Genomic DNA, 144,179 nt, shown 5'->3' on the forward strand with positions numbered 1-144,179 from the left:
ATGCAGTGAAAAATAATTAAATCAGTGGGAACGGTTTTAATTTTGAATTAAAACTGTTTCACCTTGATTAAAGGAATATCTGGGTAAGTGGAACGGTTTTTCCTTGAAAAAAAGGCAAGTGGGCAAGTAATGATTACTGTTTTCTCGCGCCTAGTAACTATCTGTTATTACTGCATGTCTGACAGGTGTCCAACGGTAACATTTTTTTTCAGAGTATAAGTACGACAGAGAGAGGATTTTTTTAATCTTTTATTTCCTTTCATATTTTTTCTCTCTACTTGCTTTTACTCTCTCTCTCTTCTTGTCACGTTGGTTTTTCATACAGACATTTTATTAAACACCTAACAGGCACTCTTAAATCTCAATTTTTCACATGGAACCTAAGGATTTAATCATTGATGGAGCTAAGTTTGTTCCAAATAACTATGTTGCAATTCTTGATCATGCTGAAGCTCCATCTGAATTGCATTTTGTGCAAGATCTTCTTGCACACAGTGAGATTGGGTATGCATTGACCTAGCCTTCAGTCTTTTCAAGCCAACAAGTTCTGACATTTTGGCGGACTGGGCACTTTGATGATGATGGTAGACATGGCACTCCTAGTATTGTTTTCGAAGTGGGTGATTCTTCATATGCAGTCACTCCTGGTACAATACGCAAGGCTCTACATCTCCCAGAAGGATGTACCTTTTCAATTCCAGAGGAATCAGCTCTTCAGGAGTTAATGGCCAATTTGGGGTATGAACAGAGTTTGGCAAAACTTGGGCAGTTAAAACGGGCTCATATCAGAAAAGAATGGAGCTTCTTCTTTGACTGCATCACTAAAGCTTTTGGGAACAAATGTTCGAATTTTGATGTTATCCCAATTCTGAGTCAGCACATCGGAGCTACACAAGATTCAGGAAGAATTCATCAAACAGGAACAATTTCAAAAGATTGATAAGAAAAAGTTCTTCCAACCTACCTTTGACAGGATTGCTTATATTGAGATGACTCAAGATAATCAACAAGCTCAGATTGATGATATTCTGAAAAAACAAGCTCAGTACTTATATTATCAGGAGATAATCATCAGAAGTTGGATATCAGAACTTAAGTGCTGAAGGATGATCAGATAAGGACAGTAGATGATTAAAGGAAAGAAGATCGAGATAAACATACGAAGAGATATGCATGAAAAAGGAGTTCCGTGAATAATGGAATACTTGGAAGAAAAGATATCTGATTGATATATTTTAGGAAGCAGAATTATATTCCATATCAATTAGCGATTATCTTGTAATTGTGTAGTATATAAACACAGACATAGGGTTTACGCTATAAGTGTTATCATATTCGAGAAGATTATTCATTGTAACCCTAGCAGCTCTCGTGATATTTGTTCATCACTGAGAGGTAATAGTTCCATACTGTAATAGAGTTTATTGTTTCAATAAAGTTTGTTTTCTGTTACTTGAGATATTAAAGTTCGATTTGATTGTACTTTATACTGTATTCACCCCCTCTACAGTGTGTGTGACCTAACATGTGTATTGGTTTCGATCGCTATGTGTTGATCTCTGGGTGAATTAGGGTGTATCGGGTTATTTACGTAATTAACTATTGAGTTATATTGAATCGTTTTCACTTTTAAAAGTGAATTTAGTGCAAATTTATTTGCATAAATATTTGAAATGTCTCTAAAATTGTTCTTATGGCTTTATAATCTCAATATTTATTTTTGGGATTTTATAAAACCTAGAAATCAATATTTCATCAATTATTTGGCCCTGTACGATTTTGTGATTTCATTTATTGTTAAAATTCGTATTTAATTCCATAATTCTTCAAAAAATTATGAAATTCATATTTATTAAAGTTGGGAATATTCTGAGAATTTTAAAATTATTTTGGAAATTTTTGGAGTTAGTTTCACCCGCGCATTGATTCGTTTAATTGCTAAAAGCGGGTATAAATTGTGTTTCAGAAATATTTTAAAATTATAAAAAATTACGTTTTATTTACTTTGGGATATTTATAATGTTTTAAGATTATGTTGATAATTTTTTTTTGTTTTATTTACCCGCGAGCTGTATCGTTAAAAAAAATGGGGCGGAACCGAGCTGCTCAGGGGGTACATGTTAATTGTGTTGATACGTGTCAAATACTGTGATTTGCTGTGAGTTGATAAAATTAAAAATTAGAGAAGAGATAAACACAATTGTGTTTACCCCCTCCCCTGTCTCCTTTCTCTCCCGATCAATATCTCCATCTCTCTTTCCCCTTCGATCTTTCTATCTCTTTTGTTCTTCGGTGTCTTGCCGCAGTTGCTCTGATTTTCCGGCGATTTCGACATCCTATTCTCTGGTCTGTTTCCGGTGGGTTTCTTTACCGGCCGCGGTACCTTGTTTTGATTCTTTCTGCTTAATTGATGCTTATATATATGTACGTATTTGTGCGTGTATATATCAGTTAAGTAGAGGGTCTTTGCTTGTGTTCTGTTACCGCCTGTTGTTCCATTTCTCAGGCCACTTTCCGGCCACCTGTCGCCGCCGGTTCTCCGGCGAGGTGACAACGGTGGGTCTGTGTATTGCTCGATTGTTTGGGTCTGTGTGTTGCTCGATTGTTTGGGCAGTGTGTGTGCGTTGGTGTGAGTGAGTGTGTGTATGCGTTGTGTGTGTGTGTGTGGGCAGCCGAGAGGCTGTGGTGATGTGGCTGTTGCCATGGTGGTCTGTCATTTGTGTTTTTCCGGTTGCATCTTCTGATTGCAATTGTTTACTTCGGTTGGCTGTGATTTTAGACTGGTTATTTCTAATTTGATCTTATTATCGTACAAGAGGTTATGATTGATATTCGTGAAGCAAAAATGTATTTTGTGCGAAGAATAATATTAATTTAATCGGCGAAGTTTCGCGTTGGAAACCCGGGATTTTATCGGGTACCCGCGAAATTTTGCCGCCGTCCGCAATGAATTTTGACGAGCGGACGGTGGACGGTGATGACGTTGTTCTGAGTCCTACAAATAAATAAATAAATATAAAATACGAATAATAATTGATTATTTAAAATGTTGTATCGTTAATGGAAATGTGATGGTGGTTGTTGGATTGTGTGATTGGTTGTGTATTGACGTCGATTTTGTTCGACGGGTAGTCCGATAAACAAAGGAGACACTGCCCAAATTTTGGGAGCCTATCCTGTAAATTATCGGGGGATGTTCGGCGAGTGTATATAGTTGTATACCTGTAAAGAAATGATGTACGTGCCTATCTGTATATTGTAATACTTGGTTAATAACCTTATTTCTTTGCGGAAGGTATCTGTGGGTTGTCAGAGTATATTTTATGAGTTATAATTGGCAACCCTGTTTCTTAAAGCGATAAGTATATATGATTTCTAAAAATGAATATCGAGCCAAGTTTTGAGTAGGTGAACCCGGATTTCTATATGTGTCGTATTAATATGTTTAATTACGAGTCGGGCATGAATATTGTTGGGTAGAATTTGTGTCGAGGATATGTCAAGCGTACCTGGTCGTCTAACGTAGGGTATTTCGACTCTGTAGGTTCTAGTCGAAGGACTCGAGCATTTGATAACGAACTAAGTTACCCTAGTGATCAGTTAACGAGCGCAACGAGGTTCCCTATCGAAGGACCTGGGCGTTGAAGTCGGATCCAGGATAGTCAAATAGTAAAGCGATAAAGCTGAGCGTCCCGAATCGGTTCAAGGTCAATCAGAGATAATTGTATCGCTCTGCAAGGCAAGTACCCCTAACCATTCTTTTATGGTTCAGTGCATATGAATAGCTAAATGTTTTATTCTCGTAATGGAACAGAAACATTTTAAGTTACGTATCCCCTGTAGTTATAAATCACTGTTTTCAAATTGTTTTGGGGAGAAATAACTTCGAAAGGTACCTTTCTCGAATGGAATGATTTGTGAAATGGATTTTATATGTGTGTTGGTTAAATAAATGATTTTGGAAAATGAGATAGGTACAAGTGTTTTGAAAACTGGATAAAATGGTCAGATATGGGATACATTGGGGCCTGAGTAGGCCTATTGAGGTGGCATAAGAGGCTAATTCGGTTGCGTGCACTATAAAACCGATTAGTCCAGCAGGTCAGAGACCTAGCTAGTCTCTGAGTTCCAGAACAGGTAAATGGGATGGCATTTAGAGCCGTCTGGTGTTGATAGCCTGATCAACTATCTTCACATATCCACTACGTATCTGATTTGGGTTTTGTGGTCTCCATAACGGAGCAAGTGGTTTAGCTAGTGGATTTGGAAATGAAGATAGCATGCTAAAATTTGACTCTGGTATTTATACACAGCACACTATTGATGTTATTGTTTTACAGAGCATGCTAGTTTTGATATCCAGTTTATATCATGTTTTACATATTTCTGGCAAGTTATGAATTCTGTTCCTATAACTGCTTTACTTTAAACTGTTTTACTCGTTATTCATATAGTGGTGCTGCTGAGCAAGCAATTGCTCACCCTTGCAGAATATTTTATATGTATTACAGATGCCTAGGAGATTCTTGTGCGGTAGTTAGGGCAGAGTTCTAGTTCCTTTTGTGTCAGGCTCCTCTGGGATAGTTGTGCTCAGACCAGATGAGGTATGTTGAGTTGCTGCATTAAATTAGTGGTCAGGATTGTGTAAAGTAATTTGAGTTGTGTTAGTTGAGTAACCTAAGTCATACTTAAACCTGGAAAAGATCTTAGAATGAGGGGTCATATTTATATTCTATCATGGAATTGATTATATTATGTTTGTTATGGTGATTGTTGATGACATCAACTCCTGACCCCGGGGTTGAGGCCGTCACAGTTGGTATCAGAGCCACAGGTTTGAGTCCCTGATTTAGGTTAGGAATAGAGTTAAAAGAGTACAGGAGGGTTTGCATATAGATGTGAATCAGCAACTCAATCAGAGGAGTGAGTCTATAAGTTTAGTCAAGGGTTTCAGAAACGTAACCCTGACGTTTGTTGAGGATTGACTGGAACTGCCCTAACCTTGAGTACGTTCCCTTTGTATATATGTTACTAGTAATGTTCGATAAAGATTTCCAGTTCCCTCTCGAGTATTCGAGTCTGATTGCGAGGATTCAGCTTTTGTGCGGTTCTTTGGTGTGTCAGCTGAAGAGGCGCCAACGTTATTTCTAAATATCACCTTTTCTATGTCAAGGAGTGTTATTGGCCAGATGGCGTGACCTTGGTAAGCTGGATTGAATGACAATCGTTAGCGGCTGCTATAACGGTTAAGTCTCAAAGAGAATGAGGACCAGTACGGTGGTGTATATCTTGATTTCTTATACTTCTTTCTTGAGACCTATTTTGTTCTCAGAGTAATTGTTTCCTATTTCTTAAGTTACTTATTTTCCTCTGAGAAAGTTGTGAACCCGAAGTAAGCTACTTAGGGTTATGTTGATCTCATTACAAATCAGATTCACCCCCTTCCTAATTGTGAATTTCCTTTCGAACCTTGTTTCTTCTCTCGGAAATTCTATCAGTTGATTGGGGCAAACAGTGCATATGAAATGACCATTTGTCTGCCTGACAAAAGGGTCTGGTGGGACGCCACCAAGTTATGTATTGTGAACTGTGCGGTACTAAAACTGGCCATCTTATGTACTTGTATGGTTGCTCTCAGTCATACCTATATCTTCTTCACAGTTTCTTCTTATTTGATTCCCTTGAGTTTGAAATTTCCTTTAATATTTTATGATTTTGAATTTATGCGATTGGATGGTCCTCGTTATTGAAAGCAAGTAAGAGCGACTGTCGAGAAAAACGAGAGTCCTATATCAGGATGCCATTTAAGTGGTAACCGTGAGAGTTCAGGATCTAAGGATGGAGTTATAACCTCGAGAAAGGTAATTCAGTGATTGATGAATCACTTGAGGGTGATAAGAAATTATCCCTGGAGAAAGGTTGATTGAAGTTTGGGACTAGGGTGCCTAGAAGAGTCCAGTATTCCTTAAATTGACTTGATGTATCAGTTTGTTCTATGTAATTGGTGGCTGATATAGCCAGCCAAGTCTCGTAGTATATCAGATTAGTGTGATGTGGTAACTGAGGAGTGACGGGGAGTTATTTAGTGGCTGTTGTATTGAGAAGTCATGCTACGGTGTTAGTTTCTAGTATTTTAGTTCCCTGAACTGTTATTGATTCTGCTACTGTCATTGTTGTTATAATTGCTAGTGTTATTAATCTAGATTTCTTTTGTAAATGGACCTTGATATTAAGGACATGGGTATTTTATTGGGCAACATTTTCCTGATACGGGTGCACCGTTCAAACGGTGATATTTTGTTAAACATTTTGATATATTTTGAATAAACTCATTTATATATCCCAGAAAAATGCCACCTAAGAAAGCTACCCAGTCTAAAGAAAATAGTAGTAGTTTTGCGGAGGGTCCAACTGTAATATCCCATAATCTTTTTAGAATTCGATTAATAAAAGAATAATAGAATAAAAAGGATTAAAATTAGATAAGGACTAGGATTTAAAATTGGGTTAGACTAATGGGCCTAAAATTTGGATCCAATTCTAATATGGATAACTTGTAGGTTAAGAAATAGAGTTTTATATCGTTATAAATAGATCCTATTCGTCTTCCTCGTTTTTAATATAAAAATTCGTAGGGCTCTTCTCAGCATAAATCAGCTGTTTTGTAAAATTCGTAGAAAATTCATCGTAAGTCAGAATTCAGTGATTCTAGACTTTTCGGAGAGGTGTTTTCCTTATCTTCAACTTTCGTGTTTTGTATTTTTCAAGATAACATCGTTTAGAGGGTCAAAAAGGCTAAATTCAGAACTGGTCAGAGTTGGAAGTAAGTTTTCGATCGATCTTACTAGTGTTTTCAAAATTATGTGTTATGTGTATATATTTGATTATCAAAATTTGGTCTAAGTGATGATATATTTGAAAGTATTATATGATATAGAATATGTATCGATGTATATGTGTGTTGTCTCAACGATAATTTTGGATCTTTGATTTGTGCCATGGTTTGTGAAAATATCGAATAAGAAATTAGGACCGTAGTCACCGGATTGTAGTGACGACTTTCAGAAAATTTAGGACCGTTATCACCGGGTTGTAGTGGTCGTGGCATAAATTATGGATTTTGAATTATTGTTGTTTATGTGTTATGTGTATCGGATGTATCGAATAAGAATGTGAAAGTTTATCGAAAGTGTTTGTTTCGTATATTATATCGTATTTTGTTATATGTGTATATGTTACTTGGATTGCTAGTTGGATCGATTGGTTTCTTGCTGGGCTGTATAGCTCATTCTTTCAATTTCAGGTTTCGCCTAAGAGTTCGAGTTGGATAACATTGGAGTTCGAGGATCTTAGTATAGGAGTAGATTGACCTTTGGGCTTCCACTTTTAGCTGCGCTTTTGTAATAGTGACCTCTGTAATAGACTTTTTAATCAAGAAATTGTATTTGCTTTTAGTTTCGATTTTAGAGTTAATGGTCCGGAAGTGCGGGCTGTTACACCAACTATAAATGAAATTCTAGATATGTTGCGCCAGCAGTAGCAACAACAGTTGCAGTTAATCTAGCAGGCTCAGCAACGGTAACTACTATTATAGCAGCAACAGCAGGGAGTGAACCCAATTGTTTATTTCGGATATTTTCAGAATGCTAAACCTTCGAAGTTTAAAGGTGAACCTAATCCAGTAGCTGCTGGAGCATGGTTAAAAGAAATGGAGGAAGTTTTTGACCTCGTTCAAGTAAGTGATAACTTTAAGACCGATTATGCAAGTTATTTCTTGAAAAATGAAGTAAATTATCGGTGGGAATCAATCAGAGTGTTAGAAGTAGAAGGCCCTGTTTTATGGGCTAGGACTGAGTTGATTATGGAAAGGTATCTCCCTGATCGTGTGCGGAGTTAAATGAAAAAAATTGAGTTTTTAGAACTGAAACAAGGTGAAAGAAGTAGGTTGGAATTTGAGGCCAAGTTTACAGAATTGGCCCGATTAGTTCCTGAGTATGTAAGTACGGGGATTTAGGAAGTAAGGAGGTTTCAGAAAGGGTTGAAGCCTGAAATTCGCAGAGAAGTTGTGGCGTTGCAACTCAAGACATACTCCTCCATGGTTCAGGTCGCCCTAGTAATGAAAAATGAGCAGAAGTTGATTGTTAAGTATGAAAGTGATAAGAAAAGAAAGTCGAAAGGAGTAAAGAGTAAAGTAGACCAAGGAGAATCCATTTAAGGATTTGAGAATTGGTTTGGTCGAAATAGGAGTAAGAAACTTTGGAGGCAGAGTTTATTGCAGGCTAGGTCTAGTGTTACTTCAATTGCTTCCACTCCAGCCCAGTTAGTCAAGTGAGCAGTGGTGCGTGTAAAAAAAAAGAGAGTATGCAATGTTTCAAGTATGGATATAAGGGTCATTATGCCTCGGAAGGTAACCCAGGAGTTATGTATTACAATTATGGAGAAAATGGGCATGTTGCAAGGAGTTGTAGCACGATTATTCAAGATACTACATTGCAAATGTTTAGAAGTTGGACGTAGTTGTAGTTGATCTGACACCCTCCGAGTTAGAGGGGTTTGTTATGATTTTAGGATTGAGTTGGTTGTCGTGTATTATGACAAGGAGTGGTTTCCGAAGAAGCAAAGTGTAAAGTATACAGAAGCCAATAGTAAGGTAAGTTTTTGGATGCAAAAAGCAATATAAGGAATTCTTCCAATCATGCGAGAAAATAAGTAATAAGCTAAGGATATAGGGTAGATCCACCATCTGTAAAGATACGAATAAGAGAATACTTAAGCTGGAGGAATTCTTAGTAATACATAAATGCCCTAAAGTTCTGAAGGTCAGTGGAACAAAATAATTAGTTTGATAATGGAAAAGGTTATTAGTAAGGAAAGTGAGCATACCAGATATAGTTCTCTGGGGATGCACCAGTGATGTTGCTAGGAAGAGGATGGAATTATGAGGTTGTGTAATGATTATCGGGAGTTTAATAAAATGACGGATAAGAATAAATAACCCCTATTAGGAATAAATTGCTTATTTGACCTAATTCAAGGAGTGTGTGATTTTTACGGGATTGACGTAAGATCCAGCTTGAGGACGTATCAAAGATTGCGATTAGAACGAATTATGAGCATTGTAAGTTCTGATGATAGCATATGGAGTAACTTTCAGTGTATCCGTTGTCTATAAGGAATTAAGGGACATGGTGTATAAGGAGTACGTGAATAAGTGAATTGTATTTATTGATAACATCCTCAGCTATTTAAAGATTAAGAAAGTCTGTGTTGAACGCTCAAGGATTTCCCTATGAAGATTAGAAGGGAAGAAACTATATGCTAAATTTTCCAGAATGAATTCTAGCTGAGATAAACAAAGGGGGTTCCGATCGTTTTATCAAAGATCACCTAGGCAAAGTCGGTGTAATAACAGATGCCCTGCACAGAAGGAAATGACTGAATGTGATTAAGATCATTGAGGAGTAAATAAAAGAATGGAAATAGTGGACTGTGAAGTTTAAATACCTAAAGGTGAGAAGAAGTGAAGATATGAGGTTACTTTCCAACCTAAATTGCTGGAAATGAGTAAGGAGTGTTCAAATGTTGGGAATTAAATTGAAAACCAGTATTACCTATCATCTTTAGATGAAGGGTTAAAGTGAGATGATGATTCAGACAATATAAGAAATGTGGAGAGTATATGTGTTAGGTTTATAAAGGAAACTGAAGTAATTACCTACCATGGATTGAGTTTTTATAATAATAGTTACCCTGTTAGTAAGAGAATACTACTTTGCGAAGTGTTGTGTGGACATAAGCGTGAGTCCTCCCTCCATTGAGAGAAAATGGGAGGAGAGATATTGTTAAGTCCTGGACTAATTCAGTATATTCAGAGTATGGTGGTGTTGACTCAGAAAAGAGTTGAAATAGCTCGGGATAGACAAAAAGAGAAAGCGGATTTGCATCGAGAGAATATGAATATATAGAATGAGGATCGAGGTATAGGTATAGTTGCCATAAGTTGACGTGGCTGTTGCAGTTGCAGTATATTTATATATATATAATATGCCTTGTGCATCAATATTTAGGTGATATGTATCTGATTCGGAATCAAGCCCTTGATTAGGAGCCAATGGGCTCTTATCCAAATTTATTTTGCGTGGAATGATCGATCCAGGTCTTAGATCGTTAAGAGTGAGTCTTTAGTAATGAATTTATGTTTATAGTGAGTATGTTGTGAATAAATTCTTGAATAGAAGAGTCTACCTGGAAGTTAGAGTCAGATATGCTTGACAAATATCCTCACTTGTTTAGTTAGATCAGATTCTGAGGACAAAATCTTTTTAAGGGGAGAAGGATATAACGACTCGTATACTTTTATATTATTTAAAAGTATAATTATTAAATAAATAGTCAAATGAAATATGTGTATTGGTTTCGATCGCTATGTGTTGATCTCTAGGTGAATTAGGGTGTATCGGGTTATTTACGTAATTAACTATTGAGTTATATTGAATCGTTTTCACTTTTAAAAGTGAATTTAGTGCAAATTTATTTGCATAAATATTTGAAATGTCTCTAAAACTGTTCTTATGGCTTTATAATCTCAATATTTATTTTTGGGATTTTATAAAACTTAGAAATCAATATTTCATCAATTATTTGGCCCTGTACGATTTTCTGATTTCATTTATTGGTAAAATTCGTACTTAATTCCAGAATTCTTCAAAAAATTATGAAATTCATATTTATTGAAGTTGGGAATATTCTGAGAATTTTAAAATTATTTTGGAAATTTTTGGAGTTAGTTTCACCCGCGCGTTGATTCGTTTAATTGCTAAAAGAGGGTACAAATTGTGTTTCAGAAATTATTTTAAAATTATAAAAAATTGTGTTTTTATTTACTTTGGGATATTTATAATGTTTTAAGATTATGTTGATAATTTTATTTTGTTTTATTTACCCGCGAGCTGTATCGTTAAAAAAAATAATAAAAACAAATGGGGCGGAACCGAGCTGCTCAGGGGGTACATGTTAATTGTGTTGATATGTCACACCCCAACTTTACCAATAATTTAAATATAACTATTACAACATTTTAAAAGAAGTAAACATAACCAAATACAAGATCTTACAGTTTAGGATTTGGAACAGCCCAACACTACCATCTATTACAACTGATTTTAATATCGAGTCCTCACATAAACTACTATCTCTTATTCTACCTGAGCTTGAACATAAGCATCAGCATCACAGGTCTTATGGGCGGTCTGCTTGAATCTAACCATAGCTGCTAGCTGTAATATCAGGGTAAAGCAAGGAGTGAGCCAAATGCTCAAAAAGTTCCAAACAGTACAATACAAAACATAAATCGAGATATACATTAAAGAATGATAATGGGAAGACATAACCAATGATAACGAGAGATAAAACTTTGGGTGATGGCATCATTTTGCTTGTATCAAAACAATTTCAAAATCATATCTTAATCAAAATCATTTCATGACGCTACAGATTACAGCCGATGATTAGCCGCGAAGTAATCCTGAACCTCGCTAGGTTCTAAAACATTAATGGGATCCCTAGGAAACTTTTAAGCCTAATATAAGTGTGGAAATGACTCGCGTCTCAGTCAAGATCCACTATTCAGAGAAAACATTTATCCCCCTTTGGGACTGAAAATCCACATTTTAATTATTTTAAAAATCGATGTCGATTTATGACAAAATCTCTTTTGACCGTAAACATTTTTATCAAGGGATTATAGATCAACTCGAAACACGGGAAATATGGTACTAAATCTCAGGGCCATGATCCACTAAACTTTACTCTATTAGGGTAACTGAAAGATTTTCATATATCAAAACTTGGACAAGGAAATTTAGTGAGGCTATGGGATATTATGAAGGGGTAATGCCAAACTGGGCTTAAAGCAATGGTTTCTCGTCAAGGTGCAAGTGCTAGATCATAAAGAAGATAAACATCATGAATACTAAGGGTGTTAAGGTATGAAGAAATGATCTTTAACTCAGGATATATCAGAATTGTCAAGCTTTAGGATAAGAAAGAGGGGTATCAATCAATGAGGAACAACTTTGATAAATATCTGGCTTTCAGGTATCAAGGTAAGGTTCTATAGGGGTTCAAGTATCAGGATGAGATATCAATACTTAGGAATCATTAGCATGGTAATCAAGAGGATAAACCAAGTGCTATAACAACTCTTTATTTTAACATGACATTCAAATTACTTTAATATACTATCGTGATAAGACTTTTGAACTACTTGCAATACGTACTCGAGGGTTTATGGCATTTCTATATGATTCAAAGATAAACATAAGATACGCTTGATTTAAATATATCAAAATGACTCAGGATAGTTGCATCAATATATATGAGCTATTTGCAGTGAATACGAAAGACAAGTTGAATCACTTGCCTCGAGGAAGGCTGGTCTGGTCTGACTGGTAGGAGCAACTGGAAGCTTCACTCGACCTTTATGGCAAGTTTACCCTCGTCTCGAGATCCTACATAAATAATAATCCTCATTATAATATATTCTCACCAACTTAACCTATTTACAACCCGAATTTAAACACGGATGGCACTTAGGCCTATATGCACTTAATTTATATTCACCTTAAAAATATAATTGCACACATAGCCACATATACTCACATATAATATTTTAATACCAAATAATACCACATACACCATAATGCAACACTAGGCTTGGATGATCTCGACTCACAACTTAAGTCACTTGGTCGCTAAACTAGACAAAGTCTTCAAATTTTGGCTTCCTAACTCGATGTGCCTTTACTAAACTATCCAAGACCTATTGACCCTCACTTGGGCCTTTTTCTCTACTGACCTTACACTATCTTACAACTATGGTTCAACCTAGATCTCACTCCTAAGTGTTCTAAAACTAGGCGATAAGTGAAAATACTCACTGGTGTAAATTTCAGAATGACATCTATGGTTTCTTGAGTGCATTAGACACCCTTAAACTACAAATTTTCCTTCAAAACTTTCATACAAGACTCTCCTGACCTTAGGGCATCTCCCAAACTTGATGTGGCTCAAGGGCCTGGCTTGGGCCTTCTTGGACCTAAGCTTAAAGTCCAAGGTTCCCCTGTTTTCCTGGGCAGAAAACGCCCTGACTTCAATTAACTTATGACACATGGTTCTAACTCATATCCTATGAAATATGGTTGGAAAAACTTCTCTGGCACTCCCTATAACTAAGGCCCAACAGGGCCTAATGAGGGCCTACCCATGACATGGTCAAATCTCCCTATTTCTAAATTGCAACAAAACTGTCCCCTGTTGGATAGATTTTGTTATTCTACTTGTGCACCTAACCAAACGACATGCAAACCTCCAACCAACTCCTAAAACCTTTTATATACTCCTAATACTAACTTCTGGTGGCTTGGGCCTCAAAGTGCACATCAATGATGTGGCGCCCTCCGAACCTGGGTCAGAAGTTTGGGGTCCACATCACATACACAAAATATAAACCTGTATATAAAATATTATTTGCAAGGACCCTGCTTTACTTAACCACGGATCGCAACAGGATAAAGTATGAAAACAAGCCACAACCTTAACTTTTATTACAACGTACCAAATCCCACTAATTTAATTTACAACTGATATGAAATTATTCTTACAACCTTACTATCTCACTACTGCATTAAGCTCCTGCTAGCTCGATCAATCATAATCTGGAATCCTAGCTCGAACATTGAACTGGGAAACCTCGCTATCAACCGTATCCTTCTTAACTGTAGAATACATAAAAAGATTCGGAAGAGTGAGCTAACTAGCTCAGCAAGTCATATTATCAATAACTGAGGTTAAACAATAATAAACGAGGTGATTCAAAAGAATCAAGTTTCCTGTTAAACAATCAATAGAATTGGATATTCATTTTAAGTTTTTAAAACCAAGGTTAGGCTACTGATCAGTCACGCACTAACCCCGAGCAAAGTACACAGCACTGCTCTAACTACTGGATCCAATGCACACGTTGGCCTAACTTGACCATCGATATGGTCTGACCACGAATCTGGTCCACACAAATAAAACTATCCAACTCTAAAGCATTTCAATATGATAAATAATAGAGTTCAATAAAACCAGATCATAATCAATAACCATAAAACATTTGTAAAAGAGCATGGTAAAAATTCATAGTTACCAAAAAGGGTATGTCAAAATACATAAAAGAAGTGGCCTCCAGCCGGTAGGATAATCGGATATTAGATGAATAGTGTTTTTACAAGGTTTTAGTACTTTGATATCACAAGGTATGGTTGAGTATAAAAGTTTCTGTATGTGTAAACAATTCTGTTCCAGTGTTTGGTATATATGATGGATATATATTTATGGAGTAGTATCTTATTGGTGTGGTTTAGTATCTGGTAAATCAACAAGAAATGGTTTACAAAGAATAAGGCTTACGGCTCAAAGATCAAACGATGTAGCTCAGGTTCAAGGCTGAAGGATTCAAAATGTGTACAGTATAAAACAGAACTATTTTGGGTATTAACAATATGTCACAAGAGAATTTAGAAATATTTGCATTGTATCTTGAGAAAGATTTAGAAATACTTGCCTTATCATAATCGATTTCAACTTCACTTGTACTTGTCTAATGACCCCATTCAACAATCACTCGTCTGCTTCTCCTATGCCTCGCTTCTATCCTCTGATCACTTGCTTCTCTTTCTTACGCCTTTCTTACTCTGCTAGGCATCATAAGTATCTATTAATATTTAACTCATACCATTCTATTCGACATACACTTCTATCTACCCTTCGTTTTACCCAAATCTGATTAACGGATTAAAAGTTACGTTATAAACAAGTAATCACCGAACATATAGACCGACAGTCAACCAACAAGTCACATATAACACATAACACGTCAAATAATCAATGACATCTCATTTATAAAGAAGTCTCGGATCAGAAACAGGCTTTCGGGTATTTAAAATGATTTTTAAAACATTTTTCGGAATTAAAACGGGTCGTTGGATCAATTTCAGAGTAATAAACAAGGTTCGGTTGGCCAATTCTGGCTTCGAAACAATTTTATAATAATTATCGAGCCTTGGAACTAATTTAAAATAATATTTTAAAGCTCGAAACTATTTTTCAGAATTTTTAAATCATTTTTAAATAATTAACTCTAATTAAATAATTAATTAAAATCAATTAATAATTAATTAAATCAATTAATCAATTAATTTTCGAATTAATTGACTAATTAATCAATTAAAAATTAACTGAAATTAATTAAATAATTAATTCAGATTTATTTTTGGATTAAAAATAATTTTTGGAATTAAAATAATGATTTTTGAAATTAAAATAATCATTTTCGGATTTTTCTGAAATTAAAAACAATTTTAAAAATAATTTATAAAAAGAAATCCGAAATTTGAAAGAATTCAAAACAGAAATCCAGAATTTTTAAAGTTCTGGAAACTTCAGGTACTAACTTGCAAAAAATGCCAAAACACTTCTGATTTAGGGAACTTTTGGATCAAAACCGGGTCAAACCGGGTCGGAATTCCGGGTCACCAAGAACAGAAACGGGTCGCGAAGAACCCAATTTCCGGTGACCGGAAAATAACCCCGGCGAGCCCCGATTCGATCAAAAACGACATGGTTTTACATGATTCAGGTGGGGTTTTCGTTCCAAATCACGACAGGAGTTCAAATCAAACCACAAACAAACCAAATGATATATGGAAACAAAAATCCGGCCAAAAACTTCAAGAACACCGGCGAGAACTTCAAATCACAACTCACTCCTCTACAGGCCTCGTCGATTTGCACAACTTATACGAATCGATTACAAATTTCAAGGGGAACAAAACCCACCCCTCTAGAACGTCTATCAATTCCGAAATAAGAAACCCCCAAATCGAATTGAAAACATTCAAAGTAATATAAACCCTAATTTCTAAATTCCGAGAATCAAACCCAAAATTAAACATGTTATTGAACTCCAAATTTGAAGTATAATATATCAAAATGATCTGGAAAACAAGCTCTACAACATACCATCATCAAATCATTCAAACCATCATCCGTACAAAAATTCATAATTTAAATACCAAGAAATTCGAATATAAATAATTAAATAGGAAATCACCTGATGTTTCTAGGTTGAAATTGATGGAAGATTTGGATTCTAGATTTCAGTAGCTTCGTTTTGAATATATGTACGCCAAAATCAGACATCGATAACGCCTTCGAATTTGTGTTTGATTATGAAGAACAAAATATAATTATAGTATTTTCTCTGTAAAAACTCTGTAAATACTGTTTGCAATTGATTTCCGGTACAAAATAAAATACGATAGAGGCTATTTATAATTACGGAAAATTAGTATCCCGTTGGATCATTTCAGATATAAAACGGTACATTTATTTATAAAAACTGATCCAAACGGTATCGGTTTTCGTGATAATTATCCAAATCAGTACAATTTGTACTGCGGTCTTGGTCTCAGCGCCTGGTTACACGTATTACGAAGTGATAATTGTAATAGTTTAATAGAAAGCTCCCGTTTATCGAAAATACGAGTTTTATTGATTTACCGAAATGAATATTATATCGAAAATGTTGCGCCGGGACCCGCGCAGGACAAACCGTACGCCGGATCGAAAAAGTCAAAACACGGAATATGTTCCGAATATTACAATTAGGTTAGGAAGGAGTTCTCAGAAGAGTTTCGGGTTCTAAAAACGTAACAACGGATGACGTCAGTTGGTTCCCGTTTTTATAAAATAGATTTTAAATACCCGGAAAAAGATTTTATAAAATTCATATGATTCCTATATATTCATAAATCAACATAAAAATAATTAGAAAGATATGACAATTATCTATATTTTATTTGGAACATATAAAAATTGAAATACTTAATTAATAACATTTTTAAACATTCAAACACATTTAACACTTAAATAATTCACAGAATAGATTCTGAATACATATAATAATTATCTATTAGCAAAAATAATTGCACGATATATCCCAGATATTACAAATGACATGGTCAAAATTCACTCTAAACCTCAGGGTACTAAACTGATTTTCTGCAGAAACTAAGACTCTTCTTTCTCCAAGGTTTTTACTTGAAAAACTCAACCACCAACAACCCAATACCCAAAAAAAGACTTAAACATGGTGATCTACTGAATTAACTCCCTTACACTCAAAATAATCTTAGTGGAGATCATCCTTACCTAAGGTGCAATCATGGCAAAACAAAGGAAATCACATTGCACAATTTACAAGTCATTAAGTTTTTGAAACAACAAGTTATGTATTTTTATAATATATACACGAATTATTACCATACATCAAGGAGCACTAATTAATATTACCACCTTATTCCTACTGAAATTAAAGCTTACTAACAAAATCTTTCCAAATGATCAAAATTTTCCAACATTCCAAGAGAAATTTACATGCATGCATGTCTTCGAGTTTTACCAATCAAAGCAACATGTTTTCTAAATATATTTTACCATGAAATTGACATGCAAGCCTAGTATAATCTATATCTAGATGATCACTTAGCATGCAAAGGGTTTTATCAAGACTTCACTAAGATTTTCATGTTATCATCACAAAAACACACAAAGTGGAACATGACAACCAAAACGCCATCCATTCGGCTCCTATTAAGTCATGGCCGAATGGATTAGGGTGAAAACAATAATTGCATGAGTGTAGCATACTCATGTCTAGCCATTCTCAACCCTTTGCTACTATAACTCATGGTGAAATCCTTGAATTCACAAGAATCAAGGATATTCACTTGGAGTTTTAACAAAACACCACCATGCAAGGTCAACACATAAGTTTTTCTACTCTAAACTCTTAAGATATACAAGAACAACATGTAGGGAGTAGGATTACTTGATAATAGGATGATTGTTTGAGTGAGAAATGAAGAAAGAAGGGGACGGGGGCTCAGTTTTTGGGAATTGCCGAGAGGGGAGGGGGAAAAGCCGAGAGGGAGGGGAGGAAGGAGATGGGAGTGAAGTGGTGGGGTGAAGTGAAGTGGTGATCACTTCCTTGAGTTATTTTTATGTCTTGATTTGACTATATTGTGAGTGGGTTTGAGAAATGACAAGGGTATCCTTCTAGCTAGAATTAAGCTAACTTGCATTCAAAGTCAAGGAGGTAATTTGGCTACTAGTTCATGAGTTAGTGGGTTTGGAATTGTCCTCTTTGTCCTTGAAAAGAATGAAAGGGTGGTTTGCATGCAAGGGCTTCCTTGTAATTTACTAAATATGACAACTAAAATTTATAAAGATTTATTTTTATAAAATAAAATACAAGTTCAAAAATTATAAAATTTATACCATAAAATAACTTGGATTTTTAGAAATTTTATAAAACCAATTTTGATATTTGTGAAGAAAATGACTTTTAAAAAGAAATTTATTCAAGGTTTAAAATATTTCTTATAAATCAAAAATAAAAGAAATAAATAAACTTTTGCTTTGAAAAATCATATACCACATAAAGCAAATTTAGGACGCAGAAATTTTCATTCACACAAGCACACAATAGTTGAATATATTGGCATTTGGCTTTAAAATTGCACCAAATTTACAAATAATATTACACGAAAATGCCGGTTGTAACATCCTCTCCCTCTTAAGGGATTCTGTCCCCAGAATCTAAGAGAACAGATGAGGATACCGGGAACGCATATCAGACTCTAACTCCCAAGTCGATTTTTCGACCTTAGGGTTCCTCCAAAGTACTTTTACTAACTTTACTGACTTATTTCTAAGACTCTTCTCTTGCCAGTCGAGTATTTTGACCGGTTGCTCCACAAATGACAGGTCTGCCTGAGTTTCTACAGGTTCATATTCTATCACATGGCTAGCGTCAGGATTGTACTTCTTAAGCAACGACTCATGGAACACATTATGCACATGCTGATACTGAGGTGGTAAGGTCAACTCGTAGGCCACCTTCCCCACTTGACTCAAAATTTCAAAAGGACCTATATATCTAGGTGCTAACTTCCCTTTCTTTCCAAATCTAGATAACCCTTTTCTAGGCGACACCTTCAACAAAACAGCTTCGCCAATTTGGAATCGAACATCCTTACGCATTGGATCCGCATACTTCCTCTGTCTATCTTGAGCAGCAAGTAACCTTCTCTGAATTAGCTTGACTGTGTCATGCAACTGTTGCACCAATTCCGAGCCGAGAATCCATCCTTCTCCTACTTCATCCCAACTTGTTGGTGATCTACATTTTCGCCCGTACAAAGCTTCGTATGGTGGCATGCCAATACTGGAATGATAGCTATTGTTGTAAGAGAATTCAATCAACGGTAAGTGGTCATCCCAACTTCCTGCAAAATCGATTGCACAACTGCACAATATGTCTTCGATTGTTTGAATTGTCCTTTTGCTCTGACCATCAGTCTGCGGGTGGTACGTCATGCTCATATTCAACTTCGTGCCAAGACATTCTTGAAATTGCTTCCAGAATCTCGAGTTAAATCGGGGATCTCTGTCTGAAACTATTGATACGGGTACTCCATGCCTTAGTACGATTTCGCGCACATACAGATGAACCAATTTGTCCAATGACGACTTCTCATTAATTGGAAGGAAATGCGCTGACTTCGTAAGACGATCAACTATAACCCATATAGCGTAATGTCCGAATTTCGTTCGCGGTAGTCCCACTATAAAATCCATAGCAATATTTTCCCATTTCCATTCTGGAATCTTTAGGGGCTGAATTAATCCGCTTGGTCGTTGATGTTCTGCCTTCACCTTCTGACAAGTATAACACTTCGCAACCCATTCTGCCACGTCTCGCTTCATATTTGGCCACCAAAAGTTCTTCTTTAAGTCTCGATACATCTTGGTGCTTCCCGGGTGGATTGAAAATTTCGAATTGTGGGCTTCGTGTAGGATCTCATTCTTTAATTCAGGTACATGAGGAATCCAAATTCTGGAGGAAAACCTTAGTATCCCTTGCTAATCCCTTTGAGTATTAATCTCCTCTCCAGTTAACTGATTCTTCTCTTTCTCCATTACTTCTTCTTGACATTTCTTTATATTTTCCACTAGGGTTGGCTGAAAAGTCATTGCACGATAAACTTCTTCAACTTTTCCACAATCACAGAGTTCCAGTTTAAATTTATTGATTTCTTCAGTCAATTCCTTTGGTGTTGCCATCATATTCAATCTCTCCTTTCCGCTTAGTGCATCAGCCACAACATTCGCTTTTCCAGGATGGTAATTTATCGAGCAATCGTAGTCCTTGATCAATTCCGGCCATCTCCTCTGCCTCATATTGAGCTCCTTCTGAGTGAAAATGTACTTTAAACTCTTATGATTTGTGTAGATTTCACACTTCTCTCCGTAGAGGTAATATCTCCAAATCCTAAGTGCGAACACTATGACGGCTAGCTCCAAGTCATGCATCGGGTACTTCAACTCATGCGGTTTCAGCTGTCTTGACGCATACGCGATCACTTTACTGTGTTGCATTAACACACAGCCCAATCCTTTATGTGAAGCATCGCTGAATATCACAAAGTTTCCTTGGTCATCTGGTAGTACTAACACCGGAGCTGTTACTAATCTCTGTTTCAACTCTTGAAAACTATCCTCACATTCTGCACTCCATTCAAACTTTTGATTCTTCCTGGTTAACTTGGTCAATGGCGTGGCGATTTTCGAAAAAATCCTTGACAAACCTTCTATAGTATCCTGCCAATCCTAGAAAACTTCGCACTTCCGTAGGAGTCTTTGGCCTCTCCCAACTCATAATTGCCTCAATCTTTGCCGGATCCACTTTAACTCCTTCATTTCCAATGACGCGCATCCCAAGAATTGAACTTCCTTTAACCAAAACTCATATTTGGAAAACTTGGCATACAACTTCTCTTGCCGAAGTATCTCCAATGCTATCCAGAGGTGCTGTTTATGTTCTTCTTCCGACTTAGAATAAATAAGGATGTCATCAATGAATACCATGACAAACTTGTCCAGATACTTCTTAAATACTCGATTCATCAGATCCATGAATGCGGCCGGGGCGTTGGTCAATCCAAACGGCATTACTAGGAATTCATAATGCCCATATCTGGTCCTAAATGCTGTCTTGGGAATATCTTCTTCTTTGATCTTTAATTGATGGTATCCCATCTCAAGTCAATCTTTGAAAAACATTTTGCTCCCTTCAGCTGGTCAAAAAGGTCATCTATTCTTGGTAGCGGGTAGCGGTTCTTGATCGTTACCTTATTCAACTCCCGATAATCTATGCATAGTCGCATACTCCCATCTTTCTTCTTTACAAACTGAACAGGTGCTCCCCATGGCGACGTACTTGGTCGTATCACTCCCTTATCCAACAATTCTTGTAGCTGGCTTGCCAACTCTTTCATTTCTGCTGGTGCCATCCTATATGGGGCCTTTGAAACTGGTTCCGTGCCTGGAGAAAGGTTGATCTCGAATTCGATTTGTCGATCTGGTGGTAAGCCTGGTAGTTCGTCTGGAAACACATCGGGAAACTCGTTAACTACAGGTATATCTTCTATGCTGGGACTCCCTTTTTCTGAATCCACAACATAAGCTAGGAACGACTCACAACCTTTTCTAAGTAGCTTCTTAGCCTGAACGATTGTAAGAAATAGTTGTTCTTGCCTCTGCCCCTTAAATACTACCTTCTCTCCACTCTTCGTCTTTAAATACACTTTCTTGGTCTTACAATTAATCTGATCGTTATTCTCTCCTAACCAATCCATTCCTAAAATTATATCAAACTCCCCCAACTTGAAGAGTATCAAGTCGGCTGAAAACTTATACCCCGAAATATGAATCTCACACTTCGGACAGAATTGATTCACAGGAATCTTCTCTTGGTTCGCAATTACCACATTTACTACCTCGCTCAAAATCATTTTATCAAATTGAAGCTTATCAACAAAGTTTCTGATATGAAAGATCTTATTGCTCCCGAATCAATTAATACTTTAGCTTTGACATTATTGAGTAAAAGTGTACCTTCTATCACCTCAGAATTCTGAACAACATCCTTCATCTTCAGATCAAATATCCTTGCTGTTGCTTGTGGGGTTGGTGTAGGTGGTGGAGGTAATGCCAATACCTCAGCTGGCACGCTCACACTGGTACTTGCCACGTTCATTAGAGCTCTGACTGGTTCGGTTGCCTTGCACTCTCTAGCTATGTGTCCAGTCTTCCCACACTTGTAACACGTAACTCCTGGCTTCGGCATCTTGCACTCATTCGCCAAATGCCCCTTCTGGTTACACCTATAGCAGGTCCTGCTCAGTTTATTGCACACTCCAGGGTGCCTTCTTCCACAGTGCTTGCATTCTGGTCTCTGGAACCTGTTTTCTCCAACTTGGCCTTGGCTTGCCTGGTTGTTCCCCTTTGATTCTTGCCTTTTGCCCAAATTTCCCTTCTTTTGAAAATTTCCGCCCTTATGGAATCCGATCCTCTTTACATTCCGATCTTGTGAACTTCCGGCTTCAGACTTTTCTCCATAAAATAGAACCTTCCTCTTCTTATTATCCCTTTCCTTCCTTGACTGCGTCCAATTATTCTCAATCAGAGCAGCTTTCTGTACTACTCCCGCATAGGTTTCAAGTTCAAATATAGCCACTCTATCTCTGATCCAATGCTCCAATCCTTGCTGAAATTTCTTTGCTTTTTCCTCCTCAGTGCTGGTATACTTTGTCACAAACCTTGACAACTCAGTGAACTTCTTCTCATACTCCAGTACAGTCATGTTCCCTTGCTTCAACTCCAAAAATTTAAGCTCCATCTGATTCTGCATGTACTTAAGGTAATACTTTTCCAGAAATAACTTCTTAAATCTCTCCCAAGAAACCTGCTGAGTTGCTTCCATAGCTTTTACTGATTCCCACCAATAGATGACTTCGCCCTTCAAGAAGTAAGTAGCATATGGCGTCTTCTGATCGTCTCCTAACTGTACCAACTCAAAAGCCCTTTCCATTTCCTTAATCCATGTGTTAGCTATTACTGGATCAGTGGTATCATGAAATGCAGGTGGATTCACATTCAGAAATGCCTTGAAAGTGACAACTTGTCTAGGTGGTACTGGTGGTTCAGGTGGTTGGTGTGGTTCACGGTTATCTTGGTTTTCAATTCATTGTTGAAGAGTTAGTTGTTGTTGAGCTATAGCATTGGTTTGTTGTTGCAAAGTTTCCAGTAATCGAAGAATATTTGGGTCTGTGGTAGATGTGGTTGTTGGGTTCTTCTTTTTGGGAGGCATGATCCTGAAATAAGAGTTATGTCAAAATAGATATGAGTGATAAAATATTTTGAGGGTATCGCATGGCATTCTTGTTTACTTATGAGGTCAAGTTTCACATTAAGCAGATATGGCGATGCATATAAAAGCGTAAAATAACAGTTGAGAGCAAATGGAACAATAGTGCATGATTATTGAAATTTAAAGGTCACAATACATCATGATTAGGACAAGGTCTGATTCTAGGAACAACAGGCTTATTTAAAGGAAATAACGGAAACAACTGGGAATTTTACGGAGTCTGATAGTACAACAACATGAAAAGGTAAGTGGAAAGAACTAAGGCTCTACTCCATCTGAATGGGGCTTGGTAGTCTTTTCCTCTCGAAGCGTCTTCACAATGCTCTGGAGCTCATCCGCCACCATCTGAATGACATACTGGCTGGTGCGGTCCCGGTGCGCTGGCATCTCCTCAAGCTTAGTGTTGACGTACTGTACCAAGGTCTCAAGTCTCGCAGTCATCTGCTCCTTGGGCTTCCCTTCATAGTTTCGGCTGTCCGGGTACACGTTCTTCAGTCGGTCTATCAGTCGGTCGTAGTTGCCCTGAAGCATGTCAAACTCGCGCCTCAACTCAGCATACACGGAGAAAGCAATAGTGTCGTCCGACCCAGAGGATGACGAGGAATGCGCCCTTTGCTGACAACCAATAAGAGGAGTATTAATAATAAATTTACTTAACCTACTCTCTCGCATATTATCTATAACCTATACATATACCCTATAACCTATTTGGGCTGTCCAGGGACTCTAAACCGTAGCTCTGATACCAAAACCTGTCACACCCCAACTTTACCAATAATTTAAATATAACTATTACAACATTTTAAAAGAAGTAAACATAACCAAATCCAAGATCTTACAGTTTAGGGTTTGGAACAGCCCAACACTACCATCTATTATAACTGATTTTAATATCGAGTCCTCACACAAACTACTATCTTTTATTCTACCTGAGCTCGAACATAAGCATCAGCATCACAGGTCTTACGGGCGGTCTGCTTGAATCTAACCATAGCTGCTAGCTATAATATCAGGGTAAAGCAAGGAGTGAGCCAAATGCTCAACAAGTGCTAAACAGTACGATATAAAACATAAATCAAGATATACATTAAAGAATGATAATGGAAAGACATAACCAATGATAACGAGAGATAAAACTTTGGGTGATGGCATCATTTTGCTTGTATCAAAAAAATTTCAAAATCATATCTTAATCAAAATCATTTTATGACGCTACGGATTACAGCCGGTGATCAGCCGCGAAGTAATCTCGAACCTCGCTAGGTTATAAAACATTAATGGGATCCCTAGGCAACTTTTAAGCCTAATATAAGTGTGGAAAGGACTCGCGTCTCAGTCCAGATCCACTATTCAGAGAAAACATTTATCCCCCTTGGGACTGAAAATCCACATTTTAATCATTTTAAAAACCGATGCCGATTTATGACAAAATCTCTTTTGACCGAAAACATTTTTATCAAGAGATTATAGATCAACTCGAAACACGGGAAATATGGTACTAAATCTCAGGGCCATGATCCACTAAACTTTACTCTATTAGGGTAGCTGAAAGGTTTTCATATATCAAAACTTGGACAAGGAAATTTAGTGAGGCTATTGGATATTATGAAGGGGTAATGCCAAACTGGGCTTAAAGCAATGGTTTCTCGTCAAGGTGCAAGTGCTAGATCATCAAGAAGATAAGCATCATGAATACTAAGGGTGTTAAGGTATGAAGAAATGATCTTTAACTCAGGATATATCAGAATTGTCAAGCTTTAGGATAAGAAAGAGGGGTATCAATCAATGAGGAACAACTTTGATAAATATCTGGCTTTCAGGTATCAAGGTAAGGTTCTATAGGGGTTCAAGTATCAGGATGAGATATCAATACTTAGGAATCATTAGCATGGTAATCAAGAGGATCAACCAAGTGCTATAACAACTCTTTATTTTATCATGGCATTCAAATTACTTTAATATACTATCATGATAAGACTTTTGAACTACTTGCAATACGTACTTGAGGGTTTATGGCATTTCTATATGATTCAAAGATAAACATAAGATACGCTTGATTTAAATATATCAAAATGACTCAGGATAGTTGCATCAATATATATGAGCTATTTGCAGTGAATACGAAAGACAAGTTGAATCACTTGCCTTGAGGAAGGCTGGTCTGGTCTGACTGGTGGGAACAACTGGAAGCTTCACTCGACCTTTATGGCAAGTTTACCCTCGTCTCGAGAATCTACATAAATAATAATCCTCATTATAATATATTCTCACCAACTTAACCTATTTACAACCCGAATTTAAACACGGATGGCACTTAGGACTATATGCACTTAATTTATATTCACCTTAAAAATATAATTACACACATAGCCACATATACTCACATATCATATTTTAATTCCAAATAATACCACATACACCATAATGCAACACTAGACTTGGATGATCTCGACTCACAGCTTAAGTCACTTGGTCGCTAAACTAGACAAAGTCTTCAAATTTTGGCTTCCTAACTCAATGTGCCTTTACTAAACTATCCAAGACCTATTGACCCTCACTTGGGCCTTTTGCTCTACTGACCTTACACTATCTTACAACTATGGTGGTCAACCTAGATCTCACTCCTAAGTGTTCTAAAACTAGGCGATAAGTGAAAGTGCTCACTGGTGTAAATTTCAGAATGACATCTATGGTTTTTTGAGTGCATTAGACACCCTTAAACTACACGTTTTACTTCAAAACTTTCACACAAGACTCTCCTGAACTTAGGGCATCTCCCAAAATTTTGTGGCTCAAGGGCCTGGCTTGGGCCTTCTTGGGCCTAAGCTTAAAGTCCAAGGTTCCCCTGTTTTCCTGGGCAGAAAACGTCCTGACTTGAATTAACTTGTGACACATGGTTCTAACTCATATCCTATAAAATATGGTTAGAAAATCTTCTCTGGCACTCCCTCTAACTAAGGCCCAACAGGGCCTAATGCGGGCCTACCCATGACATGGTCAAATCTCCCTATTCCTAAGTTGCAACAAAACTGTCCCCTGCTGGACAGATTTTGTTATTCTACTTGTGCACCTAACCAAACGACATGCAAACCTCCAACCAACTCCTAAAACCTTTTATATACTCCTAATACTAACTTCTGGTGGCTTGGGCCTCAAAGTGCACATCAATGATGGTCAAAACTCACTCTAAACCTCAGGGTACTAAACTGATTTTCTTCAGAAACTAAGACTCTTCTTTCTCCAAGGTTTTTACTTGACAAACTCAACCACCAACAACCCAATACCCAAACCAAGACTTAAACATGGTGATCTACTGAATTAACTCCCTTACACTCAAAATAATCTTGGTGGAGATCATCCTTACCTAAGGTGCAATCATGGTAAAACAAAGGAAATCACATTGCACAATTTACAAGTCATCAAGTTTTTAAAACAACAAGTTATGTATTTTTATAATATATGCACGAATTATTACCATACATCAAGGAGAACTAATCAATATTAACACCTTATTCCTACTAAAATTAAAGCTTACTAACAAAATCTTTCCAAATGATCAAAATCTTCCAACATTCCAAGAGAAATTTACATGCATGCATGTTTTCGAGTTTTACCAATCAAAGCAACATGTTTTCTAAATATATTTTACCATGAAATTGAAATGCAAGCCTAGCATAAGCTATATCTAGATGATCACTTAGCATGCAAAGGGTTTTATCAAGACTTCACTAAGATTTTCATGTTATCATCACAAAAACACATAAAGTGGAACATGACAACCAAAACACCATCCATTCGGCTCCTATCAAGTCATGGCCGAATGGATGAGGGTGAAAACAATAATTGCATGAGTGTAGCATACTCATGTCTAGCCATTCTAAACCCTTTTCTACTACAACTCATGGTGAAATCCTTGAATTCACAAGAATCAAGGATATTCACTTGGAGTTTTAACAAAACACCACCATGCAAGGTCAACACATAAGTTTTTCTACTCTAAACTCTTAAGATATACAAGAACAACATGTAGGGAGTAGGATTACTTGATAATAGGATGATTGTTTGAGTGAGAAATGAAGAAAGAAGGGGATGGGGGCTCGGTTTTTGGGAATTGCCGAGAGGGGAGGGGGAAAAGCTGAGAGGGAGGGGGAGGAAGGAGATGAGAGTGAAGTGGTGGGGTGAAGTGAAGTGGTGATCACTTCCTTGAGTTGTTTTTATGTATTGATTTGACTATATTGTGAGTGGGTTTGAGAAATGACAAGGGTATCCTTCTAGCTAGAATTAAGCTAACTTGCATACAAGGTCAAGGAGGTAATTTGGCTACTAGTTCATGAGTTAGTGGGTTTGTAATTGTCCTCTCTGTCCTTGAAAAGAATGAAAGGGTGGTTTGCATGCAAGGGCTTCCTTGTAATTTTCTAAATATGACAACTAAAATTTATAAAGAGTTATTTTTATAAAATAAAATACAAGTTCAAAAATTATAAAATTTATACCATAAAATAACTTGGATTTTTAGAAATTTTATAAAACCACTTTTGAAATTTGTGAACAAAATGACTTTTAAAAAGAAATTTATTCAAGGTTTAAAATATTTCTTATAAATCAAAAATAAAAGAAATAAATAAACTTTTGCTTTGAAAAATCATATACCACATAAAGCAAATTTAGGACGCAGAAATTTTCATTCACACAAGCACACAATAGTTGAATATATTGGCATTCGGCTTTAAAATTGCACCAAATTTACAAATAATATTATACGAAAATTCCAGTTGTAACATGATACGTGTCAAATTTTCCAGGAGTGTTGGCTTCGTGTAATACTGTGGTGATGTGGCTGCTGCCATGGTGGTCTGCCGTTTGTGTTTGTCCGGTTGCATCTTCTGATTGCAATTGTTTACTTCGGTTGGCTGTGATTTTAGACTGGTTATTTCTAATTTGATCTTATTATCGTACAAGAGGTTATGATTGATATTCATGAAGCAAAAATGTATTTTGTGCGAAGAATAATATTAATTTAATCGGCGAAGTTTCGCGTTGGAAACCCGGGATTTTATCGGGTACCCGAGAAATTTTGCCGCCGTCCGCAATGAATTTTGACGAGCGGACGGTGGACGGTGATGACGTTGTTCTGAGTCCTATAAATAAATAAATATAAAATACGAATAATAATTGATTATTTAAAAAGTTGTATCGTCAATGGAATTGTGATGGTGGTTGTTGGATTGTGTGATTGGTTGTGTATTGACGTCGATTTTGTTCGACGGGTAGTCCGATAAACAAATGAGACGCTGCCCAAATTTTGGGAGCCTATCCTGTAAATTATCGGGGGATGTCCGGCGAGTGTATATAGTTGTATACCTGTAAAGAAATGATGTACGTGCCTATCTGTATATTGTAATACTTGGTTAATAACCTTATTTCTTTGCGGAAGGTATCTGTGGGTTGTCAGAGTATATTTTATGAGTTATAACTGGCAACCCTGTTTCTTAAAGCGATAAGTATATATGATTTCTAAAAATGAATATCGAGCCAAGTTTTGAGTAGGTGAACCCGGATTTCTATATGTGTTGTATTAATATGTATAATTACGAGTCGGGTTTGAATATCGTTGGGTAGAATTGGTGTCGAGGATATGTCAAGTGTACCTGGTCGTCTAACGTAGGGTATTTCGACTCTGTAGGTTCTAGTCGAAGGACTCGAGCATTTGATATCGAACTAAGATACCCTGGTGATTAGTCAACGAGCGCAGCGAGGTTCCCTATCGAAGGACCTGGGCGTTGAAGTCGGATCCAGGATAGTCAAATAGTAAAGCGATAAAGCTGAGTGTCCCGAATCGGTTCAAGGTCAATCAGAGATAATTGTATCGCTCTGCAAGGCCAGTACCCCTGACCATTCTTTTATGGTTCAGTGCATATGAATAGCTAAATGTTTTATTCTCGTAATAGAACAGAAACATTTTAAGTTACGTATCCCCTGTAGTTATAAATCACTATTTTCAAATTGTTTTGGGGAGAAATAACTTCGAAAGGTACCTATCTCGAATAGAATGATTTGCGAAATGGATTTTATATGTGTGCTGGTTAAATAAATGATTTTTAAAAATGAGATAGGTACAAGTGTTTTGAAAACTGGATAAAATGGTTAGATATGGGATACATTGGGGCCAGAGTAGGCCTATTGAGGTGGCGTAAGAGGGTAATTCGGTTGCGCTCACTATAAAACCGATTAGTCCAGCAGGTCAGAGACCTAGCTAGTCTCTGAGTTCCGGAACAGGTAAATGGGATGGCTGTTAGAGCCGTCTGGTGTTGGTAGCCTGATCAAGTAACTTTACATATACACTACGTATCTGATTTGGGTTTTGTGGTCTCCATAACGGAGCAAGTGGTTTAGCTAGTGGATTTGGAAATGAAGATAGCATGCTAAAATTTGACTCTGGTATTTATACACAGCACACTTTTGATGTTATTGTTTTACAGAGCATGCTAGTTTTGATATCCAGTTTATATCATGTTTTACATGTTTCTGGCAAGTTATAAATTTTGTTCCTATAACTGCTTTACTTTAAACTGTTTTACTCGTTATTCATATAGTGGTGCTGCTGAGCAAGCAATTGCTCACCCTTGCAGAATATTTTATATGTATTGCAGATGCCTAGGAGATTCTTGTGCGGTAGTCAGGGCAGAGTTCCAGCTCCTTTCGTGTCAGGCTCCTCTGGGATAGTTGTGCTCAGACCAGATGAGGTCTGTTGAGTTGCTGCATTAAATTAGTGGTCAAGATTGTGTAAGGTAATTTGAGCTGTGTTAGTTGAGTAACCTAAGTCATACTTAAACCTGGAAAAGATCTTGGAATGAGGGGTCGTATTTATATTCTATCATGGAATTGATTATATTATGTTTGTTATGGTGATTGTTGATGACGTCAACTCCTGACCCCGGGGTTGAGGCCATCACAGCTGCTTTTCCCGACTTGAGTCAACAATCATTGCATAGTCATTATGTTCGGGCAACAACTGGATTGCTTGGTCCGATTTTGGAAAAGATCGAATGACAAGATAATTGTAGAGGCAACATTCTTTTTTTTTAATCGCTAAATACTAATATTGTGTTGGGATTATCATGATTCTAATTTCTTTCTTGTCTAAATAATGTATTTATGATATATGTTCGGATTATCATGCTTTTTTAGTTTTTAATTAAATTGTAATTATTTTCTTCATATTTGTCGATATTGTGTTGTGATTTAACTATTTTTTGATCATTTGAGTTCAAATTAGAGCTGGAAATTTTAAAATTGACTTCGTTTTAATGAAGCTATATGTACATAATAATTATGTAAAGGCTAGCTTAGGTTTGAATTTAGATGATCAGACTCAAGTTAAGTAATGAGATTATTCGAAACGCGTTGCTAGTTGTCGAGAATTCGGTTAGATTAGATGTATTAGGCATCAGTTAACTCTACAGTGCATGATTGGGGATTAATATGGTTGAACTGTTAGTTAATTAATTTTTTTTAACATATGTTATAATTTAATATTCAGGTTTTAGATTGATATTCTGAGATTGGTTGAAAAAAATGTTTTGAAGTAGAAATAGTATCGTGATAATTATTTATCATTTAAAAATTTGAGGAATGATGAAATATTAATTGCACTTGAGGCATAAGACTGTAAAAGCCTCTTCTTGTCGTGATTTTATTTTCTTTTTCCCAATAAAATGCCGACTGAAATTGACTCTTAGAAATTTATATCTACATGAAATGGCCGACTCGAAAATTATTCCGGATCTAAAGCTGTAAATAGGTTTTATTGGAAGAGGTGAATTATATTGTTTGTTGTGTTTTACTTGTATTTTACTTGTATATTTAACATTATGATATACAAAAAATATACCACTCTAACATGTATACCACTCCAATATTTGTTGCCCTGCTAGACATTATGATGATTGTAAAAAAACTGAAAAGGAGGTAGGTGCAAGAGAGAAACTGATAAGTAATTTTATTAATATTATGTAAAAGTTTAGATTTAGATATATGTTAATCAAGTTTTGTTTGCTATGTTTCTTTATCAACTTTTGTTATTTATCTATAATGATGTATTTTACTGCAATTTATTTCATGGTATATGTTAGTTATTTTATGATAATGTCACAGTAATTTAATTAATAAATATATATATTTTAGCACATATTTGATTTTTTCTTTGGATGCTTTTAAAGTTTCTCCATAGATGTGATTGTATGACAATAATTTGCTCTTGGAGATCATCTATGAATCTACTCTTTGCTTTTCGATCTTGCTAGTTACCCACGGGTCAATAAATTCTTTAGAAAAGATACTATTTGGGATCTTGTCTTATACCATTCTGTGAGATCTGCCAGACTGTCATTACTGCTTAATTTGTTCAGATAAGCCAGAATTTTGATCTAGAAAATTCCATTATTTCTTGCTAAAGTGTTTTATTAATATTTATCAGAAAGTATTTTTATATAATTATATAATTTTATTAACACATGTATCTACATATCATATCCTACTTTTACAATTTCGTACTCTATGTGACAATTTCATGTCTTGGTCCTTTCCTTTGTCCATGATTTGGATTTCTTGCTTCTTCCTTTGACAAACCTGCCCTTTTTCTTTTTTCTCTTTCATATCTATCAAATTTTTTCTTGTATATAATTTACCGATATTTTAGATTCCTTGGTCTGGTTAATGAAAACATGCTTCCTACCTATATTCACAGATGCAGTGTAAGCAGTCACTCACCTTAGTAATGGGTGACTAGGAATATGTGATTGCATATTTTTATTTTTTATTTTTAATGAAATTAACATCATCATCTAACATGTACTTAATATACATGTTGGAGTGGTATATTTTTATGCATTTTATATACCATAAAGTTAAATTTACACTTCTCAATATTCTTCCTAGAGTGATGCCTTGTGTTCCTTTGATATATCTGCTAATGAATATGTATCTACTCCAGTATGTTTATGTCCATACAATCTCGATAAATTGATATTATTGAAGTCTGGTATGGTTATATAGGAAGTTGGGCCTGCTGATCATGTTGTGGACAACAGCGACAACAATGGAGATGAAGTACGAGGTGGAAATGAAGATGAAAACCTCGATGCACACAATCATCCGCTGATATAGGCCTTGTATATTAGCCTGGTAATTTTTCTCAGCTTTTGTGAACTGATGAAATTGACTCCCCCTTTTTGGAAGATATGTAACTCTTTTGTTAAACTACTTTCTGGGCATGTACTCGTTTAAGCTTTCCAGTACTTATGAAGTCATGAAACTAGTGGTACTTAACTAATTAGTATTATGGATTTAAGTCAAGTATTTATTTTATTTAATCGTGTTTGGTTTAATATGTTTTTATTTATTATGTTGTAATTTTGGCTATTATTAGAGGTTCCTCAAAACATGAATTATTTTTTGAATTTTTGTTAAATTAGTTCGTCTGAATCTGGTAAACAATAATAATCGACCAAATTCAGTTGAATTTGATTTTATACCGAAAGAAGTTGAAATTTAAATTTAACTAAATCCAGTCGAATTTCATAAGTGAGTAAATACGATCGAATTTAGTATTCTTGAAGGGATTTAGAAATTCTACGAAATTTAAATTTTTTGGGCGGGATTTTCAAATTTAAAACGAAAATTTAAAATTCTAAGTAATGAAATTGACAAATTCAAATTCAACATCAGCCAGTCGAATTAAGCGTACTAAATTCGACCGCTTACTAAATATGGCGCGACCAAATAAGATCGGTCCGAAAACTGGTCGTATTTAGTTAAATACGAGCGGGAATGATTGTATTTAACTAAATACAACCGTTTTTGGGCCGATCATATTTACCCATTTTTCTTATAGTGTAAATAATCTAATTCAAATGTGTAAAAATGTTGGACCCATAACTGCCATGTCAGCAGTGACATGTCAATATTGTCATTTTAGTAGTGGGACCCACCTTTGTGGGTCTTACTAGGTAGGACTCCCTTCTGTGGGGCTATTGCTGGCGTGACAATACTGACATATAACTGTTGGCCGACCTATTTAATTCAACAGAAACCTTTAATTTAATGTAACATTTTTCCTTTACTATAACAATGCATTTTTCTTTAGTGCAATACATATTATAATGAAATATAACATTATTTTCTTATTATGTCATGATTTTAGAAACAAAAAACAAAATGTAATTACAACATAAATATTTGAAGCAAATCGGTAATAAAAAATTACAATATACTACCTCCATCCCCCTCATTTCTTTATATTCACATGCTTGACACGCAGTTTAAGGCAACTATAAAGTATAGTTCTGAAATTCATTCTTAAAATTTTCTTTTTAGTATAAAAATTTGAACATTATATTTTTATTTAGAAGAAATAAATTTTGAAAAAAATTATGCAACTATATTTAATAAAAGTATTAAAGTGCTTGCCTAGTCTCCGTCCCCCAATATAAAGAATTGAGGGGGACTGAGGGAGTATTGTTTGTAAATATGTTAAACCTAATTAAATTTAACAAACCATGCAACATACACTCTACCACTTCGTCAACAATACATCTCCAGTTCAATAATTATATATCACCATTTTATCGATTATAATCTAATCACCTCACTCCAACAATACATTAGTATACCAACAATACATCACCATTTTACCAAAATCACCTGCCACTTGATACAAAGTACTAAGCACAATTTCAAGTTACTAGGTTTACATACGTAAGTTTACATACTATGCAAGATTAATTACTAAATAACCAAAAGAAAATGATAAAGTACTAACTATTATAGATAGTATGTTCTAGATAGTATGAATTATTTGAAAAAAAGCTAAGAGGTAGCTGCGCGATCAATGTAGTGACATTTTAATCATTCGTGCATGAAAATAATCTCATTTCTCAAATTTTACATAAATTTAGTCAATATCTACTTTTGTGTATGTTGGTGAGATTGCAAAGCTCTATGAACAGTGGACATGATAACTCGACACTAAAACAGTACTGGTAAATAATATTAGGTCTACACAAGAAATCGGCATGAAATGAAGACAAGAAAAATACAAAGAATCAAATTATTAGAAGAAGTTTTGAAGTCTGCTTACAGGCCACTGAAAAAAGTTCATTGACATGGTCATGCCGCAGTGAAAAATTATGTTTGAAGACTTTCAGGGTTTTAAAAGTGTTGAAAATTTAGTGTAAAAATGCCAATAGAAGATTTCAGTGTATTAACATTTATTGAAGATAGAAAATATTCAAAATATAGGAATTTGAAAAATTGAAGATAAGGTATAAATAAAAATTAAAAAAGAGCCGTAGTCTTGAAATTATACTCACTGAAAGAAGTTCATTTTATATGTTCAAGAGTCAGTGAAGGACAGAAAAAGAAGTATTCAAGATTGTAGTAACAATGAAGACATTGTCTAAGTACCTGGATATATTCCAATGAAGTACAATATTTATTGACAGTCAGTGTTTGAAGCAATGAAAGTTGCTGCAATCTATACAATATAATCGAAGCTATAATACGAAGACTTGAATCGAAGTTAGTCTTCTGTTAACCACCAGTTGCACTAGGCATCACCGGTTCGTGAAAGAAATCTGTATATTATTTATAGAAATAATTGTTAAGTTGAAGAGCATATTTGAATTGAACATTTATTTGTTAAAGTATGAGAAGAGGTGTGTAGGTAAACAGCTAAACAACTTGAGTAATTGGCCAAAATCAAGTTTAATTATTAACTTAAAAAATTCATTTATTGGACTTTAATGTAATTTATTTAATAAACTAAAGCTAATTTATTTCATAAACTTTCAATAAGTTTATTTTATAAATATCTGAACTAGTTTATTTTATAAATTATAAATAAGTTTATCTTATAAATTAATTAAGTTTATAATTTAAATTGAATTTACTTAAACAATCGGGTGGCCCATTTGTTTTTTATATGTAAAGGAATTAAAGCCCGAATTATCGAGCTTTAAAAGGAAGAAACCAAAGTGCAAATCCCAAGGCTCGACATTGTATTTGTTGGATCTTAATTTCAATTCAAGAAATTGAATTATCGGGCCTTAACATGTATTGTCGATGCTTAAACTCATCGATTCTTAGCACCTTTGCATCAACTTTATTGATTTAAAGTCTAGATAAAGCAACAGAAGCAAATCAATTAAAGTAGTTATGTTCTTCATCTTCTACAATGGGGTTGAAGAAAAGAAGCAAAGAGATACAAAGGAGAGAAACACACAAAAGTATATCCGTTAAACTTTTTACCAAAGAAACGTTATAATACCTGATTTAACTTTTCTATAATCTTAAAGGGCATTATATTTGTTATCCGGTAGATAAATCATTGGGAAAACAAAAGTTTGATCTTTGTATAGGATTAATTAATTTTTTGATCTTTTTAGTAGTAAGAACATTTTTGTTCTTGGATTGTAGCCAATTAATTTATTCACCGGAGTGTAGCAACCTCTCGAGCACCCACGAATATCTCGTGTTCTTTATTTTCTTGTCCTAAATACTATTCACATGAAAACGAAATATCATCATTGAAAACATCTCTCTTGTAGACTGATTAAAGCATAATATGCTAAGTATCAATCATTTTTGTGGTAAGGGATACAATGTTGACTTCATAAAGGAAAGGTGTTTGATCTCAAACCATAAAGATGAGAATCTTGCTTCATGGAGAGTAAGAAAATGTCATCTTTTCATAGTTGACTTGAGTTTTACCTTTGATGGAGTAACGAGATGTTTCTACAACAAGGCTTCATCAGAACAAAGTTGGTTATGGCACAAGAAGCTCTCACACTTGAATTTTTAAGACAATGAACTCACTGGTAAAGAAGGAGTTGGTGAGAGGTCTGCCACAAATGGAATTCTGTCAAGAAGGAATCTGTGAAGCATGTGAAACGAAAAGTCAAAGAAAGCGTCACACAGAAGTAAGGAAGTGACGGGTATCACTCAACCTCTTTAGTTGATCCACATGGATTTATTTGGTTCATTAAATGTGTTGTCGATATTAAGGAAAAAATAGGCTTTAGTGATGGTCGGTGACTACTCTAAGTACAAATGAGTGTTGTTCTTACAATCAAAGGATGAAACATCATAAATGATTATTGATCACATAAAAAAGACTATTTTGGAAGCAAAAGTACCTGTAAGGAAGATCAGATCAGATAATAGAACTGAGTTCAAGAATGCAATGACCTCTGTACTGAAACAAGGTATTTCGAGAAAGTATTATCAACCAAGAACTCCACAACAAAACGGAGTGGTTGAAAGGAAGAATCGCACCTTGGTTGAAGAAGCAATGACTATGCTAAGTGAATCAAGAATTCTTATCTACTTTTGGGCTGAAGTAGTCAAAAAATATGTTACACTCAGAATCGTAACCTGATTAATAAGACTCACAATGAGATTATGACTGAAAAGAAACCATGATTGAAATACTTTCATGTGTTTGGAGAAAAAATTTTGTGTTTAAGGAAGGAAATGAGCATATTGGAAAGTTTGATGCTAAGGTAGAAAAATACATATTTCTTGACTACTCTCTCGAATCTAAAGCTTACAGAGTTTGTATGATTGTTGATCAAAATGTGATTGAAGGCCCTAATGTATTGTTCGAAGATACCAAGTTTGTAATCATGCAAATAGAAAAGGATTCTAAGGGTCTGTTTGATTGTTGACTTATATGTTACTTACAGCTTATAAGTATGCAACAACTTATCGATGAGTGTTTGTTGACCCAACTTATATGTCGAATTTATAAGTTATAAGCTGATAGGTTGTATGTTAGTAACGACATACTTTTTCTCAAATTATTTTGATTTTTTACTTTCTTATTAGCTTCAATTTTAAGTTAGTTGTTTTAAAATATTAATCTAAATTTAAAATTCACAAATCAAGATAATAATTAAAAATTATTTATTTTAGTTCATTTAAATAAAAATATTGTTAGGTCCTTGATACAACTGTAGAGGGGGGGGTGAATACAGTTTATGCAAACAAATCAAATTAAGTACTCAACAACATGAAACAGTTTTTGTATTGACTAATAAAAAACTGATTACAAAACTACTCTCTCAAAGGATGAACAATAATCCTTGAACGGTGCTAGGTTACATAAAAGATATATCAAATCGTGACACTTCTAGTGTAAACCTAATTTGTGCTTATATACTGCACAACTTCACAATGAATAAGGAATCTTATTCTATTACAATAAGGAATCCTAAAACACATCTCTGTATTGATTGCTACAATAAGTAATGTTCTACACCGACATGTATTATGAAAATCATTTCTTCTTCGATATCTCCTGACTTTCAGCTGAAGTGACCAAATGTTGATGTCAAATGCTGATCAGCAAATGCTGATGACAAATGCTATGATGTCACCTCTTTTAAACTCTGATATCAAATACTGATAAATAAACTATGATAGTTTATATGTCGATATCATTAATTTCTTCTAACAATCTCCCCCAACTTGTGCATTATGAAAATATGTACAAGTTCTAAATTGATGATGTCAAAACTATATAAATACAGAAATACAAATGAATATAGTTAGTGTTTCTCATACCTTATCTTTAATATGAACTTTAGTAAAATCAATAGCTTCATCAAGGAATTGCTTGGGTAGATTACCTTCAAGTACATTAACATACATTTCCATTCTCTATTTGATATCCTTGAGCTCCTCTGTTGATTCATCATTCTGATAAACATCAGCTCTGAGATCATGCAAATTTGCTCTTCCAAGTGACAGATCATCAAGTTCCAAGAGAATAACTTTCTTTCCATATGGATTGAAAATGGGAACCTTTTCACAAATATACTTGACCACCTTGGCTCCTCCAACATGCATATCAACAGTATAATCAAATTCATCAACGTACTTTGGAATGTTATTAAACTTTTATGTCATTCTTCTCTGCTTCATGTATACCAAGTTCTTCAAAAACTCTGGCCATTTAGCAGTAGTAGAGTTGGTTACCTTAAGTAAAGTAGTGATAAATTCCAACTCATGTCATGTTTTATTTTTCAACTGCTCTTGAGTAAGCCTCAACCTTCTCCCAGATTCCAGAAAATAAATCAGCTTTTCTTCAATTCTATCATTGACAATTTGTATTGATACAATTTTCTGCAAATCTTCAAGCTTTGTATTATTCCCAATTCCTGTCAGATTTCCATCATCCCAATTAAAGCATCAACAATATATTTATCAGCTTTTGAATATCCCAAGCCACTTGTTCTACTAGATCTTCTAGATTGAGAGTTTCCACTATAGATCTTATTTATAGTCTCAAAAGAATCTCTTACTGGTGAAGACTTTTTGCATCCCTATAGTAACTTCTTCTTTTCCTCTAAGGTTAGTTTTGGCATATCAGAGTTTACATTTTCTAAACCAGGATTTGTGAAATCAACTTGTATTTGGCTTGGGTTGTCAACAACTTGAGTAGTATTAGTGCTTGTGACTGGTTGAGCTTCAACAATTGTTTCTTCATCAACTTGAGCATTGCCAAAGGTTGGTATACGTTGTAATTCTCAGCCCAATCGGCTCCAGGAATCATCTTTTTTTTCTTGTGAAACTGATTGGCTTCTTCTTCTTGAATCCTCTCTTCATCAGCATCATCATGAGCTACAACTACTGAATAGATTGGATCTATTAGTATTTGAGATTTTGAAACCTTAGATGCTGATTTCTTTTTGGATTTTCCTTTAGGCTTTGGATTTGAATTTTTACCAATTTTCTCTTTCCCCTTATCTATCAGTATTTAAAATTGCTTGAGACCTTAAAGGCCTTTCAACATCAGTTTGACTAACCTCCTTGATTACTACTCATTTTGTAGTTCTGCTACCAGGAATATCTTCATAAGGTGAGATAACATCAATATTTGCTGATTTCATTAATTTGAATTCTTCCTCCATAAGCCTAAGTTGTTCCATATCAACTCCGGGATTTTCTCTCTCAAATATTCTTCTACTCACCTCAGAATCAAAACTTAAATCTTTATATTTGTGTAGAATAAAGTTATTTTATTCCCTTTCACCTTCAGTGTTTGTAGATACTGACTTGCTTCAGCACCGGCTTTTATCTTCAGAATTCCTTGGTCATCATCGGCATTTATGACTTTTAGAGTTTGTTGAGATTTAGTCACAGTCAATTCCTTACTTTGCATAGTCTTTGAGACTTGCCTTCAAGATATCCTCTTCTCTCCACCTTGTCTAGATTGACTAGTGCTTTTAGATGTACTACTAGTACCAATCGGATCTCCACTTTGTTTCTTCAAAACAAACTCATTCTTATTGCCTTTGCTATCACCATTAGGACCATCCTTATCAACATTTGTCAGTTTGAGATGCTTGCATTTAGATTTCAACACTTTCTCCCTCTTTTTGGCATCATCACCAAGTAGGAGGGAAACTATAAGCTTTATTGACTGATGTACCTCATTCAATTGCCCAGACATCTTATTCTGAGTTTTCTCCTATCTAGCTTGATTGGCTTCTATTTGTTCATGTATGGCAATAATGGGTGTTGTGCAAGACATGCATGTATAATAACAAGACTAAGTCAAATTGACGACCCTAAGATTAAGTTGTATGATAGTCTAAATTTGTATTTTGTATTGTATTTCTTGAGTCTGTAAAATGGTTTGAAAATTAGACTGGGGGATTTTTTTGTGAACAAATTCAAGCTAAGGAATAAACTTTGGAAGAAGATCAAGCCATGATCATGCCTCAGAGAAAATATGTAGAATCTTGGAGTTGAATAAAAATGTTCTATAATAAATGTTCTAAGTCAAGATATCGACAAGCCACAGATCAAATTATATCGAGAAGTCATTCGAGAAGTCCAAAATGATTTGTAGAGAAGTCCAATGTTGAGAATTGGCTAAGTCGAAGATCAGGATCTATGTCACAGTCAGGATATGATCAACTGCTACAATATGATTTTCCGTTGAAAGCTTTGATATCATCCGTTGATATATATATATGATTATCCGTTGAAGCTAATGCATTTATCCGTTGATCAAAGCTATCTGTTGAAGAATGACCTGGATGATAAGTCATGACTGCATGATAAATCAGAAGGTGCTGATTTATAGGATTGTAGTTGATTTAGATATGTAAAGTATTAGAGTTATATTGTAAAATATCTTGTAATTTATAGAGGACTGATTTGTAGTTGTGTAGTATATAAACATAGAATAGGTTATCACAATATGTGGTGCACAACTCGAGTATTCATATAATCTAGAAGCTCTTAAGAATATTGTTCTTGAGAGAGTTTTGTTACAGCTTATTAAAGATCAATATAAACTATTATTTGATTGATCTGTTCTTACTTTAATTTTATAATACATCGATTTATTTAGTAATTGTATCCAACCCCCCTAAAAGTAATTAATTTACTGGGCAACAAGTGGTATTAGAGCGGTCAAATTAACTGTTAATTTGCAAAGGTCAAGATGTCTGGAAGTAAGTATGAAAGCATGAAAATTCCCATCCTGAACAAAGCTGATTACTCTACATGGAGAGTAAAGATGTAGATGTTCCTTGAAGCCATTGATGATGCATATATTGATATCATCAAAACAGGACCTCCATATCCTATGGAAACTATGGCTATGTCTGTAGATGCACCTGAACACTATGCCATAAAGGAAAAATCAAAGTGGTTAGACGATGAAAAAGTTGATATGCTTAAAGATGCTAAAGTTCGGAATATTATGCACAACAGTTTGAATAATGTGATGTCAAACAGAGTTATTGCCTACAAGACTCCAAAGGAAATATGGGATGCCTTGGAAATATAGTGTCAAGGTATGATGGCAATAAAGAAGAACATAAGAGCTGTTCTTGTGCAAGAATATGAGCAATGTGATGCCAAGGTTGATGAGTCAATTACTGACATATATGAAAGATTTCTGACACTGCTGAATGATCTATCATTGGTTGAAAAAAATATGAAAGGGAAGACTCAAACACCAAATTTCCGAGAGCTCTTCCAGAAGACTGAGATACACAAACCTCAATAATAAGGCATCAATATGATCTTGATTCTCTGACTCTGGATAAAGTGTATGGGATGTTGAAGACTCATGACTTAGAGATCCAATAAAAGAAGAATAAAAAAGGTCAGAAGATGAAGGTTGTGGCTCTTAATGCTGAGACTCATAAAGACAAGGAAAAGATAAGTGAGAGGTTAAGGAGAAGAAACATTATGGAAGAATCAGATACTGATGATGCATCAGATCCTGACATATATACTGACGAGGATTCTGAGATCGAAATGAATGATCCTTAAGTGGTCGAGATGACTGCAATGTTGGTGAATGGTTTCGGAAGGATGAGGGTTGGAGAACCACAGAGGAAAGGTGGTTTCAATAGAAGGTTCTCTGGTCAAGGAAAAGATAGGTTTAGAAGGAGTGATGGTCGGAACAATAAGGAAAAGAAGTTTGACAAGACCAGGGTGACATGTTACAACTGTAATGGAAGGGGACATCTGGCTAGTGAGTGCCCCAAGACAACTGGAAAAGATTTGGTCACAACAAACTCCAACAAAGACTGAATGGATTCATCAGAAACTGACAATGATGATGAATGTTATTCACTCATGGCAGCTCATGGAGAGAATGCCTCGGGAACTGATAAGGTACCTTCAGTTATATTTCCTGTTGATATTGATAATGTATCTGAACTGAAAACTTTCTTGTACTCTTTGAATGTTACTTTTAAATGTAAGACTATTGAATGTGATAGTTTGATTGCTGATAATAAGAGGCTTAAAGAAAGAAATGAGTTCTTAGATGCTGAGTTAGTTAGGATGAATGAACATGAAAAATCATGTAAGAAAGCACAACATAATGAAACTCAGATAAACATCAGGTGTGCTAGACTAGAGAAAGTTATAGAATTGGAAAGAGAAGTATTTAAGACTTGGATGATCTCAGGAAATAAAGTTCATGATTTTATCAGTGATAAGAACTGGAAAGAGTGTCTAGGTTATAACAAATTTGCTGATAGGAATATCAATAAATCCATTAATAACACTACTCTATTTAAGTTTGTTGGAACTGATGAAAGAGGAGTTGAGTCAGTCTATGAATTTGGTTCTACCTCTAAGAAAAATGCTAAAGAAAAAGCTAAACCTAGAGTCCCTGCTAAGAAGAAAGAAGATCCTAGAATGCAAGGCAAGAAAGGTAAAAACATTATACTTCTCTCTAAGAGTCAGTTAGACAAGAAAATATGTGAGGTAACATCTAAGGCTCCCAAACCTAGGTCTAAGAGAGGTAGAAATGGAAACAAGGAATAAACAAGGAAAATAACTATAAGTGCATTCCTAATGCACCTAGGAAAGCTTGTTTTAACTGTGGTAATACTAATCATATTGAGACTGATTGCAGGAAGTCTAAAAAGAAAATCTCTAAATTTCCTGAATCTAATAATAGTGGTAGATCAGTATTATACAAATCACAAAATCCTTGTTCTCATTGTGGTATCAGTTGGCATTCTATTTATATTTGTAAGGATTATCAAAGTGTGTATCACAACAATTATGATCCTTTGCCAAAATTCAATAAAATTGTGTTTTAAATATAACTGCTATTAGTCCCTTAACAATGTAACAAGAATTACAGAAGGGGGGTTGAACTGAATTCTTGAAACTTTTTATTGAATAAAAATGTTCTAACTCAAATATATATATAAGTGTGAATTGATTAGCAGAATGCAGAATAGTTACTTGAAATGAATCAAAACACAAGTAATTAAAAACAAGAGTCTTTAAAAACTTTCTGGTGGATTTGAATGATTCCACCAGAGATATATAATATATATTGAGAGAACTATGTGTGCAAAAAGCTCATAGCTGCTTACAAAATAATAACAACTAAGAAATGAGAGAAATGCTAAGAGTGCAGCTTACAAATGTTTCTCTCTTGGTTGCTTAGTTCATTAGTTACTATTCTATTTGCTACTTCTTGGTTTATATATCACCAATATTACAAAGCAATAAGACAAGATAATAAAACAAAAACTATCAAGTCTAATACAATGCTACTTCATTACTCTATTTCAGCATCTTTGAATATCTTCATAATAGCATGGAAATGGCAATGCTTCTTTGTTCTCGAAAACCCAGTTGAATAGGCTACCACATTCCATTTGCATACACTCGACGCATGTGACTGTGTTATCACTGTAAATAGATATTTAAATTCTTTATCCGTCGGGTTTATGATCATCCGTCGAGTTAATGATCAGCTGTCGGGTTGTTGATCATCCGTCCAATTCATTGTTGTTTATCCGTCGGGTAGCAATCAGGCACTTGACTTCATTTCATTTATGCAGAATTACAAGACATCATCTATGTACAATTAATCAACCTATTCTGCATATCTAGTTACAATCAACATGACTAGGTGCTACTACAGATTCTAAACAATGTGTATGCAGAGATGTGCTACAGACTTATTATTACATAAGTTACTCACTCGATGGATAATAAGTCATCATCCGTCGGGACTAAAATGAGTTATCCGTCGGGACTATAATCCTTATCCGTCAAGTGCTACATTTTCACTAAGAAAAATCTACCAAGGTGGTTTGTTCATGAAATTATCAAGTACACAACATATACACAACAATCTCCCCCAATTTATGTCTACTGGAATTATAGCCATAAATTAAGAGATACGTGATGATAACAAAACATCCTAAAAATACAACTTTAAAAGAAAGTAAATAATACTGAAAAGTGCTTCAATTAACAAAAATGTACAAAGTTTTGCTCACATTCATTTTCAAGATGCTCCTCTAGCCTGAGAAGATTTATCTAGTTCCTTGAAGGTCTGGATCTCTTTCCAAGCTTTCTGTTATTTTTTTCAATCTGATTTTGAAGCTGTCTGTGGAATTCCAGTTCATCAGATTCTGAGAGATTTAGCTTTTCTTGTATTTCCAAGAGAGTCTCATTGCTAGAGATGCTCAATTGGTCTTCTAATCTAAAAAATCTTCTCACTCCTTTGTCATCCATGAACTCCATCAGCCAGTAGGGCCTTAGATGCACTCTTCTCGCTGTGTAAGGGATGATTAGAGTCTTTGGGAGTGCATCTTTAGCTATAACACTCCTTAGTTCTTCAATCTTCTTCAGAACCAATCTTCTTACAGTAACATTGAACCCAAAGTTCTTCTTGAAAGATGAATAAACCTTATTCAGTACAACTTGGCTTTCTTGAAGGATCATGTGATATGGCCACTGAATCTCCTTTCCTCCCTTGTACTTGAACACTAACCTTTCAGGTAGGTTTCTGTATGCATCAATTCCTGTCACTTCATCTAGTTCATCTAGATAGAGGTTTAGATCAGAAAACTCCTTGATGTCACACAAGTACACATAATCTCATTTGTTGACTTTAGATTGAGCTTTGACTAGAGATTTGGATTTGAGAGGTGACAACTTCACTTTCTTGATTGCTCTTGACTTTGTTCTTTTTGGCTTACTGAGGATTGGTAAATTGAAGTCAGGAATTGGTATGTTCTCCTATTCTATTAGCTCATCCTTAGGCACAATAGGTTCACCATGAATGTTCCTGTAAGGATCCACCACCTTGATATCTTCAAATACCACAGAGAGTTTTGATGCTTGAGTTGTAGTTGAAGTGGATTCCTTGGGAAACTGATTCTCCAATTCCTTATCAACAATGTCCAGTTTCCTTTTGGTTCTTTTAGCCAATTCCTTGATTCTTGGAGCTTTCTTCTGTTGTTCAACTTGCTTCTTTGGATCTTGAGATTCAATGATTTCAGATGGTTGAGCAGGAATTTGTTGTGATGAATTTACAGCATGTAGCTTGGCCAAGATGGCAATTTGCTCTTTATTTTGTTTAGCCTTTTAGCATCTAGAGCAGCTTGCTTCTTTTCCTGCTTCAATCTGGCATTTTCTACTCTCTTTGCTTCAGCAAATTGAGGGTGTTCAGCCACTACACAAATTTCTTTCCCATTCCTGAAAACTTTAGCAATTCTCTTTTTCAAAGCTGAATCAACTGGATCTTTGTAGAAAGTAATTGATCTTGACAGAAGCTTCTTTTCATCAGGCTTAGGTGTCTCATACACAGTATCCAAAGGGTTCTTCAATGATGATTTTGGATAGTTTACCCTTGGTTTCAGAATTATTTTAGCCTTTGGAGATTTGATGCAGGATGACTATCCCCTTTCCAGATAGTTCATGCTCATCTCATTCACAGAAATTTGCTTGACTTGAGAGTGATGGATGGATGACTTTACTGGCTTCTTGACTAGTCCAAACTTCTTTTGTATATCCTCATCAATCTTCTCCTAGTTGATTGGCTTCAACTGCTTCATTTTAGCTGCTCTAATGTTGGCTGCTGCTGCATTTGTCAGATCTATACTGTCTATAACTGGTGGCTTTGAAATAGTAATTAAAGGCACAATTACTTTGCTGATTTGAATTTGAAGCCTCTCCCCCTAACTTGGTCCTTTCTCCCCCTTTTTGTTATCATCAAGTTGAGTAGAGGTGGAGGTTTGAGCAGCCACCAGTTTTTGAAGTAAATCTGTCTGCTTAGCTTGATGAAGATGAATGGCTGTTAAAGATGCTTCCATGGCTGACATTCTTGTATCCAAGGCATCTATCTTGGTTGCAAGATCAGAATTTTTCCTTAATTGCCTCTTGATGTCAAGCATTGCAGCTTCTGGAAGCTTGGAATCTATCTTGTATGAAATGGCCTTCTTCATCTCCTCAATATCACCCTTGATGGTGTTTACATCCCTAGCATGTTGGAAGCCTTGAATTTGTTGAAGTTGCAGTGAGGCTAGATGTGCCTGAAGGAGCTTCTTGGTGCTGGCATTTGTAGTGGTTTGAAGAGCAGTATTTGTCTGATTGATTAGTTGGATCAGGGTTGTCTTGAAGTAGTGCTCATCACAGTACTTTGAAAATGCCCATGATGGCATACCTGATCTTGAACTGGAACCTACTTCTCCCCCTATGTACATTGCTTCATCTTCACTATCCCTACTTTCATCACCAAAGAAATCAGCTGAGCCACCAGTCTCATAATCAATATCACCAGCTGTAGAGGGCAAAGCTGTGATGGCATCCTTAGCTCTTATCATAAACTGTGTGGTATGCACCAGATTGAGCATCCTTTCTGTATTATCATTGCCCTGTTTAGTTAGAAGTTGATAAGCTGGAACAGGGTGAGTAAATGCCTCAGCATCAAGGGAGGTTGAATCTATAACAGCTTTAGGTTGCTGAGATAGTCCCTCACTGTCTGCATCCTGGACATTCATTGACTCACTAGCAATGACATCCATCTTTATAGCTCCAGTACCTGCATTTCTCTCATTTTCTCTCTTTTATTGCATCAGGGTCTCACCCTGGCTCCCCACCCTCACACCCTCACCTTCACCATCTAAGGTGGGACTCCTCTCACTTTCTTTTGTCAATCCTGAAGAAATGGATTGCATAATTTCACTCATTTCCTCTCCTTTTTCCTGGGAGCAACCCAGACTCTCACTCATAACACTATTCTCTCTTAATCTTAATAGTGACTGTACAACCACTAATTCTTCTGCACTTGAAATAAATGAAGTTTGAAGTTGTGCAGAGATACTCAACGGATGAGTGATATCCATCGGGTGAGTAGTTTTGCTATCTGGCGGATAACTGTTGTTAAGCTTATCCGTCGGGATACAATCACTACTCGACGGATGAGCAATATCCATCGAGAGAGTAGAAATGAATGAACTAGGAATGGAAACTATTGTGGACTCTGTGCTGATTGAAGATATTTTGGGCACAGATGATTCAATAGTTCCTGAAAGAATGGGCAAGTGAGTCAACAAATCAGCTAAAAGATGATGCTCACTTGCACTAGATTTTGGCTTCCCTAACAAAGTTAAAGAAGGGGAATCAGGAATTGATGTGTTTATCATATCCACATCCAGTGAGTTTATGGGTGAGTTTGGTGTTTGAGGTGCTTCTATTACTAGAGATTTTGGCTGTGACTCCACATTTATTGGAGTCACATCAAAATGAATTTGTGAAGGTGCAGTGACTGTGTCTTTAGCACCAGTTTGCACGGTGTGTGTACCCTGTGCATCCCCAAGGGTTTTAGATTTCTTCTTTTTGGCATAAGTTTGGGGTGAGCTTGTGTCCCTAACCCTCTTGGCCTGTGCTCTTGGTTGAGAGCTTTGTTCAATAACTACATCCTTTTGGGAGGATGCGGCTAGAAATGAGCTTTTATCCATTTTAAGCACTGCAGTTTGTTGGGAAACTGCAGTGTGGCTAGGCTGGGAATCACTCAACTCTCCATCCTTATCCTTAGGGTGTCTTTTATGTTCACCCCTTCCCTCACCTGTCTTACCCACCTTCACACTCCCCTCTTTGGTTTTGATGAATTTTGCAACTGGCATCTTTTGAGAGATACCAGAGGGGGCTTTCTTTGATTTGGGTTTTGAAATATTTGCAGGTTTTATAACTTGGGCAGGCAACTGTTGGGTCATTGACACAGTTGCCATAGCCACACTAGAACTCAAAGAAATTAGTGAGGTTGGAATAGTAGTAGGAATAGATGAACTTACCTCACTTACTTGAGGTGCTTCCATTACCGGGAAATAGAACAGTGGCACCTCCTTGTGATGATTGGCCCTGTTCAAATCTGCAATGAGCGTTCTCTCTTGAACCCAACAATCTAATTTGTTATTAGGGTTCTCAAGCACAATACCCTCAGAGAGATGGTTAGCTAACATCATAAAGAATCTAGCATAATACACATTCTTGCCTCTCTTATTTAACTCTCCTAGTTTGAAACCCAACTCAAACAAAATAAGGTCACTGAAATTATAGAACTTATCTGTAACTAGCATGTAGAGCATGTTAAGCATGGAGATATTGACTGAATTAAAATTACTGACTTTACTTGAAAATACCTTTGTCACTACATCACACATAAAACTCCATTCCTTCCTAAGACCCAATTTCCTAATGTCACTTAACTTAGAAGTAGAAAGAGCATAGTTCATGGAATTAAGCATACTGATTATATCAGTGTCAGTGTGTGGTGAGGTCACAGTGTTATCAGGAATCTTGAAACATGCTTTTATAACATCACTATTGATACATAATTCTTTACCTTTAATGGTTAGAGTAATGGTCTTATCTGTTGAGTTGTATATAGTAGTGGTCCACATCTCTTCAACAACTTCACAAAAGATTGTGGGAGATTCCAGCATGGCATAGCTAAGCTTGCAATTTTTCACAAAGTCCATCATCTTGTGATAGTCACCAGATTGCTGAATACCCTTGTTTACTAGTGCAGTGAAATTGTTCTTCTCATAAATAAACCCAGTTTGAGACATAACACTACAAGAATAATGTCAATAGACATCACACATTAGACATCGGTTAACTTTGCCACTGATGTTAAAAAGAGTATTGACATCACCCCGTGTTTTTGTGATGTCTTTGTTCTTTGTAGACATCGGTTATAATTAAACCGATGTCTAAAATTCACCAAAAAAAAAAAACAAAATTCGCGCCCACCATTTCTTCCCCCGTTAGTGAAATTTCATTCAGTTTAGTTCTACATTCCCCCAATCCCAAAATTCTCCCCCCTTAACCAAATTTTGGTTCCCCCCAAAAATCAATCTTCAGACACAAAATCAAAACTAAAAAACTAAAAACTAAAAAACAGAAAACTCTCTCTCTCTCAAACCTGTCTCTCTCTCTCGAACCCCTCTCTCTCTCTCACCTCTCTCCCCTCACAATCTCTCTGAACTCCGGCCATCATCTCACCATCATAATCTCTCGAACCTCTCTCTCTCTCGAACCTCTCTCTCTCTCTCGAACCTGTCTCTGGAACCTCTCTCTCTCTCTCTCTCTCTCTCTGAACCTCTCTCCGCTCTGAATCTCTCCGTTAAGCCTCTTTCGTTTAACCTCTCTACTTCGGTAAGTGTTGTATCTTCTTGAATCGAACTGGTCTTCTCTGCATGAAGACCAGTTTTAAAAGTTGAGGATTTTTGAATTCAAAACCCTAATTTTGTAAATTGGGGTTTTTTCTAATTCGAAACCCTTATTTTTTTTATTAATTTAGTGTCAAATCTTGTTGCTAATACTTTTCTTCTTGTTGTATACAGGACCTAATCTGAGAAAAAGATTTAAAGCTTTAGGTAATTTGGATTTTTTAGTTGTACATTTATATTTTTGTTTATTTTTTTTATTTTTGTAAATTAGGTTTTCATTTGTTTGTAATGTTGTGATTTGTTTTTGCAGGACATTAGTGTTGTTTGATTTTTCGATCTTCGGTGAGTTTTCTTCTCCAACTCTGTTTTGTACGCTTATACATTTGATTTGTTTTGTTAGTTTTGATAGTGTTTTTTGTCTATGTGCTATGCAGTTGGTTCTTATGTTGATCTATGTGTTGTGTATAATATGCATTATGTATTATATGAAATCTCAGTTTTGTTTTATTTGCAATTATGTGCAGGAGAATTCATTTTGGTATTAGTATGTTATATTTAAATGTAGTCGTGTTCTGAATTTTGGATGCAAGTGTGTGGTTAATTTAGTGATTGTGTATGCAAGTGTTTAGTTGAAAATAGTACATTTATAATTTGATAATCTGCATCCGTGATCTGACTATTATACTATGGTTAATTATATAGTGATTATACATTAAGTACCGAATGACTAGTTAATATATAGTACTAGTACTATAATTAAATGTATAATATGAATTACGTAATGCATTACAAATCGATTCATATCATATTATAATAAAATATATAACATTAAAATGTATAATATGCATTATGTATAATATGAATTCTCAGTTTTCTTATGTCGTTTATAGTCTGCCCTATGTGTGGATGTCATACTTAAAATCAAGTTAGACTTCTAAAATAAATATTAGGCTTATAAAATAAATATAAGCCTTATACTGAATTTTTTAGTGACGTACCAGGTGGTTTTAAATGGATAGGTCTTGGATAAAAGCCGATAGGGATTCTCTACAGTATGAAATTGGTGTTGAAAACTTCTTGATATTTGTCGAGGAAAATGCTAAAAACCCCAAGAAAATTCCTTGTCCTTGTGCACACTGCTCTAACTTCAAAAAGTTTTCTGTGAATATAATCAGAGGTCATCTTTATGAATCAGGGTTTAGTTTAGGATATTCTGATTGGATTTGGCATGGAGAAAACCATGATAATAGTACTAGGTCATCTGTTGGTAGTACTTGTCCTCCCTCGAAGCCCATACCAATTTCAGAAACATTTAACGTGTGTGAAGCAGCCTATAGTAGGGAAGATTGCGATAAAGAGTCAGATAACTTTAAGAGGTTTGTTGCCGATGCAGAACAACCTCTGTTTGAGGGAAGTGAGTGTACTAAACTGGAGTCGGTCTTAAAATTACATAATTGGAAGGCTAGGTTTGGAGTTTCCGATAAAGCTTTTACTGATCTGCTTCAATCAATTGGATCAATTCTTCCTAAAGATAATCTGCTTCCGTCTAATATGTATGAAGCCAAGAAAACATTGACTGATTTAGGCCTCGAGTATATTAAATTCCACGCTTGTCCAAATGACTGCGTATTATACAGGGGTCCAATTCTCGAGTCTTCTTCCGAGTGTCCCAAATGCCATCTCTCTCGCTGGAAAGTTGGGAAAGATGGTCAAGTTAGGGTAAATGTGCCAGCTAAGGTTATGTGGTATTTTCCGATAATCCCCAGATTTAAAAGAATGTTTAAATCTTCATCTACTGCTGAATTAATGAGTTGGCATGCAAATAATCGATCCAAAGATGGAAAGATGCGTCACCCCTCTGATTCTCCTTCTTGGAGAAATGTAGATTGTAGGTGGCCTGAGTTTGGTAGCGAGGCAAGAAATATACGTTTAGGATTAGCGGCCGATGGTATAAATCCACACAACAATGGATTAAATAATCGGTACAGCTGCTGGCCAGTTATGTTAGTAACATATAATCTTCCTCCATGGTTATGCATGAAGAGGAAGTTTATGATGTTAACAACATTAATTTCAGGCCCACAAGAGCCTGGTAATGATATTGACGTATATCTCCAGCCACTGATCGACGATTTAAAAAAATTGTGGGAGGAAGGTGAACCAAACGTGTACGATGCCCATACCAAATCCTTTTTCACTCTAAAGGCAATCTTGATGTGGACAATAAATGACTTTCCGGGATATGGAAATTTGTCGGGGTACGTTAATAAGGGTTATAGGGCATGTCCAGTATGCGGTGATCAGACCATGGCTAAATATCTAAGTCGTAGTAGAAAAATGAGCTACCAAGGACATCGTCGGTATTTAGATCTTTATCATCCGTATAGGAGACAAAGGACAGCTTTTAATGGAGAACAAGAATTTGGTTGTGCACCTGAACCACTTAGCGGAGAGGAAGTGTTGGGGCAACAACAGCAACTTAGGTTCAGTTTTGGAAAGGGGGGGAAGCCAAAAAAGGTGGAGTCTCCATGGAAAAAACAGTCAGTTTTTTTTGAGTTAGAGTATTGGAAGTTTCACCATGTTCGACATTGTTTAGATGTCATGCACGTCGAAAAGAACGTGTGTGATAATATAATTGGGACACTTCTACACATGAAATTCAAGAGTAAAGACAGCCTTGCCTCGCGTCTTGATTTGGTTGACATGGGAATACGGCCTGATTTAGCTCCAGAAGTAGGTGAGAAAAGAACATACCTACCTCCTGCCCCTTATACTCTCTCCCGGAAAGAAAAACAAATAATATTGGCATCATTGTACGACATGAAACTTCCATACGGACATGCTTCAAATATAAGAAATTGTGTATCGATGATTGATATGAAGTTGTATGGTTTAAAGTCCCATGACTGCCATATCCTTCTCCAACAACTACTACCTGTTTGCATTCGTTCAGTGCTTCCGAAAAATGTTAGGGTTAGTATCATAAGATTGTGTTTTTTCTTCAACTCTCTGTGCAACAAAGTTGTAGATGTGTCAAAGTTGAATAAATTACAAGCAGATGTGATATTGACCCTGTGTGAGTTAGAGAAGATATTCCCTCCGTCATTTTTTGATGTTATGATACATCTTATGGTCCACCTAGTAAGGGAACTGCGATTATGTGGACCGGTTTTTTATAGATGGATGTTTCCATTTGAACGCTTTAATAAAATATTGAAGAGTTATGTAAGAAACCGATTATATCCAGAAGGTTCTATAGCTGAAGGTTACCTCAAAGAAGAGTCAATAGAATTTTGCAGTGAGTTCTATAGCGGGAGTAGTAGAACAACCGGTCTTCCGAAAGATGAAGAAAAAATTTCCGGTCCAATCGGTGGTGTGACTATGAAGTCAGTTGCGGAAAAAGAACGAGATGAGGCTCATCTTTCAGTTCTTCGTAATAATTCGGAAGTGGAACCATATGTTATGTAAGTAAAACATAAAAAGTATACATATAATTGTTAAAGTTGTATTTGGTATAGTTTAGTCGAATTTGATGTAAGTAATTTCAGGTTGCATAAAAAATATTTGGAAGAGATTTATCGAGGGAAAAAGAAGAGTGTACAGTGGCTATTGGGAGAGCACAATCGACAATTTGCCGATTGGTTTGAACAAAAAGTTGGTTTACATTATTTTTCCTTCTTTTTTATTTTTATATGTCGTGTTTTTAAATTTGTAGCCACTTATATGCATCAATAAATTATATGTAGGTCAGTACAGAAATGAGGGAGAATGCGGAAGCCGTATCTGAAACTATAAGATGGTTTGCTGGGAAACCTTCATTTTCAGTTTTGACTTACGAAAGTTATGCTGTTGAAGGGGTCCGATACCACACAAAGGATCGAGATAATGCAAGGGTAGTTCAGAATAGTGGTGTGTCATTAGTTGCAAGGACAGTCCAAGTCTCTAGTGCTAAGGACATGAATCCTATAGAGAGTGATTTAAAATTTTATGGGGTGATCAGGGAAATATGGGAATTAGACTACCACGCATTCAAGGCCCCTCTGTTTTTATGTACATGGGCAGCAAGTAACAAAGGTGTCAAGTCCGATGATCTTGGTTTCACCCTTGTCAACTTCAATCGACCAGTTCACAAAAAGGACAAATATGTCTCTGTTGACCAAGTCAACCAAGTATTTTATATTGAGGATCCAGTTGATGCTAATTGGTCCGTTGTGTTATCGGCGACAACTCGAGACTATCATGATGTTTACAATGAAGATGCTCCTGAAGACACCTCCTGGAACCCTCCCCCATTCTGTTCTAATATCCCTACATGTGACCCTGCTAAAATTGATGATGCAAGTGTTTGTAATAGAAGAGAAAATGTTGAGGGTATATGGGTCAAAAAGTTATAGGAGTCTAGCTATATATTCTCCTTATTTGTAATTTTTCTTGTTATTTGTAATTTTTCTTGTTATTTGTAATGTAGCTTGTGATCTCTGTTTTCTTGTAATTTTTCAATGTAGTTATAGAAGTCTATCTGTAATTTTTCTTGACAATTAAATGAGAATTTTGTTTAATTTTCTGCATATCTGTTAGACATTATACCATGAACTGTGTAGTTGTTCTAATCTGTTAAATATTAGTTAATTTTTTAGATTAGAGGAAGAGGAAAGAATGGCACCAAAAAAGCAAATGCGAAAGCAATCAGAAAAGACTGCATCACAGAATCTTAGCGGTGGAAGCCCCAAGCGGCTGGAGGATGTTCCGAACAATGATGAAAACAATGAAGGGCATGCATCGGAATCTCAACCGACTAACTCAGAACAGACAAATACTACAACTAATACTGCTACAAGGAAGTCTGGGGGTAAGCGAGGCGTATGCGCAATGTACAAAGTGATTGTCAAGAAAGCTCGCGGGAAGAAAGTTAAAGTCACTGCCAATGAATGGGGAATTCCTAATGGGGAAACTAGAGCCCGTTTGCAGTCTTACATTGGTATGTTGGCTAGGACTATGATTCCAATCGACATTCCTACGTGGCCAAATGTAGACCCTGAATTAAAATCAAAGCTTTGGTTAGATCTCCAGGTACTAGATCAATTGTAAAAAATTATTATCAAATATAGATCTTGAATATAAGTTTTTCCTGTTATGATTTTGTGAACTTGTGTTTTTTCAGGCTACCTTCAAAGTTAAACCAGAAATTGAAAACATGGTCCTAAAGTCAGCAGGCTCTAAATGGCGACAGTTTAAGACTGATTTGACGAGAAAGTATGTGCTACCATTTATTGGAGAAAAGAAGAAGCTGAGTAAGCCGCCAAGAGGCTATGGCTATGTTAGTAAGGCAACCTGGAAAAGGTTTGTGAGACAGAGGACTGATTCTAAGTGGAAGGTATGTTTTAATTCTGTAATATATGATTTGGTGATTTTTTTGCATCGTCTGTTGTAATTTTTGTAATCTTGTGACATGTTTTTAGGAAATTCATGACACACAAAGTGAAAGAGTGTCTAAGAGAAAATATCATCACCGGTTGTCAAGAAAGGGGTACATCGGTTTAAAAGAAGATGAGGTAAGAAAAGTTCATTTAATTGTATAACTGTATTTAATTTATAATAGGTCAGTCCATAATAAATTAGAGTCCTACATTTTTTAGCCCTGGAGTTATTTGTATTACTGTATTTTATTTTATTTGTAACAGATAAAAAAAGGAAGGTTGAATCCGGGAGAAGAACCGGATAGAGCGATTTTTTGGCAAAAGGCTCGTAAGCGGAAAAACGGACAAGAGGTCGAAGAGGTCGATGAAGATTTGGCTGTTGTATGCGATAAAATTGTAAGTTTTAATTTTGGTTAAATTACATTAAAGTAGGCGAATCAGTAAAATTAGGACGACATAAATCAGTAAAGTAGGCGAATCAGTATAAATAGGACCCCTGTCAATGTTTTAGTTAATTGGTCTTTAATTATACTGATTACAATTATGCGAAATAATTATTATTTATCTTTTATTGAAAACTAGTTAACTCCATTTTGGTTAATTTATTTTCTTGTTAACAGAACGCATTGTTGGAAAAAAAGAAGAAGGGTGAGATTCAGTTTTCTGGTGCTGAAGATGTTCTGACAACGGCTTTGGAGAGTCGTGAGCATTCTGGGAGGGTTCGGGCTGTTGGAGGGTACATCACTCCAAAACAATACTTTAATTTGCCAAGAGAGCCAAAGCTTCGAATCACAAAGGCAGAGTTGATGGCCCGTGATCGACAAAGGGATGAACTGCTTGAAAAAAAAACGCAAGCTCTCGAGGCAGAGATTGATCGCTTGAAGTCAGTGATCGAAAGTGGAGGTAGTTTTCACTCTCCAATGCCATCTGAAAAGGCAAGTTTCGATCCGGAAAAGGATAAAGAAATGAAGTCAAATCCACCACCTGCAAGAGGAGTTGTGTTGGTATATGAAGATGATGACTGTGTTTTTACAGATGGCCCAACTAGGCCTTCACCTCCTGGAAGTCACGTAAGTTATTTTAATTTTGTGAGCAACCTTGTCATTTATCTTACTAAGGTAAATCATTGTTACCTTAATTTTTTAATTTTGTTTATTTAAATATTATAGGCCCAACGATCTTGTGAGCTATCTGTCGAGAGACTTGAGAATAAGGTTGCATTTGGTATGGTATATCCTCGCGAGGATAATTTAACTGATTTGGTACATGGAGTTGATATACCAATTGGACATCAATGTGTCTCCGTTGATGGCCTCATAAAACCAGATGCCTTGCTTCCAGCTGAGACACGTGGTGATGACATGATGACTGTCCGCGATGCTCTAGGATCTTTTTTGGCATGGCCTGAGGAATTAATTAGCTACACAAATGTTGCGGTATAATGAATAATATATATATGTATAATATTGTCTGAATTTTGAAATTAAATTGTTCATTTCAAGATATTAAAAATTAAGTGGTATGTACATTTTATTTTGGTTTTATATTATCATCAGGTGCAGAAAAAAGAAAGGCCCCGAACAAGTGCTGAAAAAATAAAAAAGAATGACGGGTTGCAGGATTTGAAGGCACAATTTCTTCAAGCAAAGCCAGGTGCGAAAGTGCCAAAGGGCTTTAAGCTGTTGTATAAACATGCAACAACTTGGATGAAAACTACCGGGGTCAGTATCCAGGTTCGATGTGAGCCGAATGTGTTTGGACATGAAAAAACAATTTATTTATTGCATGAGAATGTTGTGTCTTTATTGGAGTTTGAAATGTTGGGCCAAGCAGTAGTTGCAAGTTACATGGCGTAAGTTACCTTTTTTTTCTTTTTAATGATCATTTTTTTTAATGTTTGTAATTTTCCAGAACTTGCATTTTAACATCAGCACTCTTTCGATAGGCACTTGCATTCTGAGATTAGTGAAATACCAGAACTGGCGGAGACATTTGCTTTTATTGACCCCGGATCCACATATCACGTGAATGCTGATTTTGAAGCATACATTTTAAACCGGTTGAGAGAGGGTAACCCAGATCGCCTATTCTTTCTTCCGCATAATCAGAAGTAAGTACTTATTGTAATACTGAAAATTAAAAACATGGATAGTACAGTAGAAATTTCTATGTGATGTGTCCTATCTGTCTTTGTTTTTTTATGAAAATAGTATGCATTGGATTTTGGTCGTTATCTGGGAAGGGGAAATATATATTCTGAATCCACTACCTCACCCGACACAATTTTCAGAACTAGAAAAGGCGTTATCAAGGTAAATTTTTATTAACGTAACAGTTTGGTATAATTGCATGTTCATTTCTGTACATTATATGAGATTTTATGTTTTTTATGCAGGGCTTTGAAAAGTTACAACTCTGAAACCGGCAGGGGCAACAAGATGGCCAAGGCAAAGTTTCTTAGTGTAAGTACAATAGATCGAGTACCTAATATTTGTGCTTAATATATATGATTTATTTGACATGCCTGATTTGTCTTTTAATTAATGAAATAGGGATCTCCCAAACAACCCGGTGGGATTGAATGTGCGTATGTAATAATGCGATACATGAAAGAAATTATCGATGATGACAAGTTGAATTTTGCTAAAAAGGTATTACCTTGACGCTTCCAGTTTGCTATATACTGAGATATGGTTACTTTTCGATATGGTTACTTTTCATTCATGTACTGAATTTTGTTTGTTTCGAATTTGTAGTGGTTGGCCAAGACTCGATCGTGTTACAGCATTGAACAGCTAGATGAAGTTCGCATTGAGGCTCTGCAGTTCATCCAAGAGCATATCTGATCAATTCTTGTACTCAAGGTCTTTTCTTTTGCGTAGTCGTACATTTGGTAATTTAGACGGTTCTGTGTAGTAAGAATGTAAGTGTATAAATACTGGGGTTGCTGTATAGGTTTGCAAATGCTGGGGGTTGTACATTTGGTAATGTAGATTCTGTAGTTTTGAATGATTGATGCAGATGATGGGGTTGGTGTTGGTGATTTTTGGATGATTGATGCAGATGATGGGGTTGGTGTTGGTGGTTTTCGGATGATTGAATGGTTAAATGTATGAATGATTGACTGGTTAGATTTGTATGGATGCGTGTTTTCCAATGTTTTAGTTTTGGTTATGTAGTAAAGGACATCGGTTTTATTTATAACAAATGTCTATTAGTAACGAGTACATCGCTTTTTTAGAAAATTAGTGATGTAAAACTTTACACAATTTGGTCTATAAATTTCTTACACATCACTTTTAATTAAGAAAAGCTGATGTCAAAAAAGATAATGTACATCACTTTTAACCAAACAAAACTGATGTCAAAAAACGCAATGTACATCAGTTTAAGGGAAATAACTGATGTGAAAAACTAATATGTTCAAGTCTAAAGGATACATAGACATCACTTCATTCTAGAAAAAACTGATGTTTATACGCTTAATTAGACATCACCTTTTATTAAAGAAACAGATGTTTAATATGCCATTTTACATCACCTCTGTCAAAATTATCGATGTTTTTGTGACAAAAAACATAGCTCAATATATGTTTAATATGTTTTAATAGGTGTAATTTAGTTATTAAATAATTTTGTTATAGCATTTTTTGTGAAAAATCATCACATAGACATCAGTGTTTTTCACTAAAATCGATGTTTTTGTGACAAAAAACATAGCTCATGATATGTTTAACATGTTTAATTAGGTGTAATTTAGTTATTAAATAATTTACTTATAGCATTTTGTTTTAATAATCAACACATAGACATCTGTTTTTTAACTAAAATCGATGTCTAATCCAGTATAGACATCGGGTATTCACCGATGTCTAGAATAGACATCACCGACATCAACATCGGTTGGGAAACAGCATAGACATCGGCCAAAAAGCGATGTCTATGGACTTTTTTCTTGTAGTGTAATCTTGACAACGGGCGCCATTGTTAGAGAATAAGAGCTTGAAGAGAGAGAGTAAGTGCTTTGAAAGAGAAAAAAATTGAAGCAGTTGATTTGAGAATGATAAAAGAAAAGCAATAAAAATGAAATAAGCTTTTATACTATCTCAAAAATAACTGCCAAAAAAATAAAGTAAAATAAAGTAACCAATTAAAATTGCCTAAAATAGTCGTTTAAAAATAAACTGTAAAAATTCCACCCATTATCCATCGTGTTATGCTTACAAACTGTAAGTATACTCGATGGATAATGTTCAGGGAATTAACAGCTGAGATTAAGAAAATTCGACGGATAAGGATAGACTATTATCCGTCGAGTCATAAAATATTCCAGAAAAATAATTGATTTTTATTAGCAAATAGTATACCAACGGATGATCAAACTCAATGGATAAAGATCATCCGTCAAGATGTAAATTTTGACTTAGCCAAAATTTCATCCAAGATTGAAAAATCAATTAAATTTCTGGCAGCATTTCAACTTGCAATTTATCTCATATAGATTTAAGAATAATTAAGCATACCTAACTCACTTACCAACCTTGAAAAGGTGGATTCATCCAGTGGCTTGGTAAAGATATCTGCAAGCTACTTCTCACTTGGAACAAAATGTAGTTCCACAGTACCATTCATTACATGTTCCCTTATGAAGTGGTACTTGATATCTATGTCCTTTGTCCTTGAATATTGTACTAGATTTTCAGTGATGACAATTGCACTTGTGTTATCACAGAAAATAGGAATCCTCTCAACTTGCAAACCATATTCTAGCAATTGATTTTTCATCCAAAAAATCTGTGCACAGCAACTGCCAGCAGCAATATATTCAGCTTCAGCTGTAGAAGTAGAAACTAAATTTTGCTTTTTACTGAACCAGGACACAAGCTTGTTTCCTAGAAATTGACAGGTTCCTGTTGTACTTTTTCTAATCAATTCTACAACCTGCATAATCTGCATCTGAATAACCAGTTAGATGAAAACCAGAATCTCTAGGGTACCAAATGCCAAGTTTTGGTGTTCCCTTGAGATATCTGAAAATTCTCTTAATAGCTATTAAGTGAGATTCTCTAGGATCAGCCTGAAATCTAGAACATAAACATGTAGCAAACATTATTTCCGGCCTACTAGCTGTTAAGTACAGAAGTGAGTCAACCATGCCCCTATAACTTGAAATATCCATAGACTTTTCAGTAGTATTTAATTCAAGCTTAGTTGCAGTAGCCATGGGAGTTTTTGCAGATGTGCAATCCATTAGATCAAACTTCTTTAAAAGATCAAAAATATATTTAGTTTGACTAATGAATATTCCATCACTAACTTGCTTAGCTTGAAAACCAAGAAAGTAAGTTAGTTATCCCATCATACTCATTTCATACTTACTTTGCATCAATTTGGTAAAATTTTTGCAAAGTTTCTCATCTGTAGAGCCAAAAATAATATCATCTACATAAATTTGAACAAGTATACTAGAGCCATTAACATTTCTAAATAATAAAGTTTTATCTACAGTACCTCTTGTGAAATGATTTTCCAAAAGGAACTTTGATAAAGTGTCATACCAGGCTCTAGGTGCTTGCTTCAATCCATAAAGTGCTTTCAAAAAATAATAGACATGTTCTGGAAAATTTGGATCTCAAAACCAGGAGGTTGACTGACATAGACTTCCTCCTCCAAATCTCCATTCAGAAAGGTACTTTTGACATCCATTTGATAGACCTTGAAATTGGCATGGGCTACATAGGCTAAGAAGATTCTGATGGCTTCAAGTCTTGCAACATGAGCAAATGTTTCATCAAAACCTATTCCTTCTTGTTGACAATAGCCCTTAGCAACCAATCTAGCTTTGTTCCTGACTACTATGCCATTTTCATCCATCTTATTTCTGAATACTCATTTGGTGTCTATTGGATTCTTTCCTTTAGGCTTGGGCACCAGCTTCCATACATTATTCCTTTCAAATTGGTTTAGCTCCTCCTGCATAGCTAAAATCCAATCAAGATCCAACAAAGCTTCTTCCACCTTCTTTGGTTCTTCCTTGGAAAGAAAGCTGCTGTATAGACATTCTTCTTGAGTTGCTCTCCTGGTTTGAACCTCAGAAGAAACATCACCAATTATGAGCTCAAAGGGGTGATCTTTTGTCCATTTTCTTTGTTGAGGTAGATTAGCTCTAGATGAAGAGGCCTCATTGTTGTCTTGATGTGTGATTGAGTTTGATTGTTAGAAACTCCCCCTGAGTTTGTAGATCTTTGATTTGAGAAAGGGGAACTTTCTATAGGTGATCTATCCTGACTTCCTGCTCCTTTTGATAACCCGACGGATGGTGAATTTTGAGTACCGACGGATGAAGCTGGTTATCTCCCGACGGATAACGCAGATTGCCTCCCGACGGATGAAGCATTATACAACTCGACAGATGTTGAGTTTTGTGCTTCATTTGTAGTAGATTTTTCTGTATTATCTTTTGATACTATTTCTTGATCACTTTTATCATCACTGTTATCACTAACCATCTCCATATTGTCGAATTTGAGGCTCTCATGGCAATCTCCGTCTTGAAGTCCTTCAATCTTTTTATCATCAAACACAACATGTATTGATTCCACAACAATGTTGGTTCTTAGATTGTAGACTCTATATGATTTACCAATAGCATATCCAACAAAAATTCCTTCATCTACTTTAGCATCAAACTTCCCATTTTAATCAGTTTGATTTCTCAGAATATAGCATTTGCAGCCAAAGACATGAAGAAAATTTAGAGTTGGCTTCTTGTTCTTGAACAATTGATAGGGAGTCATGCATCTTGCTTGATTAACCAGAGAAATATTCTGAGTGTAGCATGCAGTATTTACAGCTTCAGCCCAGAAATATGTTGGCAGTTTAGATTCTTCAAGCATTGTCCTTGCAACTTCAATAAGTGATCTGTTCTTTCTTTCCACTACTCCATTCTGTTGTGGAGTTCTTGCTGCTGAAAACTCATGCAGAATCCCATTTTCCTCACAGAATACTCTCATGGCTGAATTCTTGAACTCAGTTCCATTGTCACTCCTGATTCTTCTAACCTTGAAATCGGGATGATTATTGACTTGCCTTATGTGATTGATGATGATTTCACTAGCCTCATCTTTAGACTTTAGGAAATATGTCCAAGAGAACTTTGAGAAATCATCTACAATTGAAAGAGATATGTCCTATGTCCAATCATGTATGAGGATTTAGGAATAACTTTTATTTAATTTGTTTTGATTTCATTGATATTAATAAAAGGCTTGTTTTGTTTTTATTACGGGCTCTATCTATTTAAATGTTTAAATAAGATATACCACAGTTTAGAGTAAAGCTTTTTATGGATTGTGATGAGATCATAATAATGAGATCATAATAGCTAGTATGTAGGTGCTTATTATAGAATAAGTTCACTGAACATGACTCACACAGCTGAATAACTGATGGAGTTCACGCACGTGTCAGCAGTTGTTCACATAGTGATAGTTGTACAAGTATCCTTAGACTTGAGGTCATCATAGACATCTTGTGTACACTGAACTATGCTTTGGTTTAGTTCTTAGTCTCAAGGGACAATTACAAGGGCTCTACTGGGTATAGGAATTTGTACACGAAGATAGTGTATGATCAATAAAGGATATACCCCTTCCAGTGTAGGAAGAGAATGTTCAATGCTGATCCACTTATGTTAGTTTAGGAATCTCTGGCCAGAGTGAATGAAATTAGAAAGGAGTTTCTAATTTACATTAAATAGAACTAAGGATAGTGAATGGGAAAACAAATGATTAAATAAGATAGGATTGACACAAGTTTTATGCCTTGTATTTAATCGTGACATTGGAGGGTAGAAGGAATTAATTGTACGGTAACTACTCACTGGATAGGTTCTTGGTATTCTAAGTAGTGAATTCGTATTATCCGGATAGTCGCGATATGCTGAGAAGTATCCCTCACGATGTAGAATAAATATGATTAATAATCATATTTAATGAATTAGAGAATTTATATAAATAATGATAAAATAGTTTTATTATTATTTATATCTACTACCGGCTTAATATTGAACCTACAGGGTCACACCATAAAATAGAATGATTTAATGGTAGAGGAATTAATTAATAATGGCTGATAGTTATTTATTTATGAAATAAATAATTAATTGGCAAATTTAATAATTGATTAAATGAGATTAAATTGATTATAAATTAATTAAGAAAAGGTTCTTAATATTATTAAATTAAGAATTTAATTTTTGGAAATTAAATCAAGTGAGAGAATTATTTTTAAAGAGTTTAGATAAAGGATTAATAATTAAAAGGTGTTTTAATTATTAGTGAGAATAATAAAGGGTTAATAATAATAATATTTTATGGGAAAATTTTTAGCTGAAAATTTTGCTTATAAATATACTATTATAGACCCTATTTTTGCCTCAACCAAAAGATTTACAAAACCCTAATTCTCTCCATCTCTTCCTCCTTCATTACATCATTTTCTTGGTGGATACCGGTGGAGTACTTCACACTTGAGGAGCAGCTGCTAAGGATCTCCGTTCATCGTTCTTGGATCGCTATTAAAGACCTCAATCTTTCCATTAACGTAAAGCTTCTTAAGGTAAACATACTGAACTACGAATTAAATATTATTTTTCGCATGGATCCTGCGGAGGGTTTCGGTTTTTTTTAAAGATTAAATTTACGTTTTCGCTGCGTTTATGTGCTAAAAACCCTTCAATGGCATCAGAGCTACTTGCAAAAAGTTTTTAATTCGTTTATGTGTTTAACTGTTTTTGATATATGAGCATGTACGTGATTCGCCATGATTTGATGTTGATATAATATGCTTATATATGTATGGTTTTGAATATATGATATTCACGTGAGTTGTATAATCATAAGATGATTATGTAATCTGTATATATACTGATATATACATGATTTATGTTTGTTCTAATTATGAGAATCATATTAGATATGGATTCTGAATTGGCTGCTGCAGATTTGCTGAAATCTGGGTCTGGTGTCTGATTTACGCAAACGAATACCCTATTCCATAGGTAAACGAGCGTCTGAACAAAACTGATAGCTAAAACTATCAACGACTCGTCTGTAAGGCGTTTGACGTCGTTTACTGCCCGTAAACAGTGATTCTTGTTTTTCTGATTTGATTCTGATTTTTCTGATTTTTGTCATATTTTCTTTTTATGATTAGATCATGGATAATATGATATGTTAAGATCAGATTATGTGTTTTAACATGCTTTTATGTGTTGTATGAGCATGGTGGATGGTTATGGCCTTTCGACCTTAGTGTTATGGTTTTGGTTTTGGTTTTAAATACGACTTGCATGTCGTCAATATTTGTAATCATAAATCTCGAATGTAACTCGAGTTATTCTTGTAAGTTCATTAGATTAGTTTTACTTTCAATCATGTAATGTAATTGAAGACTCAAGAAGGCTATTTAATGGAGGTGATACAAAGAAGAAGACGAGGCATACAAGATGTCTAAACAAAGAAGAAGACCTATGTAATAAGTAGTTGTATTTATTTCCATCACCATATTAGATTGACCTTGATCTTTATCATGAGCTTGATAAAGATCACATAGGATGGGGCCATAACCAAACACATTTACTTTATTGCACTTTACATTTACTTGTTTATTTAATTTTATATATGAGATATATGCCTATGTTTACCATGCGATGATAGATTTAGGTGAACTTAAATCAATATAAGGCGTGCTCTACAAAATCTAGAATAAGAATCGTTTTTTGCCTTAACAATAAAGATTATGAATACGATCATGAGATTCTTGTGTTTATGAAACACGTAATTGAATATGAATTTTTAATATTGAGAGAAAGGATGATTCTGTCAACAACAGATTTCTATCTGTAAGAAAGGGTTATTAAGTGACGCCTCTTGACAATGCTCCACCCGATCTGGGAATCATCTGATTATCGATTATTGATTTGAAATATTTAATTTAAAAGGAAGAATCTCTTTATAATATGATTATGATTGTAACGTAATATAATCCCTCTAAAATTAAATAATACCAAGTAGTAATTGGCCAATGACACAACGGGCTTGTGTCGGTCATAGCCTTCCAACATGGTAGAAAGTGGTTCTTATTTTTAAATCATTGTCGTTTCGTGCTACAGCCGAGGGCTTTGATTTCGAAATAAGAAATACTTGTCCATAGAGATGTGTACATTGAGTTAGAATCTAAAGTTCGGTACGTGCTACAGCCGTGGGCCGTTGGAGACGGATTCAATTGTACGAAATGTTGGGTTAGACTTGACTTAGAATATTGAGTTTGTCGTGCCACAGCCGTGACTCAATTATTCAAGAGGCTAAAGTTATATTAGGGAATAACATAAGATGTAATTGACAAGAGTTGTCTGCCTATTGAACATCACATGACATTTCGTGCCACAGCCGAGGTTGTGTGATGGAATGTAGGATCCCTATTCCCACTAGCATTATGAATGCTTAATTTTCACTTAGGGGGTTGAATAAATTAGATAAACTAGTGGGAGACACTTATAAATAAAGACCGGATTCATATAGTGTTTTGAAATGAAATTGAATATTTGCTAAGTGTTGTTATGTGTTACTATATTCGTCATGTCTTCTGCACTATCACCCCGGAGCATACTAGATGCTCACAAGTTGACTGATCCTAATTTAGCTGTTTTCTTTCACTGTAACAAGTTAGGACACTGGAAGAAAAACTGCAAGGTTTACCTTGCAGAATTGAAGAAGAGGAAGGGTAGTAAGACTACCGCTTCTGATTCAGGCATGTTCATGATCGAAGTTAATATGTCACTAGGTCAAATTTCTACTTGGGTATTAGATACCGCCTGTGGTTCTCATATTTGCAATTCGTTGCAAGGACTAAAGGGAAGTAGGACTCTTGAAAAAGATGAGGTGATTCTATGTATGGGCAATGGAGCAAGGGTTGCGGCCATATCTGTAGGATCATTTAGTTTACATATGCCTACGGGCAAGACTATTATTTTGAATAATTGTTATTACGTTCCCTCTATTGTGAGGAATATTGTTTCTATTCCTATGTTGGATATGGATGCTTTTTCATTTATTATTAAGAATAATGAATGTTCTATCCTTAGAGATAATGTTCTTTTCGGACGTGGCATTTTAAATAATGGTCTGTATGTATGTGACGTAGAGCATGATTTACTTCAGATTGAACAAACTAATAAAAGAAAACGAGATGATGAAAATCTGACCTATTTATGGCACTGTAGGCTAGGTCATATTAGTGAAAATAGACTGCAGACATTGCATAAGGAAGGTTTACTTGACCCCTTTGATTTTGAATCATATCCTACATGCGAGTCTTGTCTATTGGGTAAAATGACCAAATCTCCATTTAGTGGACATGGAGAGAGGGCCGCAGATTTACTATGATTGGTACACACAGATGTATGTGGACCAATGTCTACGCAAGCCATGGGTGGATTTTCGTACTTCATTACTTTCATTGATGATAGATCTAGATTCGGATATGTGTATTTGATGAAACCCAAGTCTGAAGCCTTTGAAAAGTTCAAAGAATATAAACATGAAGTGGAGAAACAAACCAAACACAGTATTACAACTCTTCGATCAGATCGAGGTGGTGAATACTTGAATGGAGAGTTTCTAGATTATCTCAAAGAAAATAGTATAGTCTCCCAGTGGACTCCTCCATATACTCCACAATTAAATGGGGTATCTGAAAGGAGAAATCGAACTTTGTTAGACATGGTTCGGTCCATGATGAGCTATGCGAATCTTCCAGTATTCCTATGGGGTTATGCATTGGAAACCTCAGCATATTTACTGAATAAGGTGCCTTCCAAATCTGTTCCTCAAACACCATATGAGATATGGAAAGAAAGGAAACCGAGTCTTAAACACATTAAGATTTGGGGATGTCCAGCTTATGTCAAGAAAGTTGACCCAGATAAGCTGGAATCTCGATCCGTAAAATGTGATTTTGTGGGATATCCTAAAGAGACTTTGGGGTATTACTTTTACACCGATCATCGGGTGTTTGTCTCCAGACATGCTACCTTCTTGGAAAAGGAGTTTATCCTTGCAGGAAATAGTGGGAGCAAAATTGAACTTGATGAAGTTCAAGAAGCACAAACTACTACGGATCAAGTGAAAACACCTATTCAGACTGAACAACCTTCTGTGGAACAGCCCATTCGTAGGACATGGAGAGTGTCTCGCCAACCTGAGAGGTATTATGGCCTTGTCATTGAGAATGACAATGATTTTTCAATCATTGATGATGACAACCCTGTGACCTATAATGAGGCTATGAGTAGTGTTGACTCAGAGAAATGTCATAGTGCCATGTAATCCGAAATGGAATCTATGTATACCAACCAAGTATGGACCCTGGTTGAGGCGCCTGAAGGTGTTAAGCCTATTGGGTACAAGTGGGTATACAAAAGAAAGATTGGAGCAGATGGCCAGGTGGAGACCTATAAGGCCAGGCTCGTAGTAAAAGGATTCAAAAAAAGGCAAGGGATTGACTTTGATGAAACTTTTTCGCCTGTAGCCCTGTTAAAATCAATTCGGATTTTGCTTGCGATTGCTGCTTACTACGACTATGAGATCTGGCAAATGGACGTGAAAACGGCCTTCCTCAATGGGGAACTTGAGGAGGAAGTGTATATGACACAGCCAGAGGGTTTTCTTTCCAAGGGAAATGAACACCTAGTATGTAAGCTGCTGTGAACCATATATGGTTTAAGGCAAGCTTCTCATAGATGGAACATCCGTTTTGATGAGACAACCAAAGAGTTTGGTTTTATCAAAAACATAGATGAACCATGTGTCTACAAGAAGGTTAGTGGGAGCGCAGTAACATTTCTTGTATTATATGTGGATGACATACTTCTTATAGGAAATGATATACTGATGCTACAATCAGTCAAAGTATGGCTATCAAAGAATTTCACCGTGAAGGACTTGGGAGAAGCATCCTACATTCTCGGTATGAAGATCGATAGAGATAGATCTAGAAGAATGATAGGTCTTACCCAGGGTACATACATCCAGAAAGTGCTTAAAAGGTTTAGCATGGAAAACTCCAAAAGAGGTCTCATACCGATGAGCCATGGAGTGTCCCTTTCCGAAAAAATGTCTCCTAAGACACGTGAGGAAAGAGAGCGTATGAGTAAGATTCCTTATGCTTCAGCAATAGGATCTATCATGCACGCGATGTTGTGTACAAGGCCTAATGTTGCTTATTCAATTAGTGTGACGAGTAGATATCAGTCCAATCCAGGTGAAGACCACTGGAAAGTAGTGAAAAACATCCTTAAGTACTTGCGAAGGACTCATGACATTTTTCTTGTTTTTGGTGGTGAATCTGAGTTGAAAATAGAGGGTTATACTGACTCTAGTTTTCAATCAGAAAGTGATAGCAAATCCATGTCAGGGTACGTGTTTACTCTGAATGGTGGTGCAATTCAAATTGTTGAAAGAGGAGATGTCAACGTCGAGAGAGTTGACACACATAACAACGTAGTAGACCCACTCACTAAGCCACTTTCTCAGAGTCACTTTGATCGTCATAAAAACAAGATGGGTATTAGATACCAGAGTGATTGGCTTTATTACAAGTGGGAGATTGAAAGAGATATGTCCTAAGTAAAATCATGTATGAGGATTTAGGAATAACTTTTATGTAATCTGTTTTGATTTCATTGATATTAATAAAAGGCTTGTTTTGTTTTTATTACGGACTCTATCTATTTAAATGTTTAAATAAGATATATCACAGTTTAGAGTAAAGTTTTTTATGGATTGTGATGAGATCATAATAATGAGACCTAAAAGATGATAACTCTAAATTTAAATAGTTCCTGATCGTAGGATTACTAACTGGTAATTAATAATCCACAAAGATCGAAACATACTATGCTTGCTTCATTATGAAGGATGTCTGTTCTCATAGACATTTGTGTGGTGACACTATAGCTAGTATGTAGGTGCTTATTATAGAATAAGTTCACTGAACATGACTCACACAGCTGAACAACTGATGGAGTTCACTCACGTGTCAGCAGTTGTTCACATAGTGATAGTTGTGCAAGTATCCTTAGACTTGAGGTCATCATAGTCATCTTGTGTACACTGAACTATGCTTTGGTTTAGTTCTTAGTCTCAAGGGAAAATTATAAGGGCTCTACTGGGTATAGGAATTTGTACACGAAGATAGTGTATGATCAATAAAGGATCTACCCCTTCCAGTGTAGGAAGAGAATGTTCAATGCTGATCCACTTATGTTAGTTCAGGAATCTCTGGCCAGAGTAAATGAAATTAGAAAGGAGTTTCTAATTTACATTATATAGAACTAAGCATAGTGAATGAGAAAGCAAGTGATTAAATAAGATAGGTTTGACACAAGTTCCATGCCTTGTATTTAATCATGACATTGCAGGGTAGAAGGAATTAATTGTACGGTAACTACTCACTGAATACGTTCTTGGTATTCTAAGCAGTGAATTCGTATTATCCGGATAATCGCGATATGCTGAGAAGTATCCCTCACGATGTAGAATAAATATGATTAATTAATTAATCATATTTAATGAATTAGAGAATTTATATAAATAATGATAGAATAGTTTTATTATTATTTATTTCTACTACCGGCTTAATATTGAACCTACAGGGTGACACCATAAAAAAGAATGATTTAATGATGGAGGAATTAATTAATAATGGCTGATAAATATTTATTTATGAAATAAATAATTAATTGGCAAATTTAATAATTGATTAAATGAGATTTAATTGATTATAAATTAATTAAGAAAATGTTCTTAATATTTTTAATTAAGAATTTAATTTTTGGAAATTAAATCAAGTGAGAGAATTATTTCTAAAGAGTTTAGAAAAAGAATTATTAATTAAAAGGTGTTTTAATTATTAGTGAGAATAATAAAGGGTTAATAATAATAATATTTTATGGGAAAATTTTCAGCTGAAAATTTTGCTTATAAATATACTATTATAGACCCTATTTTTGCCTCAACCAAAAGATTTACAAAACCCTAATTCTCTCCATCTCCTCCTCCTTCATTACATCATTTTCTTGGTGGATACCGGTGGGGTGCTTCACACTTGAGGAGCAGCTGCTAAGGATCTCCGTTCATCGTTCTTGGATCGCTATTAAAGACCTCCATCTTTCCATTAACGTAAAGCTTTTTAAGGTAAACATACTGAACTACGAATTAAATATTATTTTTCGCATGGATCCTGCAGAGGGTTTCAGTTTTTTTTAAGATTAAATTTACCTTTTCGCTGCGTTTATGTGCTAAAAACCCTTCAACAATTACTAGGCAAAAATTTTTCCTTGAGATGGACAACACATTGACTGGTCCAAACAAATCCATGTGTAGCAGTTGTAAAGGTTCTTCAATTTTTGAATCAAGTTTCTTCCTGAATGATGCTTTAATCTGCTTCCCCTTTTGACAGGCATCACACAGTCCATCCTTAGAAAACTCCACTAGAGGAATGCCTCTAACCAGTTCTTTCTTTACTAGCTCATTCATGGTCTTGAAGTTTAAATGGGATAGCTTCTTGTGCTATAGCCAACTTTCATCCTGACTTGCTTTACTGAGAAGACAAGTAACAAATTCTGCATTAGATGAGTTGAAATCAGCTAGGTACACATTTCCTTTTCTCACACTAGTGATAACCAATTTATTGCTTCTTTTGTTAGTCACAACACAGGCTTCTGAGTTGAATGTTACTGAGTTGCCTTTATCACAAAGCTGGCTGATACTCAACAAGTTGTGTTTGAGACCATCCACTAAGGAAACTTCCTCAATGATGACATTGTCCTTTGAAATCAAGCCATATCCCACAGTATAACCCTTGTTGTCATCTCCAAAAGTAATACTTGGGCCAGCTCTCTCCTTGAACTATGTGAGCATGGTAGAATTACCATTCATGTGTCTTAAACAACCACTATCCAAGTACCAAAGATTCTTTCTGTTTCCCTGCACACATAAAATCAAATCAAGTTGATTTTGGTACCCAAGTTTCCTTGGGTCCTGCCTTGTTAGCTTTCTTTTTCTGTTTCTTAGGCTTTATCTCATTTGACTTGGGGATATCAGATTCATCCTTGGTCATTTGAGTTGGGCCTTTGAAACCATTCATTGCAACCGATATATCATGCATATTATAATCAACAAGGAATGGCATGCTATTAGTGAACATGTTATTCCAGTAAGGCATGCTAAATGGCATTTGTGGCATACTAAATGCAGCATAATAAGGATTAGGTGAAAATGGCATATTAGCAAACTGTGCATTCATATTCTGTGTAGACATAGCATTCATAGGCATGGAAGGCATGGCATTCATGTTGGGAAAGTGAGGTGGCACAGACATGGGAGTAGGCATGGCAGATTTGCAATTAACAGACAAATGATTTACACTACGACACTTGACACAGATTTTTCTAGGAGCATATTTATCAGGTGTGTAGTTATTGTGTTTGTTAATCCCTACTTTACCATTTCTATTATTTTTCTTTTTAGCCTCTGTTTTCACCTCAATCTTTTCAAGTCTGTCACTTAACTGTTTGACAGTCATGTGACCAACATTAGCCTTTTTCCCTTTCTTAACTTGACTCGATTCTCATGGAACAAAGTTCTTGGATATAGTACTTTTCATTCAACTTAACAAGTTTGGCTTTACTGATAGGCTTGCTTACAGCCGACGGATGAGGATTTTCATCAGTCGATGGATAACCCTTTTTGTTATCCGACGGATGACCCTCATCATCCGTCGAGTCTACATCTGTTAGCACTCCATCCACCAAATTTGGTTCTAGTTTCTCCTTGTTCTTTTTCTAGGCTGCATCACAGAAGGACTCAATTCCTTGAACTTTGATGATTTGAGCATGGACATCTCTAGATGTTTTCCATGCCTTAATCACCTCCTGTTCACGCTCGAGCTGCTTCTTCAAAATTTCTTCTTTCTTCAAGGACTCAGTTAATTCCTCCTTGGCAATCTTACACTCAATTCTTAATTTTTCAAAATCAATGAACCGAGACTCTAGCACATTATTTCTCTCACTCAAAACAAATTGTTTTCTTTGATTTTAGCATTTTCTTTAATAAGAGACTTAAGTGTAACACGCAAATGATATAACTCTGTAGACATGTCATTTAGAGCATCATTACACTCAGCTTTAGATAAATGTGCAAGGTTTGTAGTAATTACCTGATTACTTGAAGAACTTATTTCTGTTTCATCAGACTTGGCCATTAGGGCTAGATTGACATAGCTGACATCTTCATCTTCATCCAGACCATCTGGTGCCCAGTCATTTTCTTGTGTAATAAAAGCCCTTTCCTTTTGTTTGAGCAGCTCAAAGTATTTTTGCTTATAATCCACGGGCTCAAACTTTTTCTTACTGGAATCTGACTTTCTACACTCACTGACAAAGTGCCCTGCCAAGCCACATTTGAAACATTTGAATTTTGATTTATCCACCATGTTTCTATTTGTCTTGGCTGCTCCAAAGTTCTTTTTGAACTTGAGCTTGGCAAATCTTCTGGAAAGAAATGCTAAATGTTTATCAATGTCTTCCATGTCAGCTTGGCTCAAATAATCTTCATTTTCTACTGCAAGCCCCTTGCCTTGCTTTCATAGACCCTTGAAGTTGACTCAACAGCTTCCATCTTCATCTCCTTCTCTTTCTCTAACTTAGCAACTAGTGCAATGGACCCTCCTTTCTTCTTTCCTCTCTCCATCCTCTCATCATGCTCTATTTCAAGCTCATAAGTTTTAAGGATCTATATAGTCTCTCCAAAATAAACTCCTTATAATCTTGTGAGTTTCACAATGAGACTGTCATTGGTTTCCATTCTTTTGGAAGAGATCTAAGGAATTTCATATTGGAGTCTTTTGTCTGATAGACCCTTCCATGCAACTTTAGAGCATTTAGCAGTTTTTGAAACCTACTAAAAATGTCAGTGGAGACTCACTTTCTTCATTATGAAAATGCTCATATTGCTGAATCAGTAGCTGCATCTTGTTTTCTTTAACTTGCTCAGTGCCATCACAGATGATCTGTATTGTATCACAAGCATCCTTGGCAGTTTTGCAGTTGATAATGTTGTCAAACATATCACCATCAACTCCATTAAACAGGATATTCATATATTCATGGCCTTTTTATCCTTCCTGACTTGTTCAATATCAGGATCAAACCATTCATGCCTTGGCTTGGGGACAGATGGCTCATTTCCAGTTGCAGCTCTCATTGGAACATGAGGGCCTCTTTCTATGCAGTCCACATAGGCCTCATCTTGAGAAAGCAAATGAAGATGCATCTTTACCTTCCAATGATGGTAATTATCTTTATCCAGAAAAGGAATCTTGACTCCAAAATTCTTCTTATTTATCTTGCTGTATTGTTTTGATCTTTAAACTCTTTGTTCTTCAAGAGCTTGCTCTGATACCAATTGTCAGTCCCTTAACAATGTAACAAGAATTACAGAAGGGGGGTTGAATGGAATTCTTGAAACTTTTTCTTGAATAAAAATGTTCTAACTCAAATATATATATATATATAAGTGTGAATTAATTATAGAATGCGGAATAGTTACTTGAAATGAATCAAAACTTAAGTAATTAAAAATAAGAGTCTTTAAAAACTTTCTGGTGGATTTGAATGATTCCACCAGAGATATATAATATATATTGAGAGAACTCTGTGTGCAAAAAGCTCACAACTGCTTACAAAATAATGACAACTAAGAAATGAGAGAAATGCTAAGAGTGCAGCTTATAAATGTTTCTCTCTTGGTTGCTTAGTTCATTAGTTACTATTCTATTTGCTGCTTCTTGGTTTATATATCACCAAGATTACAAAGCAATAAGACAAGATAATAAAACAAAAACTATCAAGTCTAATACAATGCTACTTCATTACTCTATTCCAACATCTTTGAATATCTTCATAATAGCATGGAAATGGAAATGCTTTTTTGTTCTTGAAAACCCAGTTAAATAGGCAACCACATTCCATTTGCATACACTCGATGCATGTGACTGTATTGTCACTGTCAACAGATATTTGAATTCTTTATCCGTCGGGTTTATGATCATCCGTCGAGTTAATGATCATCCGTCGGATTGTTGATCATCCATCAAATTCATTGTTATTTATCCGTCGGGTAGCAATCAGGCACTTGACTTCATTTTATTTATGCAGAATTACAAGACATCATCTATGTACAATTAATCAACCTATTCTGCATATCTAGTTACAGTCAACATGACTTAGGTGCTACTACAGATTCTAAACAATGTGTATGCAGAAATGTGCTACAGACTTATTGTTACATAAGCTACTCACTCGATGGATAATAAGTCATCATCCGTCGGGACTAAAATGAGTTATCCTTCGGGACTATAATCCTTATTCGTCGAGTGCTACATTTTCACTAAGTAAAATCTACCAAGGTGTTTTGTTCATGAAATCATCAAGTACACAACATATACACAACAACTGCTATACTGAATGTGCATACATTTATAAAGTTAAAAATGTCAAGACAAATCCTGATGGAGTAAATCCTGATGGACCAAATCCTAACAAAAGGTTTTCTAATGTAAAAATGCATAAGATGTCAAAAAGAACCCAACAAGTGTGGGTTCTCAAAAATTTCGATTGATTTCCATATTTTCGATTACAGGGAAACAAGAAGAATGTGCTTGTCTTGGACAGTGTCTATTCAGCACATATGACTGGAAATAAATCCCTGTTGTCAGAATATGAGGAGAAGGCTAGCCCAATGGTTTCATATGGAGATGGCAATATAAGAAAAATACTGGGATATGAAAATATTATCATTGGAAATGTCAGCATCTCAAACGTAGCTCTGGTAGATGGACTGAACCATAATTTATTGAGCATTAGTCAAATCACTGGAAGATGTTTCTATGTCGTGTTCTATGTACTCACTGTGAAGTAGTTCATAAGATCACAAGGAAAACAATTTTCAAAGCTTACAAACATGGAAACATTTAGAAAGCCAAACTTATGCAAATACTGATGGTCTAGAAACTTGTCTAGTAACCAAGGCATCAGTAGATGAAAGTTGGAATTGACACAAGAAGGTTTCTCATCTAAACTTCAATAATCTCAATGAACTGGTGAATAAAGATTTGGTAAAAGGTCTACCTGTGGAAAAAGTCTCAAATCAGGAAAGAAGGCAAATCCTGATGATAATGCATAAGTTGAGGGGGATAAACATAAAATTATCAGGAACTGACAGCATGATTACAGGGAGAATTTTGCATGAAACTAATTCTGTAAATTTTTATTGCTAATGATTTGTCAATTTTTGACAGAACTGTAAGTGGAGAAAAGATTTGTTGATTTTTCTAATAAATTTAACAATGCAAATACTGAGGGGGAGAAATTATAATTAAATTTCTAATTTTAGATTATTAATTTTATCTCAACAAGTGATGGGCAAGACATGACTTTTCTTGAAAAGGACGATAACATTATTTCTTTCGTGATTTTTGAGTGTTACAAATTTGTTTTGTTCTATTTTAAATTATAATGTTAAATTTGTCATCATTATTCGTTTTAAATGGATACAGGTGCATATAAAGAGAATATGTGTTATTTTCTTAGATACACATAATATTATGCATGCAGTCGTCATTATTACACGATTAATAAAAGTGTCTCTTTAGATTCCCAGTAGGTTTTGGCTATAAAATCATGCTCATTATCTCTTAAAAATCTTACATCTTGTTCAAGCATTTCATTCTCTCTCTCCAAACATAATTCTTTATATTCTCAAAATCTTCAACATGAATCAAGACCATTTTTCACTCATACTGAGGGTGGGGTTTACTTTCTCGCCTTCGAGTTGCTTGAGGGTCATATCTACTATGACCCGTGGGGACTTAAAGTTAAGATTTACATGAAATCTATAGTCCTCATGACGTTCCATCATCAGTCTATGAGGAGCTGTCCTTTGAACAGTAGAATGATCTCCAATTTTTCCAACTCGAGGTTATTATTGAAGAGGAACGCCGCGCCAAAGAAGCTGAGAGGCGTCAGATTCAAGCTCTTACGCTGAAAGAGAACGTTTTTTCTCTTGCAACTTCAATTTCACGGATTTACCATCGCAGGGCTTTGAAGAGTTAGCAAGCCACAAAAAAGATGAAGATAGATTAGGTTCTATCTTTTAGGAGTTAGGAATATTTTGTAATTCTATATCTTGTAATCATGTTTATTAACATCAATAAAATCTTAGTTTAATGCATGTCGGGAACCTTATTTTTCTCTTACATGTTTTCTACTATAACAGTTCATATTATTTTTGATAATGTATGTGTAAAACTCACTTGAGTGTTTGATGTCTCGATAAGAACAGTTAATATATTCACAATTCAAAAAAAAATAGATGACCATTGTTGACAGGTTAGGGTTAAGCCTTTATGTTTTATGCAATTCCTGATAGCTCGATTTAGTGATAAAGATGGTGGTGTTGGTTACACTAGGTTATAACAATTGATTTTTACATATCTTTTACCTAGTGAAAGTTTTGAAAATGATGAATTATTGATGATCTTTCAAATCAGTTTTAAATCTCTGACCGATTTAGTAAAAAGTGAAGATACTTTCAGGAGAGGAACAGTTTTACCACGAAAATTGTGGGTGTTTTTGTCTAAAAAAATTCCTGACAAATTTAATTTTTCAAATCCTGACGCTATGGGGCAGGGCACATCCAACCCTGTTTCTGACCAAAGTGTTCATTTTTTTCACCTAAATCGAAACACAACATCACCTCTAATTCTTCTCAAAAGGAATCAATTGCAAAATCAAAGGCAGTAACTCAGTCTGATTTGTCTCAGAGAAAATCAGGTCTAAAGGTTGTTTCACTCTCACCTATATCTTTGGAGCAACAAGGTGGAGTAAGGATGAAAAGTGTTTCATCAGTAACACACATGAAGAAGCTTGCCGAAAGCAAGAAAAGGAAAGTTGGAGCTGGTAATAAACTGGTTGATGATTCATCACATACTGAAAGTGACAGTAATGTCCAATTGTGTTCGAGAAGCCTGCTAGACCTGTGGAGGTTACTGGTGCTAGTACAGGAGAAGATCAGAATTTGGTTGTAGCTGCTAAACCTAAGAAATGAAGATTAATGAAGTTAGCAGAAAAGGTTCACAAGAAACCAGATGGTCTTAAAGTATTGGATGATATTGCTCTGGATCAGGAATCTACAAATCCTGATAAATCTTTGTCAAATCCTGACAGGTCTCAAGCAATTCCTGACAAGATTGTGAAAATTTCTGATCAGACAATTTATACATCTCACACAGCCGTTGAAATTGCTAAGAAAGTTGATCTACAAAAGTCTATCTAGAGGAAAACAAAGACTTCATCTATTTCTCAATACAAGAAGATCATACTTCAATCACTACAGAAGGGGTACAGTAAACAAGAACCATCTTCTCAAAGTGAAGATGAAACTTTTAAAGCACCAGCTACAGAAGAACCGCTTGCTCAAAGTGTAGGTGCAAGCATATTCTCACATCCCTGACATTGCTCAAGGAAGTCGAATTTCTGTGGTTGATGACATTCTGAAGACAGTACAAGACAGGGAAGCTCATCAAAAGCACATTGTTGAATTGGATGATGTTATCCATGATAATATCTTTGAGGGAAGCATACAAGAACCTTCAATTTAAAGGGTTGAATAAGCTTCTATACCTCAAGTCACAGAAGAACCAACAATTCAAAGTACTGTTGCAAACTTAGTATCAAACTTTACCAAGGGATCAATTTCTGACAAGCTGCATATTCCTGACACAAGGATGATTCCTGATGAAGCTGTTCCTGATTTTACATCTACATAGATCACTTCTCAAGAGAAGGTTGAATCAATTTTGGTACAACCACTCAAGTATATACCAATGATTGATAATCCTCGAGGTACAAATCCTCTAAACTCTATTTTATCTGTTGATATGACTATAATTAGACCTTTACAAAGAAATACCTCTAGTCATATGATCACATACAACTCTTCTCAGCCACCTCTTATTTCTATAGGACAAACTTTTCTAAGATTTTCATGTGAGGCTGAGAGAAGATTTAGTGAAAAACAGAATTCAAGAGAGGCATGATCCTTACCTGGAAAAAGGAGAGGTAGATGAGAAACATAATTTAGTTAATCCTTGTGAGGAAGCTCTGACTATTAATAGTCATGAGATGAGTGGAGTGAGAAGTAATGAGATTACTTTAAAAGAACAGAGAGATTTAGGTACTCATTCTTTTCTTACAGGATCTACACAGGTAACTAAGCCTTTTAAGTCAAATCTTGATTTAAAGCTCAAAGGCTAGTTCCTGATTCTGATGTTGATTCTGATATTCCAAAGAGATATTCTGGGGGTTAAGATGATTCTGATGACTCTGATGATGATAATCCTGATGATGCTGTTTTAAAAGCTGGTATTGAAGCATCTAAATTCTCTACTTCTGGTTCATCATCTGGTCATGCTGCTATTATACAGCCTCATAGGGCTTATGAATGGAGTCATTCCTAGAGATTACCAAGTGAAATAAATCCATGGAATTTGCTCAAACTTTAGCTGATCATGTTTGTTTCCCAGTGAAGATACAATTGTTTAAGGGGGGTTGGATACAATTGTATAAATGTTTCGAACAAGTAATAAAATATAACAGCTTTTTATATATTTGATAAAAATGTTACAAAACTCTCTCAAGAAATACTGATGTTCTTGAGAGCTTCTAGGTCGAATGATACTCGAGATCGATACACTACGTGATGACCTAAACTGTGTTTATATACTACACAGCTACAATAAATCAATTTAAGATATGCATTATCAAAAACTAACTGAAACTGATATATATCTTCAACTGAATAGATAAAGTCCTATAACTCAGATGTAAAAGATATCTGCTCCACAATAAAAGGAATAGAAAAAATCTTCTAGGCTGACTGTCTTCAAATACTGATGACATCCAAATGCTGATGATGTGTCAAATCCTGATGACACATCAAATACCGATGACACCAAACAGCCAGATCCCGAGCTCCTTCTGATCATTGAAAAGTCAATATATAACAATATCCCCCAATTTATGCTTAATGTAATGAAGCACAAATTCCATTCTCAATGATGCCAAAACCAATCTACAAAATGTACAAGGGGTAATGCGCACTTCAGTATCTTCAGATAACTGACAGTTTTTTCCAGAAAGTTTTTCAATCTTTCTTCTTCTTTGTCTCGTAGGACTTAACAAGCTTTTTCTTCAACTCTCTCTTCTCTTCAGTGTCTTCTCCAAGCTGATAGATGGTTGATCTCAACTTAGAAATTGAGCTTCTTCTTATCTCAAGATCACCAATCAACATGTAGCTTAAACTGACATCTTCATGATCAGGACTGAAGGATAACTAAGGACTGTTGTAACACCCCCAGATCCGGGGTCGGGGATCCGGGTCATCACGGTCTTTATTTCCATAATATCACTTAACTTAATTAATAATAAATAACCTCATGCTGTGACCCCACACTAACACACACCACAACACGTTATAGTCTCAGAGATGAAATTGAAATAAGTACAAGTCCTTGAATCCACAATTTAAAAGTTATTACAACCCAAAATGATTACTTGATAAGTTTACAGTTAATTGCCATTATCTGCCACAAGTTATAATTATACATAATTGATTCCCAAAAGTAGAATGCCTGATCTACAAATAGATCTACCTCTGCAGCTATAGCAGCAACGATATCAACGGGAAGACGCGGGACGCTTCCCACGCGCTTGCGCTGGGTCTGCTTGAGTCTGGCCATCTTTTCTAACTGTTGTTGTGTGATGAAGAAATGAAACAAGAGTGAGCATTACAGCTCGCAAGATTATATATAGTGTAAACAATAATGCAAGTATCTAAATAGATAACTTACTAGAACCCTTTATCAAGTGTAAGGTAATTACTTACTGGATATAAGCTTAAAGGAAGATGAGGTTACCAATTACTTCACTATACTTATACTATTTTAGAAAACTACTTGAACTACCACTGTTCAAAGTATAATAAGTTTTCGAAGTACATCACATAGATGAGACCACAAGTTAAGACTTGAATATATTAAATCTTTGAAATATTATTGAATGAAATGAAGTTACGAGATACTTCATTAAGTCCCGATATATATACACACATATATATATCTCTTATACATTTCCTGGAAACCTCTGTCATGTAAAGTATGAACAGAGTTTGTAATATCCAATGAATTTTGGAAAGAAATGAATTTTGGCATAAACCCGATATCTTGCTGATCAGGAAAAGATACCAATAAGTAACATTTTCTACTAGTAGATGGACGAATTCCCCACTGGTCATCACCCTAGCCACAATAGGACCTTATGTTGGACTGCCACTCAGCCACTTACGCATTTGATGGACTCCCACTGAGCCACTTACACTTTCATGGACGCCCACTGAGCCCACGTTGCTTATGCCGACTCAATAGATAGACTTACTTTCCGAACGTTGGGTAAGTAATCAATTCATTTATCAAAACAGCAACCTCGTTGCGAATATAAAATACACCACAGAGCCGGATCCCTCAGGTTTTGAGCGAGTATTTAAATCCCCTTTGAAAGGAAGATCTTAAATATAAAAATGAGTTTTGGGATCCGCTCTAACTTTTAAAATCATTTTGAAGACTCGAAAATATTTTTAAGAATGTTTGGAGTAATGCTGATTTAATGAAATAAATCAGTCCCGATATATTAGAAAATATCTGAATATTATTATTTAAATAATATTCCCATAAGGATAATCTCTATATAAATAAGCGGAGTCATAAGTCCTCGAATGAATATTTAAAATAATATTCATTAAATAGAATAAACAGAGTCATAAGTTCTCGAATAAATATTCAAGATAATATTCAATAAATAAAATAAACCGAGTCATAAGTCCTCGAATTAATATTCAAGATAATATTCATTAAATAAAATAAAGTTTTTGAATAAACCTTATTCCATTAATAGTTTTGAAAACTATATATATATATATAAATATATATAATATACTCGGGAACATCGACTCCCGGATTTAAAAAAGGTTCGCCTTTGGGTCCCCTATACTAAGGGTATACGCAACTACTGCTTATCTCTAGCATAGGTATTATGCAATTATAAGCATTGGAATCAACAAATAGATATCAAGATTACGAAACAGACATGCATATAAACCATATCATCAAGCTCCAATATATCGCAAGATTTGCTAATTAACCATCATGCATCTATCACAAGATAATGCATATACATATATACATCACAACAATAGTATAACGGGTAGAAAACTTGACTGAGCGACTGGGGGTGACAAAAGGCTTGGGACGAGTCTGGTAACCTATAAACAATATATAAGTTAGAATTAAACCAAAGTCGCTTAAGAATCTATACTTTAACCAATTAGACCCTAACGTTCGCTTTTGCGTTTAACGATTCACTTAAGTCGCTCGAGTACCCTCGACTACACCATTTTTAATAAATTAACCATTAAGGGTTTTAAATAATTGTTTTATACTCCAATTAGTCATTTAAGGGCCTTAACCAAGGTTTCAAAGTAAGGCAAGGGGTAATGGTTCGGTCGCGAAAACGCCGTTACTTAAAATGGTCGTTTCTCCTAAACCGTACATCGGATTCAAGCGAACCACATACCAAAACGAAGCTCGTAACATGAAATATCTAATCATGGCAATGGTCAAAACCTAACAGTGAGTTCACGGGTCCTGATGTTAAGGAAAAAAACAGTCTAAAGTAAATCGGGCATTACGACGGCTATGTTTACGCGATTACCAAATTTTATACTACTCCAAATCAATCCACAATCAACCCACAATCATTACTACAACCAAACTCCATCCATAAACTACTACAACAGCCCCAACATCTTAAGATTTCTAATTTATACTACTTCTCAATCATGAACTAAAAGCTTACTTAAGTTCATTAACTAATAATCAAGGTTTACAACTCCAAAAACATCACAAAACCAACCAATCTCTAAATACACAATAATCATGCCTCTCATGAACTATACTACTCATAATAAGCTCTTAACATTCAATAATAATTCTAGGTTAAGAGATTATACCTTCCTTGTGAGTAGGAGTAACTAATGAGCTTGAAACAACCTTGGAAAATCCTTACTAAAGCTTTATCTAAACAAAAAAGACAAGATCAAACTTTCAAGTTTTGAAAAAACACTATTCACTCTCTTCTTCCATGAATTATTGGAAGAGATTGTGAAGGAATTTGAAGCTTAGATTCATAGGGTATCTATATCTATGTTCAAGGAACTTTAGATAATTACCTCACTAATTAACAAGGCTTGGAACTTGAATTTGAGTTTTTCTTTCTTTGAAAAAAAGATGAAGCCGAGAGCTTCTTGTTGGAAAGGTGAAGTCAACTTTGTGTTTTGTATTTTTTGATTTGTTTTTCTTGGTTGTTTTGTTTTTATTTTGCTTAATTACCTTTTAACCATGGTAAAATTTCTGTGGCTTGAAATTAACCAACAATTCCTTCCCTTTTGGTCATGCTTATGTCATCCTCCTATGTCATCTTCCCACACTTGTCCTCTTCTTGTTGGTGTGATGAAATCATCATCACTAACCTCTTTGATTAACTCCTAATTATTTGGCTAATGATCGCTGATCTGTTATACGGTTCGCTTAACTTTCATTTTCGTTTATCGTTCGAGGGATCATACCCGGGATCTTATTACTTGGGTTTCCTTAACCTTTCTTAATACATTATATTCCTTTTATGATCCTCTCTTATAATCCTTGAATTTAAATCCTTTTTATCCTGTTACCTTATACTCAATTCTTTCGACATCTGGTGGATTTTCGGGAAAAATCAAAGTGTTCGAATTTGGATTCTGACGATCTTTACATACACTTATATATCATATAAAGTACTAATATGATCTCATAATAATAATAAAAGAACCTCTACAAAGTGTGGTATGAAAAGTTTTCTTATTTGAGCATAATCAGCAAAAATACTATTCATAAGGGTTACAAAAAGTTCAAAATTTTGGGGTTATTACAGTCTCCCCTCCTTAGAAGGATTCCGTCCCGAAATCAAATAGAAAACAAGTGGGGGTACTTTTCTAGCATTGCGCTCTCTAGTTCCCAAGTTGATTCTTCCACATTATGATTCTGCCATAGCACTCTGACTAGCTTGATCACTTTATTCCGAAGCACCTGCTCCTTCTTATCCATAATCTTTACTGGTTTCTCCACGTAAGTCAGATCTGGTTGCATATCCACCTGCTCGTACTCCTCTATGTGTCTGGCATCCCGATGATACTTCCTTAGCATTGAAACATGGAATACATTATGAACTTGTTGTAGGTTCAGGGGTAAGGTTAGCTCGTAAGCCAACTTCCAAATCCGTCTTAGTATCTCAAAAGGTCCAATGTATCTTGGGCTTAGTTTTCCTTTCTTTCCGAACCTCATTAATCCCTTCCAAGGGGATACTTTTAGCAGTACTAAGTCCCCTACTTCATACTCCTTGTCCTTTCAGGCTAGGTCTGCATATTTCTTCTGTCTGTCTTGGGCTGCTACCAGCCGTCCTCTGATGAGATCCACTATGTCTTTGGTCCTTTGGACCACTTCGGGTCTGAGCATCTTCCGCTCTCCTACTTCATCCCAGTATAAGGGAGATCGACACCTTCTTCCGTACAGGGCCTCATAAGGCGGCATTCCGATGCTGGCATGAAAGCTATTGTTATAAGAAAACTCGATCAACGACAAGTGATCATCCCAACTTCCTTTAAAGTCTATTGCACAGACTCTCAACATATCCTCTATTGTCTGGATGGTCCTTTCACTCTGCCCATCCGTTTGGGGATGGTATGCGGTACTCATATTTAATTTGGTCCCCGAACATTCCTGAAAGCTCCTCAAACATCTGGAGTTGAACCTGGGGTCTCGGTCTGAGACAATGGACGCTGGGACTCCATGTCGCGTCACTATTTCCTTAAGGTAAATGTCCACCAGTCTATCGACCGTGTATCTCTCATTGATAGGAATGAAATGAGCTGACTTTGTCAGTCGATCTATAATCACCCATATGGCATCATGATTGGCTTTCGTCCTTGGTAATCCGACAACAAAATCCATGGCTATCTGTTCCCATTTCCATTCGGGAATCTCCAGGGGTCATAAAAGTCCACTGAGTCTCTGGTGCCTGCCTTTACTCTTTGGCAAGTCAAACATTTGCTTACCCATTCTACTACGTCCCTCTTCATGTTGGGCCACCAGTAATACTCCTTCAAATCCCTATACATCTTGGTGCTCCCCGGGTGAATGGAATACCTTGAACTATGGCTTTCATCCAAAATCTCGTCTTTAAGTTCTTGAACATTCGGAACCCAAATCCTGTAGGAATACCTCATTATCCCCTTATCATCTCTCTCAGTATGGATCTCTTCTCCAGTAATTGACTCTCTTCCTTCATTCATTACTTTCTCTTGGCACAATCTAATCTTTTCCAATAACTCTGGCTGCATCGAGACCTCAAACAACTTTTTAGTTCCGGCTCCGGTTACCTTTACTTCTAATTCCATTCTCTCGAAATCCCTTATCAATTCCTCCGAAGTCATTATCATTTTGAGTCTTTCCTTCCTGCTAAGGGCGTCAGCCACCACATTGGCTTTCCCTGGATGATAGAGAATCTCACAATCATAGTCCTTGATTAGTTCTAACCATCTCCTCTGGCGCATGTTGAGCTCTTTCTGCGTAAATATATACTTGAGGCTCTTATGGTCTGTGAAAATCGCGCACTTCTTTCCATACAAGTAGTGCCTCCAAATTTTTAGGGCAAAAACTATTGCCGTGAGCTCAAGGTCATGAGTAGGATATCTAATCTCGTATTCCTTCAGTTGTCTTGACGCATACGCAATCACCTTACCATGCTGCATAAGCACACACCCTAATCCTTTGTGCGATGTGTCACTATATTTCACAAAATCTCCTTTTTCCGTCTGGCAATGCCAACACCGGGGCCGTTACCAACCTTTTCTTTAATTCTTGAAAACTGTTCTCGCATTTTTCCGTCCATTCAAACTTCTTTATCTTACGAGTAAGTCGTGTCAAAGGGGCTGCGATCTTCGCAAAGTCCTGTACAAATCTATGATAGTAGCCGGCCAATCCTATGAAACTCCTTACCTCTGTGGGTGTGGTTGGCCTTTCCCAATTTGTGACCGCCTCTATCTTGGAGGGGTCCACCAATACTACTTCTTTATTGATCACATGTCCTAAAAACTGTACTTCATTCCGCCAGAATTCACACTTCGAGAATTTGGCAAATAACTGCTCCTCTCTGAGTATTCCTAGAGCTATCCTCAAATGCTCTGCATGTTCTTCCTTGGTCCTTGAGTAGATTAAAATATCATCGATAAAAACTATCACACACTTGTCCAAGTACTTCTTGAATACTCTGTTCATTAAATCCATGAAAGCCGCTGGGGCGTTGGTTAATCCAAAGGACATTACCAAGAACTCATAGTGCCCATACCTGGTACGGAACGCGGTCTTGGGAATTTCTTCGCGTTTAATATTTAGTTGGTGATATCCAGTTCTCAGGTCAATCTTGGAAAAATAAACAGCATCCTTGAGCTGGTCAAACAGATCATCTATTCTAGGTAACGGGTACCTGTTCTTTATGGTTAGCTTGTTCAACTCTCGGTAGTCGATGCACAGCCTCATGCTCCCATCTTTCTTCTTAACGAATAACACTGGTGCTCCCCACGGAGACACACTGGGTCTTATCATACCCTTATCCAAAAGTTCCTGCAATTGGGTAGCTAATTCCTTCATTTCTAATGGGGCTAACCGGTAGGGTGCCTTTGAAACTGGCGCCGTCCCTGGGGCCAACTCAATGGCAAATTCAATCACTCTATCGGGTGGTAATCCTGGAAGGTCTTGTGGGAAGACATCTTCAAATTCGTTGACTACCGGGATATCTTGCATGTTGGGCACCTCCTTCTGCGTGTCCACCACATAGGCTAGGTAAGCCTCATTTCCTTTTCGTAGCATCTTATTGGCCTGGGCCATGGTCAAAAATTTCTGTGTCTGCCTCTTTCCTCTAAATATGACTTCTTTCTTCCCTGGGATATTCAACTTAACTTTCTTCCCCTTACAGTCTATCTGAGCATCATTGCTAGATAGCCAGTCCATTCCCAAAATTACATCAAACTCCCCTAATTTAAAAGGAATCAGATCAACACTAAAAGATTGTTCCCCTATGCCTAACTCACAGGCGGGGTGAATCTGGTAACAGCAATAATTTCATGGTTGACTATTTCTATTTGTAAGGGTTCTATCAAGGGTTCAGCCTTAAGTCTTAATTTATGCGCAAAGTCCTTCGATATAAAAGATTTAGTTGCTCCAGAATCAAATAAAACATTTGCACTGATTGAATTTAGAGAAAGGGTACCTGCTATCACATCTGAGTCTTTCATAGCATCTTGGACTGTCATGTTGAAAGTCCTCGCAGTAGGTGGCTTATTAGAAGCAGCTCTGCTTACTCCTGAAGCTGCTGGTTTGTTCATGGGGCATTCCCTCTTCCAATGACCCGGGCGTCCGTACTGATGACAAATAGTGGTTGGAATGACAACAGGGGTTGATGAAGGGCACTTAGTTGAATAGTGACCCTCTCGACCGCACTTAAAGCAGGTTACTGGCTTTCCTTTACACTCCCCAGTATGCATCCTTCCACAAGTGTTATAGGATGGCAATGGGGGTCAAGACTGGTTGGAAAATGACATTCCTGACTTCTGGTCGCTCTGGCTCACATTCACACTCATTGGCCGCTTAAACCCAGTGCTCCTTCCTGGTAGGGACACTGCTCATCTATTAAATCTAGTTGGGAGGCTCCCTCCTACGGAACCTCCACCCATACTCATACTTTTCCTCTTTATTCCCTTCTTCTCTCTTTCCTTCTGCATCTGTTCACTTCTGGCTTCTACAATTATTGCCTTTTGCACCAGAGTGGCATAATTAGTAAGCTCAAGGATTGCCACCCTATTCTGAATCCATGGTTTCAGTCCCTGCTGAAACCTTCTAGCATTCTTTTCCTCGATGCTCACAAACTCCGGCACAAACCTTGATAACTCAGTAAATTTTGCTTCGTACTCTGCCACAGATAAATTATTCTGCTTTAACTCCAAGAACTTGAGCTCCATCTGGTTCTCCATAAACCTCGGGAAATATTTTCCCAAAAACAACTGACTGAACCTCTCCCAGGTTATGATAGCATCGGTCTCCATATTTTTCTTGGCCTCCCACCAGTAGTTGGCCTCTGATTTCAGAAGGTAGGTAGCAAATATAGTCTTCTGTGCCTCATCGGTACTCAGAATCTCAAAGGATTTCTCCATTTCCTTTAGCCATGCCCTTGCCTCAACTGGGTCGGCTGATCCGTGGAACTCAGGGGGCTTAAGGGACTTGAAAGCCCTAAAAGAGTTTGCCACAACATTGTTATTTCCTTGAGGGGGTGGGTTGGATTGGCGTTCCAAGTTCTGCCTTAGTAGTTGCATGAACTGTCCCATGAGATCCATGCCTGGGTTTAGTACTGGTTGCTCAACCTCAGTTTCTCCTTCTTCAGCCTCTATCTCAAATCCTTCAACATCATATGTTTCCTCCTCCTCTTCATACAGGGAGTCATCCTGTTCAACATAATCCTCATCTTCCTCTTCACTGTGTTCTTGGTTCTTACCGTCCTGGTTATGGCTTCCCTGGTCCTCAGATCCAGGGTTCACCCTAGTTCCAATCTTTCTTGGCGGCATGATACTGATAAATTTTTGGGAAATTCAACGTTAGGTCACAATCATACATAAAATTGTGCCTTGCACAGTTTCTATAATGGGGAGAATGTATCTCGCAATTCTATTATATTATGACAGTTCTAATAAGAAGTGCAGTAATAATAATGATAAAAACAGTGATCTCGTCACTCAGGAACTGAATTGAAAGGAAACAGATATATACATAATGCGAGAAATACATAGTTTGATCTGGTCAAAAGTACAACAGTTCTACAGCCATCTGCCAAAAAGTGATACACAAGAGTCTATCTGTCTAGTCAGAGAAAGGGATACTATATACAAGTCAACTATCCCGGAAAATTGGCTCTTACTATGGCCTCGACTAACTAGACGACTAGACTACCCCATCACTGGTCCCGAATCACACACCAGAGCGGGTCAGCTCCCATAACCTTTCCATCGCACGATGGAAGATGTAGTCAGCCTGCCTCCTAGAGATCCTGCCATGCCTGTCCCCCTAGAGTGACCGGAGTCTCGCACGGGCCGTGAGCTCTATCCCATTCAGCTCCCTCCTCAGGGATCGGGGTATGGTAGCTCTGGCCTCATAAACTCGGGCACGCCGACCAGCCCTCTCCACCTCCAACTCCCTCCTGACCTCATCCAGCCGAGCCTCAGCAACAGCCACTCGAGTCCTCAGTACATCCTGAACATAGCCGTGAGCTAACAAAGACTGTCTATGGGCAGGGTCGAGAGGTGGTGAATCCGGAGCCGCTGGGGGTGCCTCCTCGGTCTGCCTAGGCTCAGGAGTATGGGTCTCAGAGCTGTCATCATAGGGTCTCCAAGATAGTGGTGGAGGGGTAGGAGCTCTGACCACCGAAAGTGAGGGTAAAGGGGTACCAGTGCACTCTACCATAGCTCCAACATGCTCCTCAACTACTAGGATCTCATCTGGGTCCTCCTCATCTGAACTCGCAATAACCTCCGTCTCTGACTCCTCTGAGGGGTCCTCCTCCTCCTCCTCCTCCTCCATCTCAGGCTCCTCCCAATCCTAGGCATCTAGCAGTGCCTCATCATGCTCACGCTCGAACATCTCTGGGTCCTCTATCTCATGTGCCTACACATTAAACGAGCTAAGTTACTATCATGATACTTATAAGGGTTCCCGTAAGGGTTTTAACTGTCAGTGCTACTTTAAGTAGTCCGACTATGAACTTGGCAAGAGTTCTTATTATCTTTGTGAGTTTATTATTATATCGTCGCATCATCTCTGAGGTTTATAACGCTTAGCTCTGATACCATTTCTGTAACACCCCCAGATCCGGGGTCGGGGATCCGGGTCGTCACGGTCTTTCTTTCCACAATATCACTTAACTTAATTAATAATAAATAACCTCATGCTCTGACCCCACACTAACACACACCACAACACGTTATAGCCTCAGAGATGAAATTGAAATAAGTACAAGTCCTTGAATCCACAATTTAAAAGTTATTACAATCCAAAATGATTACTTGATAAGTTTACAGTTAATTGCCATTATCTGCCACAAGTTATAATTATACATAATTGATTCCCAAAAGTAGAATGCCTGATCTACAAATAGATCTACCTTTGCAGCTATAGCAGCTACGATATCAACGGGAAGACGCGGGGCGCTTCCCACGCGCTTGCGCTGGGTCTGCTTGAGTCTGACCATCTTTCCTAACTGTTGTTGTGTGATGAAGAAATGAAACAAGAGTGAGCATTACAGCTCGCAAGATAATATATAGTGTAAACAATAATGCAAGTATCTAAATAGATAACTTACTAGAACCCTTTATCAAGTGTAAGGTAATTACTTATTGGATATAAGCTTAAAGGAAGATGAAGTTACCAATTACTTCACTATACTTATACCATTTTAGAAAACTACTTGAACTACCACTGTTCAAAGTATAATAAGTTTTTGAAATTCATCACATAGATGAGACCACAAGTTAAGACTTGAATAGATTAAATCTTTAAAATATTATTGAATAAAATGAAAGTATAAGATACTTCATTAAGTCCCGATATATATATCCACATATATATCTCTTATACATTTCCTGGAAACCTCTGTCATGTAAAGTATGAACAGAGTTTGTAATATCCAATGAATTTTGGAAAGAAAAGAATTTTGGCATAAACCCGATATCTTGCTGATCAGGCAAAGATACCAATAAGTAACCTTTTCTACTAGTAGATGGACGAATTCCCCACTGGTCATCACCCTGGCCGCAATAAGACCTCATGCTGGACTGCCACTCAGCCACTTACGCATTTGATGGACTCCCAATGAGCCACTTACACTTTCATGGACGCCCACTGAGCCCACATTGCTTATGCCGACTCAATAGATGGACTTACTTCCCGAATGTTGGGTAAGTAATCAATTCATTTATCAAAACAGCAACCTCGTTGCGAATATAAAATACACCACAGAGCCGGATCCCTCAGGTTTTGAGCGAGTATTTAAATCCCCTTTGAAAGGAAGATCTTAAATATAAAAATGAGTTTTGGGATCCGCTCTAACTTTTAAAATCATTTTGAAGACTCGAAAATATTTTTAAGAATATTTGGAGTAATGCTGATTTAATGAAATAAATCAGTCCCGATATATTAGAAAATATCTGAATATTATTATTTAAATAATATTCCCATAAGGATAATCTCTATATATATAATTTGAAGTAGAAGTTTTAAAACTCGTACTTGGAACGAATAATAAATAACCAAAGGTATACTTATAAGAAGTACGATCTTTATTTGAATAATCGAAAATAAGTTTGATTATCGAAACATTATTCTTTAATAAAATAAAGAATATTATTTAGTAAATAAGTGGAGTCATAAGTCCTCGAATGAATATTCAAAATAATATTCAGTAAATAGAAAAAACAAAGTCATAAGTTCTCGAATGAATATTCAAGATAATATTCATTAAATAAAATAAACCGAGTCATAAGTCCTCGAATGAATATTCAAGATAATATTCATTAAATAAAATAAAGTTTTCGAATAAACCTTATTCGATTAATAGTTTTGAAAACTATATCTATATATATATATAAATATATATATAATATACTCGGGAACATCGACTCCCGGTTTTAGAAAATGTTCGCCTTTGGGTCCCCTATACTAAGGGTATACGCAACTACTGCTTATCTCTAGCATAGGTATTATGCAATTATAAGAATTGGAATCAACAGATAGATATCAAGATTATGAAACAGACATGCATTTAAACCAAATCAGCATGCTCCAATATATCGCAAGATTTGCTAATTAACCATCATGCATCTATCACAAGATAATGCATATACATATATACATCACAACAACAGTATAACGGGTAGAAAACTTGCTCGAGCGACTGGGGGTGATAAAAGGCTTGGGCCGAGTCTGGTAATCTATAAACAACATATAAGTTGGAATTAAACCAAAGTCGCTTAAGAATCTATACTTTAACCAATTAGACCCTAACGTTCGCTTTTGCGCTTAACGATTCACTTAAGTCGCTTGAGTACCCTCGGCTCCACCATTTTTAATAAATTAACCATTAAGAGTTTTAAGGCGATTCTTTCGCGAGTACCCTACCAACTGCCTAATCCACTTTACATAATTGTTTTATACTCCAATTAGTCATTTAAGGGCCTTAACCAAGGTTTCAAAGTAAGGCGAGGGGTAATGGTTTGGTCGCGAAATGCCGTTACTTAAAACGGTCCTTTCTCCTAAACCGTACATCGGATTCAAGCGAACCACATACCAAAACGAAGCTCGTAACATGAACTATATAATCATGGAAATGGTCAAAACCTAACAGTGAGTTCACGAGTCCTGATGTTAAGGACAAAAACAGTCTAAAGTAAATCGGGCATTACGACGGCTACGTTTACGCGATTACCAAATTTTATACTACTCCAAATCAATCCACAATCAACCCACAATCATTACTACAACCAAACTCCATCCATACACTAGTACAACAGCCCCAACATCTCAAGATTTCCAATTTATACTACTTCTCAATCATGAACTAAAAGCTTACTTAAGTTCATTAACTAATAATCAAGATTTACAACTCCAAAAACATCACAAAACCAACCAATCTCTAAATACACAATAATCATGCCTCTCATGAACTATACTACTCATAATAAGCTCTTAACATTCAATAATAATGCTAGGTTAAGAGATTATACCTTCCTTGTGAGTAGGAGTAACTAATGAGCTTGAAACAACCTTAGAAAATCCTTACTAAAGCTTTATCTAAACAAAAAACACAAGATCAAACTTTCAAGTTCTTGAAAAACACTATTCACTCTCTTCTTCCATGAATTATTGGAAGAGATTGTGAAGGAATTTGAAGCTTAGATTCATAGAGTATCTATATCTATGTTCAAGGAACCTTAGATAATTACCTCACTAATTAACAAAGCTTGGAACTTGAATTTGAGTTTTTCTTTCTTTGAAAAAAAGATGAAGCCGAGAGCTTCTTGTTGGAAAGGTGAAGTAAACTTTTTGTTTTGTGTTTTTTGATTTGTTTTGCTTGGTTGTTTTGTTTTTGTTTTGCTTAATTACCTTTTAACCATGGTAAAATTTGTGTGGCTTGAAATCAACCAACAATTCCTTCCCTTTTGGTCATGCTTATGTCATCCTCCTATGTCATCTTCCCACACATGTCCTCTTCTTGTTGGTGTGATGAAATCATCATCACTAACCTCTTTGATTAACTCCTAATTATTTGGCTAATGATCGTTGATCTGTTATAAGGTTCGCTTAACTTTCGTTTTCGTTTATCGTTCGAGGGATCATACCCGGGATCTTATTACTTGGGTTTCCTTAACCTTTCTCAATACATTATATTCCTTTTATGATCCTCTCTTATAATCTTTGAATTTAAATCCTTTTTATCCTGTTACCTTATACTCAATTCTTTCGATATCTGGTGGATTTTCGGGAAAAATCAAAGTGTTCGAATTTAGATTCTGACAATCTTTACATACACTTATATACCATATAGAGTACTAATAGGATCTCAGAATAACAATAAAAGAACCTCTACAAAGTGTGGTATGAAAAGTTTTCTTATTTCAGCATAATCAGCAAAAACACTATTCATAAGGGTTACAAAAAGTTCAAAATTTTGGGGTTATTACAACTGTTGAGAAAAACTTGTAGCACTGCAGCTCCCTTTTTCATCTTCATTTCTTGACTAGTATAAGTTCTGTACTTAGGAACATAATCACCATTGTATTTATCATCTTTTGTCATGACTCTTCTTCTGATGACTTCAAGTATCATAGAAGACTAATTTCTGGTGACACTATTCTCAACTCTAAGAAGATAGTGAATGTATTTCAATTCTGATACAACTTCATTAATAGTTGCTTCAATGTAAAGCTCTTTACTTTACCATCCCTGAAAAAGTACATAATCTCCTCTCTGACATCATTATCATTTATCTTTCTATAGACGATCTTCACAGCTTCAACTTTCTCAAGATGTGAAGGAGAAACTCTTTCACCAAGATAGAGTATTTGTATCCAGCAGATAAGATCTTAGAATCTCCATATCAGAATGACCAATGCCTCATCTGGTTTAAGATTTGACAAGTTTCAGTTTCTCATTATATTTCACCCAAGAAGGTTTCTTGATGGAATTATCAACATCTTCCTGTTCTGGAATAGAATCTCTTAACCCTGCTGACACAAATTCAACATGCTGGAACCCTTTAGGATAATTGAATGTATAAATATCTTTCCATCTTCTATCATTCTTGCTGAGAGAAGCATAACTTGTAGAAAGATCATGAATCTTCCCTTTTGCTTTATGCCATAGCTCCCTCTTTGATTTTAAAACTCTCTGCAAATATTCTTTGCATGCTTGATCAGATTTCCTCCTATCAACCTTTTCTTTTTCATCAACCTCTGAAGTATGAGGAGTGACTACTGGAGTAAGGGCTGACTCATTTAATGCTTTGATCACTTTTTCATCCGAGTCAAAATCAGCTATCAGGTTCATAGCATCAGGTTCTGTTTTTACCTCAGGATTTGTGTCTACATCAAGAGTTACATTCTGATTTGCTATATCAGCTTAATCAATGTCAGTGGCTAATCTTTTCTTCCTTGGTATAATCAACTCTTCAGGCTTCTGAACTTCTTCATCTCCTTCATGTCCTTGTACAGGAACATAACCTTCTCTGGATAGAAAATTCAGAAAAGTAGAGTTAAATGCAGTCACTTGACTTGATTTAGAAGTTCTTCCTCCTCTTCCTCTTCGTCTAGCTCTTGTAGATATTCTACCTCTTTTTCCTCTTCCTTTAGAAGTGTTAGCTTCGACTTCAATTTGAGCCAATAGATCTTTTTGTTGCATAACTGCTTCTTCAGGTGTTAGATCAGGAAATTCTTCAGTTATATACCCAAGAGCACTCCTAGCATTCTTTTGCTCAAACTTCTTGTCTTTGTAGTATAAGAAAATCTCTTAACATGTTTCTTTATGCATGTAAGGAAAGAATAATCCCTTAGCATCTGCTAAATTAGAGATTGTAATATCATCATCCTTAGGAGCACCAGCAGTAGTCTCGTGCTTGGCTTTGTGAGAACCAGTAGACTCCCTTTGTCCTGAAGGATGGGTCTTCTTGGAATGTTGAGGTTGTTGAGCAGTAGAAGCAATTTGAACATCTGTAAATGGATTATTCTTATCACCATCCTTATCAATATCTTTATCCTTTGTCTGGATAGAATCTGGTGTGCATTTTGTAGCAACTATCTTCTCCCCCTTTTTGGCATCAATATATGAAAGAAGAGAAAACAAAGTATCCAGTTTGTCACCTATAGAAGAGACCTTATCTTTTAAGGAGGCAATTCGAGAGGTCATGCTGTGTTGAGATTCAACAACATCTATTATAGAATTTTAATACTTTTGAATTCAGCTGAGGTAGGTGTGTGAAGCAAAAATCATCAATTTTCTCCTTGACAGAAGCATGAGACTTCTTCATTTCATCAAGGTCAGAGTGAATTCCTTTAATAAAAATAGTGGAGGCCTTAAGATGCAACTTCAGATCAGGAACTTGAATTTCATCATAGGCACGATGAACATGTTGCAGGCCAACAGCAAATGAGATGGAAGTATTTGCATGTTTCCATTTAAAATCCCATTTTGTCTGTCTAAAATGCTCAGCATCAACATTTTAATAAGAAGGATTTTCATTGAAGTGCGAAGAAGAACCAACATTGGACTTCTTAGATGCATTAATTGCAGTCTTAAGCTGAGCTATGTCAGAATCATCTGCATCATTGTCATTATCAGAATCAGATAACACATCAGAAGAATTTGTAGAATCAGGCAGAATTGCTTTGCCTTTATCGAAATCCTTTGCAAGAGGTGCATGTGGCTGATGAGATCCTCTCCTTTTGCCAGTACATGACAGTTGAAGGATGATTCTCAGTAGGTAATGTTGTAATATCAGGATTTGGTCTGTCAGGAGAAGGTGAAAGACCATCATCAGTACTTTGAACTGATGGTTCTTGTGGAGTCTGAGAAATGCGAGCTGCTTCAGCAATACTTGGTGAAGGTTCTTGTGTGCTCTTCTCAAAAATAAGATCATTTATGATTACATCCACCTTTGAAAATATTTCCTGATGAATTTGCTTTTCCTGTAGTAGTTGAACAGAGTCAGCAAGAAGATCTCTTTGAGCATTATTGACAATGATTTGTGCAGCCTCGGTGTCTGCATCTTCCCGTTGAGAAGATGGTTCTTGTGTGACTGGATGTGTTGCAGGTTCTAAATCCCTTTCAGACTTAGGTTCATATGTAAGGCAAGAGGTTGAGTCTTCTTCCTCTTTCTGGTGTATCCAACTACTTCTTCACTTTTTCTTTTCTCCTAGCTCCTTGCAATTTTCTTGTGTTCAGCAGTTGCTTCAATTACTGGAAGCTTGTCGAGTAGAGCACTAGCATCAGTAGTTGACTCCTTGGTTCTAGTAGTGTCAACAGAGTCAGCAAGATGTTGATCAATAGATTTCTTGATTTTTGACAAAGACCCTATTGGCATCTGATCATCTGAGTCAGAATCATCTTGTATGATCAGTCTTCTTTTCGTGACTAGAAAGTAGTCTTTTTTCTTCTCACTCTCACTCAGTGAGGCTTGTTTAGCTTTCTGTCTAGATGTGACAGATTTCTTAAACAACCTTTTATTTGTTACAACTGATGTATTTTGAGAGACAGTAGAGGAGGCTAATTTAGAAGCTGGGTGTGTTTGCTGTTTGGAAGAAGAAGTGCATGGGTTAGAAACAAGATGGGTGGTTTCTTGATTCTTAGCATCAGGAACTGTGACAGAGGTGCCAGCATCAGGATTTGCAGTCACTTGTGTAGGAGTAGGTCTATTTCTTAACAAAAATTCCTGACCTCTCTAGGAAGAAAGGGAGGTCCTAAAAATTTATTCTTTTCATCCCTTTTAATATGATCAGTGATAGCCTTTTCAGAAATTTGAAAAACAGGTAGTAATTCATCATCATCAAAAATAACATTAGGGCATAGAAAATTAAAAATCAGTTGTAGAAATCTAGTATACCCAATTACTCCTGAAGCATCTGCTCTCCTATCAATTATGAATTGTAGTATAGTATTACCATAATCAAAATTACCAGGGTAAAGAAGAGAGTACCCAATTTTCAGAGAAGTGGATGGAAGAGCATCAAAATTTGTTGTCTTATTCAAGAAACTCCTACTGATGTAATCAAAGAAAAAGTTCCATTCTCTTTTCAGTTTAGTCCTTGCCAGTTTTCCAATGGTTGTTATTTCTCCTTGATAGCCTAAAGTACTTAGCATATCAAACAGCTGCTCAGTGGTATGGGTATCAGGAGCACCATCAAGGGCAGGCAATCTCAAGGCTTGGAGCAGAATATCAGCATCAACTTCATATCATTGGCCCTCATATTCAAAAGAAAAGCCAGTGTTTGTTGAATTTACCAAAGCTGTATTCCATACCTGCATGACAGCCCTGTATGACACCTTGACAAGAGTCGTGAGAGCATACCCAATTGGAAATTGAAGGAGAAAATCCTGAATATCATGAAAAGATGATGGTAGCTGCTGATGTGTAAGCAGAGCTAATTAATTGTTAGTGCCAAATTTATATCCATGAATGATAGATGTTTGACTGAAGAGTAGTGAAACTTCAGACGTTGTTATAATGTGTAGCTTGTGAGAGAGAGTATAAGTGAGATATGTATAGTGAAGCTATGTGTATTATGAATTGTGTCACATATTTCTTCTGTTTTTATAACTTTTCTACTCTGGAGTATAACATATTCATATGAAAAAGGTAATTTAGGGAATTTGACTTTGAATAGGTAACAATTACTGAGTAATAGAATTTGACGGTGGAGTAAATTACGGAAGTAAAGACAAAATACATACAGATATATCAAGAAACAAATGTAGAAATTTGTTTATCAGATAATCCACCATTAACCAACAATTAAGTGAATACTTAATTGCAGCAAGAAAACTACTCAGAAATTAATTAAGATTAATAATCTAAATTAGAAAGTGCTGACCTGCCGTCAGTATTTGAGACCTCATTTTTGTTAGGATTTGACAAACTCAGGATATGTTGATTCAAATTCAACAGTTATTTGTCAAAACATCACAAATTATTAGCAAACCACAATTTTAATCAAAACACTCATCAAGATATACATTTTAAGTGGATGATGTAAAGATTAACAGGCTTCAATAAGAACATTCACATGCATACATAGAGAAATAATCATAGACTAAATCTTGCAATCAAAAGAAATTCCATTAATATATCATAAGAGTACATTTCATGAAATTTGTAGATTACATGCAATAAGATTATAAGATATTCCTAGTCTAAGAAGATGAACATCAACAGTCTTGGTCTAAGAACTAAGGCTGTTGATGTTGATTAGTTCCTCCTACTGTTGACAAATAGCACAGCAAGTCGGATGATCCGTTCTTGCTGAAGAAGAGCCTCCCGCCGTGCTTCTTCCAAGCGATCAAGATGGAGATGATAGTCCATCTCAAAGAACATGAGATTTGTCTAAATCTCTTGTGGAACCAAGTTCCACACCTCATCGGGAATGGCAGTGATGTGCCATTCCTGCTCCCAGTCATCACAACTGAACTCGACGTTGAAGTTCTCAAAGTTCATGAACATGTTTACAAGAACCATTTTTGTGATAGGAGAAAATAGTGAGAAATAAGAGAGAGAAGGTCATTTTGTGTGAGAATAGGAGATGATATGACTGAGCTGAAATGACGGTTAAATAGCCAAAGGAATATCAAGGGACTAGGAAACTGACCAATTATTAAGTGAAGAGTTAACTTAATGAATTAACCAAAAGATGTCTTTTTAAGGCGCGTCTCCCTAAACTGATTTGTAATGATGACAATGATATATTATTCATACATGCACAATTAGCAAATAAATTCACTTAATTTATCATGCATAAAATAAAATACATCACATATTCCTGACTTAATATCTAAAAATACAACATTTAGGACATATCAGGATTTGATCAATCTACATCAGGATTTAATCAAATATAAATTTAAAGAAATTTATTTGTCCAAACTAGCCATACCAAGTTCATTTACAAGCTTTGTAAACGTTGCTTCAAGTAATGACTTTGTGAAGATATCAGCCAGCTGCTGATCAGTAGGAACAAAATGAAGTTTTTATGGTTCCTTTCATGACATGCTCTCTTATGAAGTGATATCTGATACTGATGTGTTTTGTAAGAGAGTGTTGCATCTGATTACCTGTCATAGCAATAGCACTTTGATTATCACAATAAATAGGAATTTTTGAAAATGATAATCCATAGTCCATGAGATGATTTCTCATCCATAACAACTGAGCACATCAACTCCCAGCTATAATATATTCAGCCTCAGCAGTTGGAGTAGAAATAGATTTCTGCTTCTTGCTGAACCATGAGACTAATCTGCCTCCAAAAAACTGACAGCTTCCTGATGTACTCTTCCTGTCTATTTTACATCCAGCAAAATCAGCATCTGAATAACCACATAATGCAAAATCAGCTTCCCTTGCATACCAAAGTCCAAGTGAAACAATACCCTTGAGGTATCTGAAAATTCTCTTTACTGTAATTAGATGTGTCTCCCTTGGATTTGCCTGAAATCTTGCACACAAACAGGTGGCAAACATAATGTCTGGCCTACTAGCAGTTAGGTATAAAACATAACCAATCATACCTCTATAGCTTGTGACATTAACTGATGTACCTTCATGAGGATCAAGTTTTGTAGCAGTTGCCATAGGAATACTTGTAATTGCACTTTCTTGCATATTAAACCTCTTCGGTAGATTTCTTGTGTACCTGGACTGATTAATATAGATGCCATTATCAGTTTGTTTAATTTGCAAGCCTAGGAAATAGCTCATCTCTCCCATCATACTCATTTGATATCTTGATTGCATCAAATTTGAAAACTTATCACACGGTGTTTGATTAGTTGATCCAAAAATGATATCATCCACATAAATTTGAACTAAAAGCAAATCTTTACCTTTATTCAAATAAAATAAGGTTTTATCTATTGTACCTCTTTTGAATCCACTTTCAAGTAGAAACTGAGCAAGCTTTGCATACCATGCTCTAGGTGCTTGCTTCAGTCCATAGAGTGCTTTATCAAGTCTGTAAACATAGTCAGGGTGTTTAAGATCCACAAATCCTGGTGGTTGTTCAAGATAGACTTCCTCTTCAAGTTCTCCATTGAGAAATGCACTCTTGACATCCATCTGAAAGACCTTGAACTTCTTGTGAGTAGCATATGCCAAGAAGATTTTGATTACTTCCATCCTAGCAACAGGAGAAAATATCTCATCATAGTCAATACCTTCCTGTTGGGAATAAACTTTAGCCACCAATCTTGCCTTATTTCTGATGATTGTTCCATCAGATTTAGTCTATTTTTTAAAAACCCACTTTGTGCCTATAATTGACCTGTTCTTAGGTCTAGGCACCAGCTTCCATACTTCATTTCTTTCAAACTCATTCAATTCTTCTTACATAGCCATGAGCCAATCTGCATCCTTAAGTACATCTTACTTTTTTTGGCTCTTCTTTTGAAAGTAGATTATGATATAAACATTCATTCTGAGTTGCACTTCTTGTCTTTACACCATCATTAGGATTTCTAATGATCAGATCAGGAGTATGATCTTTAGTCCATTATCTGGAACTGGGAAGTGTCCTTCTGGAGCTAGATGCTCCCCCTGAATTGTATGCCCCATCAAATGCATTTGAGGCTCCTCCTGAATCTGTTGTGTTACCTCCTTATGAGATATTGGGACTTGACTCATGTTCATCTGATGTTGAATCAGCATTGGATTCCGAGAGATTGGATTGAGAAGAACGTTGAGATGATTCTTCAGTGTTAGTACCATCAGCTGACCCTTATAGTTGCTCCCCCTCAACATGTGCAGGATTATTAGTACTACGATTATCTTCAGAATCTGAAAGAGTGTCAGGATTTGGATCATCAGGATTTTTCAGTTCATTAGAGTTTGATCTAGATTCCAACAATGCATTTTCATTTGCAAAGATTAGACTTTCATGAGTGTCTTCTACAAAGCCAGGAAACTTCTTATCATCAAAAGATATATTGATGGAGATAATGACAGTGTTTGTTCTCAGATTGAAAATTATGTATGCTCTTGATGGTGAGTATCCAACAAAGATTCCTTCATCAGCCTTTGATTTAAACTTTCCAAGCTAATCAGTATGAGTTCTCAAAATAAGGCATTTACATCCAAATACATGAAGATGTTTAAGACTGGGCTTCTTCTCTTTTAGCATTTGATAAAGAGTAACACCATGTTTGTTTATCAGAGTGATAGTCTGAGTATAACATGCTGTGTTTACTGCTTCATCCCAAAAGTAAGTGGGTAGTTTTGCTTCTTCTAGCAGAGTTCTTCCAGCTTCAATCAAGGTTCTGTTCTTCCTCTCAACAACACCATTTTGTTGAGGTGTACCAGGAGCTGAGAATTGTTGTTCTATGCCTTTGTATTTGCAAAATTCCTCCATTTTTGAATTCTTGAATTCAGTGCCATTATCACTTCTCAGACTTTTCACTTTATGAGTAGATCCATTTTCAATTTGCTTTATGTGGTCCAGAAGAATTTCTGGAGTTTCATCCTTCCTGTGTAGAAAAATAAACCCAAGTATATCTAGTGAAATAATCAACAATTACGCGTGTGTACCTTTTCTTGTAGATGGATATTATGTTTACTGGTCCAAAAAGGTCCAGGTGTAGAATGTGATATGGCTCAGAAATAGAGAATTCTGTTTTGCTTTTGAAAGATACTCTTCTTTGTTTAGACTTTTGGAAAGCATCACAAAGACCATCACTTGAGTATAACATATTTGGTAATCCTCTTACAAGCTCCTTCTTGGCAAGTTCATTGATTGAATTGAAGTTGAGATGTGAGAGCTTCTTATGCCAGTTCCAGCTCTCATCTACTGAAGCCTCAGAGATAAGGCAAGTAGCTTCCTTTTCAAGACTTTCATGTAGCCTTGATTCATATATGTTACCATGTTTGTATCCTATCAAGAAAATTTTCTTTGACTTGTTATGAACAACTTCACAGTGCGAGTCATAGAATACCACATGATAACTTTTGTCGGTGATTTGACTGATGCTCAGAAGATTGTGCTTCAGTCCATCCACCAGAGCTACATTCTCTATTACTACCTTCCCAATTATCAAGTTGCCATATACCAGAGTATGTCCTACATTTCCATTTCCATAAGATACATCTGGGCCAACCTTCTTCCCAAATTCTGACAGTAGGGATTTATTTCCAGTCATGTGTCCTGAACATCCATTATCCAAAATAAGTGTATTTTTCTTATTACCCTGAAATCAGAAGAATAATTAATTAGAAGGATTTTTAAGGACCCACACTTGTTGGGCCCTCTTTTTGGACAACTTAAGCCTTTGTGTGTTAGGAGTACTTCTAACGGTTTTTCCTTTGTCAGGATTTGTCTTGTCAGAAGCAGATTTAGTAGAACCAAGAGAATTAAGCACATAAGCAACTTTATTAAATTTAGGCAAAGGTTCATAATAGTTGTGATACAGCTTGTGATAAGAACTACAAGTATAAATTGAATGCCAACTACTACCACAATGAAAACAAGTATTTTATGGTTTAAAAAATACTGATCTACCCCTAACATCAGACTCAGGAATAGCAGTTTTCAATTTCTTACTCCTCCTGTAATCAATAGCAAGATGATTAGTATTTCCACAGTTAAAACAAGTTTTTTTAGGAGCATTGGGAACAACCTTGTAATTTGAATCCTTAGAAATACCTTGCTTACCATTCCTGTTTCTTTTAGGACTTTTTACTTGAGGTTTTTAGTAACCTCAGATAGTTTCTTTTTCAATTGTTTTGCTGAGAAAAGTCCTATGTTCTTTTGTTTATTAACAGTCTTAATGGTTTCCTTACTCTCATCTCTTTGAGATTTATCACTTAACAATTTTTCTTGTGATATTGATGTTGAACCCTTTTCAAAGATGGATTTGGGTTCATCAGCTTCTGAAGAAATAAACTTAATAGGAGTTTTAAGGGAAATTTTATTTTCAGTGTCAACATCTTTAACTTCATCTTTATAGCCTAGGCATTCTTTCCAGTTTTTCTTTGAGATCATCTCATGAACCTTTTTGCCTGAATCAGTCCTGGCCTTAAGGGTTTTTCTTTCATTTTCTAAATCTATCTCTAACATACTGTATCTAGCCTCAAGAATCTTTACTGTATGTTTAGTTCTCTCACATTCTTTCTTCAAATCTATCTGATTTATTAAGTTAGACTCTAACTGTTCATTCCTAGATTTCAGGATCTCAATTTCAGTTATAAGTCTATCATTTTCTAGAGTCTTATTCTTAAAATTACCATGCAGAGATTTAAGAATATGATTCAATTTAGACATATCTTCAGTATTAAAAGAGAAGAAGAAAGTTGGTACCTTTGACTCAGAGGAAGTAGGATCATCAAAGCTAGCCATCAGTACATAGCATGCGTTTTCATTTTCAGAATCTGAGGAGTCCATCCAATTCTTGCTTGATGTGATCATGGCTTTGTTCTTCCCTTTCTCATGCTTTGTTTTCTTGCACTCTGTAGCAAAGTGACCAGGTTCATCACAATTGTAGCACTTGATCTTTGTCCTGTCTACCTTTCCAGCTTTAGAATCCTTTCCATCTTTTCTTCCAATTGACTTCCTTTCACCTCCAGTGAACTTCTTCCTGAAGCTTCTATTGTTCTTAGACTTCCTGAATTGCATCCTCCTGAAGCCCTTAACCAGCAATACCGCCATTTGCATGACATCAGAATCTGTCATATTCTCATCAACTTCGGAATCATTATCATCATCAGGATTTGATGATGAATCATCAGTATCTGATTCTGGCAGATTGTTCTTCTTTCTTATAATTCCAACATAATTTTCTTTTGAAGCTTTTATTTTACTTTCAAAGCAACAGATTTCCCTTTGCTACTTTTCCTCTCCTTCCTTTGCTGGACTTCCAAATCATGAGTTCTCAGCATGCCATAGACTTCATCCAGAGTAATTATTTCCAAATCATACTGATGTCGTATGATTAAAGTCCGAGTCTCCCATTCTTCACTTAAGGCTCTTAGAAACTTGGTGTTTAAATCCTCTCGATTATACACCTTTCCCACCAAAGACAGATTGTTGAGCAGGGTCAGAAATCTGTCATATATGTCGGTGAGACTTTCATCAGGCTTGGCCTCAAAGTGTTCATATTCTTGAATCAGAACATCCCTTCTGTTCTTCTTGATGGCCATGGTTCCTTGACATTGAGTTTCAAGAGCATCTCAGATCTCTTTGGTAGTCTTGTAGGCTATCACCCTATTTGACATCACATAATCAAGACTTTTATACAAAATGTTTCTTACCTTTGCATCTTTCAGCACAACTACTTTCTCTTTTGGTGTCCACTCACTCTTCTCCTTTAGCTGATAGTGTTCAGCAACAGTAGGAGTTGCAGGCACCAGTTTTGTTGGCATGTATGGTCCATCATTAATCACGTCGAGATAATTTGGATATGTAGCTTCGAGGTGCATGAGCATCTTTACCTTCCATTTAGGATAATCAGTCTTTTTCAGAATGGGAATTTTAATACTTTCATACTTGTTCAGAGACATGTTTAGATCGTTTCTGATTGTAAGTTTATCAGTGAGCCCTGATACCAATTGTTGCCCAGTAAAGATACAATTGTTTAAGGGGGGTTGGATACAATTGTATAAATGTTTCGCACAAGTAATAAAATATAACAGCTTTTTAAATATCTGATAAAAACTGTTACAAAAGTCTCTCCAGAAATACTGATATTCTTGAGAGCTGCTAGGTCGAATGATACTCGAGATCGATACACTACGTGATGACCTAAACTGTGTTTATATACTACACAGCTACAACAAATCAATCTAACATATGCACTATAAAAAATTAACTGAAACTGATACATATCTTCAACTAAATAGATAAAGTGTAATATCCTATATTTTCTGATATTATTATTAGTATTATTTGAAATTGTTTATGTGAATTTTATGTGAATTTTAGTGAATTATCTGATAATTGGAATTGATGTTTTGGATGTTTATATATGATATTATTTGAGTATACTAATTTTTATATGTCCAGAATAAAATATAGATAATTGTGATATTTTTCTGATATTTTTTGGACTGTTATATGATTTTATAATAATTTATGGATTTATTAATTATTTTCTGAGTAATTATAAAACTATTTTATAAAGCCGGGAATCGTCCAACTTCAACCGTTTTTGCGTTTTTACAATCCGAAACTCTTCGGAAAACTCCTTTCTAACCTAATCTGGATATTTTGAACATTTTCCGTGTTTTAACTTTTTTAATCCGGATTACGGTTTGACCCGTACGTGTCCCGACGCACAATTTTCGATATGATAAAGGTTTTGATAGATCAACAAAACTCGTATTCTCGAAAGAAGGGATATTATTATATTATTTTCATATAAAGTGTTTTATAAGAAGTCCGGTTTTGGTAATTATGCAAATCTGATATTAAATTATATCGTTTTATAGTTACTTAGCGTCTTAGTAATCTATTTCCGGATCCGATATGATCCAATGGGATACTTGTTACGTGTTTAAGATGCATTTATAAGAATCGATCCGTAATTTAGATGCGTATTTATTTGCGTCTTTATCGAGTTACTCATTTTATCTCATTTTGTGTGTGTTGAATGTATTTTATGTATTTTCGGGGTTTTTCTGTTAATTTAGGGATCGTTTCTGTTTTTCAAAAATAAACGAACCGGGACCCCATCAGGACGTCAAACCCCACAAAATTCATGTTTTTATTTTTATAAAATTTTACGTAATTCAGTTACCAAATATTTTTGTATTTTCCAATTATTCGCAATTTTTGGGAAATTTTTTGATACAAATTTATATTTTATCGCTTTTAAAATTTATTATCCGAAATTATAATTTTGGGCTTAATTATTTTAATTAAGGGAATAAAAACACTCTTATTTGATTTTGGGTATTTATTTTCCAGATGTTATAAATAGCAGGTTTTATTATTTTCTTTTATTTATTTCATTTATTTTCTGAAATTTCACAAAAATATCCAAGATCAAGCTTTATGGGTGAAATTCTTTGCACAAACTTAAATAACTGATTTTGATCAAATTAAGGAACCAAATCAAACACTCTCGTAGTCAAAATCATCCTCTCGTCGAGAGCTTGCTAGTGATATCAATTTCAGAATCTGAGAGTAAGCTTTGATTAAAATCGATTTTTTTTTCAAGCAAATTGTTCGAATTCGTTTTTGATTATGGAAGGGTTGTTTGATGATTCTGATATTACAAATAGTTTTAGATGACGATTTCCAGTCGAATTGATTATATATTTGCGTTGTTTGATTCCCGAAATGTTAAAGTCGAGTTCTTCAATTTAGCCAATTTTAAAACTTAATTTTCTGAATGATTCGTGTATTTGCTGTTGATTTTGAATATATGAATGTGTTTGTATGATTCTCAGCCTTGTATTGGAATATTGTTTGTTGAACTTGGGTAAGAAAATGGGTTGTTTCTTGATTTCACCGGAAAACTCGAGTTAAACTCCGAGTTTTGATCGGTTTTCGGTGTTGATTGAACAGTGATAACTGATGTTGCTGCCGTTGTGTTTCTGGGCTGAATTAAGATGAATTGCGTGTAAAAACTGTTACAAACGACACTGTTTTAGCCAAGAAACAGAGCTGGCCGGAGTTGTGGTGGCCGGCCAGAATCTGGGCAAAACTCCAGCGAGTTCTTGACTGTTCTTGGCCGACCCAACTCCCGACCCGTTTTATTTTAAAACTCGACCCATATTTAATCCTTCCAGCCCCAAAACAGTTTCAAAAATCTGTTTTGCCAATTCTTTTTACTTTCTATTCCAAAATTTTAAATTATATTTTTAAAAATTATTTCTTTTAACCTCAAAAATCATTTAGTAATTAATTTAAATTTTGAAAATCATTTAATTAATTATTTTCTTTATTCTAAAAAAATATTTTTAATTATTATTTTTAAAAATACAAATTTGAATTAATTATTCTAATTTATTTTGATTGATTGTTAATGAACTTAATTATTTGAATAATTCATTTAATCAATTAATTTTGTTTATAAATAATTAAATAAAATACAATTATTTATAAGTAATTCAAATAAATCCGAAAAATATTTTTTAAGTGTTTAAAAATTATATTTTGGTATTTAGAAATCAATTAATATTATTATTAATTGATTTATTTTCATTTAATTGTTATTTTACTCATAATAAATAAACCGTTCGTCTGTTTAATACGAAACGAACGCGTCTAGACTCAGAAAAATATTCCGCTTTTATTAAAAATAATTTTGAGACCCAAATTCTTTTTTTTCGAAAGGTCGCTTATTTTATGAGTCATTCTGAGTCGATTTTTGATCGATAATCATATTTTTACCCAATTTCAGTTTTAAACGTACCAAGTCGAACCTTTTGACGAACTGAGTCATGTGTGATATGAATTGTGTGATACATGAGTTATGTGTTTACCTGTTATATGAATTACATGCATACGTGAGTTAAGAGTCTTGTATTTGACTATCTTCTTTATGTGTGGGCTATCGTATGGGTAGACGATGGGGTTTTGACGCGCAGTTCGTCGAGTATTGATCGTTCATGCGATTAAAGTGTTATCTTTTAATCATAGATGCGGATCATTCGAGTTGATCAGGACAAGACGTTGGATAAAGAATGAGATGGAATGATATTGGATATCTGGTTTCTAGCAATCGCGGGAGCAGCATATCAGTAAAGTGTTGAAAAGAAGGACGATGATGTTTTGAGACAGAATGTCAGAATAGATGTGTCATTGCGAGTGTAACTAACTGCTAAATCTCAAAGGCAAGTATCCCTATCATCACTTATTTTTTAAGTGATATTTATTTTATATCTTCTTATGCAAGTATTGCTTTCCCTATTCTCGGTTCAGAATAGATAAATATTTTACATATCGCTGAATTAAATGGTTCCGTTTATGCAAGTACTCTTCTGCTATTCTATGTTCAGAATAGCTAAGTGATTTTACCAATCAAATTACTGGATTTATAAAAGTTTTGGATTTTGAGAAAGATGATTTGGTTGCGAATATTCCTACCCAAGTAAATGGGGGAATAAAATTATTTCGTGTGTCAATTATTATGACCCCATTTCAATAAAAGGTTTTAAGATTGGATGAATGCGTAAGTGACCGGGGCGGACGGTCCAGCGGAGGGCTATTACTAAGTGTCATATGAAATATTATGACACAATTTGTGCCATAGGCAGATATATTGCCTTTTTATTTGAGTACTCATGTTTTGGGGACATGTTTATATAAATCATGACCTTGTGCTATCACACGGGCTGATCAGCATATGATAGTACGTCCGTCGGTGAATGATCCCAATCTAAATTAATATATTGTTTTTGATAATCATAGAATAAATGATTTATCAACTGTTTCTGTTTTGGATTAAAGATGAAATGCAGTTTTGATTCAGTTTCAGATTTATGTTGATACTTAATTTGTTGTTAAATATCAAAGGTGGTATTAGTACAGATGATTGATGTTGACTTCAGTATGGGATGTTGTGAGCATCAAAGTTCTTATTGATATCTAATTTGATATGACAACAAAATGAGTATTAATTTCAAGAGTTCGGTTTTGAATAAAGTTTATGATTCAATCCATAATCATTGCTTCTTGTTATTGTTGTTTACGATATTTCCGTAAACACTATTTTACGAGTTTTATTCTCGTCAAAATTCAGAGCATTGCTGAAGCATTTCGCTCAAAAATATCAAAAAGAGTTTTGAATACAGTGATAAATAATTATCCGATTCTTTAATAAATTTTTTGTTTTCATAATTATGATTTTAAAATGATCTGCGCTATTGCAGATGTCGGTTTTATATCAAAACGACCATATATATATTATAATGATCTTGCTGAGCATTTCTTACGCTCATACTTGCCTGTTTTCAAATTTAACCTCCAGTGAGGATTAGCTTTCCCTGTTTAGCTGTGTAATTCGAGAAGACACAGTAAAAGCTTTTGGAAGGTGGTTGGTCCAGGGTTTACGGACTAGTGTAAGTTCTGTTGTATAAAGTTGTTTATATTATATTATGTTATAGTTGTGTATTGTATATTTAGGCCTAGTATACTTCTCTTCAAAGTTATACTAGCGGGTTTAGTATTGAGTTGGAAATTGTTGAAAAGAGTTTAAAAGAGAGTGAAAAAAATTAGTTTTAGAATTGGATTTCTTGTTTCTAGAACTGTAACCTTAAAAGATCTTGGATTAATTGGGGTCATAGATGCTAAATATCTTCCGCTAGCAGTTATTTATTGATTTAACGGGTTAATTTGGATTGAGGTTTTATAGTGACGACCAAATCCCTTGACCCCAGATTTAGGGGCGTTACAGGTTGGTATCAGAGCTGAGGTTATAGTAAACTAGAAATTAGAGTGTGTAGGAGTGTGTATAGCTATGCGAGGACGCTTGACCCCATATCGAGTTCTTGTTGGATTGTTGGATATAGTACCAACGATTAAGCTAAGATAGGCGCATTCATTTGAGATGGTTGTGTTGAGGTGGACAAAACTCCTGTCAGCTGCAAACGTCTTTTATAGAATCTTTCAAAGCTACTAGGATTCGACGACGATGAAGATTATCGATATCCTCAGAACATGAAAAAGTGTCTAGAATCAAATGGCGAGTCAACAGAAGAGTTCAAACAGAAGATAAGTATTAAGACCTTGGCAATACCTTTTCTTTCTATAAATTCTTTTGACATCTATCAAAAAGAGGTATATGTTAGAGGATATATTGCCACACACTTGTTTAGTCATTTCGTGCGAGAATTTTGTTCTCTGGATTTCATTTCCTTTGGAAATATCAGCTTTGAACTCATTTCAGTTTTATTTATTTGATTTTGATTTCCTTTCATATTCTTTTACTCTGACTGAGATGAACAACCCTAACTATAGGGGACACAAGGTATACCTGTATGTGTGATAGGAGTTGGATGAGACGCCATCACTTTTGTGTGTTGTGACTACAAGAAGGTTAACAACCTTTAGTAGTGTCTTAATTTGGACACGCAATACAAAGTTCATTTGATCATATTGATCTCTCGGTTATTCTTTTATTTCAACAATACTCTTTCTCAAATTCAGATTATGTCCTGTTATGATATGAATTCTTTTCTATTTGTAAGTCCATGATTTTATCATCTCAAATATTTTAAGGTATGCCAATCAAGTTGGGCTGAGTTATCTTGGTCAAGTCAAAGTAAGGCTTTCTTTATTCTCTATGTTTATCTCTCTATCTCTCTTTCTTTTTCTTCCTCTCCATTCTTCTTTCTCGAAATAAGTAAAAGTGATTCTATTGAGATATTGGTCAAAGAATGTGGATGGAACCATATTGCAGAGTGAAGCTCCCGTGGTAACCATGTGGTATAAGGAATTACATTGTTATTAGAAATATTGAGAAAAGTTACATATGCAAGATTGGGAAGTGAAACAAAACCCTTAGTGCTTTCTTCTGCTGATTCTGAGGACGAAATCCTTATAAGGGGGTAGATTGTAATATCCTATATTTTCAAATATTATTATTATTAATATTTAAAATTGTTTATGTGATTTTTATGTGAATTTTAGTGAATTATCTGGTAATTGGAATTGATGTTTTGGATGTTTATATATGATATTCTTTGAGTATACTAATTTTTATATGTCCAGAATAAAATATAGATAATTGTGATATTTTTCTAGTAATTTTTGGACTGTTATATGATTTTATAATAATTTATGGATTGATTAATTATTTTCTGAGTAATTATAAAACTATTTTATAAAGCCGGGAATCGTCCAACTTCAACCAGTTTTGCGTTTTTACAACCCGAAACTCTTCGGAAAACTCCTTCCTAACCTAATCTGGATATTCTGAATATTTTCCGTGTTTTAACATTTTCAATCTGGATTACGGTTTGACCCATACGCGTCCCGACGCACAATTTTCGATACGATAAACGTTTTGATAGATCAACAAAACCTGTATTCTCGAAAGAAGGGATATTATTACATTATTTTCGTATAAAGTGTTTTATAAGTAGCCCGGTTTTGGTAATTATCCAAATCTGATATTAAATTGTATCATTTTATAGTTACTTAGCGACTAAGTAATCTATTTTCGGATCCGATATAATCAAATGGGATACTTGTTACGTGTTTAAGATGCATTTATAAGAATCGATCCGTAATTTAGATGCGTTTTTATTTGCGTCTTTATCGAGTTACTCATTTTATCTCATTTTATGTGTGTTGAATGTATTTTATGTATTTTCGGGGTTTTCTGTTAATTTAGGGATCGTTTCTCATTTTTCAAAAATAAATGAACCGAGACCTTACCGGGACGTCAAACCCAAAAAAAATCATGTTTTTATTATTATAAAATTTTACGTATTTCAATTACCCAATATTTTTGTATTTTCGAATTATTCGCAATTTTTGGGAAATTTTGATACATTTTTAAATTTTATCTCTTTTAAAATTATTCCCCGAAATTATAATTTTGGGCTTAATTATTTTAATTACGGGAATAAAAAAACCCTTATTTGATTTTGGGTATTTATTTTCCAGATGTTATAAATGGGAGGTTTTATTATTTTCTTTTATTTTATTTCATTTATTTTCTGAAAATTCACAAAAAAAATCCAAGATCAAGCTTTGGGGGTGAAATTCTCTACACAAACTAGAATAATTGATTTTGATCGAATTAAGGAACCAAATCAAACGCTCTAGTAGTCAAAATCATCCTCTCGTCGAGAGCTTGCTAGTGATATCAATTTCAGAATCTGAGAGTAAGCTTTGATTAAAATCAATTTTTTTTCAAGTAAATTGTTCGAATTCGATTTTGATTATGGAAGGGTTGTTTGATGATTCTGATATTACAAATAGTTTTAGATGATGATTTCCAGTCGAATTGATTATAAATTTGCGTTGTTTGATTCCTGAAATGTTAAAGTCGAGTTCTTCAATTTAGCCAATTTTAAAACTTAATTTTCTGAATAATTCGTGTATTTGCTGTTGATTTTGAATATATGAATGTGTTTGTATGATTCTCAGCCTTGTTTTGGAATATTGTTTGTTGAACTTCGGCAAGAAATGGGTTGTTTCTTGATTTCGCCGGAAAACTCGAGTTAAACTCTGAGTTTTGATCGGTTTTCGGTGTTGATTGAACGGTGATAAGTGATTTTGCTGCCATTGTGTTTCTGGGCTGAATTAAGATGAATTACGTGTAAAACCTGTTACAAACAACACTGTTTTAGCCATGAAACAGAGCTGGCCGGAGATGTGGTGGCCGACCGGAATCTGGGCAGAACTCCGGCGAGTTCTTGGCCGACCCAACTCCCGACCCATTTTATTTTAAAACTCGACCCGTGTTTAATCCTTCCAGCCCCAAAACAGTTTCAAAAATCTGTTTTTGCCAATTCTTTTTTACTTTTTATTTCAAAATTTTAAATTCTGTTTTTAAAAATTATTTCTTTTAACCTCAAAAATCATTTAGTAATTAGTTTAAATTCTGAAAATCATTTAATTAATTATTTTTTTTATTCTAAAAATATTATTTTTAATTATTATTTTCAAAAATACAAATTTGAATTAATTATTATAGTTTATTTTAATGGATGGTTTATGAACTTATTTAATTGATTAATTCATTTAATCAATTAATTTTGTTTATAAATAATTAAATAAAATATAATTATTTATAAGTAATTCAAATAAATCCAAAAAATTGTTTTTATGTTTTTAAAAATTATATTTTGGTATTTATAAATCAATTAATTATTAATAGATTTATTATCATTTAATCCTTATTTTATTCATAATAAATAAACCCTTCGTCCGTTTAATATGAAACGAACGCGTCTAGACTCAGAAAAATATTCTGCTTTTATTAAAAATACTTTCGAGACCCAAATTCTTTTGTTTCAAAAAGTCGCTTGTTTTACGAGTCATTCTGCGTCGATTCTTGATCGATAAATCATATTTTTGACCCGATTTCAGTTTTAAACGTACCGAGTTGAACCTTTTGACGAATTGAGTCATGTTTGATATGAATTATATGATACGTGAGTTATGTGTTTAAGTGTTATGTGAATTACGTGCATACGTGAGTCAAGAGTCTTGTATTTGACTATCTTCTTTATGTGTGGGCTATCGTATGGGTAGACGATAGGGTTTTGACGAGCAGTTCATCGAGTATTGATCGTTTAGGCGATTAAAGTATTATCTTTTAATTATAGATGCATATCATTCGAGTTGATGAGGACAAGACGTTGGATAAAGAAAGAGATGGAATGGTATTGGATATCTGGTTTCTAGCAATCACGGGAGCAATATATCAAAAAAGTGTTGAAAAGAAGGAAGGTGATGTTTTGAGACAGAATGTCAGAATAGAGGTGCCATTGCGAGTGTGACTAACTGCTAAATCTCAAAGGCAAGTATCCTTATCATCACTTATTTTTTAAGTAATATTTATTTTATATCTTCTTATGCAAGTATTGTTTTCCCTATTCTCGGTTTAGAATAGATAAATGTTTTATATATCGCTGAATTAAATGATTCTGTTTATGCAAGTACTCTTCTACTATTCTATGTTCTGAAAGTTTAGGACATTCTATTTTATAATGACTGGGTTGTTTACACTCGAAACACACATCTTGTGTTTCCTCCGGAGATGAATCTTTAGGTTTTGGAGGAGTGTAAATCGGATGGTTTGTAGAGGCATTGGCATTACTATAGGTATTTATATTTTGATTGCCTTTGCCTTTATTGTAGCTCGTTCACGGATAATTACTCTTATAGTTGGAGGAATAATTTTGAGAGTAATTTGGCCTTCCGTTAGAGTTAAAAACTCTTTGTTGATTATTAGATTTAAGGAAGCCTTTTCCGTATCTTTGAGCTTTGCTTTGAAGCACACGACGAAGTTGTCTCGTGAGTAGAGCAATTTCACTCTCATCGAGATTTCAGAGTTCCTCGTTTATCTCCTCGTCGTTTTCATCTTCATCAATTAATATGGCCTTTAGAGCCATATTTTTCTTTTTATCCTCTACTTTTGGAGTAGCCTTTTCCGGAACATTATCTTCTTCGTAAGCACGAAGATTTCTGAATAGGTTATCAATAGGTTATCAATTTTATACTCATTTAAATTATGCATCTCTTTTATAGTAATGACTTTAACCTTCCAACTAGGAGGTAGAGATTTGAGCACTCTTCTATTCTTTTCATTTTGAGTATAATTCTTTCCAAGTTGAGATAACTCATTGATAATACAAGTAAATCTTGTTTCCATATCGATGATATTTTCTCCTTCTTGGAGTTTAAAGTTTTCATATTCTTGGATCAATGTATCCATTCGAGAATCTTTTATATCAGTGGTTCCTTCATAGGTTACCACAAATTTGTTCCACATTTCTTGTGCCGACTTGCAATTATTTACTCTTTTATATTCTTTTTCTGCAAGTGCACTTGTGAGAACCATTTCCACCTTTACGGCTCTATTCATTGTAGCTTCTTCCTCTAAGTTGTATTTACTAACCTTCTTTTTGATGATGATGTCATTGATAGTTTTGGTAGGAATGCGAACACCGTCTTCGATAGCCATCCAAACTTTGACTCATTGAGATCTAGCATAAATGTGAAACCTCGTTTTCCATGTTGCAAAGTTGGTGCCATCAAATAGAGGAGGTCGTGAGCTAGATAGACCTTCACCACATCCAACGAGATTAATATACGCCATTCCGGATCACTTTTTGTTGTGCTTGTAAATCTGCAAATCACTTAACAAACACGTTAAAAAGCACCGCTCTGATACCAATTGTAAGGTCCTGTATGAGGGCCATTTTAAGCTAGAAGGGGGGTTGAATAGCTTAATTACCAATTTAAAAATTGTTGTGGCGTTTTAAAAAATATTTTATCCCTTCTCAAAACTTTACCTAGTGGTTACGCAGTTTACATGTGCGAATGATAAAGTGCAAGAAAAGAAAATACGACAAGGTGATTTTATCCTGGTTCGTAATGGCGCAGCCTCTAATAGATTCGCTCACCCCTACTCCAGTCCCCGAGCTCCTCTCCCGGACTCGGGATTTTCCCTTATAATAAACTTGCTCCTTTAGTAGGCAGAGAAGCCTTTACACCCTTTACAAGTATTTGACTTGGTGCGTAACACAAGGGTCACCACCTCAAAATAAATGTAATACCTACACAACTTATCTTAGACAATAACTCCCCGCAATTTCTTCAAAGTTGTTGTAGAGCCTTTGTGTGGACTTGGCTTCCTTAACTTTTGTAGGTCTTGGATATTAGTGATCCGGTCTTGGGTATTTCCTCTTCTTCACGGTGCGAAGACTACTAACTCCCCGTTAGTACGTCTAGGACTTGGGTCTTAGAACGAGAATCACCTCACGTCACTTCACCTCACTACAAAACTAACAAGACAATCCATGAAACAAACCAAATATAGAAAAGATGGTTTGAACTAGTATGTTACTGTACTAGCCCATAAATAGTATAATATTCAAATAAGAATATTAAAACTAAATAAGAATACTTGACTTAAGATAATGAATGGCAGTCTGAGTATTTTTATAATTACTCCATTATAGGTTTAACGAAGTTGTGGAGTAATATGAGAAGTCTTTTATATAAAGCATATATAGCTTATGACTTCTTTAGTATTCTTCTTCTTTCGATTACGTATTTATAAATCGAAGAATACTTTAGTTACAATCTCGAAATTGTAACTTATCCTTTACGCTCGTTGGCTTAAGGATTTTAGTATACTTATGTTTTGAAACTTATGTGGTCAAAGTATACTTTTAACTTCAAGCACTTGTATAAGTTTTATGATTCTTAGCCAAGATCCAAATAATAGAAGTGCAATTAATTGGCGTAAGATCGTGCTTTTAAAGTTTAGACGAATAATTACGAGTAGTTTATATATATCGAATAATAACCCCACGGAACACTGAAAGATGTTAGAAGGGGCTTATACGATGTGTCTCATAATTGTTTATATACACGATATGTGTTAGCCAAGATCCAAGTAAAGAGCGTGAAATTAAATTGACTAACTCATGGATTTGATTTTTCTTTGAATAACGGATGATTACGAAGTAGTTTATATGAAACAAGCTATAAATCCCCCGGAACACTAAAGATGTTAGAAGGGATTACACTTTTACTTCGTAATATTTTATATGTACGTTATTAGTTAGAAAAGTACTTATTAGATCTTCTCGTTGGAATGATTTTTATGAAGATCAAGTACTTATTCGAATTCTGAGTTCAAATCTAAGTTTTCCCCGAGAATTCCTTTATAAGAGAGCTTGTGTTAGAGCTTAAGATCAAGTAGAGAAGTTAAGTACAAAGCTTAAATACAAAGAACTCAAATAAGAAGCTAAAACTAACCACTTTTGAAAAATGGTCGGAAAAGTTCACCGGAAAAATTCGTCGGAGGTTCGGCCGGATTTTGGCACTTTGGTCGAACTTGAGCAGCCCTTCGGGAGGCCGGGAAGTGGTAGTGGATGAGCTCACTTGGTGGGATAAAGCTTGGTTGGGTGAAGTTAAGCTTGGGTTTCAAAAACCCTGTATATATGTAAGTATATAGAAGAGAGAGAAGGTTTTTGAGAAGAAGTGTGTGTATAGAATTTGAAAGAGATGAAGAGAAGCACTTCTTGAAAAAATCCCAGCAACTTTGTGGCTGTTTAGCTTGAAGAAAATGGGTTGGGTGGGGGTTTATTTATAGGAGAAGTTGGGTGGATTGAATGGTGGAGATTTGAGGAAAATGGAAGGTGGATGGTGTATGTCACTTGGATTGATGACATGGCAATTAGGTTGTGTTTCTTCGACATAGCCATATAAGACAAACAACTTTATGGGTTCAAAAACCCAGCTGATATATTTGAATATATATGTATTTTCCTTTTCTTTTAATCATTGTTTAATCATTTAATTAAGGATTAAACACCATTAATTATGACCACCTTAAAAACTCCTAAATAAATACCATAAAAAATATAATAAATACTTAAATAATATAAAATGATGTCCTGCAAGTTTTGGTCAATGTTAGTGTTAGTGTTAGTGTATACTGAAAATATTTATTTGAAGTATGTACATTTATTTCTGGCCAGTTTATTTGAGAATCATTTGAATGTTTACATGTTGTCTAATATTATATATTGTGAACAATCTAGTATCAAATGGGATACAGAATATTAGATTGTTAAATACGGTTATATAATATAATAAGGTTCACAACACAGGTGGTGTTGGACAATCCACTGGTATGGCTGTTGTATTATTTAGATTAGTTTATATTGACTAATAAATAATACTAGTATACTTTATGTATATTGAACATAATCAAATTTAGAATTGTTCCCTTAATACTGATTAAGAAGGAGAACTAAGATTCTATGTTATTATTAATGCTTAGGTTCTTAATCCGGAAATAGTAATTGACACGTGTATATTATTTACATGCTTTGATTTATATATGAAATAATTCTTTTGAATTATATCATTATATTTTGGGTGATGGAATTATATACATGGTGGATATTATTTATTGAAGGAATCCATGTCCTGATAATATTCGGGTTAATGATGTCCCCTTGAAAGCTCAAAAAGATTTAATTATGTAAAACCCTGCAGGTGGAATTTATTCTGGCATAATTAAATAAAGGTTGAGTGGATGATCAAGGATAAACGATATTAATTAAATAAATTATCAGTAATTTATTTAATTAATGGACATATGATATTTTAAACATGGGGAATTTAATAAGCAAATAATATTGGAACCGAATTAATTAAATTACGGTATTAGGAAAGGTAGTGCAAATATTAATTCTTTAGTGGATTGAATTAATATTTAATTACATTGGGCTAGGCTCAAGATGTAATTAGAAGGCCCAACCTAATTATCCATGGTCCCTGTTGTAGCCTATATATATTGTCACACCCCCAACTTAAATAGTAAAATAATTATAGCTATTACATCATTTTAATGAGTATTACACAACCAAAATCCAAGATCTTACAGTTTAGGGTTTGGAACAGCCCAACACTACCAACTATTACATCTGGTTACAAATACCGAGTCCTCACACAACTATTATTACTTATTCTACCTGAGCTCGAACATAAGCATCAGCATCACAGGTCTTACGGGCAGTCTGCTTGAATCTAACCATGGCTGCTAGCTGTAATATCAGGGTAAAGCAAGAAGTGAGCCAAAAGCTCAACAAGTGCTAACAATACAACGCAAAGCATAAATCGAGATATACCTTTAGGAATGACAATGGAATGACATAATCAATGATAATCGAGAGATAAAACTTATGTGAGTTGGCATCATTTTGCTTGCATCAAAACAAATTTTAAAACCATTCTTAATCAAAATCATTTTATGACGCTACGGATTACAGCCGGTGATCAGCCGCGAAGTAATCCCGAACCTCGCTGGGTTCTAAAACATTATTGGGAATCCCTAGGCAACTTTTAAGCCTAATATAAGTGTGGAAAGGACTCGCGTCTCAGTCCAGATCCACCATTCAAGAAAACATTTGTCCCCCTTTGGGACTGAAAAATCCACCTTTTATTCATTTTGAAAACTGATGCCGATTTATGACAAAATCTCTTTTGACTGAAATCATTTTTTTTATCAGGGGATTATAGATCAACTTGAAACACTGGAAATATGACACTAAATCTCAGGGCCATGATCCACTAGACTTTACTATATTAGGGTAATCGAGAGATTTCCATAAACAAGAATTTTGACAAGGAAATTAAGCAAGGCTATTGGATAATATGAAAGAGTAATGCCAAACTAGGCTTAAAGCAATGGTTGTAGACAAGGTATAGGTATTAGAACATCAAGAAGATAAGCATCACTGGTTCCAATAGGATAGAGGTGCTAAAATATAAAGGAAGTGATCATCAGCTCAAGATATAACAGGGTATCAAGCTTTAGGGTAAGGATAGGGTTATCAAACAATCATGAATGAATTTAAGAAAAGATTGGCTTTTAGGTATCAAGATAAGGTTTCTATCGAGGTTATTTCAAGAGTTGAATCAAAGCATCAGGGTGCAACATCAAGATTTCTCAGGGATCAATAGCATGATAATCAAAAGGATCAATAAGGTATTATAACACATCTCTATTTTATCATGGCATTAAACTATCATGAAAGACTCTTGAACTACTTGCAATACGTACTCGAGGGTTCATGGCATCTCTATGTAACTCAAAGATAAACAAAAGATACTCTTGATTTAAATATATCAAAATGACTCAGGATAATTGCATCGATATATATATGAACTGTTTACAGTAAATGCGAAGGTCAAGTTGAATCACTTGCCTTGAGATAGACTGGTCTGGTCTGACTGGTAGGAGCAACAACTGGAGCTTCACTCGACTTTTATGGCAAGTTTTCCCTCGTCTCGAGATCCTACATAAATAATAATAATCCTCATTATAATATATTCTTTCCATCTTAACCTATTTACAACCCAAAATTAAACATGGATGGCACTTAGGCCTATACACACTTAATTCATATCCACCATTTATATTTTCAAATGTACACACGTAGCCACATAATCACATATCGTATATTAATACCAAATAACATCATATACACCATAATGCCACACTAGGCTTGGATGATCTCGACTCACCACTTAAGTTACTTGGTCGCTAACTAAACGAAGTCTTCGAACTTGGGCTTCCTAACTCAATGTGCCTTTCCTAAATTATCCAAAACCTATTGACCCTCACTTGTGCCTTTTGCTCTACTGACCTTATACTATCTTACAACTATGGTGGTCGACCTAATACTCACTTCTAAGTGTCCTAAAACTATGTGATAAGTGAAAGTGCTCACTGGTGCAAATTTCAGAATGGTAACTAAGGTTTCTTGAGTGCATTAGACACTCTTAAACTACAAGTTTTTCTTCAAAATTTTTACACAAGACTCTCCTGACCTAAGGGCATCTTACAAGCTTGATGTGGCTCAAAGGCCTGGCTTGGGCCTTCTTGGGCCTAAGCTAAAAGTCCAAGGTACCCCTGTTTTTCTGGGCAGAAAATGCCCTGACTTGAATTAACTTGTGACACATGATTCTAGCTCATATCCTATGAACTATGGTTGGAAAAACTTCTCTGACATACCCTCTAACTAAGGCCCAATTGGGCCTAATGAGGGCCTACCCATGACATGGCCAAATCTCCCTATTTCTAAGTTGCAACAAAACTGTCCCCTGCTGGACAGATTTTGTTATTCTACTTGTGCACCTAACCAAATGACATGCAAACCTCCAACCAACTCCTAAAACCTATTATATACTCCCCATACTAACTTCTGGTGGCTTGGGCCTCAAAGTGCACATCAATGACATGGTCAAAACTCACTCTAAACCTCTAAACCTCAGGGTACTAAACTGATTTTTCTGCAGAAACTATAACTCTCATTTTCCAAGGTTTTGACTTGACAAACCCAATTATCAACAACTAAATACTTAAACCAAGACTTATACTTGGTATTCTACTGAACTAACTCCCTTTTTCTCAAAATACCCTTGGTGAGATCATCCTTACCTATGGTGCAACTATGGCAAAATAAAAGAGACTACTCTTTACAAATCACAAACCTTTATGCTCTTGAAGCAACAAGATATATATATATTTATTTTTTTCTTTTTATAAAAGATAACCACGAATTATTACCATGCAATAAGAAGTATAAATCAATATTAATACATTATTCCTACTGAAATTAAGGCTCACTAACAACCATGAATCTAAATGATCAAAACTTCCAAAAATATCAAAAGTGATTTGCATGCATGCATGCTTTCGGATCTTTCAAGCCAAATCAACATGATTTCCAAATAAATTTTTATCATAATTCAACATGCAAGCCTAACATGGATTACAACTAAATGATCAACTAGCATGCAAAAGGATTTTATCAAGATTTTACTACAAAATTCATGTTATCATCACAAAATACACAAAAATGTTAACAAGGCAACAAAACACCATCCATTCGGCTCCTATCAAGTCATGGCCGAATGGATTAGGGTAAAAACAGCATTCGCATAAGTGTAACACTCTTATGTCTAGCCATTCTTGACCCTATGATACTATAACTCATGGTGAAAGCCTTAGATTCACAAGAATCAAGGAGGTTCACTTTGAGTTTAACCAAAACATCACCATGCAAGGTCAAAACATAGGTTTTTCACTCTAAACTTTTGAAATATATAAGAATAACATATAGGGAGTAAAATTACTTGAATATAAGATGATTGTTTGGGTGAAAGAATGAAGAAATGAAGGGGATGGAGGGCCTCGGCTATGGGATGGCCGAGAGGGAGGGTTGAGCCGAGAGGGAGGGAGGAGAAAAAGGAAGTGATAGGGATAAATAAATCCTGATTTTATTAATAATGGGCTGCTGGACCCAATAATAAGATGTATAATATTCAGACCAGAAAGGTTAAGCCTGACGGACCAGATCAGGCCTGGTGGAATAAAAAAAGGCCCAAAAAGCCCTGATTATTAATTAATTTCGTAATTAATTAATAAGGGAGAAATCAGATGTTGAAAAGAGTCCCGATGAGGATATAAGTCCTTAGAGATTAGCCTCAAGGGGACCTAAAAGGATAAGGAATCAGCTTCCTACTTCCTAGGACTCCTAAGTCTATCCTAATTCAGAGGCTTATCCACCAAGTCTCCTATACCAAGTCCAATTCAAGGACTCCCACATCTATATAAGGGGTCTCACCCCCACCAATCAGAACTACGTTTTTTGACTTGATCCTTGGCAATCAGCAAGGTACGTAGGCATCTTGTTAAGGCAGATTGAGTCACGAAACACAAGAGCAGTCAAATCGAGCCTCGAAGCTCACGTTCCTTAGTATTAAATACAGCAATTATATATAGTAGTTTTAATCCATAACATTTGGCGCCGTCTGTGGGAATACGCAACAACAACCATGGCGAGAACACGGAGAACAACCAGCACTCTGGAGGAGGGAACACCATCAGGGACAACCCAGGTGATTTCATCAACCGTGGAGGTTCCTCCCCATTCAACTTATGCATCTACTCAGGGGAAGCCCAGACAGGGGCAACTCATCCTCAGCCACAAGGGACAACTCCCCCGACTGTTCAAGGTACGAATCCTCAAGTTCAACAAATACATATACCTGTGAATTCTCGACCCGTCGGGTATGAATACTCAACTATTGTTACTACTAACCCCCCTTATGGGATGCCCCTTCACCCTGAGGTTGGAGGAAGTGGATATGCTGGGCGAAGCGAAGCACGAGGGCGGTCGCCCCCCTATATACGAGGTTTGGATCCTATCCCTGAGGATCGGGAATTTTCTGGTCCATACACTGAGAGAGACTCCGAATCTTCGGATGATGAAGTGGCCCCGAGAAGGAGGCGTCCTGGAAAAGAGCCAATGGCCGATGGAAGGCAACGCCCCCAAAGCACCCCAGGGGCGAATCCCCAAGAAGTGCAGGAAAAGATCAGGGCTCATGAGGCTGAAATCCAAAGGCTGAGGCGTGATTTGGAGGCTTACCAAGCCACCAGACCCCACATACCTCCTAGGGGGAGAAATCCTCCTCCTATCATAGACCTGGATGGTCCGGTAAGAAGAAGGGCTGCTGTCCCAAGAACTGATCCAAGCAATCTCCTTCCCCTTGGAGATCCTGATGATCCAACTCCACCCTTCACAGAAGAGATAATGAATGCCCATATCTCAAGAAAATTTAAGATGCCCACTATCAAAGCCTATGATGGCACGGGAGACCCCGCTAATCATGTTAGGACATTCTCTAATGCACTGCTGCTGCAACCCGTGAATGATGCTATAAAATGTCGGGCCTTCCCTCAAACCCTGTCGGGTATGGCTCAAAGATGGTACAGTCGCCTACCCCCAAATTCTATTGGATCATTCAGAGAATTAAGTCAGGCTTTTATTAAGCAATTCATCAGTGGAAGAGTCCATGAGAAAAGTTCAGCATCTCTTATGAGTCTTGTGCAGGGAGCTAAAGAATCCTTAAGAGATTACCTAAATCGTTTTACAAAGGAGGCTTTAAAAGTCCCAGACCTTGATGATAAGGTAGCCATGATAGCGCTGCAACAAGGAACTAGGGATGAGTTTTTCAAGATGTCTTTGGCCAAACGACCCCCTGAGAGCATGTTGCAGCTCCAAGAGAGGGCAGGGAAGTATATCAAGGTTGAAGAGAGTATGAGGAAGACCGTAGTAAGTAATGAGCCCACTGGAGGCAAGAAACGAAAAACTGATTTGGAGTACATCGCTAAGGATAAGTATCCTAGAACTGAACAAAACCCTGATTCAACCCCCAAGAAGGGAGGACCTGGGCAAAAGTTCACTGAATACGCTAAGCTGAATGCCCCCAGAAGTCAGATTTTGATGGAGATTGAGAAAGACAGAGATATTCGCTGGCCTAAGCCCTTGAAGGCTGATCCCGCCAAGCTAGATAAGGGCAAGTATTGCAGGTTTCACAAAGATGTTGGCCATGACACCGATGAGTGTAGGCAGTTGAAAGATGAAATTGAGTTTTTGATTCGAAAAGGAAGGCTGAACAAGTATACTGGAGATGGAGGAGACAGAAACAATAATGGAAGGAAGAACTTTGAAGATCGTAGGAGGGACCAAGATGATCAGGGGCGGAATCCCCAACCTAGAGGACCAGTTATAAACACCATTTATGGAGGGCCGAGACCTCGAGGGCCTGTATAAACACGATCTTTGGAGGTCCAACTGCTGCTGGATTGTCCAAAAATTCCAGAAAGGCATATACTAGAGAGGTTATGCATATTGTTGGAGAAGCCCCGAAGAGGGCCAGGACAGAAGTAACATTGGCTTTTGATGATTCCGACCTAGAGGGTGTGAAGTTTCCCCATGACGACCCGCTGGTCATAACGCCGATAATAGGAAATAGCCCGGTTAAGAGGGTCCTTGTGGATAATGGTGCTTCTGTGGATATCTTGCTCCACGACACCTTTCTAAGGATGGGGTATAACGACTCCCAGTTGACACCAACCGACATGCCGATATATGGATTTGCTGGAGTAGAATGTCCTGTGGAAGGGATAATTAAATTACCAACCACCATAGGTACGGAGCCAAGGCAAGCAACGCAGATGCTGGATTTTGTGGTGGTAAAGGCTAGTTCAACTTATAATGCTATCATGGGGAGAACAGGGATACATGCCTTCAAGGCAGTCCCCTCTTCCTACCATTCAGTCATGAAGTTTCCCACCCGAAATGGGATTGGAGAAGAGAGGGGAGATCAAAAAATGGCTAGAAGCTGTTATGTGGCCTCTTTGAGGGCAGATGGAGTCGGGGGGCAGGTTCTTCCTATTGAAGATATGGATGTTCGAGAAAATGAGAATAGAGGAAGGCCAGCAGAAGAATTGGTTTCGGTTCCTTTAGATCCCAAGAATCCTGAGAGGATGACTTTCATTGGAGCTACATTAGAGGAGCCCCTTAGAGGGAAGTTAGTGAAATTTTTGCAAGAAAATAGTGATGTGTTTGCATGGTCAGCAGCTGATATGCCAGGCATAGACCCGGGGTTAATTACCCACAAGTTAAACGTGGATCCAAGCCGGAAGACAGTGAAACAAAAGAAAAGAAATTTTGCCCCGGAAAGACAAGAGGCTATAAAGCAGGAAGTGGAAAAGCTCTTAGAGGCTGGTTTCATTGAGGAGATTCAATTTCCGGAGTGGTTAGCAAACCCTGTAATGGTGAAGAAGGCTAATGGAAAGTGGAGGATGTGTATAGACTTCACCGATCTGAATGATGCATGCCCCAAAGACTGTTTTCCGCTGCCTAGAATTGATACTTTGATTGATGCCACCGCTGGACATGAGATGCTGAGTTTCATGGATGGATTTAGCGGATACAACCAGATCAAAATGCATAAGGATGACATTCCAAAGGTATCATTTATCACTGACTTTGGTGTTTATTGTTATCTTGTTATGGCGTTTGGTCTCAAGAATGCAGGAGCCACCTATCAAAGGTTGGTGAATAAAATTTTTAAGGATCTTATTGGGAAGACTATGGAAGTCTATGTTGATGACATGCTAGTCAAGAGTCTAGTAAAGATTGATCATATAACCCATTTGAGGGAAGCTTTTGAGGTCCTGAGGTACCACAAGATGATGTTGAATCCCACGAAGTGTGCCTTCGGAGTAGGATCTGGAAAATTCTTGGGATTGATGGTCTCAAAGAGGGGAATTGAGGCTAACCCCGATAAAATAAAGGCAATCCTGGACATGGAACCCCCAAAAACTGTCAAGGATGTTCAGAAACTCACAGGAAGGGTTGCTGCGCTAGGGCGATTCATCTCCAAGTCAGGAGACAAGTGCTTGTCATTCTTCAAGTCATTAAAGAACATTAAAGACTTTGTATGGAGTGAGGAAAATCAGAAGGCATTTGAAGAGTTAAAGAAGTATATGGGCCAGGCCCCGTTGTTGGCCAAGCCAGTTTGGGTGAAGTTTTATTCTTGTACTTGGCTGTTTCAGAAAGCGCCTTGAGCGCGGTGTTGGTTAAGGAGGAACTGAAAGTCCAGAAACCCGTATACTATGTCAGCAAAATTTTGCATGGTGCTGAGTTGAATTATTCAGCCATTGAGAAATTCGCTTTAGCCTTGGTGATGGCTTCAAGAAAGCTGCGTCCTTATTTTCAAGCTCACCAAATTGAAGTGCTAACAAATCAGCCACTGAGAAATATCATTCACAGTCCCAAGGCAAGTGGGAGACTAATTAAGTGGGCAATAGAGTTGGGAGAGTTCGATCTCAAGTATAAGCCACGTATGGCCATAAAAGCCCAGGCACTAGCTGACTTCGTGGTGGAATGTACCATACCCAACCAAGAAGTCGGGGGGCAGGAAGATACCACACCTCAAGAAAGGGAGTCGACAATGGGGACAAGGAGAAAGAATATTGGGTTCTCTATTTTGATGGAGCATCAAAAACAAATTCCAGTGGAGCAGGGTTGGTTTTGCAAAGCCCTGATGGATTCTTAATTGAGTATGCCATGAAGCTAGACTTCCCAACCACAAACAATGAGGCAGAGTATGAAGCCCTGATTGCTGGCCTTGGTCTAGCTGGGACACTTAGAGTCAAAACTTAAAGGTCCGTGGAGACTCGAAGTTGATCATATCCCAGGTAAAGGGAGAATTTGAAGCAAGGATGATACGATGGCAAAGTATGTTCGCCTAGTAAGGGCTGTGATGACCCAATTTAATGAATGCCATGTTGAACACATTCCAAGGGAAGAAAATGCTAAAGCAGATGCGCTATCAAAGTTTGCTTCATCTGAGATTGAAAAAGTTCAGGAAGTGTGTACTTCCGTGTTTTGAAGACACGAAGCATAGATGTTAAACTTGTGGCTCCCGTAGGCTTGGGGACGTCATGGATTGATCCCATCAAGGCTCACATTCAGACCGGTTGGTTGCCAAGCGATACAATTGAGGCACGGAAGTTAACTGTTCGAGCACTAAGGTACTCTTTGATAGATGGGATTCTATATAAAAGATCTTTCGTGGTTCCTTACTTGAGGTGTCTCAGGCCCGATGAGGCACGCTTGGCTCTTGAGGAAGTGCATGAAGGCATTTGTGGGCAACACTTGGGGGGCAGGGCCTTGGCTCATAAGATAACTCGTTTAGGCTTCTATTGGCCAGAAATGATGGCTGATGCCAAAGAATATGTAAAGAAGTGTGATCGTTGTCAGAAGCATGCACCAGTCGCCAGACAACCCCCCGAGATGCTGACCTCTATCAACTCACCTATTCCCTTTGCTATGTGGGGGATGGATATTCTAGGGCCTTTTCCTATGGCCACAGCACAAAGGAAGTTTCTGATTGTAGCCATTGATTATTTCACCAAGTGGATCGAAGCCAAACCTTTGGCCAAAATCACAACTAAGCAGGTTGCACAATTCCTGTGGGAAAATATTATGTGCCGATATGGAATTCCCCGTATCCTCGTCACTGACAATGGAACGCAATTCAATAATGAGGAATTCAAGAAGTACTGTGAAGAAAATGAAATTGAGTTACGGTTCACCTCTGTCGCTCACCCACAAGCTAATGGGCAAGCAGAAGTTGCAAATCGAATAATTCTGGACGGATTAAAGAAGAGGATCGAGAAGTCAAGAAATAATTGGGTGGATGAGATACTTCCCATATTATGGGCATATAGGACTACCTGTAGAGTCACGACAGGTGCGACCCCTTTCATGTTGGCATATGGGGCAGAAGCAGTAGTTCCCGTGGAGATATCACATTCTTCTCCAAGGATTCAGGCTTTTGATGAGAAAGAAAATGAGGAAGGGCAGAAGCTAGCCCTGGATTTAATCGATGAAGTGCGAGATAAAGCACATGCAAAGATAGTAGAATATCAGAAAAAAGCTTCATTCTACTACAACCTAAGGGTTAAAGAAAGGTTTTTTAAACAAGGCGATCTAGTCTTGAGGAAGATAGAAGCATCTGGTGTAGGACAAAAAGGGAAGCTTGCCCCAAATTGGGAAGGGCCGTACAGAGTCAAGAGTGTTCAAGGTAGAGGAACCTACAAGCTCGAGACTGTGGATGGTTTTGAAGTCCCGAGGACCTGGCACGCACAAAACCTGAAGGTTTACTACGTGTAAGATAGGCGAAGTACGATTCTCACTTGTCATTATGGCAAGTAGGTTTAAAAGCACCTGGAAGCTTTGCTTGCGTAGGATTTTATATTCCAGTAGAATTTACATTGTCAAGTTATTATTGATTAGGGTCGAACCCATGCTATGTAAGGTTTTGAAAAACCAGACTTCATGTTAAAGAGTTTTAAGTTATTTCTATCTAAAGGATGTTTAAACACATTAAGACTATAATGATAAGAGGCCGAAGGAGCAACATACAAAATTTAACCCAAGGGTAACAACTTCTGATAAAAATAAAGTTCATAAAGAAGATATACAAAAAAATTAGGCCTTGGAAGGTTGAGATTCTTCAGAACCACTATCCGACGACTCCTCGGAAGTTTCAGTCGTCTCTTCAGAAGTCTCAGTCGAACCCTCCGAAGTCCCTGTGGAAGTTCCCTCTGCAGGAGATGATGGCTGTTGAGGCACTACTTTTGAAGGTTCTTCCACCCTTGCCTTCTTAGTAGCAGGCTCGAGTTCCTCCTCAGAAGAATCTTCCTCTTCTCCATCCCTGATCATGCCAGCAAGCTTCTCAGTAACGCCTCCAAGCTCTGGAACCCGCACAGGGCAGGGAAAGGGCGACTGCTCAAGGATCTCGGGAAACTCATCCTGGATAGCCTCCACAGCAGCGTCCCAACCCTCCTTGTAGCTGACTGGGTGAAGAAGGGCGTCATGCTCCACCATCAGGTCTTTGAATTCTTGGGTATCCATCCAGCCGTCAAAGGCTTTGTCCTTCTGCGCCTTCAAGATTACGTTTTCAGCCCGGGCCGTCTCCAGGTCAGAAGTGGAAGAAGCCAATTGAGCTTCAAGGGCCTCAATTTTTTGGTTGGCCTCCTCCAACTTCTTGTTGGCATCTTCCAGGCCAACCTTCCAAGCCTTAGCTTGGTGAATTGCCCCTTGAAAATGGGCGTTAGCCTGCAAGAGAAATAGCAAAACTTTAGAAAAGAAGCATGAAAAGAAAAGTGTAAAAGGCATAAGTAAAGTGCGTACTGTCGCCAGGGCTTGGGCTCCAAAAAGCTCGTTCCCCTCTAAGTCCTGTTGGAGGACAAAGTCTTGATAGTCCACCGGAGAGATGGAATGTTTGGACCATTCCTTGGACAGGGCTGTGCTGCCCAATATTGAGTCCTTGCCCCGGATCCCCCAGGCAGGTTGAAAATAGGCCCCTGGCCTCTGCTTGGTGCGCAAAACCTGGCTGGGACCTTCCTCATTTGGCTCCATAGCCTGAAGGAGGAACTCAGGGAAGCGATCACCAAGCCTAGGATCTTTGAAAATCTTCCCAGCCCTCTTCATCCTGGTCGTTTCCAGGTCCTTTGGCTTCGTAGCCTCCTCAATCTTCTCAGCCACTGCGGCAAGCAAAGTCAGTTGAAAACTAATGGAATAAAAATGCAGGAAATAAAGTAGATGAAGGTAGGAACTTACTTTTCTTATGAACGGGCGAGAGGCCGCGTTCTACCAGGACAGTCTCCCGGATAAGATCCCAAGAATGGGAGGTGCCGTTGTCTTGCGTCAGGAGGTTGAAACCTCTAGCCTCCTCCTCAGACAAAGCTATGTCATTTGGGCTCCCATCCACGGCAATCCCAAAAGAAGATCGAAATAGGGAACCCCAGTCTCCACCCTCCCAAACTATAAACAAAAAATCCTTCTTCCACCCCAAATTGTTGTCAGGGATGGATTTCCCATTCACAATATGGGGGATAGTGGGGCGTTGGTTGATAGAAACCCAACCCGGACTTTTATCGGGGCTGTTCTTGAACTGGAAAATCTTCCTGAAAACAGCAACAGATGTGGGGATGCTGTGCTTGGCGCATTGCGACAGATAGCATAGGATCAACCTCCAGGAATTGGGGGGAAGCTGGCAAGGGCTGATGCCTACATCAGCCAAAAGTAAAGGAATGAATGGATGAAAAGGGAGTCTAATACCTGCCCTTAGAGTATCCCTATAGACGCATAGCGCGTCCTTCTTCCACTGACAGGCCCTGTCGGCCGGACCTGCAAGAACCAGCTTAAAAGGTTCTTTGATTCTGAAGCAGCCGCTCAACTTTTCCAGCTCCTTGGGATCCCGTAAGGCGCTGATATGATCGTGTGCGTCCAGATGCGCATCAGACGGATACTCGTCCCCTCGAGTGTTGATCATGTCGATTAAGGAAGTATACCTCGATCGAATAGGAAAATCATTGGACTTTCTAGCCACGTTCATCTTGGCCAAACGAGTCATTCTTTTGTCAGCCATCTGAAAAAAGGTATGAGGCACGTAAATAGGCTGTCTTAAAATGGCACACAATGGAAAAATGAACACAAAAAACAAAGGGAGAAATCTTACCTGAAAAAGCACTCCTGAGAAAGGCTTTGAGCTCCGACTTGCTGTTATTGCTCTGAGAATCTTAGCAGGAGAATGAAGAAGAAAACAAAGAATGAGGAAGTGAGGAGTAGTGACCTTTCCTCATTCCTTTATATAGGAGGAAAAAGAAGTTGAAGGGACAAAAAGCCCATTAAGAACAAAGGCCCATGAGAAAAAGCCCAGGAAAAAGCATCTTCCAGAATATTCCTAGGAATTCTAGGGCATTCTAAACAGGGTGTGATAAAGCCCAGTAAAGAGGCCCAGTAATATTTGATAAAGCCCAATAAAGAGGCCCAGTAATATTTGATAAAGCCCAATAAAGAGGCCCAGTAATATTTGATAAAGCCCAATAGAGAAATCCAGGCCCAAATCCAATTAGGATTTGGAAAATTCAGTTTTAGCCTTAAAAAATGTAAGGCCCAAATAAAAAGATGTAAGACCAGATTCAGGTCGAAATCCAGGTCGTGAATCCTGCTCAAAAACTTTCGAGCAGACACCCGAAAATAACGGAGAAAAAAGACCAGGATTCAGGTCGAAATCCAGGTCGTGAATCCTGCTCAAAAACTTTCGAGCAGACACCCGAAAATAACGGAGAAAAAAGACCAGGATTCAGGTCGAAATCCAGGTCGTGATCCCTGCTCGAAATTTTTCGACTAGATCACGAAAAAAGCGGAAAAAATAGAACTGAATTGAGGTCGAAACTTCGACTAGGAATGAGGTCGAATTAGACAAGCATTTTACAGAAATAAGGATTAAAAATCCAGGTCGAATTTCGACTAGGATCCTGGTCGAAATCCAGGTCGTGATCCTAGTCGAAATTCTTCGACCAGGAATCAAGAAAACCAAAGAATTTTCGACCAGGATCCAGGTCGAAATTTCGACTAGGATCCTGGTCGAAATCCTAGTCGAAGGGCTCAAAATCAGAAACTAAAAGTGGGGAATTGACGACCTAGATCCAGGTCGAAATTTCGACTAGGATCCTGGTCGAAATCCAGGTCGTGGATCCTAGTCGAAATCCTTCGACCAGGATGATAAGGCTGACCCCTATTTTCGACTAGGATCCAGGTCGAAATTTCGACTAGGATCCTGGTCGAAAAAAGGGCTGGAAATTTGAAAATTCCAGAAAATAAGGAAAAATCCCAGAAAAATTAGGGAAAATTCCAGAAAATAAGGAAAAATCCCAGAAAAATTAGGGAAAATTCCAGAAAATAAGGAAAAATCCCAGAAAAATTAGGGAAAATTCCAGAAATGAGGAAAAATCCCAGAAAAATTAGGGAAAATCCAGAAATTAGGGAAAAATCCCGGAAATAAGGGAAAAATTCCTGGAAATCAAAATAATTCCTGAATAAAAGGAAAAACTCGTTGTAAACGTAGGTCTCTCCACACTTTACGCAAGAACGAAACCCGTAAGGGAATGAATAGACTTAACTTCTGTGAAACCTAATCGATGTTTCCCAAAAGTTGGGGGCAAATGATAGGGATAAATAAATCCTGATTTTATTAATAATGGCTGCTGGACCCAATAATAAGATGTATAATATTCAGACCAGAAAGGTTAAGCCTGACGGACCAGATCAGGCCTGGTGGAATAAAAAAAGGCCCAAAAGCCCTGATTATTAATTAATTTCGTAATTAATTAATAAGGGAGAAATCAATGTTGAAAAGAGTCCCGATGAGGATATAATCCTTAGAGATTAGCCTCAAGGGGACCTAAAAGGATAAGGAATCAGCTTCCTACTCCTAGGACTCCTAGTCTATCCTTCAGAGGCTTATCCACCAAGTCTCCTATACCAAGTCCACTTCAAGGACTCCCACATCTATATAAGGGTCTCACCCCCCACCAATCAGAACTACGTTTTTTGACTTGATCCTTGGCATCAGCAAGGTACGTAGGCATCTTGTTAAGGCAGATTGAGTCACGAAACACAAGAGCAGTCAAATCGAGCCTCGAAGCTCACTTCCTTAGTATTAACAGCAATTATATATGTAGTTTTAATCCATAACAGGAAGGGTGGAGTGAAAATGGAGTGATCATCACTTTAGTTTTGTTTTTATGTCTTTGACTAGGCTAAATGTGAGTGGATTGGAAATGACAAGTAACCCTCTAGCTAAGTTAGGCAATTTGCATGCAAGGTCAAGGAGGTAATTTGGCTAGCAAAATGTGAGTTAGTGGGGTGGAGAATGTCTTCTTTGCCCTTTGGTTAAATAGAAGAGATTTGCATGCAAGGTTATTCATGTAATTTTAATTATGACAACTAAAATTTCCAATGATTTATTTTTATAAAAAAAATACAAGTTCAAAAATTATAAAATTTCTACCATAAATTAACTTGTATTTTTAGAGACTTTATAAAATCATTTCACAATTTGTGTACAAAATGTCTTTTAAAAGAAATTTTTCCAAAGCTTAGAATATTCCTTATAAATCAAAAATAAAGAAATTAATAGTTCTTGCTTTGAAAAATCTATACTACCCAAAGCAAATTTATAATGCATAAATTTTCACTCACCAAACGTACAAGCATTGAATATATTTTTATTTAACTTAATATTATTCACAAATAATATTACATAAAATGTCGGTCGTAACATCCTCTCCCCCCTTAAGGGATTCTGTCCCCAGAATCTAAGAGAACATATGAGGATACCGGGAACGCATATCAGACTCTAACTCCCAATCGACTCTTCGACCTTAGGGTTCCTCCAAAGTACTTTCACTAACTTTACTGATTTATTTCTAAGACTCTTTACTTGCCAGTCGAGTACTTTAAACCGGTTGCTCCATAAATGACAGGTCTGCCTGATTCTACAGGTTCATATTCTATCACATGGCTAGCGTCAGATTGTACTTCTTAAGCAACGACACATGGAACACATTATGCACATGCTGATACTGAGGTGGTAAGGCCAACTCGTAGGCCACCTTTCCTACTTGACTCAAAATCTCAAAAGGACCTACGTATCTAGTGCTAACTTTCCTTTCTTGCCAAATCTTATCAACCCTTTCCTAGGTGACACTTTTTAGCAACACACGCTTCGCCATTTGGAAGTTGAACATCCTTACGCCTGGATCCGCATACTTCCTCTGTCTATCTTGAGCAGCAAGCAACCTTTTCTGAATTAACTTGACTGAGTCATGCAACTGTTGTACCAATTCTGAGCCGAGAATCTCCTTCTTCCTACTTCATCCCACTTGTTGGTGATACATTTTCGCCCGTACAAGCTTCATATGGTGGCATGCCGATACTGGAATGATAGCTGTTGTTATATGAAAATCAATCCAATGGCAGGTGGTCGTCCCAACTTCCAGCAAAATCGATTGCACAACTGCGCAACATGTCTTCATTGTTTGAATTGTTCTTTCACTCTGGCCATCAGTCTGCGGGTGATACGCCGTGCTCATATTCAACTTCGTGCCAAGACATTCCTGAATTGCTTCCAGAATCTTGAGTTAAATCGGGATCTCTGTCTGAAACTATTGATACAGGTACTCCATGCCTTAATACGATTTCGTGCACATACAGATGAACCAACTTGTCCAGTGACGACTTCTCATTTATTGGAAGGAAATGCGCCGACTTCGTAAGACGATCAATTATAACCCATATGCGTCATGTCCGGACTTTGTTCGTGGTAGTCCTACTATAAAGTCCATAGCGATATTTTCCCATTTCCATTCTGGAATCTTCAGGGGCTGAATTAATCCGCTTGGTCGTTGATGTTCTGCCTTTACTTTCTGACAGGTATAGCACTTCGCAACCCATTCTGCCACGTCTCTTTTCATATTTGGCCACCAAAAGTTCTTCTTTAAGTCTTGATACATCTTGGTGCTTCCCGGGTGGATTGAAAATTTCGAATGGTGGGCTTCATGGAGGATCTCATTCTTTAATTCAGATACATGGGGAATCCATATTCTGGATGAAAACCTTAGTATTCCTTGCTCATCCCTTTTAGTATTAATCTCTTCTCCAGATAACTGATTTTTCTCTTTTTCCATTACTTCCTCTTGATACTTCTTTATCTTTTCCAGTAGTGTTGGCTGAAAGGTCATTGCATGACAAACTTCTTTGACTTTCCCATAAGCACAAAGTTCCAATTCAAATTTTCCGATTTCTTCAGATAACTCTTTTGATGTTATCATTATATTCAATCTTTCCTTCCGACTCAGCGCATCGGCCACTACGTTCGCCTTTCCAGGATGGTAATTTATCGAACAGTCATAGTCCTTAATCAATTCCAGCCATCTCCTCTGCCTCATATTGAGCTCTTTCTGAGTAAAAATGTACTTTAAACTCTTGTGATCCGTGTAGATTTCACACTTTTCTCCATAGAGATAGTGTCTCCAAATCTTGAGTGCGAACACTATGGCGGCTAGTTCCAAGTCATGCGTCGGATACTTTAACTCGTGCGGCTTCAACTGTCTTGACGCATATGCTATTACCTTACTGTGTTGCATCAACACACAACCCAAACCCTTATGTGAAGCGTCGCTGAATATTACAAAATTCCCTTGATCATCTGGAAGTACCAACACCGGAGCTGTTACCAACTTCTGTTTTAACTCTTGAAAGCTATTTTCACATTCTGCACTCCATTCAAACTTTTGATTCTTTCTGGTTAACTTGGTCAATGGTGTGGCGATCTTCGAGAAATCCTTGACGAATCTTCTATAGTATCCGGCCAATCCTAGAAAACTTCGCACTTCCGTAGGAGTCCTTGGCCTCTCCCAACTCATAACTGCCAATCTTCGCCGGATCCACTTTAATTCCATCATTTCCAATAACATGCCCCAAAAATTGAACTTCCTTTAACCAAAACTCACATTTGGTAAACTTGGCATACAACTTCTCTTGTCGGAGTATCTCCAATGCTATCCAGAGGTGCTGCATATGTTCTTCTTCCGATTTAGAATAAATAAGGATGTCATCAATAAATACCACGACAAATTTATCCAAATACTTCTTAAATACTCGATTCATCAGATCCATGAATGCGGCCGGAGCGTTGGTCAATCCAAACGGCATTACTAGGAATTCATAATGCCCATATCTGGTCCTAAATGCGGTCTTGGGAATATCTTCTTCCTTGATCTTTAATTGATGGTATCCCGATCTCAAGTCAATCTTCGAAAAACATTTTGCTCCCTTTAACTGATCAAAAAGGTCATCTATCCTTGGTAGCGGGTAGCGGTTCTTGATCGTTACTTTATTCAACTCCCGGTAATCTATGCATAGACGCATACTCCCATCTTTCTTCTTCACAAAGAGAACAGGTGCTCCCCATGGCGACGTACTTGGTCGTATCACTCCCTTATCCAATAATTCTTGTAGCTGGCTCGCCAACTCTTTCATTTCTGCTGGTGCCATCCTATACGGAGCCTTTGAAACTGGTTCCGTGCCTGGAGCAAGGTTGATCTCGAACTCAATTTGTCGATCTGGTGGTAAGCCTGGTAGTTCGTCGGGAAACACATCGGGGAACTCATTAACTACAGGAATATCTTCCATGCTGGGGCTGCCTCTCTCTGAATCCACTACATATGCTAGGAACGACTCACAACCTTTTCTAAGTAACTTCTTAGCCTGAATAATTGTAAGAAATAGTCGCTCTTGCCTCTGTCCCTTAAATACTACCTTCTCTCCACTCTTCGTCTTTAAATACACTCTCTTGGTCTTACAATTTATCTGAGCGCTATTCTCTCCTAACCAATCCATTCCTAAAATTATATCAAACTCTCCCAGCTTGAAGAGTATCAAGTCGGCCGAGAACTTATATCCCGAAATATCAATCTCACATTTTGGACAAAATTGATTCACAGGAATCTTCTCTTGGTTCGCAATTACCACATTTACTACCTCACTCATAACCGTTTTATCACATTGGATCTTATCAACAAAAGATTCTGATATGAAAGATCTTGTGGCTCCCGAATCAATCAATACTTTGGCTTTGACATTATTGAGTAAAAGTGTACCTGCTATCACCTCAGAATTCTGAACAGCATCTTTCATCTTTAGATCAAATGTCCTTGCTGTTGCTTGCGGGGTTGGTGCGGGTGGTGGAGGTAATGCCAATACCTCAGCTGGCACGCTTGCACTGGTACTTGCCACGTTCATCAGAGCTCTGACTGGTCCTGTTGCCTTACACTCCCTAGCCATGTGTCCAGTCTTCCCACATTTGTAGCACGTAACTCCTGGCTTCGGCATCTTGCACTCATTTGCCAAATGTCCCTTCTGATTGCACCTATAACAGGTCATACTCAGCTTATTGCATACTCCGGGGTGCCTTCTTCCACAGTGCTTGCATTCTGGCCTCTGGAACCTGTTTTCTCCAACTTGCCCTTGGCTTGCCTGATTGTTCCCTTTTGATTCTTGCCTTTTGCCCAAATTTCCTTTCCTTTGAAAATTTCCGCCCTTCTGGAAACCAATCCTCTTTACATTCCGATCTTGCGAACTTCCAGCTTCAGACTTTTCTCCATAAAATGGAACCTTCCTCTTCTTGTTATCCCTCTCTTTCCTTGACTGCATCCCATTATTCTCAATCAGAGCAGCTTTCTGTACTACTCCCGCATAAGTTTCAAGCTCAAACATAGCCACCCTATCTCTGATCCAAGGCTCCAATCCTTGCTGAAATTTCTTTGCTTTTTCTTCCTCAGTGCTAGTATACTTTGTCACAAACCTTGACAACTCAGTGAACTTCTTCTCATATTCCAGTACAGTCATGTTCCCTTGCTTTAACTCAAGAAATTTTAGCTCCATCTGATTCTGCATGTACTTAGGGTAATACTTGTCCAGAAATAACTTCTTAAATCTCTCCCAAGAAATCTGCTGAGTGACTTCCATAGCTTTTACTGATTCCCACCAATAAATGACTTCTCCCTTCAAGAAGTAAGTGGCATACAGCGTCTTCTGATCGTCCCCTAACTGTACCAACTCAAAAGCCCTTTCCATCTCCTTGATCCATGTGTTTGCTATCACTGGATCAGTGGTATCATGAAATACAGGTGGATTCACATCTGAAAAGCCTTGAAAGTGACAATTTGTCTTGGTGGTACTGGTGGTTCAGGTGGTTGATATGGCTCACGGTTATCTTGGTTTTCAATTCGTTGTTGAAGAGTTAGTTGTTGTTGAGCTATAGCATTGGTTTGCTGTTGCAAGGTTTCCAGTAGTCGAAGAATATTTGGGTCTGTGGTGAAGGTGGTTGTTGGATTCTTCTTTTTGGGAGGCATGATCCTGAAATAAGAGTTGTGTTATAACAAATATGAATGATAAAATGATTCGAGGGTATCGCATGGCATTCTTGTTTACATATGGGGTCAAGTTTCCAAATTAAGCAGATATGATGATAAAACATAAAATAACAGTTGAGAGCAATGGAACAATAGCACATAATTATTGAAATTTTAAAGGTCACAGTACATAGGATTGGGACATAGTCTGATTCTAGAAATAACAGGCTTATTTAAAGGAAAGACGGAAACAACTGGGGATTCCATAGAGTCTGATAGTACAACAACATGAAAGGTAAATGGAAAGAACTAAGGCTCCACTCCATCTGAACGGGGCTTGGTAGTCTTTTCCTCTCGAAGCGTCTTCACAATGCTCTGGAGCTCATCCGCCACCATCTGAATGACATACTGGCTGGTACGGTCCCGGTGTGCTGGCATCTCCTCAAGCTTAGTGTTGACGTACCGAACCAAGGTCTCAAGTCTCGCAATCATCTGCTCCTTGGGCTTCCCTTCGTAGTTTCGGCTGTCCGGATACACGTTCTTCAGTCGGTCTATCAGTCGGTCGTACTTGCCCTGAAGCATGTCGAACTCGCGCCTCAACTCAGCATACACGGAGAAAGCAATAGTGTCGTCCGACCCAGAGGATGACGAGGAATGCGCCCTTTGCTGACAACCAATAAGAGGAGTATTAATAATAATTTACTTTACCTTCTCTCGCAATATCTATAACCTACACACAAATCCTATAACCTATTTGGGCTGTCCAGGGACTCTAAACCGTAGCTCTGATACCAAAACCTGTCACACCCCCAACTTAAATAGCAAAATAATTATAGCTATTACATCATTTTAATGAGTATTACACAACCAAAATCCAAGATCTTACAGTTTAGGGTTTGGAACAGCCCAACACTACCAACTATTACATCTGATTACAAATACCGAGTCCTCACACAACTATTATTACTTATTCTACCTGAGCTCGAACATAAGCATCAGCATCACAGGTCTTACGGGCAGTCTGCTTGAATCTAACCATGGCTGCTAGCTGTAATATCAGGGTAAAGCAAGAAGTGAGCCAAAAGCTCAACAAGTGCTAACAATACAACGCAAAGCATAAATCGAGATATACCTTTAGGAATGACAATGGAATGACATAATCAATGATAATCGAGAGATAAAACTTATGTGAGTTGGCATCATTTTGCTTGCATCAAAACAAATTTTAAAACCATTCTTAATCAAAATCATTTTATGACGCTACGGATTACAGCCGGTGATCAGCCGCGAAGTAATCCCGAACCTCGCTGGGTTCTAAAACATTATTGGGAATCCCTAGGCAACTTTTAAGCCTAATATAAGTGTGGAAAGGACTCGCGTCTCAGTCCAGATCCACCATTCAAGAAAACATTTGTCCCCCTTTGGGACTGAAAAATCCACCTTTTATTCATTTTGAAAACTGATGCCGATTTATGACAAAATCTCTTTTGACTGAATCATTTTTATCAGGGATTATAGATCAACTTGAAACACTGGAAATATGACACTAAATCTCAGGGCCATGATCCACTAGACTTTACTATATTAGGGTAATCGAGAGATTTCCATAAACAAGAATTTTGACAAGGAAATTAAGCAAGGCTATTGGATAATATGAAAGAGTAATGCCAAACTAGGCTTAAAGCAATGGTTGTAGACAAGGTATAGGTATTAGAACATCAAGAAGATAAGCATCACTGGTTCCAATAGGATAGAGGTGTTAAAATATAAAGAAGTGATCATCAGCTCAGTATAACAGGGTATCAAGCTTTAGGGTAAGGATAGGGTTATCAAACAATCATGAATGAATTTAAGAAAAGATTGGCTTTTAGGTATCAAGATAAAGTTTCTATCGAGGTTATTTCAAGAGTTGAATCAAAGCATCAGGGTGCAACATCAAGATTTCTCAGGGATCAATAGCATGATAATCAAAAGGATCAATAAGGTATTATAACACTCTATTTTATCATGGCATTAAACTATCATGAAAGACTTTTGAACTACTTGCAATACGTACTCGAGGGTTCATGGCATCTCTATGTAACTCAAAGATAAACAAAAGATACTCTTGATTTAAATATATCAAAATGACTCAGGATAATTGCATCGATATATATATGAACTGTTTACAGTAAATGCGAAGGTCAAGTTGAATCACTTGCCTTGAGATAGACTGGTCTGGTCTGACTGGTAGGAGCAACAACTGGAGCTTCACTCGACTTTTATGGCAAGTTTTCCCTCGTCTCGAGATCCTACATAAATAATAATAATCCTCATTATAATATATTCTTTCCATCTTAACCTATTTACAACCCGAAATTAAACATGGATGGCACTTAGGCCTATACACACTTAATTCATATCCACCATTTATATTTTCAAATGTACACACGTAGCCACATAATCACATATCGTATATTAATACCAAATAACATCATACACCATAATGCCACACTAGGCTTGGATGATCTCGACTCACCACTTAAGTTACTTGGTCGCTAACTAAACGAAGTCTTCGAATTTGGGCTTCCTAACTCAATGTGCCTTTCCTAAATTATCCAAAACCTATTGACCCTCACTTGTGCCTTTTGCTACTGACCTTATACTATCTTACAACTATGGTGGTCGACCTAATACTCACTTCTAAGTGTCCTAAAACTATGTGATAAGTGAAAGTGCTCACTGGTGCAAATTTCAGAATGGTAACTAAGGTTTCTTGAGTGCATTAGACACTCTTAAACTACAAGTTTTTCTTCAAAATTTTTACACAAGACTCTCCTGACCTAAGGGCATCTCACAAGCTTGATGTGGCTCAAAGGCCTGGCTTGGGCCTTCTTGGGCCTAAGCTAAAAGTCCAAGGTTCCCCTGTTTTTCTGGGCAGAAAATGCCCTGACTTGAATTAACTTGTGACACATGGTTCTAGCTCATATCCTATGAACTATGGTTGGAAAAACTTCTCTGACATACCCTCTAACTAAGGCCCAATTGGGCCTAATGAGGGCCTACCCATGACATGGCCAAATCTCCCTATTTCTAAGTTGCAACAAAACTGTCCCCTGCTGGACAGATTTTGTTATTCTACTTGTGCACCTAACCAAATGACATGCAAACCTCCAACCAACTCCTAAAACCTATTATATACTCCCCATACTAACTTCTGGTGGCTTGGGCCTCAAAGTGCACATCAATGACATGGTCAAAACTCACTCTAAACCTCAGGGTACTAAACTGATTTTTCTGCAGAAACTATAACTCTCATTTTCCAAGGTTTTGACTTGACAAACCCAATTATCAACAACTAAATACTTAAACCAAGACTATACTTGGTATTCTACTGAACTAACTCCCTTTTTCTCAAAATACCCTTGGTGAGATCATCCTTACCTATGGTGCAACTATGGCAAAAAAAGAGACTACTCTTACAAATCACAAACTTTATGCTCTTGAAGCAACAAGATATATATATATTTTTTTATAAAAGATAACCACGAATTATTACCATGCAATAAGAAGTATAAATCAATATTATACATTATTCCTACTGAAATTAAGGCTCACTAACAACCATGAATCTAAATGATCAAAACTTCCAAAAATCAAAAGTGATTTGCATGCATGCATGCTTTCGGATCTTTCAAGCCAAATCAACATGATTTCCAAATAAATTTTTATCATAATTCAACATGCAAGCCTAACATGGATTACAACTAAATGATCAACTAGCATGCAAAAGGATTTTATCAAGACTTTACTACAAATTCATGTTATCATCACAAAATACACAAAAATGTTAACAAGGCAACAAAACACCATCCATTCGGCTCCTATCAAGTCATGGCCGAATGGATTAGGGTAAAAACAGCATTCGCATAGTGTAACACTCTTATGTCTAGCCATTCTTGACCCTATGATACTATAACTCATGGTGAAAGCCTTAGATTCACAAGAATCAAGGAGGTTCACTTTGAGTTTAACAAAAACATCACCATGCAAGGTCAAAACATAGGTTTTTCACTCTAACTTTTGAAATATATAAGAATAACATATAGGGAGTAAAATTACTTGAATATAAGATGATTGTTTGGGTGAAAGAATGAAGAAATGAAGGGGATGGAGGGCCTCGGCTATGGGATGGCCGAGAGGGAGGGTTGAGCCGAGAGGGAGGGAGGAGAAAAGGGAGGGTGGAGTGAAAATGGAGTGATCATCACTTTAGTTTTGTTTTTATGTCTTTGACTAGGCTAAATGTGAGTGGATTTAGGAAATGACAAGAGTAACCCTCTAGCTAAAGTTAGGCAAATTTGCATGCAAGGTCAAGGAGGTAATTTGGCTAGCAAAATGTGAGTTAGTGGGGTGGAGAATGTCTTCTTTGCCCTTTGGTTAAATAGAAGAGAGTTTGCATGCAAGGTTATTCATGTAATTTAATATTATGACAACTAAAATTTATAATGATTTATTTTTATAAATAAAATACAAGTTCAAAAATTATAAAATTTCTACCATAAATTAACTTGTATTTTTAGAGACTTTATAAAATCATTTTCACAATTTGTGTACAAAATGTCTTTTAAAAGAAAATTTTTCCAAAGCTTAGAATATTCCTTATAAATCAAAAATAAAGAAATTAAATAAATTCTTGCTTTGAAAAATCATATACTACCCAAAGCAAATTTATAATGCAGAAATTTTCACTCACACAAACGTACAAGCATTGAATATTTTTATTTAACTTAATATTATTCACATAATATTACATAAAATGCCGGTCGTAACATCCACAGTCAGATCCTGAGCTCCTCCTAATCATTGAGAATCACCACACTAACAGAAGCCAAGGTTTTTCAAAATCAAGGGACAATCTTCCAACAACAACAATTGGAAACCAAAAACTCAGTACAATTCAGCTAGCAAAGGTGGCTATAAAACAGGATCCGTGGACAGATCAAAGATAAGGTGCTTCAACTGTGATGAGTTGGGTCACTTTGCTACTGAATGCAGAAAGCCCAAAAGGTGAGAAGGATAAAGCTTACTTGGAACTAGAAGCAAAGTATGAAGCTCTCTTGAAGAAACAGTCTGGAAAAGCCTATATTGCAGAAGGAAAGAGTTGGGATGACACTGACAATGATGATGAAGAAGTGGAAACTGTGTACTAATGGCTTTTGAGCATGGAGACATCCATATCAAAATCAGAGGTACCAACTCTAACCACTATTGATTTAAATGCTAGCCAATATAAGGTGAATGTGGAAAAGATGAGTGTAGAGATGTTTCATACACACACTAGCATGGTAGCAGCTATTGAGGAAGTTAGTAGGCTAACAAAAGCTAATGAAAAGCTTGAGAGTGAGAAGAAAAAGATGGATCTACTGCTTATAGAGCTTGAGTCAGTCAAGCAAGAAAATGATTATCTGAAAAACAAGTTGAAGTGTGCTGCTGAAATTGAAGCTGTGTTAAGGGAGAAGCTGGAAAAGAATGAAGTAAAGTTAAAGTCTTTCAGGAATGCATCTGAGTTGGTTGGTTAGTACCATGAGAAGAACATGCTAACATAGCTATTGGTCTTGATTATAATGTTTTGAATACAACAAGAAAGATGCAGGTGGTAAAGGAAAAGCTACTGAAAATGAAGATGTCCCAGTCATGCTGATAAAGGTTGGTTCACCTATGTTCAAAGCATGTGAAGTAGACTTCAGTGAAGAAGAGTTGATCATAAAGAGAGAAATTGTTGATGAAGACAATGAAAAGAAAAATGCAGAAACAACTCCAACTTCCAAAGTTGAAAAGAAGCCCATGGTCAACCAAGATTCCAAGACACCTGTTAAGGAAGTAAAAACTGAAGATGCAAGAAAAGAAGAAGAAATAATAAAATGAAAGATTGGGATAAACAAAAGCAATAACTTTGCATTTATTGCAAATGCTCCAAGGAAACAACGTCAAAAATATGGCTCAGTGAATCATCTAACCTTTGTAAAAAGGTTGTTAGCAAGCCAGTAGAAGGAGCATGCAAGTACAATGAATGTAAAGATCCTACTCATTCTGTGAAAGTTTGATTGAATCCCTTGCAACTTGAAAGTGATTAAAAGTTGCCATAAGCTGAGAGTAGACCTCAAAGAAGTGAATGTTGGGTCTGCATCAAAAAGGGAGAATGCACAACAGTCCATGAACACTATTCTTCTGAAACAACTCATTCAAATTCTGCTCATTGTTAACAAGAAGAAAGTACCCAACATTGCTTGGGTTGCTAAACACACTTAATCCTCATTATGGCAGAGTAAAAGGAAGAAAGTCATATGGATCATAGATAGTGGATGTTCAAGACATATGACAGGTGATATGGCCCTGCTATCACAATTTGAGGAGATGGTTGGCCCATTAGTGACTTTTGGAGACAACAACAAATGTTTCACAATGGGATATGGCAAATTGATTTCTGCAAATATTGTCATAGAAGATGTAGCACTGGTAGCTGGTCTTGAAGTAAATCTTCTCAGTGTCAGTCAATTTACAGACAAAGGATTGAAGGTCTCATTTGACAAAGAAGAATGCACTTTTGTCAGCAAAAAGACTGGTGAAGTTGCTCTAAAAGGAGCAAGGAAGGGAAGCTTATTTGTTGCAGAACTTGGACTCAGCAAATGAGGATGGAATTTTTTGCTTCTACACCAAGGCATCTGTAGAGCAAAGCAAGTTGTGGCATAAGAAACTATCTCACTTGAATTTCAAGGCGATCAACACTCTAGTCAAAAAGGAGTTAGTGAGAGACATGCCTAATTTGGAGTTTGCTAAGAATGAAGTTTGCGAAGCTTGTCAAAAAGGAAAAATGAAGAAATCAAGTCACAAGAGTAAAACTGTGAATTCTATTAGTGCACATTTGCAACTTATTCACATGGACTTATTTGGACCAGTTAATGTCATGTCAATTTCAAGAAAGATATGCACTTGTGATGGTGGATGACTACTCCAGATACACATGGGTAAAATTTATGCACTCTAAAGATGAAACTCCACGTATCATAATTGAACACATCAAGAAGATTGAGAAGCAGGCTGAAGATCAAGAATGTGTGAAAAGATTGAGGAGTGACAGTGGTGTTGAGTGGCATTTATGATACTTTATTATGCTCCGTAAAGCTTTGAATTGGTGTAAATGTACTCAAGTTGTTGGTATTTTAATGTGTTTTTCTAGTGTTTTTGCATTTAAGACATTATCTAGAGTCAGGTGAATTAGCGTTATATTGGTACTAATATGGTGTTAGATGATGTCCAAAGAATAAAGCTCTGGAAGCCAACTCGATTGCAGCAGGAATTAAAGAAATTCAGAAGTTTTTCCAGAAGCATGGCGCACTCGCACCCATTTGTCAAGGAGCCCGC

This window comes from Apium graveolens, chromosome 1 (assembly GCF_009905375.1).
Source record: "Apium graveolens cultivar Ventura chromosome 1, ASM990537v1, whole genome shotgun sequence".
NCBI lineage: Eukaryota > Viridiplantae > Streptophyta > Magnoliopsida > Apiales > Apiaceae > Apium > Apium graveolens.